We start from the raw sequence: 144,179 nt of genomic DNA on the forward strand, positions 1-144,179 counted from the left end.
ACAAAGAAAGAAACTGTAACTTTGTTAAGGAAACAATAAAAAACAAAGGCTAAGAGTGATTTTTGCAAACTAGACCAAATCCTAAAGAGAAAAGAGGTTAAAGATTTGAGGTTGTTCTTTTTTCCATGCAGGAACGTGTATATTTGTACGGAGTGTACGGACTTAGAGTCGAAAAAGAAATAGTAGATGAATAAGAAATAGAGAATCCAAAGAACAGTATTGGCTAAAAAGAAAAATGCTTTGGAACAAAAAAAGAAAAAAGAAAAAAAAGATGAAGATATTGATGTACTTATATATTGGAAACAAAATCAAAAGAAGAACCCATATGACTAAGAATATGTACCAATTAAACACAACGCAAAGTAAGGTTTTGCTAATATTAAAGCAAATCCAAAATTGGAGAGAATTGGGTGTTATGCTATATTCAATGAAGTATGGAATTGGACAATGGGTTTTGTAGATTGAGGAAGAGCGTGTGGTTTGTGTGTGTGTAGGTAGGATTAATTGTAGGAATAGGAGACTTGGTGAAGAAGTATGTATGTATGTACGTGCTGTTGTGCTTTCAAATATGTGTGTTGTGTTGTGAGAGTTTGATATTTGAATGAGGAAGAGAAACGAAATGGGTTTTTTATTTTGTGTTTACTTGGAGAGAGAGAAAGAAATATCAAAAGCTATGGACGGTTATAGAGAGAGAGAGAGAGAGTGACACAAAAAAACGGAACCGCTATGGGTTAATTTATGGGCGGTGAAGAGCGGCGCTTATTGTTTTTGTTTTTTTTGTTTTCAAAAGTTGAAGAGAGAGAGAGAAAGAGCCAATTGATTTTGTAATTCAATTCTTGGAGAGGACTCTAGACTCTTTTTTACTATTTTTAGAGTCTTACAGCCGGACGTAGTTTATTTTTGTTTTTTGAACGAGTGAAATTACTGTCACACCCTTTAGATATTTTTTAAAAAAGATTATTTTTTAAATTCTGAGTATTAATTAATTGATTAATAAATAAATAAATACTAGAGGATAAGTCTTGTAAGGATAATAAGGGAATTAAAGCTTCTGGGGTGGCTATATTTAAATTTTGAGTATTATTTAATTAATTAAATAATACTAAAGGATAAGTCTTGTAAGGACAATATGGGAATTACAGCTTCTTTTAGATTTTTTTTTTTTTTGAAAATCTTCCGTTAGATTTTTTATTATTATTTTTATTTATTTTAAATTCTGAGTGTGGTAGTTAATTAATTAATTAATACTAGAGGATAAGTCTTGCAAGGACAATATGGGAATTACAACATTTGGGGACTCTGTACTGTAGATATTTTTTTTTTCTGGAGATATGTACGTGATGTGGTTTTGGATTGAGAGCTTTTAAAAGTTTTGATCATGTGACATGTTAGTGTGACTCACCAATTCAATGAATGGTACTCAGAAAATTTTCTTAGTTAGGTCCCCAATAAAAATCATCTAGTCAGTTTCTGCCTTTTAGTTTTTTGTATTGTCTCCATAAAAACTGAAAAAAAAATCTCTAAGTAAAATATATTTATTTTAAGCTACTGTTAAAAAATAGACATATTAGATATTTTTTGGACTTTCTATAGATCTACAAGATACAAAGATGATAAGCAAGTTTAATATAAACAAATATATATATATATATATATGTTCCAAAGGCCAAGGCAACTAATTTATGGTGAACAATGAGAGATATGATATATTTTTTTATGAAACAGAGACATGATATTTTGAGAGAGAGAGAGAGAGAGAGTTGTATGTAAGGAAGCTAAATATCTCTATGAGATCAGTCTCAAGAATGAGATTATGATAGCCCAATTTCCACATAAGAGATAGATAATCTCTAATCTCCCATAATTCACTAGCAAAACTAGTGGTATGGTATCAAAATTTAAGCTCATTTAATTTACCAAAAAAATGTTCTATATTACTACTTGTGGATTAAAAAAAAGGGTAGGTACCCTCTCCACTATTGATCGGACCCATGAAAATTACTCTTACTTTTAATCAATCATATTAAAATAACAATATTACTATGGAAACTTAAAATGAATCTACCATCCAGATCTAAATTTAGGGAATGTTTAGATTACCTCACTTAAAAAAAGGGTTTATTACATAACCAAATAAATAAATAAGCAAAAAAAAAAAAAAAAAAAGTTTGACTTTAAATAAGGCCCCACCACTAATAGAAAGATCACTTAACCAAATATTTAGCCAAGTTATGCATTGCATATGGCGAGATACATGTCATCTTCCTATTAGATGTTTAGAGCAAACATTTTCCAAAAATACATATACCGAAACAAACACCTGTCTCATTTTGGGATGTTACAAAATATTGTCATGTTTTTAAAATTAAAAACCATTAATTTATTAATGTTCCTATTATGCCCTTACTTTATTTTCAAAACAATTTTTGATAAATTCATTTAAAGGCATTTTTGAAAACTTATACTTTTTTATAAAGCCGACAAGACAATAAATCATTTTTCCTTAGAAAATTAGAATTTTGAAACCAGACAAACAAATTAAATTTGTATTTTCTTATTACACAAGTCAAACTATGATTCTTAATGTTATTATTTCGAAAATTATTGAATGAATTTACAATCCAAAATATAAGAGTAATGAAAAATAATTTTGTAAGTAAATAATTTGAGATTGCTTGTGTGACAAGTCAATGTAAGCACCAAATTTGCATGAGTACAACGAAGTTGCCATGATCCCACGATGGTTCCATTCTTGTGTAAGAGTTGCAACAAACAAGCAAATCTTTATATGGAGAAGCTGTTGCTAAATAAGGGGGCAATATGCCAATATAGAAGAGAGTAGGCACATTCGTAATTGAACCAAAAAACAATATTCATAAACAATGTTATGGGTACTGTGGGCTTGGTAGGCCTTTTCAGTTTTCACTGGCAAGTGGCAACATGTGCCTGGAAAGCTGTTACACACGTAATATTGTGTGCTTTGAAGCTTGACCAAAAGTAAAAATAAAAAGTAAAAAAATAATAATAATAATAAAATAGTGTGCTTAAAGGATAAGTATGAATATGATGGTATTCCAAGTCTTTCATTCTATCCATGCAGATCTTTTTCTTCTCTTTATATTATTTATTATTATATTTGATTCTTCTTCTTTTTTTAATAATATATATTTTTTTATTTTTACTTAATAATAGTCATAAGACAATTCCTGATAGTGATATTCTTACTCTACGTGGACTGATAGACACTAAAATTGGCTAAAATGATCGAGCAATATTGTTTAGCAAAATATTTATAGATCTACCCTGTTTACAAAATAATTAAGAATTTACTATTTTTTTTAAATTCAAGTTTGTAAAACTTGAGTTTGTTGTGGAACTCAAGTTCAATGGAAATTTTTTTTTGAAACTCAAGTTTCAGGAACCAAGTTCCATAAAAAATGACAAGGCAAATTTGAAGACTATTTTTTTTAAAGAATTTGAGTTTTTGGAACTTAAATTATGCGGTAAACTTGTATTTCAAAAATGTGATAGATTGCAAAAATGTAGTAGATTACACGGTAAACCTGTATATTTTTAAATATTTTGCATATATGGACCATTTTGGCCCACTAAATTATTGTAATTTTTTTTCATAAATAAAAAAAGATGGTAATTGAAATAAATACAGCTAAAAACAGGCAGCAAGAATTGTGGAGAAGACAAACTGGTAGGCCTATGGGCTTCTTGGTCCGTTTCAGATTCTGAATTTCATATTTAGATTCCATACACGGAGACCAGAATCCAAATCAAAGTATAATCGATAATAGGCTGGAATACACCAATTTTACTGTACGTCAGATGGTTCTCTTAAATAGGGAACCAAGCAATGTTATTAAATTATAAAATTCTTGACGTGCACGTGTTTTATTATTCTTATTTGTTTAAAGGTGACACAAAATATCACCTTTTGTATTTCTAAAAGAAATTACTTAAAACTTAAAATCACTTTACTTCCTTTTTTCTTGCATGTACGTGTTAGTTTCTCAAAAAAAAAAAAAAAAAAAATTATACGAATGCATAGGCAATTGCCCAAAAAATAAAAAATAAAACCCAAAATTTTAGACTTTTATTGTTTTGAGCTTATTTTAGTGGGCTTACACAAAAAATAATAATAATAATAATTTCTCATGATACTTTTCATTAAAAAAAAAATCAGTAAAGCGTATTCAAATTTATTAGTTTCAAAAGTCTCGTTTTTTATAAGTATCAACAAATTTGTGTGCTTTCAGTAAATCGACATATTATTCAGTTTGAAATGTAATAATTGGTATTAAGATATAGCTTCGAAATGAGAGTCATTATAATATCATATTTTTATGAATTTTTAGACGTGAACAATAACTAAGATTTCAAATTATGGCTCTCAAACTTTTTAAATAAATAACATGGTAAGACTTCATAATTGCATTTCACCCGAAAGGTGTGGTAGAGTAGTCATGGAGAATCTGTGGGTGATGCCTGAGTGGGGCAGCTACTGCTAAGCTAAGTCAGAAACTATGTGGACTCGACTATATATAGTTTGCCTTGGAGAGAAAGATAATAGCCATCTTTGTTTTATATAAAGTACAGGAACCATGGAAATTTTTAAAACTTTTATTGTAATCATTGTCATGATTTATTATATATAATTTGTACATAATAAAAATAGTGTTAATTGTAGCTATACATGTAACGACTTGTTCAAAATCACAACTTACCAAATCAACAAATTGTTGGGAAAAAAAGTATTCGGCATTGCTGTCTTATATATATTTAATAAAAAAATTTCGCGTATGAATGTATGATACATATTTATTTAATAAGTATTAATAAATAAAGAGTCAAATATAGATTGTGTAGAAAAGGATATACCTAATTTGGTTAAAATTTGTTTATAGAAAATCAAATCAAATTTAATTAATTTTTTAAAAAAATTCTATTTGCTTTAAAAATTATGGTGGTTTTAATTAATTTAAACTAATATATCAAACCTTGATTCTAATTTTATTTAATTTTAAATATCAGATTATTTCCTCAATAACTTTTAATTGCTTTAATAGAAGCACATATTGACACGATTGGTGCCACATAAACATCATAATTAATACACTTCTTTAATTGTTATTTTTGTTGTATTCTCTAAATGCCAAATTAAAAACATATCTTATAATGATGATTTGAGAAAATACAACCTTTTAAAAGCAAATGTGAGAAACATTAGAAGAAGTTAACAAAAGTTTAAAGGCTTTCATTTTATATATATTATAGAAAATGTGAGCTTTCAAAAACTTATGTGCCAATATTAGAAGAAGTTAACAAAAGTTAAAGGCTTTCGTTTTAAGTACATTTATAGAAAATGTGAGCTTTCAAAAACTTATGTACCAGCATTAGAAGAAGTTAACAAAAAGTTTAAAACTTTCATTTTTTTTAATACATCATAAGTTAAGGAGGAGATTTGAAATGAATACAACTATTAGAATCACTAAAAAGTTGAGCTTAGGTAAAAGAACTCAAGTGAAGCTTTTCTAGAAACAAGGGGCAAGAATATCGTCTGGTATATTACAGAAGAATACTCATTATAGTAAGGGAAGAAAAAAAGAAAGAAACGAATATATATCTGATTCATATCTTCGTTATTGAAATAATTATAAATTTCTTGGTCGCTACGATAAGGAATGAGAATTGATGTGTAGTCAATGAAGTAGCTGTTATTCTCATGTCAATATCAGCGGTAGGATCACGTACTTAATTATAAGCAGATATCATTCCACACTGCATTCTTTTATTATACGATACCGATTGATGATGGTCAATAATAAGGAAAATGGTAAAACAAAACAAAAGAAAATGAAGGAAGCAAATTGTCATTTGCGAAATCATGACAACATATGATGTATAATAACTGTATCCAGATTCCCACTTGCTAGAAGAGACTGCAAGAGCCTTGAAGTGAAAGAATGGAGTCCCTTAACAAAATAATGGATCAATTTGTAAATGACACATGTCTAAGGATAAATAAAATAATTATAAAAAAAAAGAAACAAAAGAGAAAATCAAAGATTTGTTTTAAAGTTATTTATGGCTCAATGAATTAAAGAGTAGTGTGAGCATACTTAATGGCTCATATTGTCCAATTTAGTTTGTTCTTTATAGCTAGGTATATAGGCATTTTGCATGGATGCAAAGGCATATGGCCATTATCATTTAGATATTGAAAAAAGTTCGTAGCCATTAATTATTAGTCATTAGGCAATTGTCCTTTGATCATAGATGCAAAGGCATGTCGCCATTAACCTTTAGAGATCTTAAAAAAAGCATGTAGCCATTATCAATGCTTGTATAATAGAAAAAAGTACTACATTTTTATTCAACTAGGTCCAAAATTTACTCATATCAAGTCATATAAAGTTGTGTAAAAATACATAGTTCTTATAGCAACCTTATAAATTTACACTGGTACTATTCATTTTACATTTATTCTTTTATTCTTTTCTTTTATGTATTCTGAGAATGAATTAAAAGAATGGATAGTAGTTGTTATTATGAAGAAATAAAAACAATTAATAAAAATCAAGAAAAATTGATGTTTTAATGAAATATAGTGTAAAATATACAATCTTATGGGAGATATTTTGAAAAATGAGTATATTAAAAATAAAATAAAAAAAGCTTTTTATGCTAAAATAGAGAAGAATTTTTGCATGAACGGATGCAAATGCTTTTAGTTATTAACCATTAGTCTTTTGGCAAGAGTCCTTGACCATGTACTCCATAGTCTCTCATGAAAGCAATGGTGAGAAAAATGCTAACTACAAGTAGGGACAACTACGACTACAATAATAAATGAGTTGTGTAGATGCCCGTTAACCACAATATTTTTTACTTTTTTTTAACATTTTTTTTTTGTGTGTAGTTTATGTCATTTCTTCAGTTTTGTAGATACTATTTAGTGCTTTTTTTTTTATAACCTTTTTTGACAATTTTTTTTGTCTTTTTTTGTACTCAACAAGCACCAAGTAGTGCTTGTTAACGATTTCCATAATAAATTTTGGCCACATACTTGCAAAAGACAACTCTACTAGAGAGGCAACAATACACAGGTCACAGGACATGTGTGCAGGAAGCACTATACGCGTGAGTACTATTTTTTTGTCAAGACTTTGTGCATGAGCACCAAATGTATGAACATGAAGTAATATATTTTTCTAATAGAAAAACAACTTCCTACCGTTACAAAAGGATGATGGACACAAGGAAAAACACTCTTTCTCCCTTTTGCTACAATGGTATCCACATCTAATAATGTCTTTATCCATTTTCTTACTCTCTAATTTTTCCCTCTTTTCACTTTACTCTTTTGTAAGTATATACACTACTATAACAATTTTCAAGAAAATAGTTGATCATTAGCCTATGATTTTCTCCCTCTCCAAACAAAGAGGATTTCCACATAAAAGAATCTATGTTTTATTTTCCTTTACATTTTTATTTTCTCATTATCAAGCACCAACATTTAGGTGCCGTGTAAATATCATGTATTAATTTAATGCCTAACTCATCTGAAATCATTCCACACTATCATGCACACCCAATAAGCTTAACAAAATTCCAGATTGTTGGAACTTGGAAGAGCTTAAATTGCTGCATTAACATCCCACATCCATACAGTGACCTCTAGAAAATTAAGAAATCTTATGGAACATGAAAGGAGATAATGCCCTATTTTCAATTTTTTGTTGGGTATTACATTTTTTACTCTAAGGTGGTCGTCTATTAAAGAGGAAAGATATTGATATTAAAGCACTGAATACAAGCCACACTCTCTATTAAATACTAAAAGAATACCATAGATATTATGATTCTATCTTTCTTGGGATTGTCTAATCACAAGGTGTAAAGTTTTAAAATAGAACATTTTTTTTTTTTTTCACAACAGGTGTTGTTTGCACTTGTCATATCATCAAATTCCATTAAAATTAATAGAAATGCCTCATTAAGCAAACCACTGAAAGTAGGGCCGGCTTAACAATTTTGGGACGTTAGGCAAAAATTTGAAATGAGACCTTTTTATATTTAAATATTAATCAAATAATATATATATATATATTTATATTGATTTAATAAAAAAATTAAGTGGGGCCTATCTATTGTGTTTTTTTTTAAAAAAAAAAATACTAGTAACACATTTATCTATAAATTCTTTTGAAATTCAATTTATTTTTCAATTTTTCTCTTTTTTTGAAGTTTTTCATATCTAGATAAATATTTTTTTGTAGATATTTATAATGAAAAAATATTTATAGACAAATAAAACACAATTTATAATTAAAAATGATAATTTAACTAAAAATAAAATTTAATATAGAACAGTAGGACTTGGTTATTGCAATTTTTAAAAAATCATGACCACTTTAAAGTCTAAACCTATACAATAAAAATTAATTTAATATTTAGTTTAATAAATTAATGTCACTATAATACAAATGAGTTGATATGATATACATCAAATTATTAATTGGTATAATAATTTATAATAATGTGGAAAATCGTGTTCGGATAAATATATAAAATAAAAAAGTGAGAAACCGTGGTCTTATAAGCTGTGACTATGGGCTGCACTGCACAGCTGCGCACTGTGCAACCTGTGCTGCTATGGCTAAGTTTTAAAGCAAAAAACGTGTCCTATCAAACATGTCCCATGATGGGACTCCCATCAAACCATTATGCAGTAAAATAAACTAAAAATATATATAATATAAACTAAATAAATAGAAGACCTAACTATTCATTTTCGGAAAGAGAGCCTCTCTGAAGTTTGAAGATAACCTTTGGTAGACTGGTTTCAATTTTGAATTTGCTGTGAATTGAATGGATGAGAATCAACAAAGAAAAATTTCACTGACTGATTAAGAATCAAGATGAAGAAAAAAGAGGTAAGAATATAAATAGAGAGGCAGAGAGATGAGAGATTTTTCTTTTTGTTTTTGAAATTTAGAATCTTTATTTTAACATATTTCAAGACAATTATGTTGTATTATTAATGAATTTATCTAGTATTAGTTTTAATTTTAACATATTTCAAAAAAGAGTTAATAAATTTATCTTTTAAAATTTAATTTTGTTAGCTTAAGTTTGACTATTTTTGTTTTTCCTTTTTAATTTTCTACATTTTAAGACAAAGGGGGCATTTTTAATGTATTTTATTGACCAATAAAAATGCCTATTTTTTTAAAATTAAATATATAATTTTTTTTAAAAATATATTATATATATAATTTTCTTTTACAAGTAGAAGATTCTTTTATTTGGAAGCTTTAGGCGATTGCATCAATTACATCACTTATTGAGCCGACTCGGACTGAGAGGGCTCCCAAAGAAACCACAAGATAACCCCATGTCACAGGTTGTATATGTAATTTGTCCTCTTTTGTTCTTTTTCTTGGGGCTCAGGCACACCAGGAAATAAATGCTAGCTTTTATTTTAGAAAAAAAACTGTCGAGGCTTGCATTAGAATGTCATTGTACTGGTGACTTAATTTTTGAATCATGCAAGTGTCAAGAAAATCAAGCATAATCCCAGATGATGAAAATTGAGACAGACGGCAGAGCAAAATTATATTGCACCACCGCGAGTTTGAAGTGTCTTTTTCCGTTCTAGTTAGGGCAGCAACGAGGCAGAATTAAATCATCCCAGTGAACCCCTAGTCCTGATCAAAATATTTACCACAAAAATAAGCTGATGATATTTTTAAACTATCCGCTGCTTCTGTACAGGTTATTTGTTTAGGTATCTCATTATATATACACCAATTTACAACCATTACAAGGAATCAGAGCACAAAAGAAAATCGCCTCAACAATATTCTGCAAAATGAAAAGCCGCCTGTACAAGATTGACTGCCGTTTGGCTGAAGAAGACAGATTTTATCACAACCAAGCTCCCCATCCAGGAAACATATGACACAAACGCTCAGGATCAATCGCATCTTGTATTAGTTGTTGAACCTACAAAGGAATATTCAGATTGATTTTACATCAGATATGCTACCACATATTAAAATACCAATCTCATCCTTAGCACAAATTATGGCCACCAACCCAAAAAAATATTGCAAAAGTTTCCTTGCCTGAATAGAACGGATTGATTTTGCTACTAAATAAACTTCCTAAAATCTCATATTCCGCTTTTGGCTACTAACCAAAATTATAGCACCAAGTACTAGATAAGGAAATTGCAAGGTTTCTGAAGTTATGTTTCGAAGTCCAATCAGCTGCTTCTAACTCAGGTTACTCAGCCTTGTTATATCCAGGTTGACTAAACCTTCAACAAGACATTTTTGTTTTGTTTTGTTTTTGTTTTTGTTTTTTTTTTTTCTTTTCAACATATTCTTTTCAGTGTAAACACCTGCAAATACTGCAAAACATAGAACCCCCTACTCTACCATAGACCCTAATTACCAGCAATATCTGTTTGAATTTAAGGTTTTCCCCTTTCTACCACTAGGCTAAGAAGGCTGAAGTTGTGTAAACATCAAATTACACCGAAAACTAAACAAAAGTTAGGCCATGATATCAACCTTTTATTAGGCTATAAAATAAAAACCTGAGATACTTGTTTGGCTACAAGGCTTGCAGTGTCTTGGTTCAGGAGGTTGACAAGAATTTGCATTTGCTGTCAAAAATCTATAGTGCATTGGATAAGTGTTTAACAATTTAACTCAAAATTTCTTCATTGTTTCTTTTATCAATCATGTTTAGAAGGAAAACTAGCTATTATTCATAACCATTGAACATGAACATTGCTCTGAGAAGCAAATTTTACCTACAAAGGAAACGATAAGTATAGAAAAACACTACTAAGCATGATGATAGGGTTGTGCTCACTAATATGCATATTAATTTACATGGCCAAACTTATACACAATTAGGTAAAAGACAGAAGCCATATATTTGCATATGGGAATATGCATTAATATTGGAAAATTACCTGCCCACGTACACTTCGCATTTCACCTTCTTCATATCCATCTAGTTTTTGTTTGACACGCATCAGTGCACGTGTAGCATCCTTGTTCCCTTCACATTCATCTTGTGAGTCTTCCAAGATTGTCTCTATATCGTCATCAGTTTCCTATCAAGGAGAAAAAAAGAAAATGTTGCATGACCAATTGTGTATAGCATGCTCAATATATAGACATGTTGGGGCAAATTATACGTTCAGAAATATATAATTGAGAAGAAGATAAAGAAAACAGAGAAAACATGAGAGTTTACATGGTTAGGCCTTATGGCTTACATCCGCGGGACAAGAGACCAAAGGGCTACATTTTCTCATATACTTTTCTTGATAGTACATGCAATGATATTCATATTTATAATGGAATTTACACATAAAAGTCAATGATAATTTAAATTTTGAATAGGATATTGATTGTCTCAATCCAACAATTTTCTCTACAAATCAATCCCTAGATTTGTTGACCAATCCCAAGATTTTCTCTGCAATCAATGTCTTGATTTGCTCCACTTTCATAGAAAATAAATTTTATTTTCTAACAGTAATGCAACCAATCCCAACCAAAGAGTCACAGCTAACTAAAAAGTAGTCATCAAGTAAATTGCACCAGGGACATATCTGGGTAGTAAAAAACACAATAAATGATCACCATGTGGCATTTTAGTGGGGGAAAAAAGCCCTTGTAATGATCACATCTTCATTGAATTGTATTATAATTTTTAAAGTCATTTTGTAAGCTTTTTTTTTTTTGGGTGCCAAAATACAATATGTGATGCAGATGGAAGGATTTTTTGTGCTAGATAGATTTTTATTACAGCTTATGTGATTTTTTGTTTTTTGTTTTTACCCCTAATGAATCATTAAGGGGCCAAATTGAAAAAACTTTTAAAGTTCATGATTTTATTTGAAACTTCTTAAAATCCAGTAACTTATTTTGAAACAACCCCCCAACTATAAGAAGAATAGTGTAATTTACCCTATTGTTTTATTTTAAGTCATTAATATTCCAATATCATAATTGTTATAACCAGTCTTTCACACGTTTCAACAAAATTTCAAACAAACCTTTGTCCCTTTCCCTCTTTATTTTCCAGAGGCAAATTAGTCCTGGACCCAATATATACGCTTATGATCAGAAAAATTTCTGAAATACCTTTTGACGCTGCAAAGCCTTCAGAGGAGATAATGCCCACTTATAAAGGGGATCATGAATAAAAACCTGAAAAGAATTCCCATCGGCTATCAAGGATTTAAGAAATTGCAACTTTGATTCACTATTGAAAGAAACTAGCAACAATAGTCATACTTCAACAATGGTCAGCAACGCTTCTTTATTTGCCCGCATAACAGAAACTGTTTCCTCACAACATCTCCTGAAAACCCCTTCCACTCCAGTGACACCCATGCCATCAATTATGTCTCTTGTGAGCCTGAATGGAACCTGCCAAAGTTGGCATATTATGAGTTAAGACTTAAGACATAAAAAATAAGGAGACCATATAAAATGGTGACCAAGTAAACAGAGGAAAAGGAAAAAATAAATCTTCATAAGGACTGGGAAGAACAAACCCGCTCTGGTGTCTTTAGCATCAACCCTTGTTCAAAGGCAACACCAAGATCTATGTGAACAACTTCAGCAGTCGCTTGATCAATTAAAATATTCATGGAGTGTCGATCCCCAAGACCAACAATATAACCAACCTGAATATGGAGCAAGTTTGTTGGCATTTAATACAGTTGCAAGATAAGACGATAATGTCACCGCATATGTACAATTTGGCTGACTTTAATAGAAAGAGATCTCTTTCAGAGGGAAAGAGTTAAAAGTAGGATTTGGATTTTGCCTCATAGGATGAAATTCCGCTGTTTGGTTAGTTAAGGAACTTGGGGTGCAAGAGTTACAGTTATCAGAGAGAACCATATCCACATTGGTTTGGTTGTATAATCAGAACTGTCCATGACAGAACTGTTTTGGCAGCCATATGTTGGTACAAATTAGCAGGCGATGCCATTGAATAAGAATAAGAAAAAGACATGCAAGATAAGCTTTTAGGAAAATTCTTCCATCTTTCACCTGCTTCTGTTACAAGTACATGTGTGTATTCATCTCACCACTAAAATAAAAGGAAAAAACAATCTAATAGACTTCCAAGTATTATATAACCATATTAAAAATATTAGAGGGGAAAAGATTGCGATGAAAATGCAAACTTGGATTCCATAACAGATAGAAACCATGATCATCTCAATAAATATAGGACCAACATCAATATCATAGCCAGGGTAGAACAAACTGACCATGGAACTAGCAGCCACACTTCGTGTGTAAGCAAGCCTCTTCTCAAACCAGTCAGCTGGTTGTAAAAATCTCTCCAAGAAAAAGTAATGCATGACAGGCCTGCATGGGGTGTCACCAAAAAAAAAGTGGCCCAGTTCATTTTTTTCTTTGTGGTTTTGTTTTTAATTTTAAACGATATTTTCTACTCAGACAAAGGATTAACCTGAAGTTCTCAGAGACTGCATGAAATGCTTTGCGCTTGTCTTTTTCCTATCAAAAAGACCAAAACACTTAGGTGAGCAAAAAAATATTTTTAAAGAGCAAATGATAGAGTAATTTGAATCTACTTTCCCAATTCACTGATGCCACTTTCAAATTATCATGGTAAGGTGTTGAATTGTTTACTCTGGCAACAGAATATTTCACAAGAAGTAAAGTTCAAATGAAGAGTGTTCTCGTACATGCTTTTGGTCTAAGGTTCTTCTTTAATTATTGCATCATTACCACAGTTTTAAAAGCATTCGTTAAACTGGTCTGTAAGAATAAGCACTGCACTAATATTAAGGAATGCTGAGTCATGCATGAATAAAAGTTTAAAGATTATGGTTAGACTTTTTGGTAGTGAGCCTTGTATTTGCCCATCCTTTAAAAGAAAGAACAAAGGCTCAAAATGATATTACAATCCTTTCCCAAAAAATCTCCCACTGGAGAATTGAATCTTGGCAAGGCTATTGACCCTTTTAGAAAATGTCATAATATGAATACATCAAAGCATTTATCCGAGAATAAATATGCATAAAATAATCACTATTATTATAATTATTCTAAAGTAGAACTATTAGTTTTTCTTTACTTAAAATTCCCATTGGCTGTTATTCTCCAAAAGTCATTTAATCATCAATAGTGAATGTTTGCACTTGAAACAACACTTTTATACCAATGTTAGCCACACTCAATTAACAAACACAACAATTTTTCACAAATTATACCAAACGCTCAACTGATTATTCAAAATCACTTTTTCATTTAGCAATTATTGAAATAGCCGATTTTTCAAAAAAGCCTGTTTTCAAATAGCCATACCAAATGAACACCAAGCCCGTTCTCCCGTGCTCTTTGTTTGAATCTTTTATAAAAATAGGGGGTATCTATTAATTCATTAGTAGTTATGGATCTTTTATATTTTGACTTGCAATTCTGGAAACTTGTATTTTAGAGTCCTCTTATTAATAAAATTCATTATCACTTTTTAAAAAAAAATCAGTTATTATTACATAAAAAGTACAGAAGTATATGGTACTTACATTTGTCATATGCTCTCGGCATCTAAGAAATGACCAGTCTCCTAATCCGTACCGACCATGAGCACCTCCATTTCTAGTACTGCAATTTGAAGAACGTGATAATAACATATAAAGACCAGATACACCAGAGGCAATACTAAAAGACCAGACCTGTTGGAATTTAACTGACCTCCCAATAAGATATTCCCCAAGCGGAAGAGTGCCATCAACCCATTCAAGAACACCGGCACTCGGAGTAAAAGGAACCACCTATTTAATGTAAGAGATGAAAATTTCCAAACTTCATGAGCACCATAATTATTAACAATGAACATTAAAGTTCTATGCACATATGTATGTAACAATTAAGAGAAAGCAATAACTGCAATCTTTTTATACACAAGATTCCATATGCCCCAAGATCAGTAAAGGGTCAAGATTACTAGAGTAATGTCCAACTATGGGTCAAGTTCTTCAAAGTTGGATATCCAGTACATGTACAGAAAAATTGTCCCATTGTAGAAAGAATACAAATTACTAGAACCAAGAAAAATGAAACAGCCCAAAGAAGTTTATGTCAAGAGTACATATGCGAGAGGGATAAAATTGCAACCAGTATAATTTCCCACATATAAATAAGATGTATGCGTGTGTTAAGGTAAAGTAATTAACCCAAACACAAGTTCCAAGACTTAATATGACATTGCCCTAAAAAAACATGTTGGCTGCCAACAATCAGGCAGTGATTCCCGTTGCTTCTAATCATGTGTTTCATGAGCAGACCTTGAGAAAGAGCGGAAAGAGGTGTGATTGCTACTCCATGTCTCTACAGGAACTCAAGTCCCTAATATATTTACCAAACCTTTGTGCAATACACATTTTGGATTTGTTATGTTAAGTAACAAGCTGGGATTATATAATATTTGTCCCAGTTTGAGGGGGGGTGTTATGAGAATGTATATGTGAAGGGTAAAATAGTAATATTTTAATGTCAATATAATTACTATTTTAATATCTATATAATTACACACATGTAAATAACATGCATATGTGTTACAGTAAATTAACTAACCCAAACACAATCCAAGGGTTAACAGTTGAAAAGGATTTTTAATTATTGACCAGATCAAAGAGTTAAATCAAAAGAAAGATGGAAGAATAATATTATCCACTTATCAACAATCAATTGTTTCCAAATGGAATGAGAAGATACCTTGTACGTACGCACTCCCAATCTTCTTTTCCATGTATCCCGATGGTTCTGTAAAAAGGTGTTAACTAAACCAAAAAATTGTTCCATAACCTGTAAATGATTTAGAGATATACCATTAGTGTGATGAGACATAAAACATGCATCCTGTATTCCTAAAAAATAAGCTATTCCAGCATTCTAAAAAAAAAAATATATATATATATATATATATATATCAAAAGCATTTCCACAGGGAGAGAGACAAGAAAATGTATTGTAAAACTAAGGTGAAACTATTACAGAGGAAGTGCTACATTTATCATAATCATACATATACATAGACCCAATCCCAACCAAAAGCAGCAAGTATGCTGATTTTAAAATGTGCCAATTTTTTTTTTTGATAAATAAGTGAAACTTTAATAAACCTGAATGAGAAAAAAACACCAAACAGTAAACAGGACATATACTGTAAGGGATAATCAAACAAAAGTTCAATAATCTAGAAAATCCAGCATACTAGAGAATGAATGACCACTTAGTACATAACAATCTCAGTTTCACACTTGCCAACGAATGTTCCAAGTCTTCGAATGTCCTGTTATCCCGATCCTTCCAGATAATCCGCGTGATGCATAGAGGGATGGCATTCCAAATAACTCCCATACGATTCCTAGAATCCTGCCAATTCCAACACACCAACAGATCCACCACCTTTTTAGGCATAACCCATTGCACCCCAAACAAGCAAAAAACAAATGACCATATCTCTCTAGCCACAAGACAATGAAACAGCAGACGATCCAGACTCCCCATCTTGCTTACACATACAACACCAGTCAACAAAAAGAATCCTCCGTCTTCTCAAATTATCATAGTAAGGATTTTCCCTAACGCAGCAGTCCAAACAAGAAAGCCACCTTAGAAGGAGCTTTAACCCTCCAAATGCTCTTTCATGGGAATAGGCTGGCATTCCTTGTGTAACACTTTATAGAAATATTTTACCTCAAGACAAGGAAGAAGATCTTGGCAGGTGGTTGATGCAGAACAATAAATTCATACTCATTTAGGTAATGCCAATATCAGCTATAGAAGTAGCAAGGACTGAATTTGGATCAATTATTGCCAAGCATGGTCACATGAAGTTTATGCTTCCCATTCAAATTGATTGAAAACTTATCACATATTTTCCCAATGTTTAAATGTTAGACACTAACAGAGTAAAAAAAATGATGAAGAGTGTGTAGTTAACATTCTTACAGCATCCTGTCGCAGATCATCATTTCCAGATTTTGCGAGCTGTCGATATCTGCGACCATCAGAACCTAGGCATTCTACCACTTTTGGAGCATTAATACCATTCATTACCCTGCATGTCTCATCATATACATTAGATTATTAGCATCACATCAAGTACTCCTATTATAGTGAGGAAAAAATGCAATTTACACCCGCTAACTTAGCCCAAAAATCATTTAGTCCTTAAAGATTGAAGTTGGTCATAGAAAATCATTTTAGTCCTTAAGGGACTAGAATGATTTTTGGGTAACGCTATTGGACAAAACGACCAACTTCAAACTTAAAAGACTAAAATGATTTTTGGAAAAAGATAGCAGGTCTAAATTACATTTTTGTCACCAAAAAAAAAGTAAACTGGTATGAAACTGATTTATCTGGCTAATACATACATTACAGAATCCACTAAACCTTTGAAGTAAGGAAAAGAGCCTTCATGATACTGACAGCTACGATCAACTGGAAAGGTGGCTGTCACTACTGGTACCTGAAGATCCAACACAAATGCAAAACTTCTAAGGTTTTTACTACTTTAACTGTGGGACTAAGGAAAGAAAAGTAATGCAAGATCAATGACACAATGTTGCATCAATAAGCCAAATAAGAAGCAAATATTGAACACATCATCAAGCATAAGTCTCGAGAGTCAAAAAAATCACTCACAAACTCTCTGATGAATTTGCATAAATGTATAGGCTATTTCAGGTTAACATTTTTATTCCAAGAATTACAAAAAAAAAAGTCTTCCTTTTCTTTTGAGAGGGTGGGGTAGGGGGAGGGGGGGGGGGGTGATAAAAATGAAATTGTTTGGGTTTTATCCAAAATAGGCACCTTTTACACATGAGGCATGTGATCCCTAACATTTCATTTTAGTCCATACCGTAGGGGGTGAAAATGTAATATTGAAAAGTTTGTGGAGCTAAATTCTTATAGGGCCAAATCACAAGGAGGAAAATTGAAATTCATCCTCTTGGGAAACTGAGGGACATTTTTAGCTTTGAAACAGAAGTGTTGCAACAAAATGAAAACTAGTATTTTTTATAAACTTTCGACTGAACTGCATTACATTGTAGACATCCGACAATCATGTAATGCTGCTGTGGCTGTGAAATATATGATTGATATAGGAAAGCCCTTGGCATGAGATACTTGAGAATGAATTGAAAGAGTAGATATTGATATAGTCCAATGTACAAAGTGAGAAGGAAAGCATGCATGCCCAACCAACCAAACATCTGAAATCTGTCTCATTTGATCATTTGGGGAAAACTGTAGGTGACCATCATTTGGCAAGCATCTGTCTAATGTATATACAAAGCAGGCCAAGGGCATGTATAGGAGAGTAATTGTCTGCCTGTAAATGTGGTTGTGGATATATGTGGAGGGGTTTGCTTTGCATCTTCTGGGTGCTTGTGTCAAAGGCTTGTATTTAATGAAACTAAAAAAAAGAGCAGCTAGAAACCAGATAGTAGAATTGTTAACATGGCACAGTTAGAGAGAAACAAATAAAAGGATCTAGCTGACCACAAACCTATCTTGTTTTTTGTCTAAAAGCTCGACTTCAACTTCACATTACCATTCTCTCTCATCACGGAAACTATCTTGGGCTAATAGTGCATCATCAAATCAATATAAAACACAAAAATCCCAAACTAGAGATAATAGTTTTGTACTTACAAGTTCTAGCTGTCGAAGACTACGTATTTCTCTTGGTAGCGCAATCCTCTTATTGGTATCCTGTTGACAAAATCATGATAGTTAGGTGCCAACAAAACAAATTCTCAGCTTTCACATTAGGAACACAATATTGAGTTTTTAACTTCCATAATTCAGAATGAAATAAATGGAAGAGAACAAATTCTGACATTAGAACCTATTTGACTAACCTCTCTCCTCGTTTCTAGTTCTGCAAGTTTGATATAGATCTCTACCATTTGTTTCATCTATACAGAGAGAGAGAGAGAGAGAGAGAGAGAGAGAGAGAGAGAGAGGGAATAATATAAGATTTTACACAAGACTGGAATCTTACAAAGGTATATATATAGAAGTCAAACATATGGAAGTTACTTGTACTATAATAGCTCCATGATATGATGATAACTCCTTTAATAGATTTTCTGCTGCAATTTTTTTATCCAAATCTACCACAAATGAGTTTCTGCTACGCTGTTTGTCCTTAATACGGTCACCATTTGCCAGAGCTAGAAGCTAGTAACACAGAGAGAAGTAAAACATCAAAATATAGAAAAGGGTGCAAAAGGGCACATTTACAATACCTCCAGTCAAACATGCAAGAGTGCATATTAATATATCATTGATAAGGTGAAGGTTCAAGTTTTGCGCTATACTTATCAGTTGCAATTCCATATAGAAGAAATCCAAAGGCAAATTACGCGGACAAAAACCATAAGCCATATATCAGACCAGCAAAAGGAGTGGATCTTATATACCTGAAAGATTGTGTGGTATGGATGGTCAATGGCCATTTTCTTCACCAGAGAAACCAAAGCAAACTGCATAGTCCAACAATCGTGGTTAAAAACAAACACCCAACTCTATAAAGTATAAAAATATCACCTCAGTTTCAAACCTGAAAGTTATGTGGCCCCGAAGTGTCCTTTGAGCTACCCATTCTTGATGCAATTTGGTAAGCAAGTGGTATGAATTTGTAAGACTGAACCTATATTTATATATAATTAAGAATAAGACATCAAACATTTTAAAGAAAGGGGAAAAAATTTTAAGAAGTAACTAAGTCTGCTAATTTCAATGTACCTCATTAATTGTGCTAAGCATGCTATTTACAACATTTTGCCTAGAAAAGAGAGTGAACCATAGGGAAACTAGTCGAAACACCTGAAACCACATATGTTAGGTCCTCCAAGGAAGCTATTTTCACTTTAATTTAAAATTCATGTAAAGTATTTCAGATTCAGTGTCATATATTCTCATGTATCATGATTCAAGCTTTTCAACTTTATCCATTTCACCCAAATAGTGCATAACATATTTCAATTTGTTGAACAGAGGACATGGATAAATAATTGCATACCACTCTCACATCGTATTTGTCACCTATAACCAAACAACGTTGATATCCCTCCAATGCTAGACTGAGAAAATTGTCTCTGTCATCCTGCAAGATTAAATGAAAGCAATCACAAAATTTAATTAATTCAAACAAAAGTTTATAGGCTTAAAATTCCTCTCCGTTACAATATGAACAAGCATCCATGTAAAAATTAAACATAAATATTCCAAGTATGCTTCACTGGCAACTCCATCAAGTGGGTTTGAATACAGAAACAAGTTTGTGCATTCATATGCTCAGCAGATTACTGACTGTTCAGTTCACCAAAGGTCCTGTTCAGCAGAACATGTGACATAGACACAATCTCAATACCTGCAATTTTTCAGCCTCTTCCCCATCCATTGCAAGTTGCTTTTGTAATTCTTGTATTTTTACAGAGTAGTCAGTCTTCTCCCCCTAAAATATTGTACATGAAAATCTTATTAGAAAGGTAAAGCAACTTAGTGGGCATACCACTATGGAATCAACAGTACAGAATTCACCAGTAAAATGAGTGGATTAGGCATTGGAGTTCACCTTTGATGAACTTCTCAATTGTCTAATAAGTGCTTCCAATTCTTTTTTCTACATAATTAACAAACCCATGAAATATTAAAAATACCAAAAAAAAAAAAAAAAAGTGGAACTTAGGATTCCAAGGATCTCATAAATTAGTAGGCAGCTGATACCTTGTGTTTCCTTAAGCGTATTGCTGCTTGCCACTCATTAGAGGTAAGTCTTTCCTCGTAACTCCTAAACAGAGCATCTGCATAATGAGCAAGATGAAAATGAGTTTGGCTTTGTCTTTCGATAGACTTCTTGTTTGTCCTATTCTGATCCGCAGCGAGTGAAACTGCAGGTTTCAAATACTTCTCTAAAATAGTTCTGGAGCTGCATTTTAAACCACAAGCACAGTGTGCAAAACAATTAGAAAAATTAAAAATACTAGCACATATAAAATTAAAGGGGCACAAAACAAATTTCTTGAATATATAAATTTAGAGTATAACTTGCTAGCTCGAGTTTCGGCCAGCCACTTCCCAACCAAGCGATATACATCTGAAGCCTCTTCATTTAACTCATAATTCTGTATGATATATTTTGCAAGGCTGATAGCAATCTCATCCTGACCTTGGGCGCGCAAAAGCTTTGCTTCTTCAAGCTGCCATCACACAAGTACTTACAATAATGCATGTGCCAACTATGTCTGAGCATCTCAGCAATACATATGAAATAGATGTCTACAATTGGGTAGAAATCAATGTATTGAAACGAATAAGCACAAAGTTTCTATAGAAACCAAGAATCTTGATAGTTAGTTTTCTCTCCGTTCAAACCAAGGATAATGATTAGAAAAATCATGTTCTTTCCACAGGAAAAAAGGGCCTGTCCAAAGATTTTCTGCACAAAAGCTAGCAAATGTTCTAAGGGAGCAAATTATGCAGTTCACTAGTTATAGTAGCGAATAAAATCCATAGACATGACAGAAAAGCAAACTAGATATTAATTTCAATTTTTTTGGGTCAGAAGCATATTGGAAGTCTGGAAATAGTACAAAACTAAACTGTCACCCACAATATAAAGGATATTGCATATATAGATAGGAAGATGAAGCATTAGGTTTGGCTGATTAGAGTAACTCAGAATAAGTTTAACAATGAGCAAGTGCCTAATATCTAGAGATCCAGAGGTTCATGTGTTCAGATAGAAGATAAAGAAAAATGATCCCAGTAGTAAATGAAGTGTCACACAATCACATGTAAACCCAGACTCACTGTGTATCTGTCTGATATCAAAAGATTTAAAACTATTTTACTGATGTATTAATTAAATGTAGACATACAGTCAACTCTGCGTTGCATTGCATTGCATTGCTTCTGAGATCAAATGAGTTTTAAACAATTCAAAACAGATTCATACACGCAATAGTTTCAAAACACAAAATTGTTCAAAACAATTCAAGAAACTAGTAAAGTCAGATTCAATATGACAGAGAGTTGATAAAAATAAATTAATACTAGCTCTAACAGTTTACAATCAAACAAAGTTTAAAGTTCCAGACATAAGGAAAAGTTTTGGAAACTCTCTACCCTTCCAAGCCAATACAAGGTTGAATATTGCTCTGTGGCTTCAAGACATAGGAACTTAAACTCATGCAAAGCTGCAGCAGCTTGAGAAAACCTGGAGCCCTATAACCAAAGAACAAGATGTCAGAAACAGGATTAAGTCAAGGTTTATGGAATAAAAAATAAATAAATAAAAATTACCATTGTTCATACCTTACGAAGTGTGGATGCAGATTGCAATAGATGTTGCATCTTACTGTTTTTACAACTAAGGATTTGAAGAAGTACTCGCCTGAATGCTATAAATGGTTCCAACAGATTCATATGTAGCTGTGATCTTTCCAAAATGGACTTCCAATCCGTATTCAACCATGACAACTAGTTGACATTCAAAAACTTCAATCAGAAGAACAGAGTATGTGTATACATATATACACACATACGTTTTGAGTGTGAAAATGGAAATATGCTTCAAAATTCAATCACAATAGACTTCTGCTATAAACGTACAATATTATGATAATTATGCAGCTTCTTCTCTACATGACAATTTGGTTTAAAGGAATAAAAATGGCAATTTTCCAGGATATATTGTAACAACAGTTTTTCTTAAGCATCTAGGAGCACCCTATCATTGCGGATAAGTATAGAACAGGCTCTAATCTTATTCTGCAAAGACCTCAGAGCCATCTGACATGTCACTATTACAATTTAAGAATGGATCGAGGAAGTATATTGCCACAAAATTAAACATTAGAATATGACTGGAATTGAACAATCTATTAAAGGCAATGCAGTTTCTATGGTTTAGGAATAAAGGTCTATCAGAGGAACCAACATCATCAACAGAATATAAAAAAAACAACAAAACAGAAGAGATTGTGCTTTTATAGAATAAAAGACAGATGCTTGCATTTCATTCCTCACGAAAGCAAGGTTGATAACAAAATACCTGGTTTGTGGTTGGAATTACAGGCTCAGAAAATACTTTCTGCTTCTCCAGAAAGAATTTTATTCTCTCACATGAAGATGTTGTCCAACGTAAATCCCAAGACATGCCTAGATGATAAAAAATCTGCAAAGGGGACATTGCCATAACAGAAATTTGAAACAAACACTATATAAAGAAAAAATATATATTTTATATTCATTATTAGCAACAACAACAAAAAAAAAAAAAAAAGAACCATGAGACCTGCACAGTGATTTGGTACCTGGTACCCACCAAAATCAACATTTATTGAAAGGAAATCTGTTAATATATCTACCTAGGTTTTCTAGAAGTTCAGCAACTACCAGGATTGACTAAAATCAATTCTAATTGTCCAAAGAGAATTATACCAATGTCAGAAAGAACCACAAGTGATAATTTGGACTTGATTTCCAAAAGGTTGCTACTACTAGTTTATGCTTCAAAATTTATGAAGCCATACTGGCTATTGCCCTTTATGTTAGGAGCATTGTATTACAAGTATTATAAGTACCTGGAGTTTGATTATTGTTGAGTAGATGTATTCAGTGCTCTCTTCACTTGCACGAGAAACAGACAACACAAGCTCCTAAAACAAATGAAACATAAGTTGATTACATAAAGTCCAATTGCTGGTTTAAGGATATTAAATGTTGATGAATATTACCTGCTTTGAATCTTTCAGTTTTCTATGAAATTCATCAAAATCTCCCTCCTGCAATGCCCTCAAGCAACTAATTTGTAGAAATAAAAAAGATTGCATTAGCAACAATTTGATGAAAATACGTACCTTTCTTGCTACCCTATTAAGTGCACTGAATATACATTCACATGTCCTACATAATATGAAATATCTATGGGTGAAAAACATTAAAAATCATACTCCTAGGTGTGATTTGAGGTTAGAATCATGAGCTACTTACTAGCCTTCTTTTATGCTTTGTAATTAGTAACCTATGGTAAAGTGTGACTTGATGCAGCATAGTTCAAATGATTTCTCAATTTTGGCTATGTATTAAAGGGGGAAATGGTTTCTTTACCATTATATATCAAGAGTATTCATTTCAAATCAAGAAATTTATTATTGAAATGTTTACAATACACCAATGTCATGAATACCATATTGGTGGTTCTTTCAAGTTGGCCACTAGAACGAAATGTTTTGGTAATGGTGTGTACCACTATACCATCTCAAGATTATTGCTAATATGCATGTGTGTATTTGTAAAAATACAAAACCAAACTAAATATACCTTAATCTTTTCTTCTTCTTTTTACCTTGTTGAATAAGATTATTTTATTTATCAAAACCTTAATTTAATTTATAATTATTATTTTGTTTGTACTTTTTGGGAATTGAGCTCTTAAAAAGGTGATTTGGAGAGTAAAAAAAAACCATAAGCCATGTTTGAGTTGGACTAGTAGTTCTACTTTGGCTCAAGACCTTGCTAAAGAACAATATAACAAGTCCATCGCATGACTCATTTTTCCAAGGTCCAAACTCCAAAGAAAGTAAAATTAAAATGAAAAAAAGTCATAGCAAAACGTCATGGTCCACTTCCCACAATTTTAGAGTCTAGATTTTTCAAGATTCCAAAGGTAAATTCAATATACAATGACGGCATAACTGATCCCAACCCTTCATTAACCCTCCACATTCACTTTCATATTACTTCACATGCCACACTCCACCACCATTGCCAGCATTCACTTCATCTACAGACTGCTCCTAAATATGGCAGCCTTGTCACAGACTAATAAAACATTGAGACAAACAGGTTGACAGTGGTGCAGAACAAGATGTTGCACAGTGGCTCAGACATGAAATTGCTGGTGACATTGCTGTGGCTTTGAAACTCATTTCATATCAAACAAATATTTTGGCTGAAACAGCTATAAGAAACCTAAGGGCCAGTATTTTAGGCAAGATAGAACAGGGGGTTACTTGTACTAGTTGGGTGGCCAGTACGAAAAATTCTACCAGTTCCAGCCAGTAAGGTATAAAATTTAGAACTTTACAATAGACTCCTACTAAAAAAAAGGCCAAAACAATTTACCTGTGCAAATTTTCATTAAAATGGTCACTTCTTATGTGCCGACTAGAAGATGGAGAATTTGCTCCCACATCAAGTAAAGAGAAATCCCAGTTTCCAGCACGCCATGCAGCCTCATACTACAAACAGTTTACAAACAAAAATGAGGAAAATGGAAATTTTAGCATCAATTTATCCCAATAACTTACTACAACTAGAAAGATGAGTGACATATATTGTTAATCATAACTTTATAACAAGACAAAATAAACAAAGAAGGCAAACCTGCAATTCAGAAAATTCCAGATCATGCTGAAACTGACCCTTCCGAGAAGTCAATCCTTGGCAATATAGGTCCAGCACATGCATACAACCAATTTGCTGCAAAGATCTAATCAGTCCTTTATAAGGTTTCCTGTGTGTCATCTCATCCTCCAATTTGGATACTGATAGATGATTTGTTGGTTGAGTTTCTTCCAATGACAAATATCTGGAACTACCATCCATTTGTAGTGAGGCATCTGATCGTACTTGCAAATCATAATATTCAAGGGCCTTGCTCCAGTTCCCCTCGTGCTCAAAGGTAATGATTTGAGAGATCAACTTTTGAAGCCATTACCAAAAGGCCACAAAAGTACAGAAGTGTGAGAATATAATTATGTTGCAAATGTAAATACAAGCTACAAACCAACACAGATATAGAGTCAAACTATTGCAGCAGAAAAAAAGTTACAAACTCAGACTTTCATTGACCAGTTTATATTTGGATCATGTTTTGGTCCCTGTCAGCTAAGCATCATCCAGAAGAACTGATGAAAGTTATATGAGTTTGCCATTACAATTGCTACTGAAGTTTGGTCATTTAGTAGTGTAAATTAAATCAAGTCATCAAATTGAGCATTAGATCCACAAAAGCTCAGTAAGATTGACTGACTTCAATTGCACAATGTTTGACCAAAATCTACCAATTAAGTGATATATATACACTTTGGCAGTTCAACTCACTAATTGACAAACCAACTAAATGGAGGATCCAATCAGTGGAGAGGTGTCAAACCCATAAGACAAAGACAATTTTAAATTATCATAAAGTTTTGGCTGGGTGAGAATTAAACACCACCACATGGAGAGTGGTAAGAGTCTGTTACCCAAAAGTAGTTTGAGAATCAAACGAATAGAAACAGCAGGTCAGAATTAACTACATAAATCATACTCAGAAACAAGAATGCAATCAATACATCAAAGGGGTGGCCCATAGCTCACTAAAAAGAAATATGGAGTCACATCCGTGTAGACTATTCACCGTACAGCACCCAGACAGAAGTTCAAACTCCAAACAGCATGGTAATATACACGTAGATTACCCTTGTTAATATACATATATGCATACACATACAAAAATAAATAAAAAAGAATCTAACTAGGCATAGTAAACAATACATCGAAGCAGGGGCCAAAAAACTTATTGATTTGCACCATTTGCCATTTATTTCCATATCAGGGACAGCAAAGGGTTGTCCTATTAGACCTTTTCCCCCATTTACCCCTTATCTCTTTTTTGTTCTGTTTGTCCTCCCCCCCCCCCCCCCCCTTTCTCTTTTTGGGTTGTTTAGGGAGGGTTTTGTTTTTTGGGGGTGGGGACAGAGAGGTACACAAAAAATCCCCCTAAGCACAGCACAAAAGGTAGCACTACACACATAATAAGCACTAGGGCACAAAAGATGCTGATAATGGGTCGTAGAGACATTTAGAAAGGTAAATAATATGGACTAACCTTGTGTGACTGGATGATCCCATACAAGCTGTCAGGTTCATTGATTTGAGTGACTGCTGAAACTAGTATTTCAACATGAAGTGGTAACTGGTGCTCAAGAACACCCAAAAAAACAAAAAAGGCTGGAAATATGAGAATCTTCAAGAATGCAGAGGAGCAAAATAGAAATAAGAACAGTTCAACAAAAGTACTTGAAGATTACATGGATCCTTGGTGGCTGTCTATTTTTCTACAACAAATTGGACCATAAACATGATCCTGAATAGCAGGGGAAAAAAAAAACCTCTATATCCAAAATGGTTATGACACACAGTATCTCCATGAGACTTACCATTTCATTATGGGAGAAATCTGGGCTCCCCAGTATGAGGCTGTTGAAATGCTCTTCACACCAATACTCAACATACATCACAGAAGTAAAATACGAACCACAAATCTATAAAGTAAACAATCCATGTCACAGAAACTGTCAAATAAATGCTAAAGAAGTAAATGGATTGGGTCAGCAAAATTGAAAACACAAAAATAAGAAGGAAATTTCAATACTCACAACTGCTGATTTAGCTACACGAAGATAATCAATGCAAAGCCAATAAACCTGGGAATAAATGTAACGTGTTAGAAAAAAGAACAATGGAGCAAAAAACTGTCACATTTCATGATCTCCATAAAAGACTTAATTGCAATTAAATCCAAATTTTCTTTTTTTATAAATAACTAAATCCACTTTTCTTGATGTTATAAGCCAAATATTACAACATAATATAAACAAAAATTTATAAGTTTTGTGTGCATGTAGATAATACCTTGTCCCATAAAGATGTTGCCATTTCTACTGCACTTGATGTAGTAACTAAATGTCTGGCCTTTACTGTTGTGGAACGGGATTTTGAGCTATAACTTGAAGGCTTCGCAGACTGCAGAACAAAGCAGTATATTATTTTTTGGGAGGGGGCAGTAGGGTCATCAAAAAGAACTCCAAATAAACCATGCACTGGCTAAACTAGTGTAATTAACACTCAATGGGAAGATTATCATGACTGACCCAAACGATACAAGCTGAATTCATGAGATTAAAAAAATTTGTTAAGGATTTGTGAACACATCAGTATTTTTTTTATTTGAAGTAAAGAGTTTTTGTAGGTAACAGCATCAATATATGTGTTAGAGTTACTTCTTTTTTCTTTTTTTATATTAACATGTCAAAACCAAATAAGCAAAGCCTCATCCCATCAAAAGCAATGTAAAGACCAAAATCAGGAAACTTTGTCCCAACTTTATCTATACTTATTTTCCTCAAAACTCTTTCTCAACAATCATAGCATCAACAAAATAAAAAAAAAACTCTTCTGAATTATCTTTCTCCTTCATATATTTCTGATAACCCAAAGCAAATTTAATAAATAAAGCTGTATATATTTAGCACAAACAAATGCATCACAAAGTCATGAACTAAGTTGGAATTGATGGATGTAGTCTTAGAGGACAATATTTTATTTATTTACTGAATTTAAAGTTTAAAAATCTGAGAAAATCTAAGAACTCAAGGAGCATCAAATACAAACAACTCAAGGATAGCTTAACAAATTCACCTTAGAACATTCCCTCTTTGATGGCAGAGAAGATCTTTCCATGACATGACATAATCGGAGTTCATTAAGGGCATTCAAGAAAACTTGAATTGATTTGATCAACTTATTAGACTCTGTGAATATATGTTCCTGCAACTGCAAGTGAATCCAAGTTAAAAAGCAACTTTGTGAGAGCAACAATGCAAAAGATATAGCAGAATGGCACATCAGACTATAATTACGTTAAGCTTTATTGTAATGATACTGATGCACATTTTTCAGTGAACAACTCAACCACAAAGCCAATACCCAGCTACTTGCAAACAGTTACAAGGGCCAGTACAACCTAGTGCAATGTACCTTTGTTTCTCATGCATAAAGTGTTTGCATATTGTCCTCAAATGGTTCCACATCCAATATACAAGGATTATGTTAAACTCTTAATCTTTTATCTCTCCGTGGATATCACTTGCCCTTGTCAAAATCCTCCTTTCAGAATGTCTGCTGCTTCACAAAGCAGTTGGAATTATAGAGCATGGTTGACCTTACACTCACCTCATGATATCTTCCCATTTTATTTGAGAACAAGAAAAGGCATAGCCCACAAACAAGTGACACAATTCTTTCCACAGACACTCCCTCTGAGTTATTGCCTACCAAAGAGTGATCACTTTTAAACAGAAAATGTCTAAATATTCTACTGATTTTAAAACTAAAATAAACTTCAAAAACTCATAACTAGAAACCAACCAAAACAGCTCAAGAATACAACCTGCAAGGAGATAGTTTTGTGAAGACCAGCTTCCAAATCTTTCCTACCAGCCAGATTGACAATAACACTTGGTAATAGAAGCTCAGCAACCTCAGCTTTCAACAACACAATTTCCTGACATAATCTGCATACAAAAATTGAACCTAATTAACCAAAATATGAGGCAACCATAATGAATACCAGTAAACAGAACTTGGTTTAGGAACTCTTGGGATATCTCTAGGAAGTATAAATACAATACCTTAGAATCACATCATCGCAATTTCCAATTAGCGCGTACACAAGTGGACAAATCCACATCTCGAAGGTTTTACCCGGTGTCACCCATACAGTAGATTCCTCCAACGAAATTGCTTCAGCTGATAATATAAATACAATCATATTAGTGAAAATTCAATGCACTTATCATCAAATAAAGAAAAGCCAAAAAAAAGAAGGGAGATCTATACTCCAGAGGAGAAACTGAAATGTACCAAGGAAATAAAATCAGAATGTGAATTATACCAAACTGAAGGCATAAATTAGCCTAGTTCCAGTTTTTTTTTATTCGGATGATAGTTGAGAAATACTGAGGCACTTATAGTTCCAATAAAAAAAGATGGCAGAATTATGATAATTAAAGAAGGGCCTGCAAAGCTGGGCTTCTTTGGGCTACACGATTAATAAATACAAGATAGTTATCATCCTTACTCAAACACTTGTTGGATGACATTATATCCATTCCAAATTGATAATCCTGAACATCACTTGTCAACTATTAAATTTAGATCTCTTCAAATCCTTTTTATTTCGTTGTCACCAGAGACATGGTTATGCAACAATTTGTCGTGTAATTTTAAAGGCGACTCCTACATATGGAGGACTCCACATATACATAGTACATATGAATATGTGTGTATTTTGATACGAAAATACAGGTAATGCAAGTTTAAAACCAACAATTCAAGGCCAAAATAAAGGATCAAAGAACAATCATATTCTGTGGTCTCAATAAAGAGACCATAAGAGGAATTAAAATAGAGTAGAAAGGAGATGGACAAAAAAGAGGAGTGAAGACAGAGAAGAAAACTTCTAATAAGTTTCTAAGGGGTGGAGGGTGTAATAGAGGTTCACTGGAAAATATAAAGCACATGGTTAACAGGCAATTGAAAAGAAACAACCAAAAAGCAACTGAAAAAAGAATCATTCATCCACCTATCCTAAGAGAAAGAAAAACACTGACTATAATGAGTGAGTAAGAGCTGACAACACCAAGTAATTACACATTAAAAAAATTACCAAAAACACTTCCATAAGGGAAAAGCATCACATGCAAAAAATCACACCAGAAATACAAATAAGCTTCAAAAAATAGCACCGTGTACCTTTGAACTTCCTTTCCAGATCCAAAAGGAACTTTTCCACTAGATCGATGTTTATTCCTTTTGAGTGAACCTGCAAGACGAACAAATATACATGAATTTTCAATTTTCACAAAATGTTGAAAGTAAAAGTTAATTTGCACACTAGGTTCCAACATGGTTGATTCATCATCTTTTGGTTTTCCTTTGTAATCAAAATAATATTTCACAAAAAATCTCATACAAATTTGATTCCAAACCCCACCACATTGCATCTAATTCCTAACCACTGAAAGTCCCTAAAAATAACTTTGACTCATCATTAATGTGGAAAATTCAATATGAATCAGTGATAAAAGTAGTGATGCTGAGGAAGCTGTTACTGAAACCCTAACAATAACATTTGAAGCCTTTAAGCCAAAACAAGAACCATTTTACCATATTGCCAAAAAGATTTTATAGCATTTTATGGCTTGAAAAAAATATTATTAAAAAATAGAAATTTAAAATAGAAGAATACTTGCCTCAATAAGAGACCTCTCATAAGAATCAAATGACATTAAAGCTCTTTGACCACTTTCAGTTGAAAGAATTCCCTGGATTAGGCAAAGAAACAATCATAAACACATAAATACACTAGAGTACTAGAAGACAATTCAAAAGGAACAAAGTCAAGCTTGCAAAATAAACACCCTTATATGAAGCACTGTTAGCAACAAAATAAGATTATGAACAAAAGGCATACATGCAAAGTTAATTCTCAAACAAAACGTTTTGAATACAGGTCCTAAAACTAGATGTCCCACATATACATTCAATTGTCATGAGCTTCAAAGTCTAGAAAAGGAAAAAAATAACATGACAGCTACCACAAACCTTAAGGAGTACGCAGCAGGAGATCACTTTGTCAAAATCTTAGATCATCATACAATAGCATGTAGGTAAGTATTTCAACTAAGGGAACCCAAATTTTTTTTCTAGATAATTATGTGGACAATTTAGGGAGAGTGGAATCAACGCACTTTTGAAAGGAGGAACACTCTGTTGGATGTGTAGCGTTTTTTCCTTTGTTCTTTGTATGGTTAGATTGTTATGATGAGCGGTCATTCTTTCTCTTCTCTTACAGAATTTTTAAATCTTTGTACTTTCTGTTGTTTCCTGTCCTTAGTATACTACTTGTGTACATGAAGGCTTGCTTGTTGTTTTTCAGTTCTTTTCAATGAAGTTTCATTACTTATCAAAAAAATTTACTATTCTCTAGTCTTTCTCATAACTATTCCAAATTTTTGAACAATAATGATATAACTGAAAATCATATCATGCCTCAATGCAGTCCTAAAGGCATATCCTTACCAGAAATTTCTTCATATTTTTTAGAATAACTTATGTCCTCTGCCTTATTCCCATCCTGATAAGCTCTCCGATACTTTCCATGAATCTCCAAGTCCTTGCATTTTATTTCCCCCAATCTACATCCCTAAATTATTACTCTCATCAACATTGTAACACTCTAATCTAAACTTTTCCAATGAGTTTTCTGTTGAGAATTTTCATCTATAATTAATCAATTGATCAACTACAAACAATCTGTTAGCTTTTACAATGTTCCTTATGTTAAGAAAGTGGATGATGAACTAAAACTCCATTGGTCTGTACATTTTACAATAATTTACAATTACAGTTCTCTTTGTAGTCGTTTTGTCTTGTAGCCCTTCAACAACTCTAGTCTTAATGGCTAACATTTTGACTATGCATTTAAGAGTAGTAACCATATTTTAAACCTTTCCATTTCCATCATCGCTTTTCTTAAACCAAATAATGTCTGCAAAAGATAAAGAACAGACACCAAGAGACATAAAAATATATTAATCATAAGGTGCAGGCTAACTTGCCAGACATCCCACCTTCACCTAGGATTGGTTGTCCCGTTAAGGATCAAGTTACACCCTGTAGAACATTTACTTATTTTTACATCCAAAAATGACTTCCTGTGCAAAACAAATACTGAGAAACCCTCCAGTCAAGCTTATACCCTTGCCATCCTCTCTTGCTCCATGTACCAAGACAACAGAGGAAAAAGGACTGTCTCATCTTAAAAATTTTGAAACTAAATTTCATTGAGATTTAAATAAACAACAAACATGATTTTGTTAATCAAATAGCTAATGAAGATATTATTTTATACCTCACCACAAGCCTTCAAAATAATAAGTTAAAACTCCCCCCCCCCCCCCCAAAAAACAAAAAATTTTGATTATCTCTTGTTTTAATGAATTTTGTATTATACAACCAAATCACAGACCAGGTATCAAGCACGTTGAGAGAGAGAGAGAGAGAGAGAGAAGGGGGGGGGGGGGGGAGGTGGGGAAGCAAACATAGTGCACAAAACTATGTAGTTACGTCTATCACTCACCCGAAGAGCTTGTGATGTCATATCAATTATTTTAACAGAATCATCCATCAGGTACTTTTTCAGAAGTTTCAAAATAGCCATTAAAAGTTCATCAGATATGCCAGTAACCATGTGAAAGTTGATTCCTGTAGCAGTGTCATGATTAATTGGTTGGCAAACATGAATGTGACTAGAATCTCCAGGCAAATGGAAAACAACACAATGTGGGTCCCCAATACCAACCTGCAGTCATAACCAACAGAGATTATGTCACAAGCCCAATTACATGAACCTGTAATAAAAAAATATGAAGTGAAACTATCTAATAATGATACCCTAGAAATGAAATCCGACGCCAATGCTCTAACACTATCAGCATCATCTATACCACACATACGGACAAGAGTCCAGACTGCATGCACTATCTCATGGTCACCATTCCAATATCTATCTGTCACAAAATCTTCTGAATTCTTTCCACTCTGACAAGTTTCACCCATGAGTAACTTCTTGTGCAGTGCTTGGAGACTGCAAGAATATACCAAGTTTATAAAGGATCTCACAAGTCATATATAATCACAAGTTTTCAATTAACAGAACTAGAACATTGCAAATTGAACAATTCAATAATAGGCAATCAAACCAACTTTCTAGTACATCAAAAGTTGATACTCTTCACCAAAAAAGAAAGTTAATACTATGCAATTCTATTCCTTATTTTGAACATTTAAAGCAATATCATTTTATAACTTCAGATTTGATGTACTTCATGAGTACAGACAATAATGGTAAATAGGAAAATCACCTCCACAAAAGTAACCTCGGTGGAAGATAGGAAGATCTCTTCACGAACTGAAAATGGGACCAGTAAAAGGGGAAAAAAAGTGAAAACAAGGTGTGAACAATATCTAATTACTTGAAAACCAATGTAAACCTTTTGAAAGCTGAACACATTCTACCTTCAATAAGTGGTCTCTTGGAGAGTAGGCACGGCATAATTCCTGATGAAACTTTCGTATTTTATCAAAGATATCTATTTCAGGGAATGGTTCTAATTCCTGTCATAAAGATATCTTTGTCAATTTTCAGACAATATTTCAACTAAATTGAGTTCAAGGCTTAATTACAAATGAAATAAATCTGCTTCTAAAAACCTTACTCTGATGTAATCATAAAAGGCTGGATCGGAATCTACAGTTAGCTGGAGTAACAAAGATAAAACTTGAGACAATCTAGTTCCAGAATCCTCCCCATTAGCTTCTGATGGAATGCAACATGCCACCAACTTTGACACCAAAAACTGCAACACACAATCAGAAGAGAGCGGTAACTTTTGACTGAGAAAAGGGCAAACTACTAAAGATCTTATGATCAATATATGACATATACCTGAAGTTGTTCACCCAGCACACTGATCATTTCCTCGGATGGGTTACTTTTAAAAGTCCTCAGCAATGCGGAAATGATACCACAGCATTGGTCTTGTAAAGCATGAGAACTAATGAATTGCCCAATTAAGTTGAAAAGATAACTGCATAAATTCAACATTAGAAAATCTAAACGAGAAGTCATATTGACTGCAATGTGACATAATTGAACAAAATTAGCACTGTATAACATGAAAATTAAGTAATAGCCCAATTTTCAAACAACAATACTGTAAAAATTCGCAGCATTAAGTGAAAATATAATATCCACCAATCATAAAGAAAAAAATAGTGAAGCACCCCCAGACCTAGAAAATCCGAAATATTTTTAAGCCAACCAGAAAGCAACCTTCACAAATTACATTAAGAACATCCAGCAAGTGATCATCCTCTTGAGTCTTGACCTTTTCTAATTAATCGTAGAAACTAAATCCAAAGAAGGAAGTTAATTCTTTCTCCGACAAGGTGAAGTCTAATACCCTCACTAAAATAAAATCTTTTGAAGCCTAAATCTAAACCTCTAGGCCCCACAACATCTGAGAAGACTTTTTGAAAGGGGGTTTTAAACATGTGAGGCCTTAAACAACAGCTCCGCTTCCTGTGCACCTCAACCACATCTTAACAGACCAAAATACTAATGGGCAAATTCTAAGTACTTCACATTAACAACTAAAACATAAAGCTTCTCAATGTAAACTCACTTGGAAGTACTTGAAACAGCAGCTCTGTGCCCGAGAATATTTATAAGAACCTCAATTCCAGCCAACCGATGACATTTATGCCTATGATGAACAGCTGCTGCTATTTTATAATGCATTTCTACTATAAACTGCACAATACAAGGAAACTCTAAGAAATAAGAAAGAGATCTGGAATTTGCATGAAAAATTGCAGAAAACCCAGAAACAGAAAAGCATATTAGATGAAAATGCAACATCACCATGAAAACTCTATCTGGGCGAAAAATGTTAATCTTATCGACAACACCAGCAGTTATAGGATTGTCCTCCCTGCATGAGTCCAGTAAGAACAAATATGAATATAAGGCTCCACAAAGGAACACAGAGAAATCAAAGAGTGTAGAAAGGCAATGCACATTTCCAAAAAACCATCAACAACTGTTTGAACCGAATGCACAATGGTATCCTTGGAAAATAAAGGGACCGGAGGATCTGATGCACAAGAGGCTAGAGAAAGAATGTGGCTGATAATAGATACCTACAAATATCAAAGAAGCCAGACAACAAATTATAACTAAAGAATCTTTAAAAAAATCACTGAGTCCTGACTAACAAGAAATATGAATTAATTTTTTATCAACTATAATATAGATCAGAACAAATCAGCATTTGCATAACGAACCTCTCATGGAGAGATGCACATGGAAATTAGTGATGATGTACCATTGGGCTGGATGGAGAAGAATTTTCCATTGTCAATGCCCTAAACTAGCTCATAAACCCTAATAAGTTTAAGAAGTCCTTTTAATACAATAAGAGTCTGTGGAAGTCAGCTGATATATAGTAGATTATTGTTTTGACCATTTATGTCTTTTCAGGATTTTTAATTAAGGTTTTAATGTAGGGCCAGGATTTAATCAATGGTGGGGCCAGAGTTTTTTTTCTTAGAGTTTTCTTTAGCATTACAAAAAAAAAAAAGTAATTTAAATAAATAACCTTCAACAACAATAACCAAGCCTTAGTCCAAACACTATGGGGTCAAACATGGATCCTCAATAGACTAATAAGGGTTGGCCACATGTATTCTTTTCCACCATTCCATTCAATCCAAAGTCTTACTCTCTTTTACTTCCCTAATTGACACGTCCTTTTTTTACTACTTCTATTAATGTTATTTTTGTACTTCCTTGACCTTATTTCATTCCATTAACTTGAATCAATTCACTTCTTCTAGCTAGTGCATTAATTGCTATACTCTGGATATAACCAAACCATCCCAAAAGTTTAAACTAGAAGTTACCTTGATCTTTAAAAGAATTTCCTCATTTTGATAGGAAATGGTAAAATTCAGCTTGTTCCAAAAGTTTAAACTAATGCGAAATAATAAATTTAATCATTTAACTTTTATTCTAATACTATCCCTCACATGTAGGCCCAAACTCCCTTAATATGTGGGGTCTAGCACGTAGAATTTTCAATTTTTTAAATTGGAGGTAAAGTGGAGACAAGTTTTCAACTCAAGATCACTTGCTCCAATACAATGATAAACTACCACTTGTCCCAAAAGATTAAGCTGATGGGAAGGGTGAATTTAATCATTTAACCATTATTCACTCACATTTAATAATATGGTAGATTATTGAGAACTGACAGATTAGAGCTACATTTGATTTCCTAGTATCTCACTATCATTTTGTTTCTTTCTCATTCATCTTCTACTTGCTCTTTAATTTACTCTTTTTATTTCTCTACTTTAACTGATTGATCTAAAAATTAGATCAAATCAGATCTGCAAAGTGCAAACACCCCTAGAAGCCTATTAAACCCTAAACCTTACTCCTGATACTTTTCACTATCAAACCCTAATTGGCCCTACCACTTTCTACATCAACCCTAACCCCTATTCCCCAAAATAGAGTTAGAAGGTGCAGGATTCAGGTGCTGCCTTGTTTCAATTAACATAACACCAAAATCGGCAAAATACTAATACATAGCACTCACCATACACTTGATAACCAATTATTTCTTTAAAAAATAAATTAAATAAGCATAAGCCTTCCTTTCTAGGATTTAACATAATTTCTCAATCCTTCTAGCATATCAACAAATCAGATAATAGTCGATTGGAGTTGCACATGCAAGAGGAGGGGCAAGAACCCGGATCATTTCCTATTCCACTGCTCTTTTTCAAGGGAGTTGTGCAAGTTTGTCCTTGGGATGTTCAGAGTTTGGTGGGTGATGGCCAAGACAATGCTTTAGTTGATTGAAGGTTGAAGAAGGAAGCCAAACTCCTTCTGACACAGAGCTTGGGATTTAGTACAAGCATGTTTGATGTGGACTTTGTGGAGGGAAAGTAATCAAAGGATTTTTAGGGCGCAGCAATTGTCAACTACAAGAATTAAGTTGATGTTGGTAAGCTCATTGTTTTCATGGATATTGTTTTCGTGGCTTTAGTTGATACGGGGTGACCAACTGGTTTAGTAGATTTCATATCCTCTTTACATTTTTCAGAGATCTTTTATTTTTAGGAGGAAGACACCCAGCATACTCATCAAACCAAAGATCTGATGTATCGGTGACATACATTTTTCAATAAAATTTACTCATTACTCATCCAAAAAAAGAAAAAGATTAGACGGTTCAAAGAGCATGATACTATGTGATGTCTTTTAAATTAGACTAATATTTTTATGCATGTCATAGATCTTAAACTTCCTGAATCATTTATATATGCATATATATATATATATATATAGAGAGAGAGAGAGAGAGAGAGAGAGATGAAAGCAGGAGCAAACCATATGTTTCTTTATGAGTTTGTCTCGTTCACTCTCAGAAATCTCAGCAAGACGCAAAATTGAACTCTGAAGCACAACTGCTCCCTTTTCCCACCCAGATTTCTTACTGCAATGCAATGCCATACATATAGCAAAGATTGGCACAAAGTGATTTCTGACTAGAACTGCCAACGGTTGACAAGCAACCTGGTATCAAACAACCATCAGATTCAATGACAAATTTACAAGGAAATATATTTTTAAGAAGAGAGATAAAAGAACCAGACACCAGCACAATCAACAAGCAATGTACAGAACACAACAGTTATAACTTATATATTTAACAATGACATTCTAGAAACTCAAGTATTCAACAAAGAAACTTGATATCAAGCTGCAATTAGAGGTTCCCATCCCCTTGTTATAAAAATGAGATAGATATTAGAATATGCTCATACCTTAGCGACCCAGCTTAGGTTGGAGCTATCCCCATGCAGGACCAGAGCTGGAAGAAGCCAATGGCAACAATACCGAACGAAATAACTGGGTTCGGCATCTGAAACAAAAAGTTGACGTATCTACATTGAACAGGTGCAATGTGGTCAGAGGGAACACTTATGGATGCCATATCACAAACCAAGAAAAAACCGTTAGAAAAATATAAACTTTGTTAGGATTACGGTTAAGTGATTAAATTCACCATTTTTTAATAGGTTAAGTTTTTGGGACAATCGGTAAGGGATTATAGGTTAACACCATTTAGACTTATAAAGTTCACAAATGCATTTTCTTATCGGTTTCATGAATCATTTTTAACTAAAACATATGAAAAATTATGGATTTTTGAAATAGTTCATATCAAAAAGCACCAAATCCAATTAAACCACCAAAATAAGTCAAACAGGTTACAACACACTATATCAAAAAGCTACCAAAGCATTCAAATTGTAAATTCTCTGAAATTCCCACAAATCCAAATATTTTCCAAGTTTTTATTTGGGGTGTGTGAGTGTGTGGAAATTAATTCTTTTTTTATTTATTACTGAGCAGTGGCAGGGTCAGAATGTGACATGTTAAAATGCAATACCATGCACAGGAGATGGACATGCCACATCAAAGGATAAAGCACAAGACATAGTGTTGCAATAAAACAAGCATAAAAATCAATGTAGTTTAGGATAAACTCAAATCAAGAAAATAATCATTGCTTAATCTATTTCTCAAACAAGAAGATCAAACACATTGGTTAGCTTAAAACTAGAAGCATCCAGTACGGCAGTATATGACTTAAAGAATTAACCTGTAAAGAATTTGATTCCTGGCAATATAGTATAAAAATGCATACTTAAAACCTTTTTTCCTTCTTTTTTTTTGTTAAAAATACATACTTAAAACATAATATGCAAATTTCCCGTCAAGCATATATATAAATATCTTTGAATTTTCAAAAGATCCATGCCTTATGGAACAGAAACAATTTCATTACGGGCTAGAAATTATGCGACCATGAATCATTTCCAGTTCAACAAAAGGACAGCTTTTTGAAACACTTGAAACTGAGGTCACCCTACTTTGTATTGGAGAATGTCATGTAAAAATAATGCAAGGAGGAATATCACAACTTTCTTTACAGTTTATAATGCGGGAAACAACTTAATGTTTCTTTCTAAGGGAGCAGATGCCATCCTTGTCTGATTCCTAAATCGATACATTAAACCGTAGACACATATCAGTTCCTAGTAATTTTGTGAGCATGGTGTTTATGTCAGCTCCTTTTCCAACATGTTAGGTTGTATGTAAGAAAAGTGTCAATCCCAGATGTTCTTCCCTTTGTCTGGTCTAAGAAGACAAAAGGGGAAAGTTGTAAAAGGACAAACTTACAAAAAAAATCAAAAAGCTAGTACAAACTTATAATTTAATTTTTTTCAATGTACTTCAAGACTTTAAATTTCATCTCCCTATCTCTACAAACTCTGTCCTCAAATTTACTAAGGTGCAACCTATGCCAAATATGATAGCAGTTTCCCTACCTATGTTGGAGAAAACTATATTATCAATGAGGGTTGTTCACACAGACTAAGACAAACATTACCTCCACAAGTGCAACTAAGCTTACACCACAAGCAACCCAGCAAAAGAGAATTGATCCCATTAGCTCCTCCAAATACTGCCAAAGAACACAGGAAATTCAAGAATATCAAAGAAGTACTTCAACTTTCAGGAAATTTAAGTCCATTAAGATGAATGTTCTCACAGATCCTTTAAAAAGTAAATAGTTCAATTAGTTTCATGAAATTTTAGACACTACCAAAAGAAGAAAACTATATTCATTACCTTCAGCATAGATGTGTACTTAAGCTGTCTGGATAGATTATGAAGTACTGCGTTGACCAATTCCCTGAAAAAAATAAAAAATAAAAAGGCTGCAAATAATAAGAAACTAACCATTACTAATTGATAATGCAAACCATAGAAACAGGATGGATTTTATACCTCTGACAAGGATCAATAGCAGCAACTGCACACATCATAAATACAGCCTGGATGAACCATCAAGAAACACGAATAAACATAATGAGTTGATATATATGCATGAATTTGTAATTCCAATAACAGGATTGAAGCAAGTTTTAAACATGCTAGGCATTTTTTATACTCCACATAATGGAATTGAAACAAATCGGTAAGAAAAAGACTACTTATACACAAAGTATGTATATATGAACATGCATTGAGAAATAATCCAATCTTCTACCAGCAAATTGAATACCCTCCAATAGCTGTGATCAAACTTATTATCTAACTCTTGTTAAGGGGAACAAATCAATCAACTCTTGATGTTGTCTTCTTTGCCTCAACATCAAGATGAGAGATGCCAATAAACAAAGATTTCGTGTATAAAGGCAAAAAGGCATTGAAGATTCAGGTTGTAAGATGCTTTTTGGAGATTGACCACTTTACCAATGGTGAATTGTTTAACAATAATGAATTGGCCTTGTTCAGAATTCAATTCATGCTCATCCATCATGATAAATTACTTGGTATCCATCCACTTTGATTGCACTAAATCTTAGGTGGAGATCTGGTAACCTTCATTATTGACGCTTTCAAGGAAGCTAGGCATTACAAGAAGGGACATCTTCACCACCATTTCATATTCTTTTTTTTATTATTATTGGAAAATTCAAATATGTAATGAATAAATATGCATATGCATATTAATTTTTCATTTTGCATAATTGGAAAAAAAAAATTTGGGAGGGAGGGGGGGAGAGAGAAGGGTTGGTTCATATTCTAATTACTGCATCTTTGATTTTTCTTTGTATTTACCTCATAGTCCTTTGCCTCACATAAAAAATGCTCTAAATAAATAAATAAATGAAAAGGCGCTACGTATACCTCCAACTCTACTTTCTCACTATAAAAAGCAATGTGCATTAGAGTAATAATAACAGTCTCCAGCGTGGGTTGAGGCTGAGGACCAGCAGCTAGGACCTCCCTTGCTGTAACAAGTTTTTCTTTTGAGGAAACCACCAATGTAACACCAAAGTTCGAACTACAAGAGAATATTAATAGATGTTAGTATTGAGAATCACTTTTTCGAAATCTAAATATCAATCTCTGTTAACCAAAATAACATTCACATTCATAGAAGAATCTAGTCACAGTAATATATACGGTTGCAACCACATGACAATAAATATTGACCACAACAAGAATAGGGCTTTAACATTACAAAATTCTACTTGATTCTGTTACTTCTCTTATGGTTCAACACTTCAAGTCTCTAGTGATGCAGGTGGCAAAAGGTTGGTCTTGTTATATTTTAGTGGTATTTTCTTTTAGTATTCAAGGGCCTTTTTGGAGCTTTAAGGTTTTCCAGAACAGCTTGTAGTTTCAGACCATTGGGTCATTTTACTTTGGGTTTAGTTATTTTATTGGGCTTTTTTTTTCTGTGTGGTTTTTAATGGTTAAAAAAAGATAAATTTACAGCTATAATGGTGTTGACGTTTGTTTGATGCAATCCTTCCCTAAGCAATGTCAACGACCAAAGGTGTAACGCCTGCAAAAACTAGGTGCAATGTCACTTATCAAAAAAAAAATATATGCAATGTCTAGATTTATCTTTTTTTTATTCCTTTCTCTTTAAATTCCAGTAACCTGAAGTCATGCAACTAGATCATAATTCCACACCCTGAGAACCCTAAAAGGAATAGGATAAAAACCCTTGTATAATCCACAAACCTATATCTGCATTACTGAGTTATTGCTAACAACCAACCAGATCTGCTTTTCTTCCTTTTTCACACCTTTATCGACTGTTGAGCTCCAAAATATACCCAGCTTGTTTTTTTTTTTTTGATAAGTAATCCGGAAGCTTTTATAAATATAGGAAAGAAAATCATACAAGGAGTTCATGATGATGAACAATAAGAAAAATCTACTAGGAAACAAAGTTAAGGGAGGGCAAAAACTCAGCGAGAAAAGAGCAATTAGAAAACCCCCAACAACGAGACCACTCTAAGAGACTACGCTGGCATAATAGATTCAACTCAACCAAGGTCTTCTCTTTGTCTTCAAAGGAACGACGATTTCGTTCCAACCACACAATCCACATTAAGCACCCTGGAACCAAATTCCATATGTCCGACTTATCCTTTCCATGCCACTGATGCCAACAAGGAATCAACTCCGCCACCGACCCTGGCATAACCCAAAGAATCCCAAAGGTCTGAAGCATACAAGACCAAAGAGAATGGGTAACAGGACAATGCAAAAGAAGATGGTTAACCGACTCCCCATCCTTGCAACATAAGCAACACCTATTAACCAAAGGCCGACCCTTAAGCATAAGGTTGTCCAAGGTGAGGATCCGACCATGAGCAGCAGACCACAGAAAGAAAGCCACGCGCTTGGGGATCTTCGGTTTCCAAACCCCCTTCCAAGGAAGCCAAGAATTTGGAGCACCTCGGATCGCGAGGTAGTAAGACCGAGTGTCAAATATGCCATCCCCTTTAAGCCGCCAGTAAAGGGTATCTCTCCTACTACCCTGTGGAATGCAGGATTGGATAAGCCGGAGAAGAGAATACGAAGCAGCCAACTCCCAATCTTCAAACGCTCTATAAAACGTTAAATTCCAAACTCTAACAGTACCCCCTTCTGGAATCCACAAAACCTCAGAGATACAGGCATCCTTGACCGCTGAACACACATAAAGCTCAGGATAGAGAACTTTTAGGGTATCGTCACCAATCCACCTATCATGCCAAAAACGGATACGAGTTCCCTGCCCCACTACAAAAGAAAGATGCTTAGAAAAGTCCTCCCAACCTTCGTTAATGCTTCTCCAAAGGCCGCACCCATGGGACCTCCTGCAGTCTCTAGACCTCCACCCTCTTTGATCCTCGCCATATTTTGAACAGATAACCCGACGCCACAGGTGGGTATCTTCATGGCCATATCTCCACAGCCACTTCCCTAATAAAGCTTGATTAAACGACACCACCTTTCTTAACCCCAATCCACCCATCTCAACGGGTAAACACACCTTATCCCAAGCCACCAAAGGATATTTAAAACCCCCCTCAGAAGACCCCCAAAGGAAATTCCTCTGAATACTTTCCAATCCAGTCGCCACTGCTTTAGGAATAGTAAAGAGAGAAAGAAAGTATGTCGGGAGACTTGAGAGAGTACTCTTTAATAACATGAGCCTACCACCCTTAGATAAATAGAGACGCTTCCACCCAGAGAGCCTCTTCTCCATCTTTTCCAAAATAGGATTCCAGATCAAGGGAGACTTAAAAGAAGATCCCAAAGGCATCCCCAAATATTTCATAGGCAAACTGCCTACTCTACACTGAAGCACATTAGCCAAAGCATCTAGATTATTCACCTCCCCAACGGGGACAATCTCGCTTTTCCCAACATTGACCTTCAAACCCGTAAACGCTTGAAAACAAGACAACACCATCCTAATTGACAGCAGCTGCTCCCTTGAGGCCTCACAAAATATGATGGTGTCATCCGCAAATAAAAGATGGGAAATACTCACCCCAGCAGAGTTCACAGCTCCCACCTGAAATCCCCGAATAAGATTACACTCCACCTAAACCCAGCTTGTTACTCCCTAATTGAATCTCAATCAACCTATTTTTCCAGCATTACCAACCACAAATCCCTAAACCCAACAACCCTAACTCCCTCAAATACATGCTGCAAAATTAAATCCTCCATCTTTAATTCCTATTTGCGGCCCCATGAAACCCTTCATAATTTAATATTTCCAAGTGCATTTTAAGTCATAGGCCAACTACGTCTTTCTTCTGCATATATTCTAAATTTTTTTAACTAGTAAATTACACACATACCCAATGGATCTTGAACCTATAGGCTTTCCACTTAATATTAAAACTGGTATTTCTGCAAAATGACCATCAACTTATTCAAAGAGAAATTCTAAGGAATATGGTGAAAGTAATAGTTGAATATGACAATCCAATATTATTATTTAACAATTAAAATCAATAGCTTTCAACAGTGACCTGGCTTACCGATGGCCTTTCTAATACTTAAAAATCCTGAAAATCTTTAATAACAGTAATGGTTTCAACCAAACGGGGAAGAATAAGTGAAGTTGGTAGTCATGGTTCAATCTAGCAAATAGAAATATAAAAAAGGTACAAAATTTAGGCAGCAACTCAATAAATGAGTACATGCATTAAGGCATTGCAACAAAGCAAATAAATGGGCACCAAAGAGAAATCAAAGCTAATGATGATCAGACTGATTAGAGAAGGTAACAATATCCGTAATGTACTTTTGGTGATAATCATGATGTACATTTATGCTCGAACTAAGAGACTAACAGAGAGTTGTTATCAGGAATGAGATCAGGTGAAAATCTGATTTGACTTGTGCTTATGGATTATGGTAATCTAAAGACATCAGCATCACAGATTCACAGACATTCTTGCAGAAGACAATTTCACTTCACCAAATGTCAGAATTATGCTGACATTCTCCTTGCAACATGTATTGCTTCTCCCTAAAAACAAAAATATCCACTTGCCAAAGAATTCATTAACAATATCTACCACTAGGATGGCCTCAAAAAAATCAGAAATCAAGCATCTTCTTTCTCTAGAGGAAATCTCATGGAGACAGAAATCGAGGATGTTGTGCATTAAGGAGAGATAATAATACTATGTTCTTCCACAAGATGGTCAATTCCCCTAGAAGGCATAATCATCTGAGTTTCTTAGAGGTGGATGGGGTGATTTATGAGGAAGGAGCAGAAGTGGCTGCTCAAATAGTTCAATTTTATAAAACTTTGTATCAAGAATTCGAAGAGTGGAGACCTTTTGTGGAAGGTCTAGAGTTTGATCAAATTAAGGAGTTGGAGAGGGGCTGGTTGGAGAGGAGGTTTGAGAAGGACGAGATAATATCAGTGTTTAGAGATATGGAAGGGGATAAAGCTCTAGGTCCAGATGGCTTTTCTATGACCTTTTTCCATCAGTGTTGGAGAGTTGTAGAAAGTGATGTCTTAGCAGTTTTTGAAGAGCTCTATCAGCATTGTAAGTTTGAGAAATCTCTAAATGCTACCTTTTTAGTTTTGATCCCGAAGAAGAATGAGTTAAAGCTTTTATGCCAGCGTAGCCTGTTGGAGTGGTCTCGGTGTTGGGGTTTTACTGATTGTTCATCTCTCTCTGTGTTTTTGTCCTCTCTTAGCTTAGTTTCCTGACTTCCCTCCGGTTGTTGTGCTGTTTGTTCCTTTTTCTTGTATTTTCTAGTTGTTCATCATCATGAACTCCTTGTATTCCTTTTTATTCTATCATTTATAATAGTTTTCTGATTACCTATCAAAAAAAAAAAAAAAATGGTGCCTCTAACATTCGAGATTTCAGACCTATTAGTTTGGTGGAGAGCATGTATATGATCTTGGCCAAGGTTTTGGCAAATCGATTGAAAGTGGTGTTAGATCAACTGATTTCTGAATCTCAAAACAGTTTTGTGGGAGGTAGACAAATCCTTCATTCAGTTCTCATTGCCAATGAGTGTGTGGACAGCCGGACAAAGAGTAAGATTCCTGGGGTGATCTGTAAGTTAGATATTGAGAAAGCATATGATAATGTGAATTGGGAGGCACTTCTGAAGTTGATGAAGAAAATGAGCTTTGGGGAAAAATGGTGCAGCTGGATTCGAACTTGTATCTCTACAGTGCAGTTCTCTGTGTTAGTCAATGGGTCTCCAGCTAATTTCTTTGGCAGCTCTAGAGGTTTGAGACAAGGAGATCCGCTGTCTCCTATGTTATTTGTAATTATGATGGAGGTGTTTAGTAGGATGGTGAAGAGAATGGAGAAAGCAGGTTTCCTTGGTGGTTTTAGGGCAGACAATAGGAGGGGCAGAGGGGAATGTGTTTCACATTTGATGTTCGCAAATGATACCATTTTGTTTTGTAAGGCAACGGTGGAGCAAATCCTACATATTCGATTGTTGCTACTTTGTTTTCAAACTGTGACCGGTTTGAAGGTTAACGTAGCTAAGAGCAAAAGGTTCCCATAGAAGAGGTGAATAATGTGCATACTTTGGCGGAGTTATTGGTTGTAGGGTTGGGGCCCTGCCAATGATTTATCTTGGTATCCGTTGGGAACGTCCCATAAATCCTCCTCTATTTGGAACCCTATTTTAGAAAAAATTGAAAGAAAGTTAGCAGGGTGGAAGAAGTTGTATTTGTCAAAAGGTGGCAGACTGACATTGCTTAAAAGCATGCTATCTAGCCTCCCTACTTATTTCTTATCTTTGTTCACCATTTCTACACATGTGGCAAACAAAATTGAGAAGCTGCAAAGGGACTTCTTATGGGGTGGCACTAAGACACATTTGTTGGATTGGGATAAGGTGTGTATGCCTATTGCTAATGGCGGTTTAGGTGTTAGGAAATTGACCACTTTCAATAAAGCCTTACTTGAAAAGTGGCTTTGGCGTTTTGGGATCGAGGAGAATAGGCTTTGGAGGAGGGTGGTAGCTTCGAAATTTGAGGAAGAATGGGGGGGATGGACCTCTAAGTTGGGAAGGGGTGTTCATGGGTGTGGTCTGTGGAGAAGTATTCGGATGGGATGGGAAGTGTTTTGCAAAAATGTCCACTTTAAGGTTGAGGTGGGGGATAGAGTGAAATTCTGAACAGACAGGTGGTGTGGAGATCTTCCTCTCCATTTGGCTTTTCCGATCTTGTACTCTTTTGTGGCAAACAAAGAAGCTTCCGTAGAATCATCTTTGTTGTGCCAAGGAGCGGGGAATAGGAGAACTTGGGATGTTCGTTTCATTCAGGGTCCTAATGATTGAGAGGCAGAAGTGGTGGATGACTTCTTCAGATTCTTGGCTTCCAACTTACCTCTTGTGACTGATGGTGATCGTATGAGATGGAAACTGACAAAGAACGGGAATTTTACTATTCGCTCATATTATCACAAGCTACATGGTTCTTATTCCATTGTCTTTCCATGGAAAGGCATTTGGAAGGTTAAGGCACTCCGGAGTGTCTCTCTCTTTGTTTGGACAACGGCTTGGGATAGGATCCTCACAGGAGATAACTTGAGGCTTAAGGGCTTTAACTTTGTTGATTGGTGTATTATGTGTCGTTGCTGTGGGGAGACAGTGGATCACTTGTTGTTACATTGTGAAAAGGCTTATCGGTTGTGGCCTTTTGCCTATAGAACCTTTGGGATTTCATGTGTCCCTCTGGTACGGTGTCAGATCTTCTTTTTGGCTAGTGGAATTGGTTGGAGAAGTATTCGTTGCACAATTGGAATTTAGTTCCATTGTGTTTGATGTGGTGTATTTGGAAGGAATGCAATCGGCGGACTTTTGAGGATTTAGATAGATCCGATGACCAAATGCTCGTTCTCTTTTCTGGTTCTCTTTTTGATTGGGCTAGGGCTTGGGGACTCACCTCTAGTAATTTTCTTCCTCCTTTTCTTAGCTCTCTTCTCCTTTGTTCTTAGTGTTTTTTTTTTCTTTTATGTTTGCGCTTTTCTTTCTTTTATGGTACAGTTGTTATGCTAGTGCTTCTTTGCATTTCGCAGTTTTTTGATACAAGTTTCTTATCTATCAAAAAAAAATTTAAAGCAAATCACCCCTCCCCCCCCCCCCCCAAAAAAAGAGGGAAAAAAAACAAAAAGGTCAACATCATATGGTAAATTTTGTGGTGGAACGCACCAAATATCCTGGAATAGCTCTTTATGACCATCCCACGTTTGGAAAAGCACACCAATTCGTCTAGCAAGGAAAAATCTAACTCGATAATCAGGATCTCGGAGCAACATAAGCAACCCTTCAATCATTGCCTGTAGACAGATACACCACAGCAAACATATAACAAAGAATTGAAAGAAATACCAAAAAACAATGTATGCAATCAGAGAGAGAGTCAAAATGGCCTTAGATATCCTGAACACCAAAATTACAACCTTAGGGCTAACAAACTAAATTCCCAATCATTTAAGTCCATATGAAATCCGATATCCCAGCTCCTGCTTCCCCCCCATGTCATCGTACCAACAAAGAATCCATTGACACCTCTCTAGCTAATGAACAGTAAATGCCTCCCTCAAAGGCTGATCTACACACCAATTGTTGTGCCAGAATCGGACCCAACTACCATTACCTTCTTCAAAGTAAAAGTATTGTAAGAACCTATCCCACCCTTTTCACGCTTGCAAATACCTCGGGCAATGTCCTTGAAAGTTGAAACTTAAGAAAGATTCATAAATATTAACCTACTCATGAGAGCAGACAAAAACACAAATGACAAACCAACTTGTGAGTCAGTCAACGACAGGCAGACAGGCAATAGGTTTCCCATCTAGAAATCTGACTCCAACCAACCCGTCTCGTCGTCCGTAGCAGTGCCACCATTCGTAGCTCTCTGCCACTCTTTGCCACTCGAGATTTGCCAAATCTCATCAGATCTGGCGAGATCTCTGCCACTCCACCATCAATGAGAAAGGCAGCTGGTTCAACTGATCTCAATCATAGAAATTTTAAGTCCATCGGTCAGCATCAATAGTGGGTTTTTGAGACCCAATCAAGTCGAATTCCCCACCAGGAGTGGCAAAGATTCTTCTTTTTTTAGGGTGGGGGGGAAGGGGGGCAATTTCATTTAGTATGACGAAGAGTTATAGCTCAAACAGTACCTCCTCTACCCCCCCCCCCTTCCCACTTAAAATAATAATAATAATAATTTTAAAAAATATCTTTATAGGGCTTCACGTTTTAGCCCAATATCTTGTTATCTTGAGCCTCATTTACTGAAATCATAGAAAACTCAACACAAATCAAATCTGCACATTGTTTACCATAAGCCTTCAATTTTCTTTTGGTCCTCCAACCTAAATTTATGGAAATCCTTCTGGGTGACATTATGAGTAAATTTAATGTCCCACTACCCCCACCACCCTCAGCACTCACACCAATAATTGTGTCAAAAGATAATCACCTGACCAATCTGCGGACAGAGTAAAACAAAATCGCATGTGCAATCAATCAGCTTGACACGACCAAACCAGTCAAGAAGATCTAAGTCAGCAACTTTATTCACCAGATCTCCAAGATGCGTCAATCTCTGCAAAGCAAATCAAGAAGTTTCTCAATTGAAGTTTAGATGAATACCATAATTACAATCACACAACAAAGGCAACCCAGCAACATTCATCATGATAAGTCAGAAATAGAACAAATTCAAATATCTCATTAAATAAAATTTTCTCCTCTCCCAACATATTTATTTAATACCTATTAATTGGTAAGTTACACACACCCAACGCATTTTGAACCCATGACCTCACCCTCCACCCACACTTATGAGAGGAGGGAGTGCATTCGAGCTAGGGCTCATTGGCAACAAGAAGATTTGAAATACCTGTTTAGAATCATTCTCCCCCAAAGATGGGCCAGCACATTTATCCTTTCTGACCGCAGATAATAAAGAAGCAAGCAACCCGTGCATAGCAGCAAGTATATTAACACAGTTGAGCTTAAGACTCACTTGCATTTCAATCATGTCATTAAATAAATTCACCTGCAAATTAAGCCAAAGGATCAAAAATAGTACAGCATATTATTATTTATATCTTTATTGATTGTTAGATGAAATGTATGCAAACAGCATCAAGTTATTCTCTTACCAAGTCTGTAATTTTTGCTGAAGAGGACCAGTAAGGATGTTGACAGAGATTGTATAATATCTTTTCACACACCTGAATTAAAAAATAGAACCTTTAACACATCAATTAAGAAAAATTTTACATAAATTTACATATGTGGAATATACCTTCTGATCAGATTCTTTTCCCATGAGTTCAAAAAGGATATCCCATGTAACAATGGGTAAAACTGAGAAAAAACTCGAAATGACAGATATAATGTTGAACTTCCACTTCTCAGAAGAAAAGGATATGCCAGTGGCAATTTTCACACCAACAGTTAAAATATCCACATCTCTGGAATCTTCATTCACATCCAACTCCATATCCATGATCCTACTTTTATTACCATCAGATGTGAAAGAATTTTGTACAGAGTTATCAGATACAGATAAGTCCTGCAAGATGTTCTCAGAACGGAAGTTCCTTACACATTCAGAATATTCTTCATATAGTTTCACCAGTGCATGTAAAAGCCTTTCCATGGATTGCATAACCGACCCATAGAGGAATACATCCAGATCATCTTGATCTCTCCATTTCATGAAAATCGGACAGCAAATGAAACTTCGTAAGGATGCAACCAGAGCATTTGTTCCACCAAAAATGGAGTCAGAGCCTAAGCAACTGAGAGATCGAAAATTAGTGTAGTTTCCTTGAATGACACCACGAGCATGATCTAGCAACTCTAACAAGCACTTGCCCATTTCAGAGAGAAATGGTGAAACTTCTTCACTTTTCCTGAAAAAATTAACAAAGCCTGTAAGCATACATAACAGTGAAGAAACACGAGGGGCCAACATCAGATGCCAATGGATGCAAAATATCAAAGTACAACACCATAATGTTGATATTACTGAATGCCTTAAAGATCCTACATCAAGAATCTAATTTAGTGCAGAATGCCTAAAGATCCTATATCAGAATTGGTATCAGAGCTCATTCAAGCTACTGTCCTGCGTCAGAAGATGACACAAACCTCGTAAAACATGAGCCATATATGAAGTTTGAAAATAGCGCGCATCTAAAGAATATATCTGAAATAGGACTCTTTTCAGTTTCCTTGTCCACAAGAGATCCAAGAATATAAGTCTCCATTTCCTGCAGCAGCTGATCTCTCAACTGACGGGGAAGCCGTACACCCTGATGGCTTTGAAGTGGGGAAACCTGAAAAAAATAAAAGAGAGGGATTTATCCAAAATTTATCATATAAAATCCAAAGAGATGGAGTGATTCTCAACACAATATTTCAGTACCTCAACGCCGCAGTCCTGATCAATTCTCGCAAGAACTTCAACAGAGCACTCAAACACTTCATGAAGACTATCGTGCTCAAACTCTTCTGTCTACAAGCACAATCAAATTTTGGGTTTCTCAGAGAAAACCAACATGCATGTGATCCAAAGTTGGATGGTAATCAGAACAGGTCAACACAAACCTTAACCTGTTCCAGTGTGGCCTCAGTATCATCTACAAAAGAGTACGACAGAGGAAACCCATTGTAGCATTGCTTAAAAGGAGCACAACCAGCACATAGAGCATACACTGCTGCAGGCAAGAATAATACCACCCGATCATTTAATATAGAAGGCTCCTACATAATAAAAAAAAAACAATTACTAATACATAATACCACAACATTCAAAAACAAATCAAATATAAGATACCTACCAAGTACAAACATAATTTATCAATGATTCAAGTGTGCAGTCTTCAAAAGTGAAAAATACACATCAAATGGAAGAAAGGAAATATAAAGCATCATATAAAACATCTTCAATTAATAGCAAAATGCAACACCTAAGGTCCATGTGCAAATTTAAATTTTAAGTCTATCACAATAGTTCCAAAAGAAGAACATGTCAATCTCTGGCTCTTTGAAGTATAGATTATATTTTTATTTTTTTTATAATATTTAAGGTTTCATAAAGCTAAGGGTTCAATTAAAATAATTTTGGCATAACCATACAATTTTCCTAGGGGTCTATACACATTTCTTACCCTAGTAAAAGAAAATTCCTGCCTCTTTTGTTTTCTAGGAGTTATAATGGACAAAGTACTTTTATCATGGCCACACTATGACGGTAGCTGTGGTGATCAAGGTGAGCACAGGCCAGCAATGCAAGTACATCTAGTAAACTTCTCAAATACTACTAATAGTTCAAGCCCTTTTAAGTTTCAGGGATGAGAAAACACAATCAATCAAATGATGCTTTCCTTCATCACCTAAAACCAGAACATGGAAAATTGAGCTTACCGAGATATTTTTAGTCATGGATATCCAGTACAGGGAGAATACAAAGCACAATGGATGAAAGTCATCATACCACCTAAAAGTCAAGTTTAACGAAAATAATGCAAATTTCTTAGACGCAAGATCTTTTAGACAAAACTTCAGAATTCTAACCCATTAGGATAATTTATGTGTGGTAAACTAAAATATTTGAAGCTCTAGTCTTTAAGATCACATTCACAAGTACCACACAGATTTCAGCATCAACATTAACATCAATACTTCAACAAATTAGAAATATTGTAAACCAAATGAGAACAACTAGAAAACTAAAGAGCATGTCATATTCATAATACCAAACATACCTTCCAGTTAGCATGTCCCAAAACTGCTCTCAAGAGACTTTTCCTAAGATTTAAAATGTCACGAATGTCACCCTGCACAAAAATGAAGAAAGTGAATATGTACAAGTACACATGCTGGTACACAACCCATAACTAAAACTCATTACATAGAACAACACCCCATGTAAGCATTAAAGTAATTTGCATTCTTGATTCCTTGAAGAAGGATCTGATGTGTGGCCAATCCAAGAATACATCCAGACTCATACAAAAGTCAATCAAACCCAAACTCACATGAAACTTATATGTTTTGCAACTCTACCCCAGCTTCATTAAGTTGACAAGTACCTTGTGTTTCTTTATTCTCAAGAAGTGAATAGGGTAAAAATTAAATTACCCTAAGACAAGACATTTCGTTTATATGATGTTTCTAAACATTATAAATAATTTTTTCCAAGCATATATATCACTCATAACACTTGTAATGGCTTTTCAAGCGTTGTGGCCAAAGAACTATCAATGCTAGTGAAGGAGGCGATGGAGGCAATCAAGGAAAACACAGAGGAGGACTAACCCTCATAGAGGAAGGAGATGAATAATATGAAGTAGACTCAAGAAAGATGACATCAACTCTAACAAAGTGACAATGAAGTGAAAGGAAATAACACTTGTATCCCTTCTGAGTACAAGAGTACTCAAGAAAAATACACTTAGGAGATCAAAAATCAAGTTAGTCACCCCCTAGACCTAAAATGCAAACATACAAACACACTCAAAAATCTTTGGAGTTTTACGGAACAAGTGTGTGTCAAGAGACAGCACAATTAAAGGAATCTGACAATCAAAAACAGTGGAAAGCATACTGTTGATATGATAACAAGCTGCCAATACTGCATCACACCAATACATTTTTGTAACATTCATATGGAAAAGAGCACTCGATGGTGCTTGCTTAACTGACATGCCGATGCGGGAGATGCAAAAAAATTATTATTTAATATTATTTATGTTTGCAAGTCAATTGTATTTTTATGTTTAAGGTCCTAGTAGTTTATTAGGCTATTAGTATTTTAATTTGGAAGCAAAGTTATTTTTGTAATAAGGCAATTAGGGTTTCCTAGCCAATTAGAACTAGGGTTTAGCAATCCTTTATAAGCAACCTATTGTACTCCTTGAGAAGATAGTTGATATTTTGATGAATGAAAAAAATGGCCGTTTGGTCTTTCTTTGGTCTGGTGCTGAATCTAGGTCCACCCTAGGTGCTGACTCCTAGTGGTTTTCCTGCTTGGTGCTGACTCCAAGCAAGGCCTAGGTGCTGACTCTTAGGTCATATCCTTTATTTTATTGTTGTTTTAGTTTTGTTCTGGTTGTCCTGCATCAATTTTGGTATCAAAGCAAACACCGATCTGTTTGAAGCATCATCACAGTCAATCCAGAACCGAAAAAAAAAAGCTTTCACCGTATATTTTCCACCACCAGAACTCCAGCCATCACACCACCTTCAAAATCCCTTCACAACATCTCTGCCAAACCAACAACAGAAAACCATCTCTCAATATCCACACATATCAAGCCACCAAAAGACAACCAAAGCCCTTTGACCCAAAAACCAACAAACCCCATCTGCCAATCTTGGCCACCGTTGAAGCACCACACCAGTTGCCAGAAAAGCCAGCCACCAGACCAGAGACAGAGGAGTTTGAAAACGAGAGCCGCCGACGTCCATACCAGATTCGCGCCGCGGAGAACCACCTACGCCGACTCACCGTCAACACCTCTCCACCATGCCGCTTCATGCTTTGCCGGTTCCATCACCGCAGTCTGACGAGCGAGCTCCGATCTGCACCATCGAGCACCGCTGATCGCGACGCCGATGAGCCCAAACCGCCTCTCCACCGTTGACTCCAACGCCGCTTCATGCTTGCTCCGCCGCCCTTTCTCTTTAGTTTCTGTTGTCTTTCTTTTTAAGTTTGTGGTTTGAATTTCTTTTAGAGTATGCCGTATGAATTTCTTTTTTAAGTCTGTAATGCCTTAAGTTTCTTTTAGTGAATTTTCTTATTATGCAAAAAAAAAAAAAAAAAAAAGAAAGAAGAAGAAGAAAGACCCAGCCCACGAAATCCAAACCTGTCAACCAGCCCAGTCCCAGCACCTATTTGAGAGAATAGTCTTAGAAGCCTTTTCCAACGATCTGTCCAGAAAACATCACAGCAACCCAGGTTCTTGTTCCAACCTCCAACTATTTGTTAAAGCACTATTTTTATGGTAATATCCGAAGCACCTTATTTTGATGGTTGTAAAACTGATCCGTGGGATTTTGTCAACTGGATGAATGGGATAGAGCAATTCTTTGAGCAAGCAAATTGGGCAGATAACAAAAAGGTTAGGTATGCAAAGTTGAAGTTAAGAGGTGGAGCACAAATGTTTTGGGAGAAGTTTGAATATTTCCGCTATCCAAACTATGAACCTGCAATTAGTGTGTGGGAAGATATGGAAGAAAAGCTTTGTGATGAGTATTTGTCACCATACTTTCGAGCTAAGTATCTACCCCAATCTCAATGTGGTACTTTTCAAGTTGAAGCAAATACGATGAATTGTCATTCCATTTCACGTCCTCAGCGCACTTTTGAACAATCTATCAAGGAATTATCTATAAAGCTCATGAAAGATGTTCAAGACAGGATTGCTCAGATTAAGCAAATGAAGACTCACACCGATTCAATTGGGAAACTAAGGATAATTGATCACGATGAACTTATTGTTGCCCCCATAGAAGACAACATTGATGATGATCTCTTGGGCGTGGAGCGTCCTCAAGCAACACCAAAGCCTAATGTTGCCACAGACGTACATGCCTCGACAAGTGTTGCTTTAACATGCGTGCAAGGAAATGAATCTATTGAAGAGCAGCAAGGTGAAGGGATGGTTTCTAAAGAGAGTATTATGTTAGAGGGTGAACATGATGTGATATTGGAAGCTAATGAATCTGCTTTTGATCAACCTTCCATGGTGCATGAAGACAAACAGTTTACTAAAGTGGAGAAAGTGGATAACGTAGTGCTTCCAATGGTTCAAGAAAGATTATGTTGATTTCACACATTGATTTTGTTATTCCAGAAGAATTTGACATGGTGGAATTCAAGGTTTTTCTTTTCTTTATGCTCCCTAAGGTGATTCGAGACTGGAAGCAAGTGTTACTTGTCAGCTTCCTAATTCTTCAATGCTTTAGAACTCGAGGTCGAGTTTTCTCCAACCACAGGAGAATGATGCGGGAGATGCAAGAAAATTATTATTTAATATTATTTATGTTTGCAAATCAATTGTATTTTTATGTTTTAGGTCCTAGAAGTTTATTAGGCTATTAGTATTTTAATTTGAAAACAAGGTTATTTTTGTAATTAGGCAATTAGGGTTTCCTAGCCAATTAGAACTAGGGTTTAGCAATCCTTTATAAGCAACCTATTGTACTCCTTGAGGAAATAGTTGATATTTTGATGAATGAAAAAAATGGTCATTTGGTCTTTCTTTGGTCTGGTGTTGACTCCAGGTCCACCCTAGGTGCTGACTCCTAGTGGTTTTCCCGCTTGGTGCTGACTCCTAGTGGTTTTCCCGCTTGGTGCTGACTCCAAGCAAGGCCTAGGTGCTGACTCCTAGGTCATATCCTTTATTTTATTGTTGTTTTAGTTTTGTTCTAGTTGTCCTGCATCACATGCTTCATACTGTAAGGACTAAAGACTCAACAACATAAAGGAACCAACAACTTTACAATCTGAAGAGAAGGCCGATCAAGGCGACATTGATGCTGAAGAGGAGAAGTAGATTATTCAAGTGTTGCTAGGGGTGTCCACGGGTCAGGCCAGGTCGGTTTTCGACCCAACCCGGACCCGACCCGCCGGCGGCGGGTGGAGGGCGGAGTAACCCGAAACCGACAGCCAGAAAAATCAGTCGGTTCGGTTTCGGGTGATGGTTAGCGTCAGCCGGGCTGGTCGGTTGCCGGAATTTTAAAAAAAAAAAAAAAATCGCTGGAATCTAGAATTGTCGCCGAAATCTGGAAAAAATCGCCGGAAACTAGAAAAAACGCACCGGAAACTGGATTTTTTTTTTCTGAAATCTGCATTTTTTTGGCTAGAAATTGCTGGAATTTGGCCGGATCTGGCTAAATCCCACCAGATCTAGCCGGATCTGATCAAGATCTCGCCAGATCTGGTCGAGATCTCGCCGGATCTAGCTTGTTTTTGTAGGATTTGGAGTTTTGGACGGATTTTTTTGTAGCTCCGGTCGGGTTCAGGTTGCTCAGGTTTTGGAGATGCAAACCCGCCTCTCGACCCGCCGGTGTCGGTTTTTGAGAACGGAAACCCGCCGCCGACCAACTGGACCTCCAGTTCGGGCCGGAATCGGGTCGGGGTCGGGCAGTTTTGCCAGGTTGTCGGGCTCCAGTCGGGTCTGGACAGCCCTAAGTGTTGCTAACTGGGAGTCACAAGCATCAAGATAGTAGAGTCCACCAAACTCATGTCCACCCCAAGTCTTCCTCCCAATCAAGAGATCCTGGAAGACAAAATACAAAAGATCCTGGAAGATAAAATACAAAGGATGTGGTCACTGGCAATGTGGAATGTCAGAGTTGGCAATGGTGGGTGGTGGGAGGTGTGTTGTGCTTCTAATACCATGTTATTACAGGGAAGTGTGTAGGGTAAAAATTAATAATTTTCTCCTAGCTTATATACTACTAGTAACATGCTTAATTCAGTTCGGGCCAGCAAGAGTTGTGACTAATACTTTTGCATGTTCATTTGTTTCACCTATAAATTATTTAAGAGTATTTAGAGGGATAGTTAATGCAAAGTAAAGGAGTCTATCACTCCTTTTTACATGTGTAGAAGATAAAGTAGAGGAAAGGATAGGGGCTTTCTTTGAAGCCTTGTTACACCCACCTTTCTTTCTTTTTGGTTTAGCTATATTTTTGGAAACACATAGTTTCATTAAAAGACATTTCAACCTGTCCCAATTCGCTCGATTATGGGATGAAAGGATAGGAAACCATAATGGGTGGGTTTCTCCTTCCAAATTCCTCCCTTTCCTTCCTCAAAAATCTACAAGAGGCAAACACTATACTCTATATTCCTCCCTGTTCCTCTTCTTTCTGCCCAAAACCCCCCCTCCCAAAGAAAATGCTAATGATATTCATCTAATGTATAAAGACAAAATCACCCATCTCAACAAACTTAAGTCAAATATAAGCCAGATAATGGACAAGAAAAATCCAAGAGACGCCAGCTTATGTCACTTACTTGACAACCTTTCCTTGAAAAGTAACATGAAATGAAGTACAAAACAGACCTAAAAAAAATTATAAACATAATTAGATAAATCCACATAATAAATAGAATAGATAGAAACAATATACACTAACATCTACAATCATGCATTTATGTTTTCTCATTAATATCTACATGGGAAATTTGCCAAATCAATGAAGAATAACACTTGCCAGTAACTAGTGTGTGAAGGAAAAAGTTTTGAACTATTAGATATTCTATGACAGTTCGGTTTTAACAAAGATGGACAAACAGATGCAATTTGGGAAACTTATCAATCCAAAAGTCAATCACCAAGTCACCAACTAGTTCTGTCATCTGCCCTCCCCAGGATGGCTCAGAAGTTTCACTCTATTCCCGACGCAAAATTTCCTCAAGAGATAAGAGTTTGAGAAATAACAAAAGGCTACAACTGACAAAATATGTCACAATGTTAACAAAGGTCCAATACAATAATTCTAGAATGAAACCACGAAAATTAAAAGGTTGATTAGTTAACTGTTGATATAAGCTGTAAACACATCCCAGGTGGAAATTTCAACCCTCCACCTTTAAAATGAGTGCATCATGCTAACAAATTCTATCTTGCACAAGAATAAAACATAATATGGTGACTGCCACTTAATGGAAAACCAACAATTTATGAGTGCTTACATGCACATTTGTACCTAGCAAAAATGTCTTTACTGCACATATCACATAAATCAAACAGCCAACTAAAATTGACAAAACATACAAACGTCCTGAGCAATGCAAATGTTTTCTCCTTAGTTCCTCTATTTAAAAGACTATAATGAAGCAAGCATGGAGAATCAGTTTCCACTGACATGTAATCAAAGTAAAATGCACTTACGCAGATGGCATTCTCTTAAATAACCTAAGATCCCATATGTCTTGAGGTATGATATATGTGTTTATTAAATCCTGGAAAGAAGAATAGGTGACATAAAAACAATTTCAGAACAAAAGTATGTACCTTGGTGTAAATGGACTATTATAGAAGGCATCGCCTAATTGTTTAGAAAAAAAAATAAAGCAAATAAAGTGTGAGAACATAGTCTAAGGGATACACATTCTGGCACTCACATATGAAATTATGTTTCCAAGAAGCACCAAAGCAGCATCAACCTGCATGGAAATTAAAATGAACATTAAAGTGGCACTCAAACAAACAATCAGAAAAAACTTGCAGGCTATGTTAGTAAATTTCCCAACAATTAGATCTCTTAGGCTATTTATTTCTTACTGTCAACAAACCAGAGAAGGTTGTCTATCATCATAACTATAATTCAGTAAGGCATAACTTATTTATAAAAATAAAAGGACACAGAAAAAAACAAACAAATAAAAAAAGAGTTAAGTTGAGTGAAAATTTAAGTTGCTCAAAAACAAAAAATAAGTTGAAATATACAAGAACTCGAACCCTCAATAGCTTATACTGTGACTACCAAAGAAGATTGACACTATCAAAGATAATTGACACTACCAAAGATGATTGTACAAACTGAACTTACAACAGCTATATTGACAATACGAAAGAAGATTCCGTAAACAAAACTTACAACTGCAGTTACTGAGCTGAACATTGGTAATCCATGCATGAGACAACTCCATATTACTTGCCAACTACAGTCAAACTGCAAAATTTTCTCCCAAAAAAAAATCAGTTTTTAGTTCAATATGATGATAACAATATTAATTAGAGCAATATAGAAGACATATATGTTCATTAATAGCAATTATAATTTTGTGATACCTAAAAACATTTCTTGCAAAAAGAGAGGAACTCAACTACACAAAAGTGCACAAGAGGATCCCTTCAAGAAATTTATAGAACTCTACAATGCCCAGAGAACGTAAAAAGATAGACCTAGCCCAAAGGAAAAATCAGGTAACTATTGAATCCATGACCTTACCCACCGTCCCATCTATGCGGGCTAGAAGTGTCATTCAGTCTAGAGGATAGGGAATTGGATTTCTTCTTCAACTATTCCTAATTGCTGCAATTATTCACCATTTAACTATTCAAAATTGTGACAAACCCCTCAAACAAATGAACCAACAATCCCACCCTAATTTCTTTCCCTGATTCTCCAACAATTTCCCAACACCTCTAAATTAACAGTACTTAAAAACCCTAACCATTTTAATTATTAAAAAAATAACTGAAAGTGATAAAGTCTGCACTTCAGGTGCTGTCTGTTAAAGATACATTCAAGAAAGAGGCTGGAGAAAAAAAATATTAATCAAATACCTCAGTCAAAGTAGAAGATGATACAGATGATATCTCCCCCTTTGAATCCGGAAGCAGCAGTACAGAAGAGAGTTCCTGCAAACTCCTTTTAATGCAAGTAAATATACATATGAGCTCTAAGGGAAGAAGGGGATAAGCCATATCTATGCATGCAAAGCCAAACCAACAATAAACACTGATGCAGACATATGAACGTTACAATGGGGGTGAACTAACACTTTTTAATATTGAAACCTAAAGCACGCAATCCTCACAGTATTACTAGCATGTGCTAAAGAAACATAATTTTAAATAAACAGTAATGTATGGTTACACTTAATCAGGGCATGTACCGTAGAGTCCACAGCAAACCATCATAATCATGCCCCATGTTTGCATCATTCAAAATTCTGCAATATATTCCCACGTGTCAGTCCAATAAAGAACAGAACTAAAACAGCTCAAATTCTTATTCATGATAACAAGTAGGGCTTCGGGTTTGGGAATGCATAAAATGTGGGTTTGTAACTGTTTTACACTAAATCCAGCATGTCAGAACAAAAAAAAAATCCTAACCAATTTATTGTCAAGCATAAATTATGTAAACAAGCCTGCACAGATGCAATTTCACACATAGATGCTCAACAGGTTTTATTAGAACTGTGCATGCATGGGCACGTGCCACTCAACTAATTGATTAATACAGAGATACACAACCTTTCTTACCAAAGGTGAGCACAATTAAATTGGTGTAGATTTTCATCCATTAAAGATCATGAAATTAAGGAGTTTGTGTATGAGTTTGAAAAACAATAATTAAGGACAAATACAAAGAAAACTAAAAGAAGAAAAAAAAAGGCATATAAACTAAAGATTTGATTATTAGTAACCAGAAAATTACACATTTCCAGAGTATTAAATGTGACAATAATTCGGAAGAAGATAAAATGGAAGTGGTAACTATTAGAAACAGAGAAGACCCTAGCAATTCTCTGTTCTTATTTCAACCCTATATGCAGTATTTTTTTCAAAAGCAATAACATTAAACCTGTTAAAAGAGAAACATAAAAGAGACAATAAATCTAATAAAAACTAGAGCAGATCACAATCAACGCTATCTATAATATGCATAGAATCACCTTTCAAAGTTTGAACATATGCCCTTGAACCAGTAGACCAAAAGATCCTTACTAATGCGGTTGTTGTAGTTGTGAGTAAGATAACAGAATGCAGCATTCCTGTAGTACATCCCTTTCACATTAATATCCAGAAGTGTATAAAAAGAGAGGAAAAAAAATGTTAATGAGCACATACATCTGCACATAAACCAATAAATGCATGCAGAACCAAATCAAAAAATGTCCTAAAGAACTTTGTCAATGATACAAGCATATGATCAAATAAGAATAGATCAAAGCAACATATATCATATTTGTCCAACCCAAGTACATCAATGAAACTTAGTTCATGCCAATCATCCACAACCACCCAAATATAAAAATCACAGGATGTCACATTAATTAATAGAAAGTAATTATGAACATCAAAAGATACTTGCAAAATTTACAACATAGGATTTCAATTTTACATGGTTATAGAGAATAAAAGTTCTTAACAACCTAGGTATTTTAATCTGTTAGATTAAATGAGTAAATTCCCCATTTCCTAACAACTTAAGCTTTTGGAACAATCAATAACTTAACATTGTATCAAAGCAAGAGGTCCTACATCCAAATCTTGTCTCCATCTTACCTCCCATTAAAAATAAAAAAATAAAATAAAATCACATGTAGGGCCCCACCTAACAAGGGCAATTTAGGCCCACACATGAAGGGGGAGTGTTAGACTATATGATTAAATGCACCATTTCCTAACAACTTAATTTTTTTGGACAATCAGTAACTTAACATAAACTTATAAGGAGGGATTTCTGTCATAGTTATAGTCATAGAGATTCATTTCATAATGCTTTTGATTAAGTAAAAGCTGAAGGCTGCTTTACATACCTATCAAACAAATGCCAATGCATACATCTTGCTTTATCCACAAAGAAACAAACAACAAAGCTTCTAACACAAAAATTTGTGTCAAATTGAAGGTAAAATTACTTGTTCTTTGGGCTTTCAAATAATTTCTTTACATTTTGTTATTGAAGAACTTGTGGTGGATGACAGAATCTGCTTTTGTTTCTTATTTGTGGTAATCTTTAGATCTTATACACATACATGTCTTCTTTGAAATTTATATATACTTAAGGGCTGGGATGGGGAAAGAAAAAATACTTTAAGAACGTGTTTTGAGATGCCATAGATTAGAATCCTGCTAATTAGGAACTATATAACCAGTTATAAATTTCACCCATTTTCATTTAAATTGGAGCAAACACATTTCCATAAAAAAAAGATAGTTTTAGAGTTAGTTCTTTCAAAACAAGTTTTTTTTTTTTTTTTTTTTGAGAAGTGACAACAAGTTTTTAAATTTAGGCTTTTTCACATACATATTCCAACCAAAAACTAGTTTTAAATTTGGTCTTTTCATATAGGGCATTAATTATTGCAAACTGATTAGTGTACATTGTCCGCATACATCACCTGTTTCATGTGTCAAGTATGGACATGCTTAAAAAATGTGGACAACATGTGTGAAATTATGCACATTGTTTGTGCAAAATGTACACTAAAAAGTGTGTAATAAAAATTTACCATTAACGCTGCGTTTGTTTGGACTGAAAACTCTTTCAGGAAATCATTTTACGCGTTTACGTGTGTTTCGCATCCACGGAAAATTTGGTCAACGGAAAATCATTTACGGTTTGACCGGAAAATACGCCCCTTCCGACGGAAAATCATTTACAATTTTATTTTACCTTCAAACAATTTCCGGAAACCACACCAAAGAGCTCGAGCACACTCCTCACACGATCCAAAACCCATCTCCAAACTATTTCCAGAAAAACCCATCTCCAAACCATTTCCCACGGTCCAAAACCCATCTCTAGAAAAACCCATCTCCAAACCATTTCCAGAAAAACCCATCTCCAAACCATTACCTTCAAACCATTTCCAGGAAAAAAAAAAAGAACCAAACCAAGATCGACTCAACACCGTGCAATCTCACTGTTCGGGTTGTGCCTCTCACCGCCGATCAAGCAAAGATCGATCCAACGCTGCGCGATCAAGCAAAGATCGATCCCTGCCGCGCGATCTCGCCTTTGCTGTCCATCGCGCGATCGAACCTCCGCCGCGTGTCTCACCTTCGCCGTCGATCGCGCGATCAAAGCCTTCGCCTTCGATTGCACGATCTCTCCTCTTTCTCTCTTCCTTCTTCTCTCCCGGATTTGATGATTTTTTTTTTTTGGTTTTGTTTGTTCTGTGTTTCTCTGAGAAAGGATTTTTATATATTGATTGGAAGCTGAGAAAATGTGAGCAATAAGGAGAAAATGTGTTTTTTATAATATTTTCAAGGACACAACCAAACACCTGAAAATATTTTTCAAAGTATTTTTTAAAATGCCACCAAACACCTAAAAATATTTTCTTTTCTCGAAAATATTTTCACCTGAAATTATTTTACACCCGAAAAATATTTTACACCCGGAAAATATTTTACACCCAAACAAACACAGCCTAAAATACTCAGCCATTTATTTAGGCAATTTTGTTTCATACATTTCCAAGTAGTACTAACATCTACATGTTGTAGTAAAGAATTAAAAACTATAGTAACTCTGCAAATCATGGAGGGAGCAATAAACAGAAGACCAGATGATCAAATGCATTGAAAGGGATGTCAGAGGAAGAATGGAGGCTAAGCTCCAGATTCAAGCCTCTAATAGTAGCATTCTTGCCTCCAATTGGGGCTTTTATTGTGTAATAGCTTATCATCATAACCAAAGGGAGTGTCTACCTCACTAGCAGACCTGATGTGTTTTTTGAATTTTAGTAGTGTAAACTCTGTTTTGATTGGGTGCTTCTTCTCCTGTGAGCTGGTGGGTAATTTTTTTTTTTTTGATAAGTAAGAATGATATATACACGAAAAGGTGATGCATAAAAAGCACAAAACACACCAAGAAATACAAAAAAGAACAAAAGAACAAAAAAGCTGAAAGAAACCAAACAGCAAATTAATTACAAAAAAGAAGAGAGCTAAGAAAAGAAGGGAGAGAATCACTAGACTTGAGCCCCCAAGCCCTAGACCAATCGAAAAGAGTTCCACTAAAAGAAGCAAGCATCTGATCTCTAGAATTATCCAAATCCTCGAAGGTTCGCCGATTCCGATCCTTCCAAAATCACCAAAATAAACACAATGGGACTAAATTCCAGATGTTAGATGAATGCTTCCCCAACCAATTCCACCAGCCAAAGAGCAAGTCTGGAATCACTCTAGGTATGATCCATGCAATGCCAAATCACTGGTGGATAATATAGATTGCGTGGTTTTGTGCTCTGTATGATTGTAGTTTGATCTGGATTAGGTTCTTTGAGTTCCCTAAGGGGTCTTTCTACCTTTGTATTTCTCTGTTCTTGTGGTGATAAAATTTTCACTGAATTATCCTCTAAAAAAAAAAGATAACAGCAGGTATATGAGACATGGGCCATGTATATATATATTTGGTTTTGTAACTCTGTTACACTGGATCTAGTATGTCAGAGAACATGAAAATCCAAGCCAATTATTGACAAGCATCAATTGTCTATAAAAAATAAAAAATAAGAAAAGCATGCATGAATGCTTAATTTCATAAACTGATATTCAAAAGGTTTAATCATAATTGTGCTTGGGACATGCCACTCAATTAACTGACATACATAGACATTTTTGTTATGCATAAATGGGGGACAATGATGATTTTATTTGCAAATCCTTCTTTGAACTCTAAAAGCACTTCTCCACTTTATTCAAAAGACTAAAAAACTTATGGAAACTATTTTCTCCAAACATTCCTCATGTGTAGATCTTCTTATAAGACAACAGACAATTCCTCTTCAAAGCCAACCCTTACAGAGCATTGTAATCTCATGATCACGATGTCAACCTTTCTTCTCCAAAACAAAAGGACCAAAACGAAAGTTAAGACACATTACTATTCACCTAAAATAAAAAGAAATTACTTGATGACGGAATTCATCATCTTCTTCAATTTTTTAAAGGTGACACATGCACTTAGTGGGTCTCACTCTTGAACCCATAACCTCACCCTCCATCCCATTATTATGGGAAAAGGAAGTGCCAGTTAAGCTATAGCTCATTGGCTTCATCCATCTTCTCTTATTTTAAGTCAACATGTTTCCAATACCAAATTTTACTAAATACAAATTTGTAGAGTGGGAAGAACATATAGATAGGAAGAAATTTTCCATTTGTATCCAAATATTATTTATTCCATATAGCACATCATGACATCCAATAAAGTACGCATGAATCAATACTATATTAATCACTAATTATCCACAGTAATATGAGTGACATTGGAAGATGAATAGAACTTTGATTAATATCTATCTGCAGACAATAGGTCCAAAGAAATATTAAACAGCACAGAACTTCATACCAATCAGTCTTAAAACTTACCATAGCCATTTTCCTTTCATGAGAGCCTCTTTTAGATGGGCAGAAGCATGCTCCCTCTTAAGGCGCTTTTGAGTTGATGGTGCTTTGGCTGTGCCAATACACGCCTGTGGAGTGAAATCATATTAGCCGGTAACCAGGGCTTCTCTCCCACCACAAAAAAAAATAAAGGAAAACAATAATAATGATAAGAACAACAGTAATAATAATAATAATAATAATAATAATAAGGATTTGGGGTAGCTTATTTTCTTGGCTTATAGATTAAAAAATAAGGTACGTAAAAGTACAGCTACACCCATAAACAGAAGGGGGCAGGGGAGGAAGAAAAAAAGTGAGACTTTAAAAAAATTTACCTTAGTAGATAAGCTGGGGAGTAACTAGACTGAAACAAGCATTACTCTTAACTTTTCTCAGGTTGTCTAATTCTCCAAAGTATCCAAACAAAAGATAATAAGGAGTTGAGATATACGTACATACATACATACATATATATATATATAATGACATGATTGGTAAATTGTTTGAAATATGAAATCAAACAAATAAAGTAAGCAAAAATTATACATGGCCAACGGGCACTTTTTTACAACACTGTACCACCTAAAACCACACTAAATTAGCCAACACAAAGGGGTTGGCAACAGTCCTTGAAGTTACTTTATGTAACCTTCAGATTGACAAGAAGATCTATGATAAAGACAAATCCGATTGGATCACACAGCATCATTTGCTAACTGAATACAAGTACGAGATACAGAAGGAGTCAAATAACTACCCGATAAAATACAACAGCTGCAAGTTCCGCCAAACCACATTGTGAACTATTTAAAGTCCCAAATTTATCATCTTTAGTGGCATCATTCCTGAACAACAAAGAATATATAAATAATCATTAATCAGATCAATACCAAAAAAATCCACCAATAAATACACACCAAAGAAAAGAAAAAAAGAGGGAACGGAAAGTTAAGAACACTCACCAAGGCACACCAGTGCTGGATATATTGCTTTGATCTAGATCCTTACAAATTACATCCAAAAGTTGATCTACCAAAGAACCCGCATCAGCACCACCTCTAGTTAAATTTAGTTGTAACCTGGCATATAGAATAAGTGCATCCTACAAAACGAAGTATGGACATTACACACACACACGCGCAATGTGTATATATATATATATATATATATATAAACAATTTGAAACAGTCGAATGCATAGACCATATTTTTGGTCCATGAAATAGAGAGTAGTTTCCAATTTGCTCCATAAATTTTAAAAAATTCCAATTTCATTCTTGAAATTTTTAACTTTGAGTGATGCAAGCCTTCCATCCATTCGATAAACAATAGCTTGTCAGTAATTTTTATAACGGCATCATCATCAATGTGAATGGAAGTTACATTGCCCAAATTTGTCAAGGTCAAAATTAGAACTTTTTTAAAATCTAGAGACTAAAATAGAATCCATCCTAAATTTCAATGACCAAAATTCTACTTTAGCCATAAAAATAGACAATCAATACAAAATATTTTTTTGATAAGTAAAATCATTACAAAATATAAGATAAAGAAACCTTAAGTGCTCGATCATGGGTTGTCAACCAACAACGGAACACAAATTGCTGCACAGAATTATGGATTTCCAGGGATTGACTGCCCAGATTTGGCCCATCCTTTAACAAGAATGTATTAACACACTCAATAAGCTTGCGTGAAATCTTTCCTTCATCCCTGAAACAGTAAAAACAATGAAAAAAGCATGTACACAACCACTATCAGCAAAAAAAATCACAAAAAAGCACATCATTTCAATTTGGATAGTGGGGGGCAGCAAGATGATTTTTATTTTTTTTCCCTTTCACCAGGAGCAGGGTGAATTCATGACTTACCTTATGTAAGAGAAAATCCCAACAAACCCCTTAATAATATCATCCCTAAAAGTATTAGGGAAATCTCCAGGAGGACTTTCCAAAAGTGATTGGAGAGTAAGGATGCATCGAAAGACCTCCTCTTTGGGATTATATTGACCATCAATCTTCTCACCCAAACTTGTTTCCACTTTCTCCATGTAAAGAAGCACCAAGTCTTGCCAAAACAGAATAAGAAAAAGAGAGAAGATTGTTAATGACTGTATTATTTAACAATTAGAAGGAGACATGTCTGCCTCATGATAATTTAAATGAAAAACTCACTGCAATATATGCGCTTTCTCATGTGGAAACGATAATCTCTAACAGCCAAAAGATGCCGGAGAATAACCCCATATTCAGACTGAAAGCTTGGAACATTGCTTAAGACATCCCATATGTGATTAGAAAGCGATTTAACCGCAGATAACAAAGGCAGCATTTTGCCTGAAATGAGGATAGAACCCAAACAAAATCTCCTAGTGTCAATTCCAAGAAAAATAATATCTATTAATGCATACAAATAACTTCATAAATAACAATCATGTCAGGATGGTACAATATAGAATTCTTTCTTTAAACAATCCCTCCATTTTTTGCTGAGAAAACTGGCAAAGGAATGGGAAGATATTATGACAATTAATAACTGGATTTTGATTTACATACAAGAAAACCAGCATAAACTAAGTTACATTCAAATAAGAAGTCCTACACTCTGCTCTCTAAGCAAGAAAACAGAGCTTCAGTTAACCAAAAACTGACAGCCATCTATTAGACTTCATCATCGGCTTAATTAAAATGCTACATACTAATAACAAGTTTTCAATTTAACCATGTTTCCACCAAAGTAGAAGATTTGCATTGTAGAAAATAACTCCAATGAGAAGATGAGTGGTTTCCAAATAAAAACTTATGGCATATAAATAAATAAGTTAATTTAATACCCACTAGAAACTAAGTTTCAGCATGCAACTGTAAAACATGAGGCAGACATATGTTTTCTAAAAATTATCAGACACATACATTCAATATCAATATCAATATCAACCCTATAAACAACTATGTCATTCAAAAACTACCAGAAAATTTAGCATCTTCAGCCCGTTGAACAACAATTCGAAGAGTTTTTGCATATATCAATTTCGGCACTTTTCTCTTGCTCGAGGATATTTCCAATGATGTACATTGAATCAGCAGAGTAACAAGAAAAGGCCATGTCTCAGCTGCAGAATCAAAACAAGACCATTTAATTTTGCTTTCAACAATTCTTTACACAATGCCCATAAAAATACATGTAATTCTGATTAAAATTCGATCTTACAATGAGGGATATCATCAGGTCTTAGATTTGCAGTGTTCTGACCAAGAAATTTACAAAAGGCAATCAATCTTTCTCCTTCTAACCATGTATTCAACAACTTTATCCCTTCCTACACACATACAACAAACTCAGAATATGAATTAAACAAAAAAGAAACATAGAGTTACATGCATTTGGTAATCTGAAGTAAATAATGAGACACCACAGATTATGATTATTGAGCCATGAAATCAATCATTCACAAAGCCAAGCAATCTGGTTCACTTGAATGGAGCATTATGCTCATTCTTCCAAATAAAACAATGGAGTAAATCAAATCCACATAAAGTTTTACCCTAAGCAGATTGTATCAAATAACCTACACGAAAAATCACTTTGATAACCAAGCAAGACATAGAAACTAAATCAAAATTTGTATCACATTGAGTTCATATTTTTTTGGCACATTTTTGGTTTCAAAAAGTGCTATCCACAATAATTTCATAGCAAATCCTAAGTGATAAGCTGTCACTAGTTCTAATTTGAACCCGCCATTAAAATCACTTTTTTGCACATGCAGTATCAACCAGTAACATTTCTCTTTTTCTCTTTTGGTTTCTGGATGAAATCAAGAAGAAACATGTGTATACTAAATCTCTGTTTGGTTAACAAGAAAATACAGGGAAAATCAAACAATAGGGTTTTCGTATAACTGAACTATTCACTCTAATCATTTCAGTATTATAACTAATAGCAAAATTAAATGTACAAATTCAACGAAATTCAAATTTCGGTATTACACACTAATCAAATAAACGCATATCGTTTAAACTTAGTCTCAAGTTCAGTCAACAATTTTCATTATCGTGTTATTTTTTTTTTTGTTTAAACGAAATACTCATTTTTCTTTCCTTTTCCGTCGGAATGGAGGGAAGAGAAAAAGAGAAATGGAGGAAGGAAAGGAAAAAGGAGAGTTACTTCGCGAGCTTTGGCTTTATCGGAGGAGAGCTTGGAGGCGATCTCCTGTACATCTCTCGAAGTAACCATCGCCCGATTTTTCTCCGAGAGCGATGGAAAATGGAGTGGCAGTTAAGAGTGAAGGGGGAGAGATGCCCTAGAGTGTGTTCATCTTCTTCTTCTTCTTCGTCGAGCTGTGTTTGGGGAGCGAGAAATGGCGGGAAAATGAAAGGGGAAAGGTTTTGGGGTTTTAGAGGAAGTGAGAGAGTGAGAGTGTGAATGAATGAATGTGAAAGGTTTTTTTTTTTTGGAGGGGACAGGAAGAGGACGATTTTTGCGGAGATTTTGTTAATGCGCCAAATCGTGTTTTGTGGGAAAGATGATCGGGAGAATTATGGCAATGCCCCTAAAGATTATGGTAATTCTAAGACCTCCCCTATTGCGATTGGTGGGTTTCTTTGGGATATTATGGGTCCGTTTGGATAGAACTTATTGCTGAAAACTGAAAACTGAAAACTGAAAACACTGTAGCAAAATAATTTTAAAATGTGTAAATAGTACCGCGGGACCCATTTTTAATGAAAAAGTGGTTGAAAAGTGAAATTTGTGGGTCCATGAACAGTGCACGGATGCACTGTTCACAGAAGACTGGTCAACATATGCGGCTTGGAAAAAAAAAAAAAACTTGAAACGCAAAACGCAAAACGCAGCCTTGAATCCAAACACATTCTATAGGGTCCGTTTGGATAGAACTTATTGCTGAAAACTGAAAACTGAAAACTGAAAATACTGTAGCAAAATAATTTTTAAATGTGTAAATAGTACTGTGGGACCCATTTTTAATGAAAAAGTTGCTGAAAAGTGAAATTTGTGGGTCCATGAACAGTGCACGGATGCACTGTTCATAAGGAGAATTGGTCAACAATAGCGGCTGAAAAAAAAAAAAAAAAAAAAAAAAAAAGCTGAAAACGCGCAATGAAGAGAAACGCAGACGTAAACGTGGATCCAAACCCTCTCTATTTGGAGAAATATTCTTTCTTTCTTTCCTTTTTTTTTTTTTTTTTTTTTAATAGTTTTAACCTATAGCGCCCTGATAATGGCTTTTTAAGGTCCGTTTGGTACGTGTGTTTAAACAATAATCTTAAAGTTTAAAATGTTTTTTTGGAAATATGTGTGGGTGAAAAAGTATGTGAAAATACGTGTAATGTTGTTTAAAAACTGAAAATTATTGTTTGAAAACATGTACCAAACACCTCCTTATTATCAGACCAAGATACCAATCGGTTTTTTGTGTGATTGAATCTCAGATCTCTTATTTAACTATCAGAGACTTTACCAGTTGAGTTAACTATAACCCACTGTTTGGAGAAATATTCATATGAGAACGTTCACATCAATCTCTTAAAAATTTTAGTATTTAACTTTTCAAAAACCTATTTTTATCTATTTTAACACTTTACTTTTAAATACACCAAATATCAAAGGTTCTATTTTTAAGGTTCTATTTTTTTTAGCACTTCATTTAAATTTACTTTCTTGATTATTTCTTTGTTCTTTTTTTTTATTTTTATTCTCTCATTTTTCTCTATCTTCTTCTCCATCTTTTTCTCTTCTCTCCACCCACACCTGCTACATTTCTCTTCTCTGCCGCCTACCCACTACCACCAACCACCACCACCAGCTAAAAAAAATATTTGTTGATGTCCAAAATATCACAAGGAGCCAGGCACATAGAAGAAAGAAAGGCATGGCCCATAGAAATGAAAAGAAAGAAGAAAATAAGACTTGGCCTCTTAAAGTAGAAAAAAGGGGGAGCTTGTCCCATACAAAGAAGAAAATAAGTCTTCGACCTTGGATAAAAAGAAGTGGAAAAGGAAGCTCAACCCAAGGGGATAGTAGAGCCATAATACTTAAGAAAGCCCAGAAGAATGAGTGGGATTTGGGCCAGATCGCACGAGATCCACCAGCCTTAGAAAGCAAGTCCCCGAGGAGAGCTAAAGGACACCAACCAGGATGTAGACAGCTCAAGATATGACATATTCACTTGAAAGGAGCACGGAGAACGAAGAAGGTCCTATCAACATTCAGTTTCCCACGACCTATAAGAGAGGGATAGAGATAAATGGTGATCTCAAGGCCCACACCTATTGAATAAACCTAGGACCTCAGGTAGGGGAGAAAGGGGAACCAAGAAGGAAGGTGGCTAGGAGCCTTTCCAACCACACCATTAGCAAGAAGGAATTTGCCTTATTTTGGAGAAGAAAAAAAAACAAGTTATAAGGAGTCAACATCAAAAAACCTCTGAGCCATAAGGTGTCCTTTTAAAGACCTTGGGGAAAGAATAAACCTTGACCTTAGAAAATGATTTGGACTTACTTAGAAAGGATCTCATATAAGAGGAAAGTCAGCAAGTGGGCTTTCAGGTATCAACTCCCAAGAAAATGAAGTAAGAAAATAAAAGGGAAAGGACTAGTCACCAATGTTTTAGACATAACACTGGTTTTCGTACCCAACCCACAAAAGGGATGGATTATTCTTCAAATAGCACTATAATAGGGGTAAGGCCCAAGCCAAGAGGAGGCATTCGTCAATAAGCATTGATAACATAAAGAAAGCATCGGAAGAGAAGCCAAAAGCTTTTACTTAAGATAGAGTGAAGAGTGATGTGTTGTAAGGGATCCTAGGACAAATATTTGAGGATACACTTGGATTAAAGGGGATTCAAATTTCACAAGTCTTGGAAGCCTTATGAGAGTTATCCAAGTCTGTGATTTTTGAACTTTATTGAACATTGTGATACATCCCAGTAAAGTAGGATTCAATGCACTTAATATAACAAAACATAATCTCACTCCAATTAAAGGATCTTTGTCATTCTACTCGTTTTTCTTTATTTATTTGTCGTTCCTTGGTTATTCACTCAATCAATGATATATAGTACTCAATTCGCGTTCCCTTTCTTCTGCTCCCCCCTGCCTCTCACCTAGGAAATGGTTGAATTTGCCAACGATGTGAAAGGAATAGCCTTAAATATTATATATATTTGTGTTGTGGGATTCATGTCTTGTGCACAAATTAGCTCGTAAAACGGCCTAAAAAGGTCACAGTGAGTCAACCTAGACCAACCAACAATCAAACTCCTATCTTTGGAGGCTTAGGATCCTTTATCATCATTAGGCCTAGGTACCATTCAAAACCAGGAACCTGCAACATCAAACAAGAACTCACAACTAGCTGCCAGTCACCACCACCACCACCGGAAAAGAAAAACCCACAAAAGCCACTACATAAAAAACATAATCCAATCAAAACCAAAGCCAACAAAACCCATCACCACCACACCCACACTTGGCCACAAAAAACCATCACAACAACACCTACAACCGGCCACAAAACCCATTACCACCACACCCACAACTGGCAACAGAGCTCATCACGACCACAAAATAGAGAAACAAAAATTGAAAGAAATAAAAAATTAAAATAAAGAGAAAGAGAGAGAGAGAGGGGTATTTTCGGCCATAGCTTAAGAAATTAATATATAAAAGAAAGGAAGAGGAGGTAAGTGAGAGATTTGAAGAAGAAGAGACGAGAAGGAGCTTGGAGAATAAAGAGATAAAAAAGAGAGAGAAACGGATGGTTAGAGAAGAAAGAGAGAGAAGATAAAAAAGAGAGAATTAAAAAAAAATAAAAAAAAGAAAAGAAAGAGAAGACGAAGGTATAAAATAATATTTTTTTATAAGACTGGAGTTACAATGAGCTGTCAAAAAGATAATTATTTATTTTTTAAAGAGAAGAGGAGAAAGAAAGGTATAAAATAATTTTTTTATACGATTGGAGCTATAGTGAGCTGTCATCTTACTGTAGCTCAGTTGCTATTTTTTTTTTAAGAATAACACCTTTGTTGTAGTTTGCCTTTTGATATTTTAGTTGTTAAAATAGTATTATAGCATTTATACAATTTTTGTTGCAAATGCTCTAAGCAAGGTATTTATGCAATCAACACGTGGTTGGTCTAGTGGTAAGAGTTTGGGCCAAATTGCCTCAGGACATGGGGTTGAAGTTCCCCTACTACATCATGTGAGCATGGGATCATAGTTAAATTTCATCCAAAGGAATATAGCTGTGTTGGCAAATCCTTCTAGCAAAATCTATCAAAATTGGGTTAATCAACGAAATTATCTTGGGGTTGAGTTTGGATTTAAAGTTGTTCATAGACAACAATATTTTGATTTGCTCAAAGTGAACGAGTGTATGATATTTTGCCCATTTTATTTGCATCATATTGATTTTTTTAGTGAAACTTGTTTTATTGAAATGTGGACATTCGGGTCTTTGTTGACATAAATTTGACCCAATTTGGACTTGAAATGATCAAGTGAGACATAGTCATTTGAAGTTGGTACTAGTATGTTGCCTCTAAGAATTTCACTTGAAATTGTTGGGATCTACAATTTAAATTCTACTAAAAGAAGGGGTTTTTGATATGTTTTGACCCTATTGTGCACAGCTATATAAAACCACTTGTTCACAACTTTTAGAAGCAACAAAGGCACCATACCAAAATTAAAACATTCAGATCTTGAAGCCTTCTCGCGCCTAAACATAGAAAAGCGTCACCGTGCCTATAGCAAAAACAAATAAAACCATTATGTGTTTCTATGCACCCATAGCACTAAATCGTTCTTAAATTTGCAGAGTTTGTTTCCAATGAGTTCATTGTTGCTACAAATATTCAAGTAGTTCTTTAGGCTACCAATGCCTTTGGTTAATGTGAGCGAGATTCGTTCATAGCTAGGCAAGATCACTATAGGATGATTCAAGTTGTTCATGGACTACAACGGTAGGAAAACAAGCATTGTATTTGCAGAGGTTGCATAAAGAGCCTAAGACAACGTTTTATGAATACTGACTATTTTTTTTTTTAATAGAAAAAGGCTGTCTAGGCGATTTTATTCATATGTTGGAAAATCGTATAGATAAGATAACAATTATAAAGGTCTAGAGGATTAGAATCCATCCAAACTATCAAAGAAGAATAAAATCTTGCTCTTTTGATCAATGCATCCACTAAAACATTATCTTGTCTATTAATACAAGAGAATGAAAAGCTCCAAAGAGAGCTAGTAGAAGACAAAATGTCTCTAATAATGTGACCAAAAAACAGAATGTAATAACCTCTCATCTTGGAGAGCTTGAATGAATGTCTCGGACTCCCCCTCAAATACAAAGTTTTGGAGACCAATTTTCTGTACAAATTGAACTGCTCGTTTTGCTACGAAATTTTCCAAGACCACTGTTGAGGATGGTAAGGGAATCCTTTCAAACTCTTGGGATTTTCTTTTTTTTTTGTGGGGGGAAGAGATTCTTCACTGGTTTCCTATTTTGCCACCAAAATCTTTGTTTTACATGTTTAACTGCCTTATTATTATTGCTTTTAGATTTGGTATTTGATATTGTGGTTGATATAAATTGTTTGTGATATTTACTTATGGAATTTGTTGTTAAATTATGCAATAGTTTCACTGTTTCATCTTGGATCCAAGAGGCAATCATGTGCCGAACTTGTTTGTAGCACTTCTCAGAGACACCTAAGGATGGGCTTCAAGGATCCAAGAGGAAATTGCGAGACAAACTTGACACCTAAGGATGGGCTTCAAAACGAATAGGTAGCGAGCAAACTCCTTTTGAATGGGCCTTGAGGACACACTTAAAATGTAGGTATTTAAGGAAAAAAAACTCACAAGTTAAGTTTCATTTCAATGGCCCAAATGAGCTTCAAATTTTTGATAACGAAGACTAAATACAAGGATCAACACCCCCATCAATCCATTAACGCTAATGTGGTGTAGAAATTTAATTAAGCACGTATTATGTCTCAATTAAGAAAAAGATTAATTGAGTCTTGGCTCAAGTAGGACACCTAGGATGCGGTCTTGCTTGCATGTCATTTTTTTAAAGAAAATCTTGTAACTTTATTAAAAACTAGCCTATGAGCACGCGCTCATGCGCGTGCTCAAAGGATCTTCTATTTTTTGGATAAAGATTAGTAATTTGCATTTATTATAATTTGGAATTTCTACAATCACAAAAAAAAAAAAAAAAATCTAAGGGTGTGATGAATACGTGGGGTGAGTTTTGTAGATTTGAGAAGTTTTAAAACTAACAAAAGAGTGATCCTATTTTGTAGGAAGTTAGTGAGTAGATGTAGAAATTTAAATCAACATAAAAATAGGAGTTTATTAAAAGTAGAAAAGCATTTCAACGTAGATATAGAAATTTATTATTTTTGTCAATTTACTATTTTAACCTCATTTTTAGTTTTAGGTAGGGGTATTTTTGACAATAAAAAAAACAATAACTAACTTTCTTTTGTCAATTTACTATTTTAATCCCATTTTTAAATTGTTGGTTAATTAATTTATGGGTATTTTTGACAAGAAAAAAAGTAATAACTAACTTTCTGAATTTTCTTAATATATACAAATAGGATAAATTCAATATATCATGAATAACAACTGAATCAAGCCTATCCATGTTACATAACTATTAATATTATGTATTTGTCTGGCATGTTTTGCATGTCATTTTCTTGAACCATGTTAAAACGAAAAACATCCGTTAATCCATGATTAATGATGGTGCCGAAAAAATCACCAGTAAGTTGCAAGCACTCCCAAATCGAAACAACACCTGCAAAAAGAAAAGAGAGGACCTAACAGAGAGCACTGGTGTGGTGCCGGCCAAAAACCCTCCGAAGGTCAAGTTAGAGTCTTTTTCACAACCCTAGAGTGCCAGAGTCGAGTTAATTATGCGTACATTGGTTTATGAGGGCTTTGGGGTTTTTATAGTAGTGTAGGGCCGAAATATGCACCTTGGCGAAGAAGTGCTTTCCTACTAGGAGAGTAATTTGTGGATTTTGCATATCTCTTAGAGTTCTTTTCCTTATAGGAATCTTCTCAATTAGGGCTAAACGTGTATCACAAGAATTCTCCTTATGGCATATGTGTGGAGGTCAAGCAAAGCCATATCAAACTTATCGCGAGACACAAGTTAATTCCGATTAGGAGTCCATGAAGCCTAATCAATACCGACGGAGACCAAATGCTACAACCGTCCACTACGCGTCCTTGCAACTTTTACTCGTCGACCCTCCTTATGTTAATACCGCTCCGTCATGATTGATGAAAAAAGATCTGTCTCATATTTGATCCTCTTCAGTTGGCCCCTCGCTCCTTGGGTCCGTCACTACAAACTAGACGGACTCATGGAGTGGCAGTCTTCCTTTCTCATGGCCACATCGAGACAGACGGGCCAAGGTTATTTATGACAATGGACACGCGGCCTGCATTGATTGGCTGTTCACCCTAAGCGAGGCGTCCCTTCAAATTCCGTGCCCTTTGCTCTATAAAAGCTTGCCTTTTCTTCCTTCATTCTCACCTTCTTACAAAAAATTTGCAATCAGAGCGCCACCGTCACTTATATTGCGCATTTGTATCGTTCTACTAATAGATCTGTCATATCGTATTGCTCAACCTCGATCCGGTATGTACTCTGAAATTTTTTTTTATGCACTTTGCTGTAGATCCGTCAGTGTCTTAGGTTTTACCGTCATATGTAGGTAATGTCTAGTGCGTCGAGTAATCAATCGTTTGTCAACGACGGGGCGGGCTACGATGAGGGATTCTCGTCAGGTCAAAGAGATCTTGACACTTCAAGTGAAGAAAGGAATCCGTCCGCTACCTCTCCTTCCCTAGACGACGAAGGTTTGGAGTCGGATAGTTCAGTGGAGTCTTCAAGCGATAACTTAGACGGTTTCAATCCCCCTGTTCAATCTGTGATCGGTCCGGACGGTCTTAGGGAGTTCGTCCTGCTACCCCTATGGACGGTCAACGATTTTAGGTCCACAGTCACAGAATCCCATTTCAAAACAATTAGGGCCAAGTACCAAATTCCTGACAACGTCCGTATCTGTCTTCCCCACAAGTCTGAGAAATGTTACTACAGAGGGATCGACGGTGTTGGGATCTATAAGCAAGCACTGAAGGCAGGGCTTAGATTCCCTTTAAGTTCTCTCCACCGTCACCTGCTTCAATATCTTGGTCTATCCGTCACACAAATCTCCCCAAACGCCTGGAGGGTTTTCATAGGCGTGGAGGTGTTGTACGGGGCCATGTCCAATGGTGCCCGAAGGTTGACGGTGGAAGAATTCTTTCACTGTTACCGTCCGACGGAGATCATAAAGTCAAAGGGTATGTACAGTTTTGTAGCTAGGAGCCCGTTGTTAAGGCTTATCTGTGATACACCCGACTCCAATAGGGACTGGAAAAGTAGGTATTTTTTCTTGGAAGGGGACGAGTGGATGTGTCGTCCAAGGGATACCACATATATGCCCTTCGACACAACATGGGGCATAATGCCTTCGTCGGGTATGCAATTGCTTTTAGTTCCCGTGTGTTCAAACATTTTGTTTTTGTAAGTTATTCTAACCGTCTTCTTTTGCAGCTCGAGACCGTCCGTAAGTTACTTTGGAGGAGTGGAGCTTCCTGGAGAGGATTTTCAACAAGACGAAGCTTGAAGAGAGGACGTGGGCACAATTAGTCACCCTCAACACACTCCATTGGTATTGTGAAGGCCCCGAACCAACTTCTGTCGCTCGTCGTTACGATAGTAGAGTTCGCAAACGTAAGCCCGTCATAAACACTTTCAGTCTCTTTTACTCATTCTTTTCTAACGCTGCACATCTACCTTTTGTTTGCAGAAATGGACGCTGCCAAGAGAAGAGCCTTCATCAAGCAACAAGCAGCAAGCAGCAAAAAAGAAACAAGAGGTCGGTCAACAAGCTAAAGGGACGGGTCCATCCGTTCCGTCAAAATGGAACCAACAGGAAAAGATGGACCGTCTACCGAAGAAGCAGAAGACCACCCCTGAGCCAGTCGTAGCGCTGGAGGCCGAGACCAAGAGGACGGTCACTCCCGTGAAGCATGGGAAGGGTAAAGGTTTAATGAAGGGTCCAGCTTATACTGGTGAGAAACCACCCGTCCTCCTTCAAGAAGACTCAGAATATGCCTCGGAAAAACTCTCGTCCATCATGACCGCCAATGATTATGAGGACCTTGACAACCACGCTACGGAGGCAATGGGAGAGACGAGCCTCTTCACTATTGCTCAGGTATTGTTAAACCTGTCCTCAAACTTGAAACCGTCCTTTCTTATCCGTCGTTTACATGATATTTATTTATACTTTGTTTTCAGGCCATGCTGATGATGAAGGGGCTGATGGGTTGTTGTCTGAATCACGAGACAATTTTGGACCGTCTTAGGAGGAAAAATAAGATGATGGAGGACGAGCTTCATGATCTAAAGACCTGGAAGATCAACACGGAGAGAAAACTCAACTACTCGGAGCAGGTTAGAGTAGAGCTGGAGAAGCAGACGGAGCAGCTGACGCAAATTGTAAACGACAAGGAAAAGGAGGTGACGGACGCTAAGACTCAGCTTCGTGATGCTAAAAAAGTGGTGATCCGGGAGTATCGCGACTCCGACCTTCTTTTATCAGAGCTTGGGAACTCCTTTGTTGACGGATTCGACGATGCCCTCCGTCAGTTCAAGGCCTCGTATCCCAATCTGGACGTGTCCCATGTCTCTATAGACGCTCAAGGGCAAACACTAGCTCAATCCGTCCATTCAAAGAGTACAGAAGATGTGTTTGCCGTCACTGCTCCTCTTGCGAATGAAGGCCAGACTCTTCCTCAAGATCAACCAAACGACAACCAGAAAATCGAAAGCACTTCTCCCAAGCATCAGCAACAGTAGTTTTTTTTTTTTTTGGAATATCAAGGACAAAACTTTAACCGTCGTAATTTGTTTTGTTGAACCGTCGTAATCTGTTTGTGGACATATTTCCTCTTATAAGATTTAACTAGCTTATTCACTTGCTTTTATCTGTCGTGTATTTTTAATTTATTGCTCATATGATAGTCTAATCATGTCACAGGGGTCCGTCCAATTGTGAATTGTATGTGATTAAGACATCTTTTATCTATGATGTCAGTCCGTCTCACAATTTGACTTGTATATTTCATCCTTTAAAGGTTGATCTGTCCATTTTCTGAACACATTTATCCTTTTGGATGACCTGTCCATTATGTGGGCAGTACACTTTTATCCGTATAGGATTACCCGTCCACCATGTGGAGTTATATTTTTATCCTTGTAGGATGATCCGTCCACTATGTGGACTTAGTAAAGATCTGTCCACTATGTGGACTCGATAGATTTTCGTCCATTGTGGATGATCCGTCCACTTTGTGGACTTAGTAGAGACCCGTCCACTATGTGGACTCGATAACTTTTCATCCATTTTGGATGATCCGTCCACTTTGTGGACTTAGTAGAGATCCGTCCACTATGTGGACTCGATAAATTTTCATCCATTTTGGATGATACGTCCACTTTGTGGGCTTAGTAGGGATCTGTCCACTATGTGGACCAAATAAATTTTCACCCATTTTGGATGATGCGTCCACTTTGTGGACTTAGTAGAGATTCGTCGACTATGTGGATCAGATAAATTTTCATCTATTTTGGATGATGCGTCCACTTTGTGGACTTAATAGATTTTGAGCAAAACACATTTCATACATTCTGAATAAAACTCCTTTATAATTTCACTGGTAGACTATATTGTTCATAGAAAATAAAAACTTTGATTGTAGTAAGTAGAAACTATGACTATCTAAAAAATTAACTGGAAATGAGGAGGGAAATGTTGCTTTTTTCTTTGCCATTTGTCTACTGGTAGTATTTTTTCAGGTGCTCTGTATTCCATAGATGACTCAGCTTTTTTCCGTCTAACGTCTCTAAGTAGTACGTTCCCTTCCTATGCCATGAAATGATTTTGTATGGTCCTTCCCAATTAGGGCCCAGTTTTCCTTGGGAGGCATCCTTCGTGGTGCCGAGTACTTTTCGTAAGACCAGATCTCCCACCTGGAAATTCATGTGTCTAACCTTGGAGTTGTAATGTTTTGCCAACATGTCTTGGTATTGCGCTAATCTCTGTGCCGCCGCTGCCCTGACTTCGTCTACAAGGTCGAGCTGTAAACGTAAAGCTTCGTCATTCTTGCTCTCATCGTAGCTTTCCACACGGTAGCTTGTTAATTCTACTTCTGCCGGTATGAGGGCCTCAGTACCATACGCCAATTGAAACGGTGTCTCTCCTGTCGGGGTTCTCGCTGTTATCCTGTAGGCCCATAAAACACTTGGTAATTCGTCCGGCCATATGCCCTTTGCCCCCTTGAGCCGAGTCTTGATAATCTTCAACAAGGACCGGTTCATGACTTCAACTTGTTCGTTGGCCTGCGGGCGGGCGGGCGATGAGTAGTGATTCTTGATCCCAAGCTGAGAACAGAAGTCTTTGAATGTGCCATTGTCGAATTGTTTTTCGTTGTCGGAAACCAGCACCCTCAGAATCCCATATCTGCAAATAATACTTCTCCATACAAAATTACGGATATTCTTTTCCGTGATAGTGGCCAGAGCCTCTGCTTCCACCCATTTGGTGAAGTAGTCAATACCAACCACTAAGAACTTTAGCTGCCTTACCGCTGTCGAGAAAGGACCCATGATGTCTAATCCCCATTGTGTAAAGGGCCATGGAGCCGTCATAGGGGTAAGTTCTTCCTTTGGTTGCCTTATAAAATTGCCAAATCATTGGCATTTGTCACAAGCTCTAACATATGTGTGGGCATCCTTCTGCACTGTTGGCCAGTAGTATCCTGCTCGGAGTAGCTTGTGCACCAAAGACCTTGAGCCATAATGGTTTCCACAAACTCCTTCATGGACCTCCCTCATCACGTAGTCTGCTTCTGCGTGGCCGAGGCATCTTAAATATGGTTGGGAGAATCCTCTTTTGTATAGGACGTCTTTAATCAAGAAGAACCGGGCAGCTTTAACCTGCAACTTCCTTGCGCCTTCTTTGTTATCGGGCAGCTTGCCTTCCTTGAGATACGCCATTATTGAAACCGTCCAACAACACTCATTGCTTACCTCCTGCATGCTAATGTCATCTAATAATGATAAAAGCTGGATGAAGGACAATACCTGTTCAGGGATGATCATGGGTTCGGCCGAAGCTGCCTTTGCGAGTCGGTCCGTTTCTTGGTTCTCCTCTCTTGGGATTTGAATCATTATGAATTGGAGGTTATTCGTTTGACCCTTCACTTCCCTAAGGTACCTTTTCATTCTCTCATTCTTGCAATCATAGCTCCCATTAATCTGACTGGCCATGATTTGAGAATCGAAGTAGACGACCGCCTTCTTTGCTCCTGCCGCTATCTCAAGCTCCAGTCTCGCAACCAAGGCCTCGTATTCCGCTTCGTTGTTAGTAGTGGTGAAGTCCAGACGGATCATGCATTCAATCTTGTCTCCTTCCGGGGTGTGCAGTACGACTCCAACACCTCCAGCGTGCTTAGTGGAAGATCCGTCTGTATGAATTCTCCATATGGGCGTCTCTTCTGCCCCCTGCTCCTTTGCGGTAGTGAATTCAGCAACGAAGTCCGCCAATATCTGTCCTTTCATTGCCGTTCGTGGCTGATATTGGATATCGAATTCACTTAGCTTGATTGCCTATAGCGCCATCCGTCCAGCAATTTCGGGACTGTTCATTGCTCTTCGTAAGGGTTTATCTATCAGGACATTTATGGTGTGTGCTTGAAAGTATGGTTTGAGCTTTCGAGCTGCGGTCACAAGAGCAAATGCGAGTTTTTCCATCTGAGGGTATCTCTCTTCTGCTCCTCTCAGTGCCCGGCTTATAAAGTACACGGGCTTTTGTACATTTCCTTCTTCTCTAATGAGAGCTGCACTGATCGCGACTGAGGAGATGGCAAGGTACAGGAACAATTCTTCCCCCGGCATAGATAAGCTAAGCAATGGCGGAGCGGAGAGATACATCTTTAATTCTTCAAATGCCTTTTGGCACTCGTCTGTCCATTCGAATGATCTTTTCAGTGTGCGAAAGAATGGGAGGCATTTGTCTATCGCTCTTGATACGAGCCTGTTCAAGGCTGCTATCTTCTCGGTCAAGCTTTGTACTTCCTTTATTGTCCTTGGAGGAGATAGTTCCATAATCGCCTTTACTTTCTTTGGGTTGACTTCGATGCCCCTCTGGGATACCATAAATCCCAAGAATTTTTCTGCGGTTACTCCGAACGCGCATTTGTTCAGATTCAGCTTCATTTTGTATGTCCGAAGAGTATTAAAAGTCTCCTGGAGGTCTCTCATGTGATCAGACACCTTTATGCTTTTTACCAACATATCATCCACGTAAACATGTACGTTTCTGCTTATTTGGTGCACGAACATCTTGTTCATCAATCTCTGATATGTAGCTCCCGCGTTTTTAAGCCCGAAAGGCATAACCTTGTAGCAAAAAAGCTCCTGACTCGTTACGAACGAGGTTTTCTCCTGATCAGTCTTATCCAATTTGATTTGGTTGTAGCCGGAGAAGGCATCCATGAAGCTCAAAAGTTCATGTCTTGCGGTGGAGTCTATCAGGGTGTCAATATGTGGGAGTGGGTAACTATCCTTAGGGCAGGCCCTATTCAGATCCGTGACGTCGACACACATTCTCTACTTCCCGTTGGCCTTCTTGACCATTACTATATTTGCCAACCAATCAGGGTAGTACACCTCGCGTATGAAGTCTGCTTCTTGTAGCTTCCGTACTTCTTTTGCTATGGCTCGATCTCGTTCGGGGGCAAACACTCGCTTCTTCTGTCGAACAGGAGAGAAAGAGGGTGACACGTTCAACCTGTGAACTATGACTGTCGGATCTATTCCCGGCATATCCTCGTGACTCCATGCAAAAACATCTTGGTTTTCTTTTAGAAATAATGCGAGCGCTTGTCGAACTGTTTGGTTGGCGAGGGTGCCAATTCTGGTTGTTCGGTCAGGCCTAGAATCATCCAGTTGTACTTCTTCCAACTCTTCCACCGGTTCTGCCACTGTTCTCAGTTCCTTGATGCTCATCGTTTGTAGGTGGTCATCCATTTCCATCATGGCGATGTAACATTCCCGTGTAGCCACCTGATTTCCCCGCAGCTTTCCAACTCCGTATTCGGTGGGGAATTCGACCATTAAATGGTAGGTAGTGGTGACAGCCTTCCATGCATTGAGAGTGAGCCGTCCGAGGATGGCGTTATACGCTGAAGAGTAGTCGACCACAAGAAAAGCTACATCTTTGGTTATTTGCTGTGGGTAATCTCTGACCGTCATAGACAACGTGACGGCGCCTAAAGGATAGACCCTTGTTCCTCCGAAGCCAACTAGGGGTGCATTCGTTGGGATCAGTTGTTCTTTAGCAATCTCCATTTGCTGGAATGCGGGGTAGTAGAGGATATCTGCTGTGCTTTCGTTGTCCACCGAAACTCGATGAATGTTGTAGTCCCCTGCCCGTATGTTGACCACGAGCGCGTCGTCATGTGGGTGGTGAAGGCGTCGCGCATCTTCTTCCGAAAACCCGATGTTGGGGCTATCTCGTCGTGTCACTTTTAGTGAGGAACCTGTCGACTGGACGCTTTGAACCGTCCACAAGTAGGTCTTTCTAGCGTTTTTGGACGACCCTGCAGAAGTAGTGCCCCCTATAATCATCCGTATATCTCCTACAGGTGGTCTGGGACGCTCGTTTTCCCGTCGGGGATTTTGTTTCTAGAGTTGATCCGTTCTTTCATTTCTCACGAACCTCTGCAACCTTCCTTGCCTAATGAGGGCTTTAATTTGTTGCTTTAAGTCATAACAGTTCGTCGTATCGTGGCCATGATCGCCATGAAAACGGCAGTATTTGTCTCTTGGCCTCTTGTTCAGATCTCCCTTCAGCTTGCCAAGAAACGTCAAGGTTCCTTCATCTTTGATCTGCATTAACATTTGGTCAATTGGGGCTGTGAGGGGGGTGAAGTTTGTGAATCTTCCCGTAGGCGGTTTGGGTCGTCGATCTTCCCGTCGTTCTCTGGTTTTAGCCATTTTTCGTCCCTTGTCCGATTGTGTATCTTCCTGTCTTTCCCTCTTTCTGGGTTTGTCCTCCCGAGCCAGCAAGGCATCCTCTGCGTTCATATACTTCGTTGCCCTGTAAAACACTTCGGACATAGTCTTTGGGTCATTCTTGTACAGAGAAAACAGGAACTTACCCTTTCGCAGCTCGTTTGTGAATGCTGCCACAAGTATCTTGTCATTTGCCTCGTCTATCGAGAGGGCTTCCTTGTTAAAGCGGGCTATGTATGATCTCAAGGTCTCGTCTTCTCACTGCCTAATGTTCAACAGACACGCAGTAGACTTCTTATGCCAGTGACTCCCGATAAAGTGTGATACGAACTGTGCACCTAATTCCTTAAAAATGCTGATGGAATTAAGTGTCAGCCTACTGTACCAGTCCCTTGCAGACCCTTTCAATGTGGTGAGGAAAGCCCTACACATGATTTCATCCGGTACGCCCTGAAGATGCATTAGGGTCTTGAAAGATTCCAAGTGATCCAATGGGTCCTTGGATCCGTCGTAATTCTCCACCTGAGGCATGCGAAACTTTGGAGGAAGGGGGCATGAATTCATGGGTGCTGTGAAAGGCGAATCTATTCTATGGACGAGGTCATCCAGGTCGCTGGAGATTCGTCCTTTGAGGGCATTCATCATCACATCCATACGTTCCCTTATCTCCTGCATCTCGGTTGCTATGTGAGTTGGTAAAGTGTTCGAGATGGATGGCCGGTTGGTCTCCTGCCGCTCTGGTCTAGTCGGAGCGTTGCTACCTTCAGGTCCTTCTGCGTTCCTCTCCTCCGGACTAGCACCTTCCTGGTCTTCCTCTGGTGCGCTTGGGTGTGCATTCCTTTGCCGCAGTTGTTCTTCCAAATCATGATTCTGCTTAGTTAGGCGCTTAACCGCCGCCGCGAGTGTTTGGACTTGCCTCTCTAGAGCTGTGGTGTGCGGTTCGTCACCTTGATGGTTGGTTGTTGCCATCAATCGAGTGAGTACCATGCAACTTTTTATCTCAGGAATAGAGCAAAGGCTAAATAAGTTCCCCACAGACGGCGCCAACTGATGATGTTGAAAAAATCACCAGTAAGTTGCAAGCACTCCCAAATCGAAACAACACCTGCAAAAAGAAAAGAGAGGACCTAACAGAGAGCACCGGTGTGTTGTCGGCCAAAAACCCTCCAAAGGTCAAGTTAGAGTCTTTTTCACAACCCTAGAGTGCCAGAGTCGAGTTAATTATGCGTACCTTGGTTTATGAGGGTTTTGGGGTTTTGGGGTTTTTATAGTAGTGTAGGGCCGAAATATGCACCTTGGCAAAGAAGTACTTTCCTACTAGGAGAGTAATTTGTGAATTTTGCGTATCTCTTAGAGTTCTTTTCGTTATAGAAATCTTCTCAATTAGGGCTAAACGTGTAGTTCAAGAATTCTCCTTATGACATATGTGTGGAGGTCAAGCAAAGCTATATCAAACTTATCGCGAGACACAAGTTAATTCCGATTAGGAGTCCATGAAGCCTAATCAATACCGACGGAGACCAAATGTTATAACCGTCCACTATGTGTCCTTGTAGCTTTTATCCGTCGACCCTCCTTATGTTAATATCGCTCCGTCATGATTGATGAAGAAAGATCCGTCTCATATTTGACCCTCTTCAATTAATTATATATCTTTCTTTTACTCGTGCATTACCATGAACCAAATATTTTACCAAGGTAGTAATTTTTTTAATTTGGTAGCCAAATTGGACTAAAATTTAAAAGCCCATTAAGGCCAAAAGTAGAACATAAACCAAGCCGCCAACCTTGTGCAAAACATGTTGCCACAAAGAGCCAAATCCATGGGTTCCATCACATAAAAATTCATCCAATTAGAGGGAAGAACATTGTTGAAACTTGTCAATTTTTTAGGTAAATAACAGGCTGGAATGTATGCATGGACGGATGGACCTATCATGGAGATATATACAAGTCGTCATCAAAATTCTATTTGGTCATTTGGTGTGAAAGAAAACTTCAGATATGCCTTTGGGAAACTTTAGGTCCAATTATTTTTCCTGTTTTGCTCGTGAATAATCATATTCTTCTGCATTGACTGTGTAAGTTGGATCCATTGCAGACTCTTGCAGTACTGTATCTTATATAAAGGTTAACAGTTTTAACTATATACAAATAGTTTTCTCCGAAATCCACTTTTTAATGATTACATTGATACGGTGCAGGTGAAATAATTTTAAAGATCCAATTTCACAGTTTGTTAACATATGCGACTATGAATGATAAACACTTTATGCATGTATATATGAAGCCGCCACTTTTTTGTTAATTTTAACAACCACACAAGTCAATAAGTTGTGAAATTTAATATGAAAATAGTTAAGTGTCTAATATTGTTGATGCAAGTGCAATGATATGAGTTTCATTTAACTCAAATTAATGCTAAAATTTATTGTCATTGAATAAGAGATATTTGAGGTTCAAATTCCATTTACATTATAAAACTAATTAATAACTTAACCTATTAATAATAAAAAATAATTATAAAACGGATGTTATATAGATAACTTAACCTAATAATTAAAAAATAATAATTATAAAGCGGATGCTATATAGATTGAAATTTTGTCGTATCTATTAAACAAAATGCAAGTGTAGCGTGTGGTTGCTTCGGGAAAATGAACATATGAAGTACAAACTACAAAGACGTTGAGCCAGTGTTGTGGTGTGGAGTTCGGCTTGGATAGGATTGTTTATTAGCTTTATAATATGAATTATTAAATTAGCGTGGTGACTGGTGAGTAGTTTTGCTTTTATCACAATTTTTATTATTGTCAATCACCTTTGTAAGGTCATATATACAATCGTTGATGATGAAATTAATAATTAATGGCAGTTATAATTTTTTCTATTTTTTTTTAGATAGTTACAATATACTGTTAATCTTGTAACTTAAACTCTTTCTCTCTTAAACTTACAAACTTTTTGTACATGGCAGGTATCAGTTAAGTTATAAAGTTTTTGGTGATTTTTTTATAAACTTAAGCAAGCATGGCTATAGGAGGATCTGTAAGCAGACCAACATTTTTCATTTTTAATTTAAAAAAAAAAAGCATTTATCATATGTGTGGACACTGGCCGCGCCAAGTGTTACTGAATTTTTTTTTAATATAACTTAAAAAATTTTGAGTTTTAAATTAATATGGATCTTTTGACCACTATAGGAAAAAAAAAAAAAAACTTGACCACCTTAAAAAAAACACTTGAACACCCTTAATAACAATTGAGCCCATTAAAAATAAAATTCAACCTCTCCAAAATTTTTGTCCATTGAATGTTGAAATTTTTTTGCAAAAAATGTTATGTTTACAATATTTTTGCAATATTTTTCGTAACAAATCCTAAATAACAAGTTGTTATTTATGAATAGAAAATAATTTCAGTAGTAAGTTTAAATTATAACCAGTAAAAACTTACAACTTAGATTTTGTTGGGAAATTGTTATAAAAATGCTATGAATATAACACTTTTCAAAAATTTCTCAAACAAAGATATTAGCCTAAAATATCAAATCAAATGTTTAATTGTGGTTTTTTAAATTGTGTTTCAACTGGCATATTTTAAAATTGCTATTTTTTTTAATATAAAAAAATGCACACTTTTCAAATAGCTAGTCTCTTAGTATTTGCTTTAGTCTTTAGCCGAATTTGTTGGATTTATGTGATATATTTTTTCAAAAAGATAACGTATTTTGTTTATGTTAGTACTTATTTAGGCAATATGTTAGTAATTAAATAGGAAATCAGTAGCTTAATAATTGCTTTGTTGTGTATATTGAAAAAGACAACAATTTTAAAATATGAAAACAGAAGCTGCATCCGAGGAGGAGCGTGCCTAGGGAGGTTGTTAAATGGTCTCCGCCAGCTGAGGGTTTGTATAAAGTTAATTTTGAAGGGGCCATCTTTGAAGACCAAGCTTTTACAGGGTTAGGGGTGGTGATCAGGGATTGTGCGGGGTTTGATTATTGGTGTGCTTAGTTAGAGGATTAGGCTCCCAAGCTCGGTGGTGTTGGTGGAGGCTCTAGCTGCTTGTAGGTCTGTTTTGTTTGCTAGGGAGATCTGTATTCTTCGGGCTTTGGTGGAAGGTGATTCTCTACAGGTTATCAAGGCCATCAACACTTCTAAATCCTTTAAGGCTCCCTATGGGCATATTATTGATGAGATTAAATTGTTGTCTTATTCTATATCTTGTTGTAATTTTATTCATGTTAAGCGCAGGGGTAATAAGTTAGCTCATGCCCTCACACGTTGAGCAGTTTTATCTGTAGATACTAATTTGTGGTTGAAAGACCTGCCACGTGATTTTGATGATCTTTTTCAGTTTGATTTACCTTAATAAAATTTCCTTACTACTTTCTCAAAAAAAAAAGAAAAAAGAATATGTTTTTATTTTTTTGATGTTAATATATTCAAGTTTTATTATTAATAAATTTTTTAAAATTAAGTTTTTTTAATGACCACCCTAACAAACTTTTTGGAGCCATCATTGTGTGCGGAGAGGGTAAAATTTCATTTTGCCACCACTCTCTAAACAAGTACACATTTACATCTCATGATAAGAGGGTTGTTTCACGCTGCCGTGGAGGTTGTTGTATCCTACATCTATATTCTAAGGAAAATGAGACGTAATCAAATTAAACACTCCTATAAGATTTGATATTCCTAATAGCTAGATATGCTGTTTATTTTTTTAGTCAGTGTTTATCCCTTTAATGTGACAAAATAGGAGGGTTAAGACATAAGAGAGATTTTTGGGATAAAGTATTTGAATCTGTTGAAATTAAAAGTATGGATTATGTCTTCAATAGTAATACAATGTGAGAGGGTTTTTAGAAGTCTTGAAAAGTAATACAATGTGCGAGTATTTTTAGTGTTGATTAGTTCCATCATCCATGACAAAATTTGTGTTGTAATTCTAGTAATATAATTTGTATTATGTATGAGTGTAGGTTGAAGATTGAAAGTTTCATTTAGAGTGCAAATATGAAGAACTTGGTCAAGTGAGAATCCATGATCGGTTGAGCAAAGTTGGAAGTTGGACATAAATTTTTGTTAGAGGGTCTATTGAGACATTGTCGAGCTAATTAACCTTATTATGGAAGGCACTAACTTAATTTTTCATGACAAATTTTGTAGCCTTCTTAAGCCCAAACACTACACCTTTATAAACACTAAACCATAGAGAGGAAGGCGATTGCACTTTCTCAAGAAAAATTAGATCTAAGAATTCTTTGTCTTCTGACCCCTCTTATTGTTCATCATTGAATGGATTATATTGTTCCAAACACTTGATCACCATATATGTGTTGGATGTTGATGTCGAAACCACAAAAATTATGTCAAACCTTCAAGAGGTCTTGGAGTAATTGAGAGATCAGTTCGCAAGCTGCATATCGCATTACACATTAGATAACATATACGGCAGAAAGTAGAGAAAAACAAAAAAGAGCAGGTTTGCTCCGATGCGGTATTCGACTATAGGAAGTCATGTGAGTACTGCTTATACAACAACAACAACCTTCTATAGTGGATTTGCTTTTTGGGGTTCACTTCCAAAGTGTTTATTTTGGATTTTCACTTGGTGAACATATGTTGTCTCTCTGTGTACAAGTTTATTACATATATTCTTAATGGTTATTTTATTTATTTATCCATTATTCGTATGACTCAAACATTGACTAATAAAATTACTCAATTAATATTTGAAACAATTGATTAAAATTGGTAGCTAAGCCATTTAAGGGTCTAAACAGTAACTTTCATAATGCATAGTAGAAGCCTATAATATATACAAGTAGAGTCTAGAACTAATAATACACAGTACAATCATAGAATAAAGTAAGTGCATTGGGCCAAAATGTGCTTAGGTCTTGGGATAACATAATCAAACAACCTCCCTCAAACTCAAGTTGGTTTGTTATAGCACACCTTGAGTTTGGACAAATGATCACAAAATTGTCTTGATAGATAAGATTTAGTAAAAAACATGTTGGCAAATTAGTCTCAAGATGACATGAAGTGAAGCTGCAAAGTACCATGAAGAAGATTAATAGTGATGACGAATAAAATGACACTTAATCTCAATACGTTTAGTTTGCTTATAAAAAAGATGTCATTGTATGCAATTTGAATTGTGCTACAACCATCACAATAGAAATAAGTGGCAGAGGAGAGAGTGACACCAATATCTTGCAACAACCATCACAACTAAAATATAGAAAACCTATGGTGTAGCAGCAATTAGAATGGTCTTATGCCCAATTAGCATCAGTGTAGGCTCGAAACTGAAGGGAGTGAGTTAAGCATTAGATTCTAGTGGAGTGCTAATAATTTCGTTGTCAATAAATCCAACAGGAGAAATAAAATCCGAGGCATATTTGGTCAATTTGAGCTAGTAACCATTTAAAGAAGAAGAAAAGATGCCAAGCCCAAGAAAATAACTAAGCATACTGAGGTACATATTAAGTCCATGCAATTGTGGAATGGATGTGAGAGACCATGAGGAAACTGCATGTAGAATTCTTCACTCAAATCATCATTAAGGAAAGTATAATTGATATCCATTTGAAAAAATGGCCAATACCAAGAAACAATTGCAATAAGTGTGCTAAGATTAATATTAATCTTAACAATATCGTTTAAGATTCTTTCTACGTTTAATTACGTAGTTTGGTCATATTAATCTATACTTATCCAATCAAATGTTATAGCTCTTCAAGCCAATCATGTTGATTATTCACAGATCAACATGCATCTTGATTCTCCATTGTGATTATAAAACATTTAACATGGAAGTCAACTTTGATTAACCAATTCACAATAGCTAATGTCTACTTGACGTTTCCTGGGTCTTATATTATAAGATTGAAGCATGAAGTCTAGTCCATCCATTGAATAAAACCAAGTGCGAACAGTTTCTCCAATGTTCATTTGGAGACAAATACAGTAACCCAAAACCCAATCAATACGTTCCAACCAAAAATTCTTGCTCTTGCCACTTGACTCATTGGATATCCATCTTAGTCAAGCCAGGACCAAATTAAAGGACAATGACCCAAAATTTGGAAGAGAAGATGATGCCAAAGGGACACAATAAGCTAATAGATGGTCGGGTTTTCCATGCTAAAGTGGGTCCCAAATGACCTGGATACATTGCAAAATACTATGAGAAACACCAATCATTCTTAGGGCAACTAAGCTAGAGAACAAAGAGAGAACAAAAGCAACAAACAACAACAATATTATAGGCTTAAAATATGTATGGCTGAAGATCCTGTCCACCGACCCCAATAGATTCGTGTATGTTAGAATTCTGAGACGTAGAATATTTTTGTGACGTAAATGCTAAGCCCTGCGCCGCAGTCACCGTTAGAAGTGTCGCGCATGCGCATGAGAGTTGGGTCCTGTTGCTTGCTGGGACTATGTGAAGGTCGTATCTTAGTTATATATCACTTTAGACTTATACTTAGCATGGTTTCTGTACACACCGAAAAAAAGTACACCATATAAACAAGCTCTAAACGTATATATCAATGGGATTCACTGTCACACACACACACACACACTATATATATATTCTTTCACATGTATACATGACAGAGACAACTTTGGATATAATCTACGTGTCCATCCTCAAATTCACACCAAACCCATATACACTTTAGCATAATGTTTGTAAGAAACTAAAGGAACCGTTGGATCCAGAGGTATATAGTTTACAATTTTTTCCATATCATTCCAAAACCTTTTTGAGCAATGATATTGGTCCCAAAAGGGTACAATAAAAACCAATTTGTGGGTTCATTGAGTGCATCATTGCCATACATGTGGATAGTGGCCTATAAAGCATTGGGATCAAAGAGACCCTCATATAAGGTGGGACCAATTCGTTGGCCTAGAACTTAATCAGATTGACTGCACCAATTACGAGACCCTGGTGGTTTGACCATCATCATGACAAAGAGCACACCAGAATCTGATGATCAGAGAGGATGCTGATCAATTTTGAAACCGTTGATTCTGTGTCTAAAAGCCACGGGCCTAACTATTTTAAATTCAAACTGACACACATTCGCTGCAAATGTTATTATTCAATGGTGTTTTTGGATCACCTTTTCTTTGTTACCACAATGGTTTCGATCTATTTGCAATGGTCCTCACCTCATTTTTGAGTTCACCTTTCAGCCACATGACGAGGTATAAATGCACTACAAAAAACGCGGGCTGTAGCCGCGTTTTTTAGCCGCGTTTAAAAAAAAACGCAGCTATACTTGACCTATAGCTGCGTTTTTAGGAAACGCGGCAATAGACCTAACCTCTAGCCGCGTTTTTTATAAAACGCAGCTTTAGACATAACCTAGAGCTCCGTTTTAAAAAACGCAGCTCTAGGTAAGGTTTATAGCCGTGTTTGTATGTGTGTAGCTGCGTTTTTTTAAGGGCCTATAGCCGCGTTTCTGAAAACGCGGCCATAGGTCCAGCCAAATTTTACTTTTCACCTTCATAGCATGTACAGCCCAATAAATTTTTTTTTAAAGTTGGGGCTATAGCCGCGTTTTTAGAAACGCGGCTATAGGTAACAGGCCAAATACACATTCGGCATGAGCTTTGAGCGGACTAAATTATTTTTTTAATGGAGGACCTATAGCCGCGTTTTTTAAAACGCGGCTATAGGTAACACAAAAAACAAAAATGGAGTACGCTGAGATATGTAGAATAATAAAATATTATATTTCTAACAAAGTAGGACCTATAGCCGCGTTTTTAAAAACGCGGCTATAGGTCTACTTTTTAAAAAATAAAAAAGTAATGACCTGACCACTCACCTACCCCATTTAATCCCTACCACTCCATTCAAAATATCTATCTTTTCTCTCTAATGCCCGTGTTCTTCTTTTCTTGTCTTTTCTTTTTCTCTCAACACATCCATTATTTTCTTTTTCTCTCAACACAACACAATGGTTCTTTTCATTTTTCCGGCAAAGATGACCGGAAATATTCATGGGAGAAGCTAAGGTTCATCTATCTCTACTATTTAAGGTAAAAAATTTCTAATCTTCTTATGGGTATTATACTTTTGCTAGAGCTTATTTTTATTTAAACTTTATGAGCATTGGGAGTAATATTTATGTGTTTATATGTATGGGTTTTACATTGGTGGAATTATTTGATTTTGAATTTTTTGGATATGTGCTTGAATTTGTGCTATAGTGCTTATGTTTAAATGGGTTTGTGATCTTGAGGTTGTTCTTTTGTGTTTGATTTTGAATTTTTTAAATGGGTTTGTGTTTGATTTTGAATTTTTTAAATGAGTTTGTGTTTGATTTTGAATTTTTTGGGTTTGTGTTTGGTTTTGGATTTTCTGGGTTTGTGATTAATTTTGAATTTTTTTTGTTTGAATTTTGAATTTTCGGAGGAAAAAAATAAACCCAGAAATTTTTTTTTTTGTTTTTAATAAAACCTATAGCCGCGGTTACAAACGCAGCTTAAAGTGGGTCTGTAGCCGCGTTTTTAAAAAACGCGGCTATAGACCCAATGCCTATTGCCGTGGTTAAAAAACGCGGCTTTAGGCTTGACCTTTAGCTGCGGTTATAAAAACGCGGCTATAGACCCACAGGGGCTGTTGCTGCGCCGCTTAGGCCTCGGTTGTAAACGCGGCTCTAGAAAACGCGGCTATAGCCTATAGCCGCGTTTTTGGGGTCTATAGCCGCGTTTTTGAAACGCGGCCATAGACCCCGTTTTTTGTAGTGATGCAGTTGTATAGTATATGTGTAATGAGTAATGACCTATCCTATACTTGAAAAAAAAAACAAAGCATAAAGGATTTAGAGTTGAAAGAGGGGAAAAAAAAAAAAGGCTTTTGAATTGATGTGTTAATCGGCCTTTACAAAAAATTCATTTGAGTTAGGAAAAACATTAAAGGAGAAAAGAAAAAACAAAGTAAAAGCAAAATGTACATAAAGATATATCATAGATTATAGGTTGATTGAGGTAGCTTGAAACTCAAGATTTCCCTGATTTGTTATTAACTTAATCGATCAAAGAGAAGATACTTCCAAAGTGATCTTATTGTTTCACGAGGAATCTACATTTGTTGAATAATATATAAAACAAACCAGTATTGCATGGCATGCATGTGCTATGCTTTGGAAGTAGTGTCAAAATATATGGTGAACTTGTAATGCGCCCCTCTTCACTCCCCTTTTTGACATGATGTTGAAATTGATTAGAAATCGGCTAAAACATCTCCTACATATTATTGCATGAAGATTTTCACTTACTTTTTTCATTATTTTTTACGAACAATACTAAGATCACAACTTATTATACAATTTTTGTCATAATTTTTCACATAGTAAGTTGTGAGTGCTGAAAGTATCAATTCTCATAAATTTACTAACTTTTTTTCTACCACTTATAACTCATTGCGATAAAAATTGTACAATAAATTATGATCTTAACCTTTTCCTTTTTTTTTTCATCTCATGGTTTCCATGAGAGACTTTTTAAGTAATTAAGAGTGATATTAGAATATTACAAATTTTACAATATATTATTTACAAATTGATATATCAACTTCTAAACACAATACTAAAAATAATTTATTATGTTATTGATGTTGTATTACGATAGTTTTTGTTGAATATTTTATAATGAATTTGGTAATGATTTTACTATTTTCTTTCAAACAAAACCATCAAGATCTTGTGCAAGCCCCTATAACTGCAAATGTAATGATGCATTGGCAATCTCTCTTGTGAGATGGATTAAGAAACTAATTAAGATCCAATGAAACCCATTAATAGATCTAGAAAACATGGTAAACATTTGTGTTTTGATATAGCCCAACATTGTATAGGTGGTCCTTCATGCATTTCATGCCAAACATCTTAGGATGACAAAGGTTTGAGATCATAATAATAACATCCTCATGATTGACATGATTGTTAATACTTCGTTATAACTATTATGAGAGTAAAGAAAAAAAGAAGAAGAAGAAAAATCTAATGCATGATTCACTACTCACAAAAAGGAACCAGTGAGGACTTAAGGTGTGTGTACGGTGGAACGTGGACACTGGGTTCACTTTATTCACCTGACAATGTGTACTTTGGGCCCTGTTGAATGGAGTGTGTTCTTCACGCTATATCTTCTTCATGTTCTTCTGAGCGCCTAAAGTGTCATCGTGAAGCATCATGTTTATTCCTTATGAGAGACCTTCGAATCTTCGTTTTAATATCATATATTGTACCAACCCCGCCTTACAGGAAGAGAACTTTCATTTGAAAACTTTGTATATCCTATAAGTTTTTGATTAAAATCTCAAAAAGATTTTTTTTTTTGAAAAAAAAATAAAAAATAAAAGTGTACCTACAGGCTAGAAATTGAAATTCTTATTCTCAAAGTTGATTGATTTGGTTAAATATTTTCTCTTTTGTGTTACTTTCAGCATCTATATTGGGGAAGTCTGATTTGAATGCAAAGTTTGAATCTTCCGTAAAATAGTGTTTACTTAAATCCAAGTTCTAAGTATTTGAAATAGACTAATTGTTATATCTTCGGTTAAAATGGTTGGAAATACAGCACATTGTCATTTGTAAGACATGAACATATATGTCACATTCCAAGTCATTTTACCCTAATTCATGTAAGAAGCACATTTCCATATAAAATTAAATGTTGAAGACAAATTTAATGCATGTGTATGTGATACCAATATGAACATATTATGTGTTTGGATGAGATTATTTTTATTTGTTTGTTTTGCTTTAAAAAATAGGTTGGATAAAGCTAAACCATACATAGAAGAACGAGCATAAAAAATTGTACTCAAATGGTGAGTCTTTTTTAGTAAGCTAAACCAAACAGATTAGTAAGAAATGGGGATGAGGTATAAAACTTTTCAAAAATGTCACTAGACTTGTTGTTAATGACATGACCAAGATTACATAGGAAAACAATTATACTTAAATCATTTATGTAATTAACAAGTTAACAAAACTTATCATTTTGTTTTATACTACTATTTCTTTTTTATAATTAAATCAACCAACCTCTCAAATGATATTTACTTGTTAGTTTGTTAAATTAATGACTTCGTATCATTCTTATAAGAGATACTCAATTGACTTATATACTAGCTATGAAAGAATGTTGAGAAATGGAGCAGCCTATGTACTCAACAATGGCTGGACTAGCTTTAAGTAGCAAGTGAGAAGTGAGGACTGTAAGAGGTTTAAAGGAAACTAGTGAGTAGTCTACCTACCACTTATACTATTTGCATATACTTATCATAAGTTAATAATTATGATCTATTCGGATTGAGAGGAAATGAAGGAAAATAGAATAAAGTAAAATTAATTTAAAATTAGCTATTTTTTGTCAATTTTATTCTATTTTCCTCTATTTTACTCTTTTTTTCTCTATCTTTAATCCAAACAGAACTTTAAACATGTTGTGAATTTGAGCGTGTATTAAATTGTGTTGCTGGAGTATTTTCAAACCCATTTGAACCGGCAACAAGCAAGAGGCACGTGAGAAACCGTGTGTCATGTGTGGATAGTAAAACCAGAATCTATCCTTTGCTTGCGAGAAGAGAGAGCTTAGTGGGGTCCACTCAAATTTGGGCCCCCAAGTGGAGTGCTCTTTCGGTATGCTCTTGCTGCTGCTCACACTCTCTCTGCTAGCTAGCCCTAAGCTCTCTTTATCGAGGTCCCAAATATTCTCTCTCTCTCTCTCACTCAGTGTCACATCAAACAAAGACTTATAATGTGACGACCACGCCGATATCTCTGACGTATACTCCTATCCCCATCAACGGCTCTCCTTTTCCACAACCCCACCAGCATCATGTATTTGCATCGCATCATAGCCGTCCATTTAGTGAGTTTAGTCAAGCTGAGGTAATGCTGTGGGGCCAGTGTCTTTAGCGACAGTGGACAGACACTGTGGGACCATGTTGTGTTCCCACCGACGCTGTATACATTGTAGCTGTAGAGTAGAGTTGCTCTCTACATTACCTTTTTCTTCCTTCTTATTCACAGCCCAACCCCAAGTCTCAAACACACAACACTCACAGTTTCCTCACTCACTCTTAGCTCATCTCTCTTTCTCTCTGTCTCTCTTAGTTTACAGTATCCCTCTCCTTCTCCAACACACAAATTAACACAGAGATAGATAAGAAAATAGAAGTGAAAGAGTGCTATATATGGAGTGTTTCTAAAGCTAACTAGGGGTTGTAGCTAGCTAGAGCTGTGTTTTTTGTTTTTTTGGCACTTTTTCTTATCTTTGGCAATTGGGTTTTGTTAATGGGTCTTACCTCTTTGCAAGTTTGCATGGATTCTTCTGACTGGTTACAGGTATATATACCATGCTTTTGAAACTGCAGTTTATATATATACTTATATCCATTATGCATGGTAGATCAAAAATCATCTTCTGGGCCATGATTAAATTAGTATATATTGTTATTTATCAATTGGGTTAAAACTGCCTATCAATTATCTCTTCCAGACTTTACAAAAAGTGAAGATTTTGTACACTGAGCACACTTTTGTATAGAGTATTTAGTAATCAATGCCACTCAGAACAAGAAATTCAATTCAATTTTAAGCCTGAAGGAGCATTTAATTTAGTTTCATCTTAATCATATTGCAATGATGCCAGTTAGGTTGTCAGATTGTATTACTCCTATGTATGAAGCAGAAAATTTGGAGAGGAAATGGAGTTCTTTTGATTGTAGGTTGATTAGAACAGCAATGCATGCTTATACCTTATAAGTTGTAATTCTAGGAATTAAAGTTCAAGTTTTTAACTTCATTTAACAATGCTTTCTACCATGCACTGCATTAGAGATACAAACAAATAATTTGATGAATTCATGTTAAAAGCTGTGGATGAAAATTTTGCCATATAGTGCTCACTCACTCCTCGGGTTAGGTGTAGCACTTAACAATATAAAATTGCTATATAGGTTAAGCATTCAGACATTCTGATTGATCTCTGAAAGGACAAAGAATGTCTAGTACTTTACATTATTGTCATGACGCCTATCTGTTTCTGACACAATTCCATTATTTACTTCAATCACTTATCTCCTTTTGATATGTATGTCAGGGCACAATTAACGATGAATCTGGAATGGATTCTTCCTCACCATCTGGGGACATGCTAACATGTTCTAGGCCCTTGATAGAGAGGCGGCTGAGGCCACCGCATGACCAAGCTCTCAAGTGTCCAAGGTGTGACTCAACGCACACTAAGTTTTGCTACTACAACAACTACAGCCTCTCTCAGCCAAGGTACTTTTGCAAGACTTGTAGAAGGTATTGGACCAAAGGTGGGACCCTTAGGAACATTCCTGTGGGTGGTGGGTGTAGAAAGAACAAGAAGGTTTCATCTAAAAAACCCAATGACCAACCCAACCAAAACCACCTCGGATCATCCTCATCATCTCACAACCCTACTGATCTTCAGCTTTCATTTCCAGAGGTGCAATATTCACAGTATAGTAATATACTTGGCACAAACGGGACACTTGGTAACCCTACTTTCATGGAGGCTAAGTATAATAATAATGGAATGCTTGAGAATTCCATTAGGCCTATTGATTTTATGGAGAATAAGTTGGAAGCTATAGTTGGGAATTCTAGGAACTATGATTTCATGGGGAATGGTGATCACTTAGGTATGGTTGGTGGGCTTGGTGATCATCTTAGTGGTCATAGTTTGGCACCACATTTTGGTCTTTGCTCTCCATTTGGGATGTCCAATATTGATGGGAATAGTGGGACTTTCATGGACACATGCCAGAGGTTAATGCTACCATATGATCATGCAAATGATCAGGACCATAATGCAATGGATGTAAAGCCAAACACTAAGCTCTTGTCCCTTGATTGGCAAGACCAAGGTTGTTCTGATGCTGGAAAGGACTCGTTTGCTTATATCAACGGTCTAGGATCTTGGTCTGGCATGATGAATGGTTATGGACCATCCACGACTAATCCATTAGTTTAAGCTAGTTTATCTTGAGTACCTATCCACAAAGTCAAAGGTTTATCATCATGGGTTGGTGTGATTAATGACTTAATCATTCGCATAAATTAATCTTAGATTGTCCAACTGTCTCTGTATCTATATGCCTTTGATGGAAAGGTTGTTTTTTGTGTTTCTCTTTCTATGAAGGTGGTCTTATCACAATCTCAGCGTGAATGAGAAGCATTATGGTCCAAAAACGACTGCCCTCAGCGCCTTACTATTGGTTTTTTGTAATTTAATATTTAATCTCTTCGTTCTAATTTGTTGTCTTGTGTGTAAGACATTCAAAGCTCTAGGATTTTGTTGTAATCTCGAGGAAGATATAGTAGTGCTATTCCGGTTTAAAAAAATGCCTCATAGTAGTGTTTAGTCTATCAGATCTTTATATATATATGCTTTTGTCTCTGTGTTTTAGTGAGTGATTAAGAGCTATATTATTATTTATTTGCAAAAGCAATTCAACTACATTGCCTACGTGGTTAGGATTGTTTGAGACATGGAAGGAAATCAAAACAAAGTTTTCAGTAAAAAGCAAACATTCTCTTTGTGTTGCGTGTCGTTTGCATAATTGCATGTGGCTCCAAATATTACACTTTGATGGCCTATAATTATCTATTGGTTAATTAAAGATATTGATAACATCGAAGCTTGGATATAAATTTGTCTTGTTATATACTATATAGGAATATAAAATAAAGATTAGGTAATGTAATCGACAACACAATAATGACACGAGGAAAGTATGATATGAAAATAAAATGCCATTATGCATCATCATGATTTTAAAGGTGTAGATGGTTCTGAATAGCAATTAGATAGTGTTTCTTTGGGACGGTCGCCTCTTTATTTTGACATCTTCCTTTTCTTTTCTTTTCTTTTCTTTTTTAATCAATTATTCACTCAATCAAATGGAGACTACAACAATTATAAACAATTTTGTACAATTACCCTATAGTAGTAAAAAGTTAAAAACTAGCAACTGGGCTGAACTCAAACAGCTAAAAATCCTATTGACTAGGACATTAAACAATAAAAAAAGAAAGAAAACAACAAACATTTCAAACATATATAGCAATAGAAATAAAAAAGAGAGGAAAGAATTTGATAAGGGCAATAATTTGCTACAAACTAAGTTGTAGTAACTTTTGTAAAAATACACACATATCAATGCCTCAAATAGACACATGTCCAAACTATATTTAAATGAAAATTTTCTTGTCAAGATTGATTTTTTCACCAAATAGTCACTTGACATGTGTGCATTTTGCAAAATCCTTGTCCATCTGATAATGGGTTTGGGACCAATGACATTTGCTAGGACTTGCACAGCTGTGATTGAGGCAAGTTGGGTTGTGATGAGTTTGGTACAAGCTATGCCACGATGGTGTTGGCGAACTAGGTTGCTAATTGCTATAGGGAACCGAGAGAGAGAGAGAGAGAGAGAGAGAGAGAGAGAGAGAGAGAGAGAGAGAGAGAGAGAGAGAGAGAGAGAGAGAGAGAGAGAGAGAGAGAGAGAGAGAGAGAGAGATCATTTTTAAAACCTTACATATGTGAGCGCATATTTTAAAATAATTATTTCAGAAAAAAAATATTTTTCTTCATTTATATTTAGATTTGAAAAAAAAAAAGAAAAAAAAGAAAGAAAGCAGAATGGCATTATCTTGGTGGTTTTAATGGAGATTGGATCGAGATGGATGAAAAAATTATATTGAAAACAAATGGGAGTTAAAAGGAAAACCAAAAAGAAACAAAGTATTGGATATTGTGGAATAATGGATTTTGAAGCTCAGTAAGTGGACACGTTGATTGTTGCTTTGCGCTATTCTTTTATTTACGGTAAAGGTTTGGCTTTCAAACATGTTTGAAGCTTTGGGGTCTAATCATCATTTGGAAGATTAAATATGTCCTGTTTTGTGTAATGTGCATGACTCACTTAGTTAGTTAGACAACTTAGGTTAAGTGAGTCATACACATTACATATGATCATGACTAATGTCATCTTCCTGTTGGTGGTTGGAGCCAAACTTTATCATTTATTTAAACTAGTCGCAAACTCATGCGATATATAGGAAAATGTAATATAATTATTCTATAAGAATATGTAAATGGAACATATAATATATTTTGTATTCAACAATAATACATAGTGTATATTGAAAGCTCAAATAGTGTAAAACACTAAAGTTTGTTTAGACTTCCAATTTTAAAAACACTGTTTAATTGCTTTTACTCTAACTTATCTAAGTGTTAAATAAGAGTAAATGAAGCACAATAAATCGGAACTACTCTAGTGCATGAACATAAGCAATAAACAATAAATGTAAAAAAAAAAGAGTTAGGAAGAGAGATGCAAATACAAGATAACATGGCGATGTGTTATCGAATGAGAAACTGAAGAATTCGGTGAAAAAACTCTTCGCGATTCTCCAAGTTGAAATCGATCCACTAGTTAATAAGTTGGAATACACGAATATCAAAAAGACCCTCCAAGCCTAATCTATCCAATGTACTTGAGCCCCCAAAACTTCAATTACCAACGGACTTCTCTGAGTCTAATCTTCACTAGTTATCCGGATCTTGCAATACTGCTCGATTGCATCCGCCAAGCCTCACCGGCTATTTTTTTTTGCAAATCTCCAATGTTTTCCAAGCTCCAAATCACTCATTATACTTTGAATAAGTGTGAGTTGTATTTAAGTACAAATCTCCTTTCAAGGTATAACAATGTGAGAGGGGAAGGAGAAGAGACTACAAAGAAATTCTCACTTAAGGATGAGTAGCTCTTTCTAAGATGATGGGTGTGTTGTAAAAACCTCTATAGGTTTTTTTTTTTCTCTGAATATTCCTCTTTTCACTTTTGTGGGTAATGAAGGTATATATATATATAGTATAGATGAAAGGTTTAACAGTCACACTTAAAATCATCTAGGCAGAGAGTTTCATGGGTCATTTGTGACTTGCCCTGAGTCACGAAGTGACTTGTGAAATATAGCTTGACACTTGACTCTTTAACTTTTAGCATGTGCTTCTCATGTGACTTTCGCGAGTTGCACCACTCGCGAGTTGAGTCACAAGATCAACTTCTTAAGCAATTTTTACCAACTTAATACTAAACCCATTACAAGAAATCATACAAATTACAAGAAAATAGATTAATGCGCACTTTTTTCATGGAATAAAGCCAACACAAATGTTATGTAAAAAACTATAACTTAACACATATATACATGTGTGTGTGTCTGGAAAAATGTAATTTAATAAAAAGACATAAATTACATAATTATAATATTATTTTTTTATAAATGGAGAAGATTTTATTTAAATTAATTTTTCAAATATATCATAATCTTTTGACTAATTTGAACAAAACCAAGAATTTTTATTTTATTTTAAATGTACACCCCCATTCCATGGAACAAATGTAACATGTTACATTAAGTTTAAATTATTATTTTTAGAGAAAGGATAGAAGTTTAAATTATTATATAAGTTTAAAATTTTAGCATTTTTTTCTTTCCAAATATAAGTATAATGTCTATATTATTGAAACTTGAATTTTAAAGTAAAATTTTGAATATTTATTAATTTTTTTAGGGCTTATATATGTAATTTCTAATGCCTTTTTTTGTTTTTTTTTAGCCCAAAATAAAGAATTTGGCCCAATAGAATAAAATTTCATACTTTTCAACACCAAAATTAAGACCCAAAAAAAAAAAAAAAAATTGAACCTAACATTGAAAAGAAAACCTACAAAAAGAATCAATTTAAGGTCTAATTAGTCTAAAATTGATTAAAATGAACCAATGTAGACTAAATTAGACTAAATAGACCGAAATGAACTGAATAGACAAAAATAGACCGAAATCCGAATGGACTGAAATAAAACCTGTCCCAAATTCTAAAGCCTAAAATATAATTTTGTCTAAAACAAAAAAGGTCGGGACACATAAAGTACAACAGCATCATGGTCCAAAACTTTCATAGCCCACTAACAATCCACTTTCAGCCGAATTCAGCCCATGGAGGCCCAAAATCCATTTACTCTGTTTTCTCTTCTACACACTAGATGCAGGGGAACCAGCTCAAGGGGTTCAAAACCCCCCTGACCTGGCCGAAAAACAAAAATTATACATAAAACTTTTTTGTTTTTTTTTTTACTCCTAAAATAAAATTTAGATCACTCTAACCCTAAATTTTGTTCAATCCCAACTGAAATAAGCTTGAATATGATCGTCTTAGTGTTACTTTCACAATATTATTTTTACGATTAGTTTCACAATATCCCAACTAAAAAAGTGGCAAATTTTAATTGGTTTTTATCTAAACCCACAATTGACATTGATGATGCGAAGAAAATCAGTAGGCTGGATGCTTCGGATTCGAAAGGACTACTGGTTGTCTTGATGACCCGAAAAAGAAAGAACAACGATCAAAGCTGACCAGGGTTGCCGGCCAAAAACCCTCTGATGACAAAGTTAGTTTTCTTTCTTTTATTTTGGAGTTCCAACTTTTCAGGAAAATGTCAAACGTACCTTTGTCTGGTCTGAATGGGTGTTTATATAGTGTTCTAGGAACAGTTACTAGGCTTGTAACCTCCCCTGGATTTGAGGAGGTGTGAGGGTTTAAGGATAACTTCCACAACCGTTTAGGAATAATATTTTTCTCATATAAAGGCCACTGGAAGTTATGCGCATGTTAAGGAGTAGTGGTGTGCACTCAGGAATTTCCCTAAGTGTCAAGGGCTCGTCCAGGGATCCTCTTGTTGCATATACCTCACTTCTAAGGGGGGTTGTTCCTCATATAAGACGAGCTCCTTCAGGACGAGGTTGGTAGCTTCCCTAGGACGAGTAGATGCGGTTGCCAAATTTGATTATGCGAATGTGCTTTCGTCTATGGACGACCATGGACATTAGCCTTATCCTCTTTCTTTCTTATGGACGACCGTGGATGTTAGCCTCGTCCTTGTGCTTTCTTGTGGACGACTGCTGGTGTGGATGACCATGGATGGTCTGGAGTACATTATTTTCCTTCACTCCTCATCAGACATTACTTTTATGCATATCTTTAACAACTTGTCACACCTAGATTTTGTTGTGAAAGTGTTGTGTCAGTATCTCTATTCTTAAAACTACTCCTTCGTTTAAAAAATAAATAAATAAACCTTCTCTCTAGATTCTAGCTTACTTTGCCATTAGTCGCGGAATGAAATTATTTTTTCTTAACACTTTTCTTCTTCATTAGCAAAAAAATTACACCACTTTTAGCACACAAAAGTTACAACACAATTGACCCTACTAGGAAATTTTTTTTTCCAGAGCCGCCACTTACCAGCTATCTAGCACAGCAAAAAGAAAGCCAAGCACTGAGCAAAAGATAGAGAATGAGAGTGAGAGTGGAGAGGATTGAGTGGCGGTGTCGTTGACAAAAAAAGCAAAGATGAACGTACACTTATATGCTTCATTTTACTGTCAAAATGATTTCTGTCCATGCATTGCACGAGATTACATGCTTTAGAGTTTAGGCAAAACTACAGAGGAAGTGATCTCATAGCTACTGTTAGTGTATGTACGCCTAGCCCATTGACCCATAGGGCTCAGGCCCAGCCTACTTGTACAGTATATTATTTGCTGTGCACACCTACAAATAGAGCTCTAAGAGCAATTGCAGCAGTGGAGCTAAATAGCTATATAGTTACTTTAACTCCACTCAAACCACAAAAATCCTCCAACAGAAGTGGAGGCAAAGCTAAAAAATTTTAGCTTTGCGCTACAGTGCTCATGTATCAATACATGAGCACTGTAGCTGAAAGTTATAAAAAAAAAAATATTTTATTCGGGCCCCGATTAAAATAATTCAAAGCCTCTCTCTCTCTCTCTCTCTCTCTTTCTCTCTCTCTCTCTCTCAGTCACTCTCATCTTTGTGTGCACTGAAGCTTTCAACTCTCTCAACTCTCATCTCTTCTCTTTCAACTCTCTCAACTCACTCAAGCTCACCGCCGCCGGCCCGTCACCGACCCACGCCGTCCGAAGCTCTCAACTCTCTCAAGTTCACCGTCGCCGAGACCCACGCCGTTCGAAGCTCTCAGCTCTCTCAAGCTCACCGTCGCCGAGACCCACGCCGTCCGAAGCTCTCAACTCTCTCAAGCTCACCGTCGCCGAGACCCACCAGCTGAGACCCACCGCCGATCAACCCTCTTAACCTTAGACCCACTCCGTCCCAAGCTCTCAAACCCACACCGTCACCGACCCTCCAAGCCACCGATTAGCTCAGACCCACGCTGCCGATCCTTATGAGTTTGATCTGGGTTTTTGGTTGAGTTTGACCGCCGATCCTTCTGAGCTCACCGCCGATCCTTCTGGGTTTTGCTCCATTTTTTTTCCTTTCTTTTATCACCGTGCCTCTCTCTGTCTCTCATTCACTTTCAGAAAGAAAAGTTCAGAGGGTTGAAGAAATGAAGCAAACAAAGAGGAAAAAAAAAAATACGTGTATTTGGATGAAACCAATAAATAAGATAAATAAGAATAATAAGAAATTAAATTTAAGTAATGTTTTATAATATTTTTGTAATAAATTTTAAGCGGTAGATTATTACTATTTAATATTGGTGAGAAAAAAATAATTTTTTTGATGGTGGCGGTTGCAGTGGTGGTGGCAGTTGCAATGGCGGTGGTGGTAGTGACAGTGGTGATGACAGTGGCTGTAATTGTTGTTTATTGTAGAGAATATATTATTCTATTACGTGGCGGCGATGACGGTGGGCGGCGGTGGAAGAGTCGGTGGCGGTGGTGGTAGTGGTAGTGATAGCGGTTGCGGTTGGTTGTGATTGTCATTTATTGTAATGAATATATTATTTTATTGTGAGGTTTATATTATTTTATTGTGTTGAAAGTTAAAATAGATCCACTGCTGCAGCATGTTTTGTAAAATGTATAGGTAAAATAGATAAAGTAACTTTTTGTGAAGCTAAAAAGCTAAATTTTTAGCTCCACTGCTGTGGATGCTCTAAGAGCAATTGCAGCAATGGAGCTAAATAGCTATATAGCTATTTTAGCTCCACTTACACACAAAAAATCCTCCTACAGAAGTGGAGGTAAAGCAAAAAAATTTAGCTAAAGTGCTATAGTGCTCATGTATCAATACATGAGCATTGTAGCTGAGAGCTATATAAAAAAAAAAAAAAAAATTTATTCACCTTTCCGATTAAATTGTGGTTGAATATTTTTTTTTGATAGTAGGATATATTATTTTATTGTAGCAGATATATTATTTTATTGTGATATTTATATTATTTTATTATATTGAAAGCTAAAATAGATCCACTGCTGCAGCATATTTTGTAAAATGAGTAGGTAAAATAGATAAAGTAACTTTTTGTGGAGCTAAATTGCTAAAATTTTAGTTCCACTGCGGTGGATGCTCTAATTAAGCTCCATATTTAGGATCACAATCTTGTTAACATGTGCCCATCTGGCAACTTTTGCTATCTTTTGTCATCAATCTGACTTGGTACTTGGTAGTAATCAGCTGAACCAGGAAGACACTAGTTAATTTGAGGCAGTCCATCTTCCTCTTATACATGACCTAGGGAATGGGCTAGGTTGGATGGGTTCAGGTTTGATTCTGCCATGCATGAGCCAGATTGGATTACAGTAAAAGTCGGATGGATTTGGACCGAGTTGTGGACCCTATAATCTTTACTTGACTTTTGACGGGTCAAGAGGTTTATTAATTACATACAAAAATTTGATAAATAAAAAAGTGACTTTGAGTATATTCTCTTGCTTTTCCTTTCAAAACAAATAAGAAAACAAATAAATGAAAACATGAAAAATATGAATGTTATATTATACATAAATTCTTAAATTTACAATACAAAACTCATTAGCCTAATAATTTCACAAAAGAATAAAAGAAAAACATGATTTCACAGACTAAATATCAACCTCAAATGCATTTGTTGTAGTATATAAATGTGAAATAAAGTTAATTAACAATATGATAACTAGCATTTTAAATTTACTCAAAGACATAATCCTAGTAGACACATGGACTTTGTTAGACAATGTGTTCATTACTTCATTAGCCTAATTAATTAAAATTAGTTTAAAAAGAGTCTTCAAAATACAATAAATAACTAACAGTAAAAGTATATAATAAAAAAATGTCACATATTTAATACGGATTTTACTAATGTATGCCCTTAGAGCATATATTGGTAAACTATTTTAGGAAACTTTTTATAAAAAGTGACTAACTTTTTATGAATTTAAAAATAAATTTTTTTTGTGTGTAATAGATGAATAAATATAAGGTTAACTAATATTACACTTTGATGATGGCCTCCTCTAATATTTCTTTGTGTTATGTGTCGTTTGCATAATTGCATGTGACTAGGGGTGGCAATACGTGTTCGTGTGTCGGGTTCATGTCTTGTCAACTCATAAGTATTCGACTATATGGGTCAACACTAGCCCGACATATTTATTAAACGGGTCAAGATTTCTCAACCCTAACACGACCCATTTATTAAACGGGTTAATCGTGTCGACCTGTTTATTAGATTTTATCAAAATGGAAAAAAAAAATATTATTAACCAAATTGAGTTATGAAAAACCAAAAAAATAAATATTTTTAGTATCAAATTCAAAGCTAACGAGTAACTATATCACAAATAATCATTCAAAACAAAAACATATCTAAATATCACAAGTAATCAATCATAATATGTTAAAAAAAAATTACAACAACTAATAAGTTTATATACCTAGTGTGGGGAGTAAAAGGGCCCAAGTAGGCATTTTGGGCCTTTGGGCTCTAACAAGGAGGGCCAATATGTTCTTGATTAAAAGCCTGTTAATACTGCAAATCGGCCCATATGCCGAGGGTCCGAAGATACATCCGATGATGAGTTTCTCCTCGGATAGACCAGGAGGACTCGGAGACTCGCTAGAATGATCAAGACAGAGTTCCAGAAAGACTGTTGTTTAAAGGGGGGATCCCTGTACCCTCTATAGAGGCACCGGTGTTAGAGAAATATCTTAGGAAAAGGCTGCTACCTCCACATTAAAAGACCCTGCACCCACCTCCCAGGCTGCATTAATGGGGAAGTGACCCCTGAACAGTAGAATTGAACCTTCTGGTTACTATTTAAAACACTTGAAGAGGGTGGTCTCAGAGGGGGAAGGGAAGATGTGGGCAATGCGTGGATAAAGTACCAAGAAAAGAAGTATTTAAAAGGGGTAGAGACCAAAGAGGAGGGGGATCGACCAATTACTAAGAAAAAAACTAAGAATTGTAACCTTCAAGAAAGAAAGAGAAATAATACAGAAATTGTCCTCGGCTTACGTCCGAGGAAGCTCTTTTGCAATAATCATTTACCATTTGCAATCATTATTATACCTTAGCCTGTTCAATAAGTTCCCCGCATCCTTAAACTAGATTTCGGATCCACACTCTATAAATTTCATTGTTTAAGGTTCATTGGGCCTGAGCCCACGGTTGTCTTTGGGTCCAAGTGCAATTGTGCACTTACAATTGGCACCGTCTGTGGGAATCTAGTCTTGAAGGAGCTGGAATATTATGGCAGGCTTAAGTTCACAGCACGCAAAGTCTTAAGGATCACAGCCTGAGGATCTCTTCGAGCGTCTTGAGCGTCGGAGAGATCGAGAGGGAAGCGTTCACACGGAATACCCTAGAGCAAGCCATACTCATGGCGGAGGCAGCACCACCCACGAGGATGGCGCTAAGGCCATGCAGAAAGAGATTAATCATCTTAAAAGGAAACTGCGCTAACCCTTCTTCGGGGGAGGCTCGGGGAAGTGGCTACAGCTCGAGGTCATGGTCGCTCTCCAGCGCAACGTCCTTTGGTGAGGAGGATGACCCACCAGCTCGTAGGCGTAAGAAGCTCACTCCCAGGGGCTTGGGGAATGATGCTATGAGCCGGGTGTTGCACCAACTCTCTAAATCGCCATTTTCATGAAGGATTGAGAATGGGAGGCTCCCTAGGAGGTTTACCCAGCCTACTTTCACCATCTACAATGGCCGGACTGATCCAGTGGAGCACGTGAGTCACTTTAACCAGAGGATGGCGGTGCATTCTCATAATGAGACCCTGATGTGTAAAGTTTTCCCCTCTAGCTTGGGACCTGTTACTATGAGGTGGTTCAACGGCCTTAAATCGGGGTCCGTAGGTTCGTTTGGGGAGCTCACTAGAGCATTTGCATCACAGTTTATCACGTGTAGCAGAGTGCCTCGACCATTGGACTCACTGTTATCTATGGCCATGAGGGAAGGAGAGACGTTGAAAGTATACTCCGACTGGTATTGGGAGATGTTTAACGAGATAGATGGTGATTTCGATGAGGTGGCACTCAATACCTTTAAGGTAGGCCTTCCTACTGATCATGACTTGAGGAAGTCCTTGACCAAAAAGTCTGTCCGTAGTGTGCGTCGTCTCATGGATCGTATTGATGAATACAAAAGGGTAGAGGAAGACCAACAGTAAGGAAAGGGTAAGGCGAAGGTTATCCTGCAGGAGAGAAGGGATTTCAAGTCGGACAGATATCACAACAACAAGCCGAGAAGAGATTATACAGGGCAGTCTGGCTCGACACCCCCTCAGACCGTAACTACTGTGTTCCGAGAACCTGTACACCAGTTACTAGAGAAAGTCCGTAAGGAGCCCTACTTCAGGTGGCCTATTAAGATGGCGGGGGACCCTGCAAAGAGGAATCATAATCTCTTTTGTTAGTACCATCAAGACGTGGGCCATACTATTGAGAACTGCCGGACCCTTTGGAATCACTTGGAGCAGCTTGTTAGTGAAGGAAAACTGAAGCAGCACCTATATCAACCTAACGGGCAGGGCAGTCAGTCCGGCTCAAATAATCAGAAGAATAATCAGTCTCAGCTGGCATTGGGAACAATTAACGTTATCTTTGTTGCGCCTGGCCAGACCGGTTCATGCCCCACTAGGATGATGGCAGTTTTGCATCCTCAAGTCGAAGAGGCAAGTTGCAGGCTGAAGAGGTTGAAGGTGAATTTACCCGTCTTGGGATTTTCAGATGGGACCATCCAACCCCATGACGATGCTCTTGTGGTCACTCTTAGGATAGGGAATTATGACGTAAGAAGGGTGATGATTGATCAGGGCAGCGGTGTAGATATCATGTACCCTGATTTATTTAAGGGGCTAAGGTTGAAACTGGAAGATCTTACTCCTTATGACTCGCCACTAATAAGCTTTGAAGGAAAAGCCGTTGTACCTAAGGGACAGATTCGTTTGACCGTTCAATCTGGCTCAGAAACGGTTGAGGTGGATTTCATTGTGGTTGACGCGTATTCCCCATATACAACCATCTTTGCCAGGCCATGGTTGCACGCTTTGGGTGTTGTCTCCTCTACCTTGCATGTTAAGGTTAAATTCCCCTCGGGGGAATATGTTGAAGAGATCCTCGGCAGCCAATCGATGGCCAGGAAATACATATCGGCCGCAGTGCTACATCAGACAGAAGTCGAGTCCTCAGCTTTGGTCATCAAAGACTTATAGCAATTAACAGCTCTGGATGCACCCGGTGCGGTGACAGGAGAGGAGGCCCTCTGTGAGGGTTTGGAGAAGTTTTTGATAGCGGATGACCCTGAAAGATTCTTTCAAGTTGGCATACGCTTGCCACACCAGGAGAAGATGGATTTGTTGAAATTTCTGAAAGACAACATTGATGTTTTTGCGTGAGACCCTTATGAGGCTCTGGGTGTAGACCTAAGCTTCATTTGTCATCATTTAAATGTCAACCCTGCCATTATTCCGAGAAGGCAGCCACCTCAGCGTTCTTCCAAGGAACATTCCGAGGCTGTCAAAGAGGAGGTGCTCAAGCTCAAGAGGGCTGGGGCTATTAAAGAAGTTTTCTATCCCGAATGGTTGGCGCATACAGTTGTGGTTAAAAAGAAGAATGGGACGTGGAAAGTGTGTGTGGACTTCACAGATTTAAACAAGGCTTACTCGAAGGATTCATTCCCAATGCTACGTATTGACCAGCTTGTGGACGCGACTGTCAGCCATCTTCGTGTGAGTTTTTTGGATGCCTTCCAAGGTTACCATTAAATTCTATTGGCATTGGAGGATCAAGAGAAGACTGCTTTCATTACTCCAACAAGGAACTACCACTATAAGGTCATGCTGTTTGGATTAAACAATGCTGGGGCTACCTATCAAAGAATGATGACCAGAATGTTCGAACAGCAACTTGGGAAGACCATTGAGGTATACGTGGATGATATGGTGGTAAAGAGTAAAACAATACCCTCACACGTTAAAGATTTGGCCGACACCTTTCAAGTGCTTAGGAAGCACAAGCTGCGCCTTAATGCCGCAAAGTGTTCCTTTGGTGTGGGTTCTGGAAAGTTCTTGGGTTATATGGTTACTCATAGAGGTATAGAGATAAACCCGGCACAGGTCAAAGCTATTAAGGACTTACAGCCGCCTCGGAACCCAAAAGAGGTCTAGAAGTTGACCGGAATGATCGCCGCGCTTAGCAGATTTATCTCTTGGTCAGCCGACCGGTGCCGTCCTTTCTTCCAATTGTTGAATAAATGGAAGGGGTTTCAATGGGCCGAGGATTGCGTGTTAGCCTTCCAACAGCTTAAGCAATATCTTTCTTGGCCACCCATTTTGTCTCGCCCTGAAGCAGACGAGGTCCTGTTTGCGTATTTGGCAGTGGCCGTTCACGCGGTCAGCCTGGTCCTCATAAGGGATGAAAGTGGGGTGCAGAGACTGGTCTACTACGTCAGTAAGTTCTTGAATGAGGCCGATGTGTGCTATCTACTCTTGGAGAAAGCACTTCTGGCCATAGTTCATGCCACGCGGAAGCTTCCTCACTATTTCTAGTCCCACACCGTGGTGGTTTTGACCCAACTGCCCCTCAAGTCAGTACTACGCAGTGCCGATTACTCTGGCAGGGTGGCTAAATGAGGCACCATTTTGGGAGCCTTTGACATTAAATATATGCGACGCACCTCGATGAAAGGCCAGGTCCTTGCTGATTTGGTGGCAGAATTTGCCGAACCATTGCCAGAAGAAACTCTGAAGGAATCGCACATGGATGAAAAATCAGTTGGTGTGATCACAGGCGCAGCACCTTCGACTTGGAAAGTGTATGTGGATGGGACAGCTAATCAGAGAGGGTCTGGTGTTGGACTTGTCTTAATATCCCTTGAGGGAATTGTCTTCGAAAAATCTCTGAGACTAGCGTTCTCGGCTACTAATAATGAGGCCGAGTACGAAGCAGTCTTGGTGGGCATGAGCATGGTACATAGGATGGGTGGAAAGGAAGTTCATGTGTTCTCGGATTCTCAGTTAGTGGTCGGCCAGGTCACGGGGACCATGGAGGCTAGGGATCCAAGAATGCAAGTGTACTTGGCCCAGGTCAAACGTCAGCAAGCTAAACTTGATTCTTTCGTCTTATCTCACGTTTCTAGAAGTGGAAACACCCATGCAGATTCTTTGGCTACGTTAGCAACGTCTTCGGCTCAGGGTTTGCCCAGGATTATCCTGGTAGAGGATTTGCTAGAGCCAACTCTTATCTCTATCAACGTAGCTTGTATCCATCTGATAAGGCCTGGACCTAGTTGGATTGACCCGGTGATATCTTTTCTGAAAAACGACATCCTTCCTAAGGGCAAGTTTGAAGCAGATAAGATTCGTCGAAAGGCGCCACGTTTCTGGTTATCCGAGGATCAGAAACTGTACAAATGATCCTTCTCAAGACCATACTTATTATGTGTGCACCTTGAATCAACAGAGACGCTTTTAGAAGAACTGCATGAAGGGATTTGTGGGAACCACACTGGGGGGAGGTCCTTAGCCCATAGAGCCCTGACTCAGGGATATTGGTGGCCCAATATGCAGAGAGAGGCTCAGGACTATGCCAGAAAATGCGATCAATGCCAGAGGTTCGCCCCCAATATTCATCAGCCTAGAGGGGTTCTCAATCCTCTCTCCAGTCCTTGGCCTTTCGCGCAATGGGGATTGGACATAGTGGGGCCATTTTCGAGGGCTGCAGGAAACAAAAAATGGCTGCTCGTGGGGACCGACTACTTCACTAAATGGGTCGAGGCAGAGCCCTTAGCAAATATCAGAGACGTTGATTCCAAGAAGTTTGTTTGGAAAAACATCGTTACTAGATTCAGTGTACCACACACACTTATTTCGGATAATGACGTTTAATTCGACAGCAAGACTTTTAGGAAATATTGTGGTGATATGGGCATCATAAATAGATACTCCACCCCAGCTTATCCTCAGGGAAATGGGCAAGCCGAGGCCGTTAACAAGGTCATAGTCAGTGGGCTCAAGAAAAGGTTGGACAATGCGAAAGGCAGATGGATAGAAGAACTACCACATGTTTTATGGACGTATCGAACTACGCCGCGAAGGTCCACTGGAGAAACTCCATTCTCTATGACTTATGGGGTCGAGGCAGTGATACCTCTAGAATCTGGTTTCCCCACCCTAAAGACGAGTTCTTTTAGCCCAGAGAATAACAATGGCCTCCTGGAGAAAAACCTAGATTTAGTTGAGGAACGGCGCGAGGCAGCTATGGTCCAAATGGCTTATTATCAACAGAAACTTAAGCGGGGGTATGACGCCTACGTGAGGCTAAGGTCACTCGCGCCTGGGGACCTTGTACTAAGAAAGGTTGTGGGCACTGCTAAGAACCTAGCTTGGGGTAAGCTAGGACCAAACTGGGAAGGGCCCTATCGCATTGTTTCAGTAGCAGGCATAGGGTCGTATCAACTAGCTGACCTAGATGAAAGAATTGTACAACGTCCATGGATTGTAAATAACCTTCGAAGGTATTATTATTAATAAAAGGTGCTTTTGTTGATTAGCAGTTCAAAGTTATGAATACATCAGGGGCTTACGGTTACTATTCCTAAGTATCAAACAGAAACTTGGTTAAGTATGGTCCTCGGACTACTAACCTTGTGGAAATTGATACCTTATCATTTGTTAAACAGAACCTTAGTTATGCCGGGTCCTCGGACCTTCTACTTTGGGGAAATTAACATTTGAGGTTACTACTCCTAAGTATCAAACAGAAACTTGGTTAAGTATGGTCCTCGGACCACTAACCTTGTGGAAATTGATACCTTATCATTTGTTAAACAGAACCTTAGTTATGCCGGGTCCTCGGACCTTCTACTTTAGAGAAATTAACATTTGAGGTTACTACTCCTAAGTATCAAACAGAAACTTGGTTAAGTATGGTCCTCGGACCACTAACCTTGTGGAAATTGATACCTTATCATTTGTTAAACAGAACCTTAGTTATGTTGGGTCCTCGGACCTTCTACTTTGGGGAAATTAACATTTGAGGTTACTACTCCTAAGTATCAAACAGAAACTTGGTTAAGTATGGTCCTCGAACCACTAACCTTGTAGAAATTGATACCTTATCATTTGTTAAACAAAACCTTAGTTATGCCGGGTCCTCGGATCTTCTACTTTGGGGAAATTAACATTTGAGGTTACTACTCCTAAGTATTAAACAGAAACTTGGTTAAGTATGGTCCTCGAACCACTAACCTTGTAGAAATTGATACCTTATCATTTGTTAAACAGAACCTTAGTTATACCGGGTCCTCGGACCTTCTACTTTGGGGAAATTAACATTTGAGGTTACTACTCCTAAGTATCAAACAAAAACTTGGTTAAGTATGGTCCTCGAACCACTAACCTTGTGGAAATTGATACCTTATCATTTGTTAAACAGAACCTTAGTTATGCCGGGTCCTCGGACCTTCTACTTTGGGGAAATTAACATTTGAGGTTACTACTCCTAAGTATCAAACAGAAACTTGGTTAAGTATGGTCCTCGGACCACTAACCTTGTGAAAATTGATACCTTATCATTTGTTAAACAGAACCCTAGTTATGCCGGGTCCTTGGACCTTCTACTTTGGGGAAATTAACATTTGAGGTTACTACTCCTAAGTATCAAACAGAAACTTGGTTTTGCATGGTCCGAGGACCACAAACTTTGTGGAAATTGATGTCTTATCATTTGTTAAAAAGAGCCCTATTCAGGGAAATTAACATTTTTAGTCACTGTTTTTATTCTTATCACACACTTTGTGGAAATCAATATCTTACCATCCGTTAAATTGGATCTTAAGTTGTACATCTTTAAGTATTAAACAAAAATTTTGTAAGGTATGGTCCTCGGACCTTACACTCTACTAAAATTGGTATCTTAGGTTACAAAGTTTAACTATCATGTGGGTTTTCTAAGTAAGGCACTGTATAATATCCAAACTAAGTTAGTTTTTGTCAGGTTCTTGAATGTTTTACTTTGCAAAGCAAGTATGCGCATGGTTGTTTAAAGGTTATAATTGTTCAACTGCTGGAGTTAGACTTATTTATTCCGTTCTTTCTTTAGCTATGTGTTAGTGAAAACTTTCATGACAAGCATAAAAAGGACAAAGTAAAATAAATACAACTCGGATGAAAATTGAATAAAACTATTCTTCATTGATTATAAATAGAATACATCATTATATGAAAAATTGGAAGTACAGAAAAAGTCCTAAGCTAGGCCCTAAGCTTTTGGAGGGGGGTCTTGAAGGGAAGTGTTGCCAGCCTCGGTGCTTTTCAACTCCAACTCAAAGGCAGACAAGACTTGTTTCCCTTTGTCTGTTAAAGGAATGATGGGCTCCACGTTTTGGCTTTGCTCCTTCTCGGCACCTCCACACCCGTCCTTCTCTTTATGGGAACCTTCAAGTTCTGTAGGATCAGGAACGAGTTCTGGCACCACGGGAGGAAGGGCGGGAGAGGCCACAACAGGAGTGTCTTCTATCTCCTATATGTCAAGGGGGAGCCAAACGCTCTCGGGCTTCCTCAGCTCGGAAGCTTGAGGAACCCCTGCTGCGTTTAAAGCCTCCCCCCAGACCTGCTGATAGTATTCTCGGCACAAGGCCGCGAAAGCTTCTGTCAGCTGGTTCTGTGTTGCAGCCACCGTCCTAATAACTGGTCTACTTCGCAGCCTCCAGTGAATGCCTAAAGTTGCGCGCTTCCTCCTTCATCCGCGCAAGCTCCTTTTCCAAGTCAGAGCATTCCCTTTGGGCTTGGGAAAGCTCGTCATCCTTTTGGCGAAGGAGCTTACGTTGCCCTCCACTTGGTTCTTTATCGTTTTCAGGCTGGCTTCGGCACCGTCCTTCTCTCTTTTTAGATCGGCCAGCTGAGAAGTGAGCTTCCCATTTTCCTCCAGGGCCTGGCATAGGGACTTTTTTGTCTCTTGCCTTATCTCCTGCTCCATTCCAGCTCACTTTCGAGAATCCTCCACGAACTTCTCGGCAGCGAAAACTTCTTGGATGGCTTGTGATAAATGTCAGGGGGTTAAATGCAGTAAAATATTTACAAATAACCCTAGAGTATAAGTACGAAGTGAAACTTACCAGAGCTAAGTCCCTTTTCAAAGAAAGGAACAGCTTAGGCTAGCTCATCTTTTCCAAGGCTTCCATGTCCTTAGGCAGCAGAAGAGGACGCTCCAACGCATCGGCCAGGTGGAGGGCATGGCCTTGTTGGAACGCCCTGATGTTAGACTAGAGGGGAATTGGCGCTCCATCCAATCTCAGTTTAGGAGACCACATGGCCGGTGCATAGCGCACCTCGGCCATGTCTCGGATCTCCCCACTTTCAACTGAACGGGCACGCCTTTTGCCCTTATCCAGCTTCTGCTGCTGAGCCGGTGGTGGTTGCTGTTTCTGTTTTTTCTGTTTGTCGCCACCAGCCTTCTCGGTCTCCACCTTCCTCTTCTTTTTTGGCTCTTCAGTAGGAGGCTTGGGGTCGGCTGGAGGAGGGGGTGGTGGCAAGGATGGGAGAGCTTAAGATCCCCTCACTCCCTTCTTGGCGACTCTCTCGCCTCTCACGGTCAAGAGACCCTTAAGCACTTATATATCTTCTTCAATGGAGCTGTCGTCTGGACGTGCTATCACTAGGCCAGCGATTCCAGAGGTCTCAGCGGGCTCTTCTTCCTCGTTGAAAAGGACGACAAACAGGTTTCCACGAGGTCTTTGGGCGTCCTCGAGTTGAAACTGGTCTATCTCCTCGTCCAACGTGTTCGATGAGCACACTTGCTCCTCTGGGATAACGGTTGCCTGAGAGTGCGCTGCAAGGGGGATCGCCGCGAGGGGTTGCGTGTATAGGATTGTGTGAGGGTCGTCGGGAATGTCGTGGTTGGCTAGGAAGTGCGGCCTGGCTACGTTAATTCTCCTACGCCTCCAGTCACCCGTAACAATCGCGTTCTCTATCTCCTGGAAGTCTGTGGATATAGGGTCGTACCCTAGTATCAAGTGAGCCACTCGAAGCTGCAGGTCTTCACTCACAAAAATCTCTGAGCGAAGCACTCGGTTTAAGTCAGCGACGTTGCAATGGCTCAAGCGCAGGCGCATGTGTTGTTTATCTACAAGGAAAGACACCCAAACAGACAAACATGGTCAGATTTGTAAAACATGTGATAAATCAAAGTTAAACGGTTTGTAAATGTAAATGAACATTTCAAGATGTTTAGATGGAGTTACCGGGGGGGGGGAGTTAGATCCTAAGGAGTCACACCTAGATCTCCCCATTAGACTGGGCAGTGGGGGCCGTTGTGCTAGTTGCCTGAGGCAATGAGGTAGTCTTCCTTCATGCCTTTATTGGACTTGGGCAAACAGGAAATTAACCTAACTACACTAGATCGAGATTTGATATAATATCCTACTCTAGTAAGCTTATGGCATTCGTACATAAAAACGACGTCATGCCAAGTAAGGTTTAAGCCCATCTGCTCATTTAGAGCGTCGACGCTTCCTAAAACTATAAAGACGTTGGAAGCGCACTGGTCAGGACACAACCGGTGGTTGCGGAGATATTCCCTGGTTACACTTTTCATTGGGAGGGATATCGCACCTTCTATGAAGGCAATCATAGGGATGATAACCTCTCCCGTTTTCCTAGACCCAGCCACGGCTTCCGCCGGGCAATATCTCAAACCTACGTCGCTGAGAATGTGGTACTTGGCCCTAAAACCCTCTATCCCAGCGGCGGTGTCAACTAAACACTTGAATCTACCCATCAGTAAGAAACGAAAGGGTGAGTTTTAAGAAAGAAAGTGGTTAGGAAGGGAGCCGAGGATAGAATCCGAGGAGAAAGGAGTAAAGAAAAAATTAGGAACTTACGAGTTTAAAGTTGTGCGAGTTTCCACAGGTTTCTGTAGAGAAAAGGCGAACGGCTGATGTTTTGAGGTGATTAGGCTTTGAAGAAATAAATGAAGGCGCATGTTTCCAAAGCGTTATGACGTGCGGGAAGTGGCCTCGAAATTGCATCCGTCCTGCCCAAATTTTCAGGGGGCAACAAGGGCCGTTGGATGCTCATCTCACCGTTGAACGTGGGGAACAAGGTGTAACTTACGGTCATAAATGCGCGCGTTTTTGAAATTGAAACCGCCAAATGGCATCCTCTGGAACACGAAACGATCTCCACACGCGTGGTTATTTACAAAACGTGTGGGGTAAGTTCTCGTTGGATCAAAACCCTATTTTCCTCCTCGGATGCTGAAAAATAGAGTTTTGAGGGGCTATTGTGGGGAGTAAAAGGGCCCAAGTAGGCATTTTGGGCCTTTGGGCTCTAACAAGGAGGGCCAATTTGTTCTTGATTAAAAGCCTGTTAATGTTGCAAATCGGCCCATACGCTGAGGGTCCGAGGATACATCCGATGATGAGTTTCTCCTCGGATAGACCCAAGAGGACTCGGAGACTCGCTAGAATGATCAAGACAGAGTTCCAGAAAGACTGTTGGTTAAAGGGGGGATCCCTGTACCCTCTAGAGACACCGGTGTTAGAGAAATATCTTAGGAAAAGGCTGCTACCTCCACATTAAAAGACCCTGCACCCACCTCCCAGGTTGCATTAATGGGGAAGTGACCCCTGAACAGTAGAATTGAACCTTCTGGTTACTATTTAAAACACTTGAAGAAAGTGGTGTTAGAGGGGGAAGGGAAGATATGGGCAACATGTGGATAAAGCACCAAGAGAAGAAGTATTTAAAAGGGGTAGAGGCCAAAGAGGAGGGGGATCGACCAATTACGAAGAAAAAAACAAAGAATTGTAACATTCAAGAAAGAAAGAGAAATAATACAGAAATTGTCCTCGGCTTACGTCCTCGGAAGCTCTTTTGCAATAATCATTTACCATTTGCAATCATTATTATACCTTAGCCTGTTCAATAAGTTCCCCGCATCCTTAAACTAGATTTCGGATCCACACTCTATAAATTTCATTGTTAAGGCTCATTGGGCCTGAGCCCATGGTTGTCTTTGGGTCCAGGTGCAATTGTCCACTTACACCTAGGATTTGTAGGGTATATTGGAAAATTTTTATTTAATTAAATAGGTCAAACGGGTTCTATGTATTACACACTAACCCAATTTATTTGTTAAACGAGTCAGTGATGTTAACCGGAATATGACACTAACCCATTAAACTTCAACTCATAACCTGCTAATTTCGTGTCGTATCAGTTTTATAGGTTGTGTCTAATTTTGCTACCCCTACATGTGACTCCAAATATTACACTTTGATGATGGCCTCCTCCAGGGATGGACCCATGTTAGGGTAGTGGGGGGCCATGCCCCCCCCCCCCCTCCCCCTCCAATTTAGGAAAAAAAGTAGCACTATATACAAAAATTTCTCCTAAAAAATATATTTTTGGCCCCCTTCCTTCAAAATCTTTACATTTTAACTCATGAAAACTAAAAAGAAAATTGCAACATCCTTTTGCCCATTGCATATTGATCCAAAAATATGAAACCCATGGGAGCTATGATCAAATGTGTGCAGTGGATACTAATGCTTGTTTGTAGGTTTATTTTTATGAATTATTAACTATTTTTAGAAAATATTTTATTAACATTAATGTTGTTGTAGCTTGTGGGGTATGTTTGTTTGGTTTATTTTTTGAACTAAATTTTGAAACAATAGAGCTATATAATATGGAAATAACGAAACTTTTACTTGAATTGTTGATGATGAGAAAATTATCTATAATATTTGATTTTTTTAAAGAGAAAAAATTACAAATAATTTGAAGCTGATAATGCAACATTGTCTTTAGTATTGGTGTCCCAATTCATGAAAATTTTCAAACAAAATTCCAAAAAATTACCACCGATTAAATTAGTATTCGATCCAAATTGTGAAAATATAAGATCATAATGTTAATGAATGTAATGAAATTCAACAAAGCTTGAGTAAATGTTAGTTTTGATTTTTATAAACTTTTTTGGGTTTATACTTTGACCCCCCAACTTCAAATTTTGGTTTCGGCCCCTCTAATTGTCTATTGGTTAATTAAAGATATTGATAACATCGAAGCTTGGATATAAATTTGTCCTGTTATATACTGTATAGGAATATAAAACAAAGATTAGGTAATGTAATCGACAACACAATAATGACGCGAGGAAAGTATGAAATGAAAATAAAATGCCATTAATGCATTATCATGATTTTAAAGGTGTAGATGGTTCTGAGATAGCAATTAGCTAGCGTTTCTTTGTGGCGGTCGCCTCTTTATTTTGATATCTTCTTTTTCTTTTCTTTTCTTTTTTAATCAATTATTCATTCAATCAAATGGAGAAATACAATAATTGTCAACATATATAATAGTACAAATACTCTATAGTAGTAAAAACTAGCAACTGGGCTAAACTCAAACAGCTAAAATTGCTATTGACTAGGACATTAAACAATAAAGAAAGAAAGAAAATGACAACTATTTCAAAACATAGCAATTGAAAGAGGAATATATCTGATAATGGCTTTGGGACCGATGGCATTTGTTAGGATTGGCATGGGTTGTGATGGGTTTGGTAAAAGCTATGCTACCACAATGGTATTGGCAAGCTGGGTTGCTATATGGCAAGCTGGGTTGCTATAGGGAACTACTATACCATGACAGAGATAGAGAGAGATTTAAAATAATTATTAAAACCTTTTATATGTCAGTGTATATATTAAAACAATTATTTCAGGAAAAAAAATTTACTTTTCTCTATTTATTTTTAATTTTGAAATTTTAAAAAATAGCAGAATGACATCAACTTGTAGGATTTAGAGCCCTTTGGATCAAAGGGAGAAGGAGGGGGATTGGAGGAAAGTAGAGTAGAGTTGGCTAAAAATAAACTAATTTTGAGTCAAATTTACTCTACTCTACTCTACTCTTCTTTCCTCCCCTCAATCTAAACGAACCATTAACAATGGAGACAAAATTACGATGAAAAGAAAGGGGAGTTAAAGCCTTAAAGGAAAACTTAAAAGAAACAAAGTATTGGATATTGTGGAATAATGGATGTTAAAGTTCAAGCTAGCAATAAGTGGACATGTTGATTATTTGCTTTGCACTATCCTTCTATTTAAGGAAAATGTTTGGCTTCAAATAAAATTAAAGCTTTGGGATCCAATCATCACTAAGGAAGATGACATGGGTCCTATTATGTGTTATGCGCATGACTCACTTGGTTGATTAGGTAATTTAGATTAAATGAATCATGTGCATTGCACATGATTATGACTAATGTCATCTTCTTATTGGTGGATGGAGCTTAAGGCTCCAAAAATGTTTGGAACTGAACTTAATCTTTTATATATATATATATATATATATATATATATATATATATATATATTTATTTATTTATTTAAACAAGTCACAAACCCACATGATATATAGAAAAACCTAAACTTTGTAGGTTAAATAGTGTATGTGTTATTTAAAAGTATTTTCTATTTTTACAAGTTTACTTTTATGTAATATAATTTTTGTAAGGTTTCAATTTCTACCTAAGCCCAAACAAAAGGAAGGGTATAGGTCCAAAGAGCCCAATACAATAAATTTATAGAGAGTGGGTCAGAAATTTTGTTTCTAATGAGTTTAAACAATAATAACAATGGCCCAAGATTACAAAATGACAAAGATGGATGAATTTATATGATGAAACTTATCCTTGAACTCAAGTCGAGGACCAGATTCTTATCTCTCTCCCCGCTTGATCCCCCTTTCTCTGGGCTCTTCTTCCCTTTTATACTTCCCCATTCTTCTCATTTTGCTCTCCACGTGTAGGTCTAAATTGCCAATGTTGATACTTGTCCCATCTGCCCCTTCCGGAAGTCTTTAGGTAATAACTATAAGGTTGAAAATTACTGTTCAAATATCACTTCCTCATTAATGTGGCCAGAGACTTAGGTACAGAGCATTCAATGAGGCGGTAGCAGCTTTCTCTAAGATATTTCCCAACTACTCCTGCTTTCTGTGACCTCGTGAAACACATCTTCATCCACGGACCACCTAAAAGATCATTCTAGTTAACATAACGTACCATCTGACCCTTTCTTCACTTATTTAAGGAGATAACCCTCCTTGGATCACTTCCATTAACTTCTTCCGCCATAGTTTTCTCATGGGCCTTTAAGTTTGACATTCTTATTACCATCAATCTCTCCTTGGACAGATAAATAACCTCAGACAAAGCCCATGGCCCAAAAACGTATCTTGGGCCTTTTATCCCCATAATAGCCCCTCAAAACTCCATTTTTCTCTCCTATCCGAGGAGAGAATTGGGGTTTTGATCCAACGTAACGACTTTTACACGCTTCCCCAATCTCTACACATGAGAATGTTGTTTCCCCCTCTTGTAACTGTTTCTGACGTTTCGAAACTCGTGATACCTCATTAAATGCTCCAGGTGGTGCCCTATTCTCCACCATCAACGGTGCGATGCAAATCCTATGGTCAGAATTTCTTCTTGAATTTTGAGGGGGTTAACTCCCACTCAATCTCGCTTCTTATATAAAATGTCTTGGAGATCACAATTTTCCCTTTACTTCATAAACCTGGAATCACTTACTTTCCTAACTCTCAAGAAGTTCCTGAAGAGTCATCTGTTCTTTCTCTTGTAAGTTTTCACACTCCTAGGTTCTTTTTCTCCTCGACCAATCTCCTCGGCCTTTTAATCTTTTCCCCTTTTTCAAAATCTTCATTTTTATTTTGTTTCAATGGGTAGATTCAAAGATTTAGTTGACACTTTTGCTAGTATGGAGGGCTTTCGAGCCAAATACCACATCCTCCTAGGAGTTAGTTTGAGGTATTGTGCCCCAGACCAGATACTCACCCATAGGAAAGAAAGGGAGGTCGTCATTCCCATTTGCATTCATAGAAGGAGGAATGACGCTTCCCATGGGGAGCGTAACTTAAGACTACTTGTATAACCATAGGTTGTGCCTGCACCAATGTGCACCTAACATTTTTAGAGTTTTAGGTAGCGTCGACACACTCAATGAGCAGATGGTTTGAGACTCACATGGCACGACGTTGTCCATATGTATGAGTGTCACTCGCTGACTCGGGGTATTACCTCAAGTTTAGGTCTAGTGTTGTTAGGCTGATATCGTGTCTTCCCAAATCCAACATGGGCATGAAAGATGGCTACCTAACCGCTTTCGGGGAGTAGTATGACGGTCCTCACTGCCCAGTCAAGGAGGGAACACCAGGTGTGACTCCATAGGGTTAGGCCCCTTGACACGGGATTTAGCTTTTTTAGCTTTATCATTTGTTTTTTTTTCGTTGTATATTTGTTCCTTCTGATAGCAGATTTTATTGGTCTAACCATGATTTTCTCCTCGTATGTTTTGTAGACAAGCAACACGTAGCATCCCTCCTAAGCCTAATTAATGTCCAAGACCTCAACAGAGTTTTAAGGTCCGAGGTGTTTGTGAGTGAGGACAGGCAGCTGAGGGCAGTCCACCTCATCTTAGGTTTTGAACCACTATCAACCATCTTCCAAGACTTCGGTAACGCTATCACAGCGGGTGACCATAGGCAGCGAAGAATTAACGTCTCAAAAGCAGGATTTCTTGCCTCACAAGACCTGCCTGACGAGCCTCCTCCCCTCCTTCTCGCACGCCCAATAGCAGCAATCTCTTTTGTACATCCTGAAGTAGCAGCTTCCAGGGAGGAATCTACCTCCTCACGCTTGTCTCTCGAGGAAGAAATTAACCAATTCCAACTCAAGAAAGAAGAAAAGGAGCGAATCAACCCAATCGACCTCTTAGACTCTAAGAGTGAACCTGGCAAATTAACAGCCAATTTTCCTCCTTTGATAATTGTCGAGGTAGATAGCAAGGCCGAGGAAGAATTGATGGCTTTGAATCCGAGAAAGTGTTTAAAGGATTTAATGGCTGCTAGGTAGAAAGGGTCGTCATCCAAAGAGACCCCAAAAACCCAACTTCCGCCCACTCTACCACCTAACGTTCCCCCTCCCACAACTCCAATTGATCTGCTCCCCATACCAGGCTTAAAGAAGAAAAGGAAAGAGCAGGAAGTAGAGGAGGGCGAGATGATCCTTCAAAAGAGGGCCAAGCAACAAAAAGTGGCCAAGGACAAACGAGTTGCTCCTACAGATAATTGGGAGGAGACAACTGCTCCCGAGGTGTGCCAACAACGCATTTGGGCTCCTCGGCTGGAGGTAGAGGGGATTGTCATCCCATTGAATGCCTCTATTAGAGAATTTCAGAGAGGGCACTCGGCCTACATTGCTGATGCTCTAGAGTAGCCTTTCCTCGACGCTCTGAAGCGTATGAGGTAGCCTGACCTCTTCATGTTGCTGAAGAGGGACCTTGCCATGGTAAGCTCCACTATCATATTAGTTAGATAAACGCAAAGACACTTTTCATTATCATTTTATTTTTTTACCTTCTTCTCTTTTATGGAAGTTTTACTATTCTTGTGCAGGCTATCTAGGAAGTCTATATTACTGAGGAATGGATCAAGGACGCTAAGAAGGAGACAAACGTCGAGATCCAAGCCCACACTGAGACCATCAAGGCCCTAGGGACCTTGTAGGAAGAGAAAAAGGAGTTGGCTGACAAATTGATTGCCGAGGAGAAAGCGCCGAAGAGCACTGAATCTGGTATAGAGAGTGCTTAGAGGCAGGCTGAAGATCAACGCAAAAAACTCCATCTTAAAGAGATAGATCTAGCCACTCAACATAAGATGGTTTTGGACCTTAAGGCCGAGCTGGAGAAAGCCAAAGCCGTCGCTCGATAGTCGAGGAAGCTGCGGGGACCTCACAGCAAGCTTCATACAACTAAGGAGTTGAAGAAACCGAGGTTCGAGTAGCTGAGGAGCTGGCCGAGGTATGCAGGGATTACTGTAAGGAGACTTGGAAAAAAGCCCTTGACCTTGCAGGGGTCCCTGCTTCCATGGAATGGAGGCAACCTAGGAGCGTATATTACCCTCCCGATATCCATGAAGTCCTAGCTGCCTCTACGTTTCCCTCTGCCACTGTCCTAGAATCTTCTGAGCAGCTCACAGTTGCGCAAAACCTTCCTTCTCCTCCCCCTGAGGCCTCCAAAGGATCTAGCCAAGTTGACGACCAGAGCCAAAAGGATGGGGTGGAGAAGGATAAGGGCAAGGGCAAGGAGGTCAAGCCTCCCTCAGAGACTAAGGAAGCTGCCAAGACCAAAGATGCAGCGGTTAAGGTGAAGGAGGTAGAGGCCAAATCCAAGGAGGTAGAGGCCAAATCCAAGGAGGTCGAGTCCAAGAGCAAAGATCTTGTTACCTCTTAGCCAGTTACAAAAGAAGATCCTCCTTCTCCAGCCAAAGCCTAACTCCTAGAGTTTTTTTTGTCTTAAGCATTTCTTTTCCCTTTCTTTTTGGTACAATCATACTCTTGTAAATGAATTGCCTTGTCATGAGGCTCAGATTAATGAGAATGACAAGTTTTTCCTTCCTTATTTATGATGTTTATATCTTTCCTTTATATAGTTTTTGTTTTCCTTAATGCTTGATTAGCAAAACAATGAGACATGCTTGACTTTGTTGTCTGCATGGATGAAAATATTTTTTTAATCAATCAGCATGACTTAAAATTATTAAGTCCACAACATTGCTAAGTCAAAAACATTAGTAAATCATATTTGTAACTTCAAAATCCATACATCTCAATAGACATTTATTCACATTATTCTTAATAAGGTGACTGACCTTAAGGAAATAAGCTGACATGTCTGATATACTTGCAAACACTTTAAATGTCGCTCGTGAACATCTATTTGTTTAAGCCCTTGTTGTGGAAAACTCCGTGGCATGTGATCTGAGAATCAAAACATGACCTAGATTATGTGTAATGCTTAGGAAGATAAGCTCGAAGTGTTAATTTACCCCAAGTAAATGGTTCGAGGAACCAGACGTTATTAAGGTTTTGTTTAATACTTAGAAAAATATCGAAGATATCAATTTTTCCAAGGTATGTGGTCTGAGGAGTCAGGCATAGCCAAGGTTCTGCTTGATTTTTAGAGAAATAATGGAAGATATCAATTTTCCTAAGATATGTGGTCTGGGGAGTCAAGCATAGCCAATGTTCTGTTTGATTCTTAGAGAAATAACGGAAGATATCAATTTTTCCAAGGTATGTGGTCTAAGGAGCTAGGCATAGCCAATGTTCTGTTTGATTCTTACAGAAATAATGGAAGATATCAATTTTCCCAAGGTATGTGGTCCGAGGATCTAGGCATAATCAAGGTTCTGTTTGATTCTTAAAGAAATAATAAATGTAACGCATAAAGTAATAAACTATATAGAACTGAAAAATATTTCATTAATAATAATACCTTCGCAGGTTATTTACATTCCATGGATGTGGTACAACCTTTTCATCTAGATGTTTGAGATAATAAACCCCTATTCCAACTACTGAGGCGATGCAATATGACCCTTCCTAGTTTGGCCATAGTTTTCCCCAAGCTAGATTTTTTGTTGTACCCAAAACTTTCCTTAACATCAAATCCCCTAGTGTCAGTGGTCTTAACTTCACGTTCGAGTCATAACCCTGTTTAAGCTTGTGTTGATAATATGCTAGTTGAACCATAACATTTTCCCTTTGTTCTTCAACTAAGTTTAGACTCTTTTCTAACAATCCATTATTGTTGCTTGGACTAAAAGAGTTCGACCTCAATGTTGGGAAACCTGTCTCGAGAGGGATTACTGCCTCGACCCTATAAGTCATTGAAAAAGGAGTCTATCTTGTGGACCTACGGGGTGTAGTCCCCGTAGGTCCAAAGGACATGTGGCAGCTCTTCCACCCATCTCTCCTTAACATCATTTAACCTCTTCTTAAGCCTATTAACTATTACCTTATTAACAACCTCAGCCTATCCATTCCCTTGCCGATAAGCCAGAGTGGAATATCTGTTTGTAATACCCAGATCGCATCAATATCTTCTAAAGGCCTTACTATTAAACTAAACGCCATTATCCGAGATAAGGGTATGAGGAATTTCGAACCGGGTAACAATATTTACCCAGAAAAATCTTCTTGCATCCAAATCCTTGATATTTGATAGTGGCTCGGCTTCAACCTATTCAGTAAAGTAATCTGTGCCGACTAGCAGAAATCTTCTATTCCCTGCTGCCTTGGGGAAAGGTCCTATAATATTCAAGCCTCATTGAGCAAAAGGCCAAGGACTGGATAGAGAATTGAGGACTCCCCTTGGTTGATGAATGTTGGGAGCAAACCTCTGATATTGGTTACACTTCTTTGCATACTCTAGTGCTTCCTTCTGTATATTAGGCCACCAATATCCTTGGGTAAGGGCTCTATGAGACAAGGATATTTCCCTTGTATGACTTTCACATATCCCCTCATGTAATTCTTCTAGAATTAGCTCTGTTGCTTCAGGTTGTATACACAGCAGATATGGTCCTAAAAAAGAGTGCTTATATAACTTTTGATCATCGGACAGCTAAAACTGAGGAGCCTTCCTATGTACCTTGTCAGCTTTAGATTTTTTAATAGGTAAGATATTCTCTTTAAGATACAGCACAATGAGGTCCATCAACTAGGTTTCACCTTGATCTGATGAATACGGACTATATCTACATTCATCTTAGTAGGCACACACAAATCCTCCACTAAAATAACCCGAGGCAAATTCTGCGCTGAGGACGTTGCAAGGGTGGCTAGAGAGTTAGCATGAGTATTCCTGTTCCTGGATATTTGCACTAAGGTAAAAGATTCAAAATTTGATCGCAAACGTCTAACCTGATTTAAATACTCCTGCATCTTCAGATCTTTGGCTTCTAACTCCCCTTCCACCTGACCTACAACCAATCTTGAATCTGAGAACATCTCCATAGCTTTCCCTCCCATCTTCTGAACCATAATAATTCCTACCAAGAGAGCTTCATACTTGGCTTCATTATTTGTGGCCGAGAAACATATTCTCAAAGATTTTTCAATGATGATTTTTTTTGAGATATTATAACCAGTCCCACTCCAGATCCTCTTTGATTTGTTGCACCATCCACGTACACCTTCCACGATAGAGGTTCCTTCAGGGAGATCATGCTAACTGTTTTTTCATCCATGTTTGATCTCTTCGTATGTTCTTCTAATGAGGGCTCAGCGAACTCGGCCACAAAATCAGCGAGAACCTAGCCTTTCACAGAGGTGCATGGCATATACTTGAAATCAAAAGACCTTAGAATTGTTCCCCACTTAGCAACCCTTCCCATATAATCAGCACTCTGAAGTAAATACCTAAACGGGAGTTGGGTTAAAATCACAACTGTGTGAGATTGAAGTAATGGGAAAGCTTGTGCGTGGCATGCAACACCGCCAGAATGTCTTTTTCTAGTGGTAAGTAACGAATCTCAGCTTCAAACAATGATCTACTTACGTAATAGACTGGCTTCTGAACTCCATTGTTATCCCTTACCAACACTAAACTAACAGCATGACAAGCCACAACAATATAAGCAAACAAAACTTCATCCACCTCGGGCCTAGACATAATGGGTGGCTGAGAAAGATATTCTTTAAGCTGTTGAAAAGCCAAAGCACAATTCTCAGTCCATTCAAATCCCTTCCATTTATTCAGCAACTGGAAGAAAGGCCTACATCTATCCGTGGACCTGAGAAATAAACCAGTTTAAGGTAGCTGTCATTCCTGTCTATCTCTGAACTTCCTTAGGATTACAAGGTGGTTGCAAGCTATTAATCTCCTTAACTTGATTAGGATTAACTTCGATTCCATGATGTGTAATCATAAAACCCAAAAATTTATCGATCCCATGCCAAAAGAACATTTGGAAGCATTTAGGTGAAATTTATGTTTCCTTAGTGTCTCGAAGACGTTTCCAAGATTCTCAACATGCTCAAACACCACCTTTCTCTTTACTACCATGTCATCCACGTTAACTTCAATACTCTTCCCCAATTGCGATTCGAATATTCTACTCATCATTCTTTGGTAGGTAACCTCTGCATTCTTCAAATCGAAAGGCATTACCTTATAATGATAGTTCCCTATAGGAGTGATGAAGGTTGTTTTCTCATGATCGTCTACAGCCAAAGGTATTTGGTGATAACCTTGAAAGGCATCCAGAAAACTTATTCGAAGGTGCCTAACTGTGGCTACCACCAATTGATCAATGTGAGGCATGGGGAAAGGATCTTTGGAACATGCTTTATTCAAATCAATAAAATCCACACATACTCGCCACTTGCCATTTTTCTGCTTAACCACCACCGTATTGGCCAACCAATGAGGATAAAATACCTCTTTGATGGCTCCTGCCTGCTTGAGCTTAATTACTTCTTCTTTGACAGCTTGAGAATGTTCCTTAGATGATCATCGAGGTTGTTGCTTTCTCGGTACAACAGTGGGGTTGACATTCAAATGATAACAAATGAAGCTCGGATCCACCCTAGGAGCCTCGTAAGCATTCCAAGCAAAAACATCAAGGTTTCCCTTAAGGAACCTCACTAATTCCTCTTTCTCCTGAGGAGGCAACTGAGCGCTTACCTGAAAATACTTCTCCTTATCATCAGCTATAGAAACTCGCTCTAAGGCTTCACATTCTGCCTCTACTGCTAGACCCCCTGACAACACCAGCTCCTTTAGTTGCTACAAACCATGCTCTTTTGGGGCCGAAGACCCACCCTCAACCTGATGTCTAACTGCAGCCACCATACACTGCCTTGCCGTAGACTGGCTTCCAATCAACTCTTTAACCCGGTCCTCAGATGGATATTTCACCTTCAAATGCGAAGTAGAAGGGACAGCCCTCATGGCATGAAGCCAAGGTCTCGCCACAATGGCTGTGTATGGAGAATATGCATCCACCACTATGAAGTTGACCTCTACAACTTCTGACCCCATTTGTACTGGCAACCTAACTTTCCCCATTAGTATAACCATCTTCCCATCGAACCCTACTAAAGGTGAATCATAACTAGTCAAATCCTTTGGTTTTAACCCTAACCCTTTATACAAGTTGGGATACATAATTTTCACCCCACTACCTTGATCCACCATCACACGCCTCACGTCATACCCCCTATCTTGAGCGTGACCACCAGAGCATCATCGTGTGGTTGTATAGTTCCAAACTTATCATTCTCCGAGAAACTCAATGCCAGTTGTAGTGCAACTTTAACCCTTTTCGGCTCATGATTAGAGTTCTTGGGTAATGGCCGAGCCATAGTCATTACTCGGGAAGGACATGAACCTATCCTCCCAAGAACCGCAAAAATGACATTAATGGTGCCCAATGGAGGCCTTGAAGAGATGTTCTCTTGAACACTAAAGCCTGTATGATCAGTTTGCCCATTGGGCCTATATAAGAACTATTTCAACCTTCCAACTCTAACCAATTACTCTAAATGATACCACAAGTTTCTGCAATTCTTAGTGGTGTGTCCTCGCTCCTGGTGATATTGACAATGAAGATTTTAGTTACGTTTGGTGGGGTCTTCACTCATTTTGTTAGGCCATTTGAAGTATGGTTCATTCTTAATTTTTTCCAGAATCTGATGAACTGGCTCTCAGAACACCATGTTGAAGGCTTGTGGCACAATACTGGCCCCAGTCAAACCTGGTGAAATCTCACCGAGGACAATTATCGTTATATTTGTCTGACTTGAAGTCCCTTCTATCCTGAGAGACCACCTTCACCTTTCTTTTACTTAACGGCTGGTCCTCCTCAACTCGTTTATACTTATCAATCCATTCCATAAGTTGGCGCACACTACTAACTGGTTTCCCAGTTAAGGACTTCCTCAAACCATGCTCAGCTAGTAAGCTGACCTTGAAAGTTCTAATGGCCACATCATCAAAATCCCCATCAATCTCATTGAACATATCCGAATATCTATCTGTGTATGTTTTTAAGGTTTCACCCTCTCCTATGGCCATAGACAACAAAGAATCCAAAGGCCGAGGGACTCTACTGCATGTAATGAAACGAGATCCAAATGCCCAAGTGAGTTCCTTAAAGGAGCTAATAGATCCTGATCCTAGTCCATCATACCACCTCATCGTGACAGGCTCTAAGCTGGATGGGAAAACCTTGCACATCAACGCCTCATTCTTGGAGTGCATAACCATCCTCTGGTTGAAATGGCTTACGTGTTCCACAGGGTCAGTTCGACCATTATATATGGTGAATGTTGGCTGAATGGAACGCCGATGAAGTTTTCCCCCTTCAATCTTACATGTGAAGGGTGACTTAGAAATTTGATTCAGTGCCCTACTCATACCATCAGTTCCCAGGCCCCTGTTAGACGAAATCCTATTCTTGCAGTTATGGGGGCTACTCTCTTCATACGAGTAAGACTCACTAGGGGGAGTTCTTGACCTTGGCCTATAGCTGCCCTCCTCATTCTCATTCTCACCAGAAGAAGAGTCAGAGATGGACTGAGTCCGCCTTCGTCGTTTGTGACGTAACTTTCTCTTCAAACAGTTAATCTCCAACTACATAGCCCTGGCATTCTCCTCATAGGAGACTCTGCTTCCACCTCGTGATTGACTCCTGCTAGTATGGGTGGTGTGTACACTTCCCTCCCGGTCTCCACCTCATCCAAGATTGAAGAAGTCATTTTAACGCTAGGACCCCCTAGACTTTACTTGGTGTGGACCTGAATTTGCCATAACTAGACCTCAGACTCACTAAAAACCAAAGATTCCCACAAACGGCGCCAATTGTAAGGTCGCAATTTGTACTTAAACCCAAGCAAAAGAAAGGGTATATGCCCAAAGAGCCCAATATAATAAATTTATAGAGAGTGGGTCAAAAATCTTGTTTCTAATGAGCTTAAAAAATAACAACAATGGCCCAAGATTACAAAATGACAAAAATGGATGAGTTTATATGATGAAACTTATCCTCGGACTCAAGCCGAGGACATATTTTTATCTCTCTCCCCTCTTAAGGATTAATAACAAATATCCTGTCTACAATGTTTTCTCTTCTTCCCCCTCGATCCCCCTTTCTTTGGGCCCTTCTTCCCTCTTATACTTTCTCCTTCTTCTCATTTTGCTCTCCACGTGTAGGTCTAAATTGCCAACATTAATACTTGTCTCATCCGCCCCTTTCGGAAGTCTTTAGGTAATAGCTGTAAGGCTGAAAATTACTGTTCAGATATCACTTCCTTATTAATGCGGCCAAAGACTTAGGTACTGAGCATTCAATGCGGTGGTAGCAACTTTCTTTAAGATATTTCCCAACTACGGCTCTCTGTGGCCCCGTGAAACACATCTTCATCCACAAGACCACCTAAATGATCATTCTTGTCAACATGACATACCATCTGACCCTTTCTTCACTTATCTGAGGAAATAACCCTCCTCGAATCACTTCCATTAACTTCTTCTAAAGCAGTTTGCTTATGGGCCTTTAAGTTTGACATTCTTATTACCATCAATCTGTCATCGAACAAATAAACAACCTCAGACAAAGCTCATGGCCCAAAAACGTATCTTGGGCCTTTTATCCCCACAATTTTAATTTAACAATAGTGTGTGTGTGTGTGTGTGTGTATGAAAAATGTAATTTAATAAAAAGATTTAAATTGAATAATTATAATTTTGTTTTATATATATAAACAGAAAAGATTTTATTGAAATTACATTTTTAAATATATCATAATCAGTTGACTAATTTGAACATAACCAAGAAAAAAAAAACCAATCTCATATTTTATTTTATTATTTTATTTCGACTTGTAAGAAATTGACACGTCAATAATTGTGAAAATTAAACCAAAGCACTATTGTAGCTACAGTGCTACAGTGTATTGTGATAACAATAAGTGTTGTAACATTTTTTTAAAACATTTATTTTCAGTTGTGGTTGGCTACAGTCTCATATTTTATTATTGTATTTTGACTTGAAAGAAATTGACACGTCAATAATTATGAAATTTTTTGTGTCAGTATAACAATATAAATGTCAGTTTATATCAATATTTAAAAGCAAAAAAAGCACATATTGATTACTGGAAAAAAAAAACCAATCTCATATTTTATTTCGATTTGTAAGAAATTGACAAGTTAATAATTGTGAAAATATTGTGAAATTTTTTATGTCAATATAACAATATAAATGTCAGCTTACATCAATATTAAAAAAAGAAGAAGCACAAACCGATTACTGAAAAAAAAAAAAAAAAAAAAAAATTTAGGCACTGTAGCTATAGTGCCATTTGAATAAACAAAATGGTTGAATAAACGGAAAAAAAAAAAACAAAAAAACAAAAAAGAGACTCACTAAACCAAAACACTATTGCAACTACAATGCTGCATAGTGTTTTGCACTAGATGCATAGTGCCAAAGCACTGTGTGCGTATTCGCGCTTTTATTGTATAAATATATGGAAAAAATATATTGATAGGTAATTGAAAAGCATTTATTGTCCATATGAGTCGTCTAAAAGAACAAGGTTCATTTGAGATAATGGCCTGAAAGGAAGAGAGAAAAATGGTAACACCAAGGAGAATGGTCATCTAAGAAAGATAGATCATCTACATAACGAGAGAATGTAGACGACCAACGAACACTTAGTAAATTCTAAGGAATTCTCTGCAAACCAAGAACGGTTACACCATGATCCACTATTCTGAGATGTGGGGTGAATTCTCCTAAATTTTTTCTACTCTCCCCACTAAGTCCACACATCTCCCATGATGTTAGTGGTACTTAACAAGTAGACTCACTCCAAACTGACTTTGTCTCATCAAACCAAGGTATGTACTACTATTCATCTACTCACTTTACTTGAGTCCTTGAGAGAAACTAACTTAACCATCGGAGGGTCCTTGACTGATCCACCCTAATTACCTTTGATAGTCTTTCTTCTTTTTCAGGTTGTTGATCCATTGTTGAAGTTCGGAGCATATGGCCTACTGATTTCGCCAATCATCAGATATACATTACATAATTATAGTATTGTTTTATATAAATGGAAAAGATGTTATTAAAATGATTTTAAAAAAAATATATCATAATTGTTTGACTAATATGAACATAACCAAGATTTTTTTTTTTGGGGTTTTAAATGTGCATCCACATTCCATGGAACGCATGTAACATTTTAAATTAAGTTGAAATTATTATATAATTTTAAAATTTTAGCATTTTGTTCTTTCCAAATATAAGTGTAATGCCTATATTATTAAAACTTGAATTTCAAGGTAATCTTTTGAATATTTATCATATTTTTTATTTTTTAGGGCTTATATCTTTAATTTCTAATACTTATTTTGTTTGTATTTTTTAGCCAAAAACTAAAGAGTTTTGCCCAAATAGAATAAAATTTCATACTTCCCAATCCAAAAATTAAGAAGAAGAAAAAAATATAGAATTTTTTATCCTAACACTGAAAAGGCAACCTACAAAAAGAATCAATTTAAGACTCAATTAGTCTGAAATTGACCAAAGTGGATCAAAGTAGACCGAAATTGAGGTGGACCAAATGGACCAATGTGTATTGAAGTAGATCAAATGGATCGAATTAGACGAAATGGACAGAAATGAACTGAAATAAAACCTGACCAAAGTTTCAAAGCCTAAAATATAATTTGGTCTAAAACGAGAAAGGTCAGGCTATAGAAATTACAACAGCATCGTTGTCCAAAACTTTCATAGCCCACTAACAATCCATTTACAGCCGAACTCAACCCATGAGACCCAAAATCCATCTATAGCCGGACTAGCCGACTAGCACAGCAAAAGGAAAGCCGAGCACCAAGCAGAAGTGTGTGTGTGTGTGTGTGTAGAGAGAGAGAGACTAGAGAGGATTGAGTGGCAATCCCGGTGACAAAAAGCAAAGATATGAACTTTTACATACACATATATGCCTCCTTTTACGTCAAAATGATTCCTATCCATGCATTGCGATTTTAACAAAATTGAACTAGGTGTAAAATTTATATTCTTAAAATCGAGTTATATGTACATTTTTTAGTAAAAGTGTGGAAGTCAACATTAAGAATGTTGAGCTTCACTTAAAATTTTTTTAAAAATTTAAGTGGCAAAATATGCATAGAACTTAACATTGCTAATGTTGAGTTTCTCTTGTAATTCAATTTTGTTAAAATCGAGTTTAAAAAATAGAAACATTTTTACAAAACAGGGACATTTTGCTACATAGTTTGTAAATTACGGAAAAATGCCTATTTTCCCCAAACCCTTTGATTCCATACTTTTTGAAAAAGTAGCAGTTTCAAAAAGTGTAGCATGAAACTAGGTTTTATTTAAAAAGCAGTGCATTTGGTAAAAACTGTTAAGAAGTGTTTTTTAAATAAAAAAAACTAAGTGTTCAACTAGCACTTATAAAATGACAATGTATTTGTAAGGGAGTTTATTTCATACTTAGTATCAACATCTTAATAATAATAATAATGATGATGATGATGATACCACCGCAAACCTTGGTGCGATGGTCACTCTACAAGTATAAGTGCTTGTGGAGTGTGGGGGGTAAGGGCCGGGGTTCAAGTCTCCAAGAGGGAGTTTCACACACATATACACTTAGATTAGGCTAGAATAGAAATTCTATCTTGTATAAAAAAAAATAATGACGGTGATGATAATAATTACTTCATGTTAATAATAAATAATTTTCTTAATAAAAGATTTTATAAAAAAAAGTGTAGGGTCATTGGGCCCAGGAATATGTGTGGAGTGGCCAAGAGTATTCTTTGGGCTAAAGGCCAAATCCGAGGACACTGAATGATCCGAGGATGTATGAATGTCAACTCACAAAGCAATACTAAATAGTAAAGAGGTAATGCCTGAACAAGTATGTCCAAGAAGATGGTCCAAGGAGGATTATGTCCTCGGCTTTTTTTAAACCCGAGGTTGGTAAAAGGCTGGTTAACATCCACAGGCAATGTTCTAGAAAATCCTATAGCTAAGGGTAAACATAGTACACGTGGAAGATAAGAAGAAGGGCGGTAAAATATCTATTATAAAGCTGTTACTACCGTCCCGTATTAAATGCTCTACAACTGCTATTCTGGCCGCATTAGTGTGGAAGTGAGACCTGAGCATCAAAGTTTAGCCTGGCTCTTGTCTCCAAAGACTTAAGGGAAGGTGGATGGGACAAGTATCTAAACCAGCAATCTAACCCTGACGTGGATGATGAAGAGGAGAAGAAGAAAGGGATATAAAAGGATGAAGGGACCTTCAGCAGGGGGATCGAAAGAAAGAGAAAAACAGCATTGTATACCTCATAATCCATAGTTGAAATCTATCTAAGGAAGAGACAATATAAATGATCATCGGCTCATGTCCGAGAAAAAAATTCTTTCATATAAATAGTTCCTTGTGTGTATCATTGTGAGAAAACTTATCATTTTTGTTATCTAACATCATTAAAACATAAATTCCAAGCACACTCTTTATAAATTTTATTGTAAAAGGCATTTTAGGCCCATCCTCTTCTACTTGTGGGTTCGGGCTCGAATTGTGTCATTACAAAAAATATTTGGTTTTAGCATTTCTCTTTTGAAGAAGTGTTGCGTTCATAGTATTTTTGCAATACTTTCACAACAAATTTTATATGGTAAGCTGTTATTAGTTTTAATTTCAACCTATCACTTAAATTACTTTTTTTGCTTTTTAATATCAACTAATAACAACTTGTCACTTAAAATTTGAGGTGAAAATATTGTGAAAATAACATTTATCTTTTCCATAATGAATACAAAAATATTATTTTAAAAGTTGAAACTCAATAATTTTGGTACAATTAATCTTTGCAATATATATATATATATATATATATATATATATATATATATATATATATATATATTAATACTTCTCTTTTAAATGAGTTATTTTAAAATTACAAACTTTTTTTTATCACTTTTTCTATGTGGCAAACTATAATAATTGCTTCTCACTGCCCACAATTTTTATTTCACTGCATATTGTATATAACCTCATAATTACAAAGAAGTTGTGAAATAATTTTTATTCAGTATATTTTTTCTCTTTTTCTCAACCACTCGTTCACTTCTTCCTCATCTACTTATTTGTCCTTTTCATTGACTTCCCTGCGCATATTTCATTTCATCCAAATTTCATCTTCTCTCACCGGCTTTCCTCTTCTTTCAAGTTTGTTCTTCTTTCTTTTCTCTATATTTCTTCACAGAAACACTCTTAATTCTGTTGTAACTTTACTGTGTTAATAAATTACTAATAATAATAATATTGTTGTGGCTTGTGTTTTTTTTTTTATTATAATTTTTAAACTAAAGAAATAAAATCGGAATGAAAAATAAAAAATATTAATTTTTATATAGGATAAACATTCTTGACCTTGCAAGTCAAGAAATAATTTGATTCATTATGTAGGATAAATTTCTAAAAATTAATATGCATCCACATATATGATGTTATGATGAGTATGCATTTTTGGTCAGCTAAAATCATCACCAGCGAAACTTCTTTTTGGTTAGGCTTGTCCCCAGGTTCAAATCTTCGCCCAAAAATGGTTGCTGTGTACAACAAGGCCCTCTTGAGCTGGTACCTAATCACCCTCAAGCTCAGAGAAGCTGTAGAATCTGTACTAACAACTTCAACTACCACACCAGCTATAGAATTTCCAGAACAAACTCAGCATCTGCTGCAGAAACAGCAGCAGGAGGAACCATCAGAATCACTTCAAAATGACATAAAAAATGAGGGTGAAAATTCTGTTGAGGTAGACAATCCATCAGATTCTGAATGGATGATGTCCATAAAAAAAAAACTTTGGCAAGCTAGTCAAGAGACTCAAGACGATGCAGCAGATTCACGGGCAAAGATTTGCATTTACAGAGTCCCCTACTACCTACGAGAAGGTGATTACAAAACCTACGCTCCTCGGATTGTCTCCGTAGGACCTTATCATCATGGAAAGAAAGGCCTACTCGGAATGGATCGCCACAAATGGCGTGCCCTTCATCATGTTCTCAAGCGTACTAATCATGACATAAATCTTTATCTTGATGCTGTGAAGGACCTCGAAAAAAAAGCTCGTGCCTGTTACCAAGGGCTATCAATTACTAGTCTTGGCAGCAATGAATTTGTTGAAATGATGGTGCTAGATGGTTGCTTTGTGATTGAGCTCTTTCGAGGTGCTGCTGAAGGATTGATGAATTTGGGTTATCCTCGAAATGACCCCATCTTTGCAATGCGTGGATTAATGCATTCCATTCAGCGAGACATGATACTCCTGGAGAATCAGCTTCCACTCTTTATACTTGATCGCCTTCTGGGACTTCAGTTAGGTAGGCCAGACCAGAGAGGACTAGTAGCCAGGCTAGCACTCCAATTCTTTGACCCATTAATGCCAACATATGAGCCATTAAGAAAGAGTTATAGGAGCAATTTGGATTTATCTGTTGGACATGTGATCACCTTTCACCCTTTGTCAGATAGAGTTGACCTTCATTGCCTTGATATTGTCCGAAGAAGTCTCTTGCAAAGAGGGTCTCAACGGGAGATGAAGAGATGGCTTCTGCCCTTTCCACGCATCGACGCTTGGACACCCTGGTCAGAGAAAAAGGAAATTCCAACACATAATCGTGATGCAGATGAACGAAGGCAGCAGTTAATACATTGTGTTACTGAACTCAGAGAGGTTGGAATCAAGTTCAAGAAAAAGAAAACAGATCGCTTCTGGGACATAGAATTCAAGAATGGAATTCTCTACATTCCACGGCTCTTGATCCATGATGGTACCAAGTCACTTTTGCTAAACCTTATTGCCTTTGAGCAGTGTCATCTTGATTGTGCCCACGACATTACTGCATATGCGGTGTTCATGGACAACTTGATTAACTCTCATCAGGATGTGGGTCACCTCCATTACTGTGGAATAATTAAGCACTGGCTTGGCAGTGATTCTGAAGTTGCTGACCTCTTCAACCACCTAAATCGAGGTAAGGTTTTCGAAATCAACGACAGTTACCTTTCCCACTTGTCCGGGGATGTGAACCGGTATTACGAAAATAAGTGGAATGCTTGGTGTGCGAGTTTGAGGCATACCTATTTCAGCAATCCCTGGGCTATTATCTCATTAGCTGCTGCTGTTTTCTTGTTGCTGCTTACTTTTGCACAAACCTTTTATGGAATATATGGCTATTACAAGCCAAGATGAATTCAGTAAGTCCAGGCTGACAAGCACTCTCTCTCTGGTTGAGTTTTCACTTTCAAACTGCAGTTGCCGGACTTTTGGGGCTAAAGTGACAACTAAAATAAATGGGGCCTTTTTTTTTTTGTAAGGTAAAGGTTTGGATTTCAAACATGTTTAAAGTTTTGGGTCTAATCATAACAAGGAAGATGGCATGTGTTTTGTCTTGTGTAACGTAGATGACTCACCTAATTGGTTAAAATAACTTAGGCTAAGCGAGTTATGTATATTGCACGTGATAATGACTAATATTGGTGATCAAAGCTCAAAACTCCAAAAAAATTTGGAGCCAAACTTTGTCATTTATTTAAATTAGTCATAAATCCACGCAATGCGTAGGAAAATGTAATATAATTATTCTATAAGAATGTAATATAAAATTTGTAGGTTAAATAGTGCATGTGATATTTAAAAATATTTTCTATTTTTATAAGTTTTACTTTTATGTAATGGAAATATAATGTATTTTGAACTCAACAATAATATATAGTGATATAGTGATACACACACATATAACATAATTTAATAAAAAAAAATTAATTACATAATTACAATATTATTTTATATAAATGGAGAAAGATGATAATAAAATGATTTTTTTAAATATACATAATCGATTGACTAGTTTTAATATAACCAAGAAAATTTTAAAAAATTTACATCCCCCATTCCATGGGACACAAAACATATTATATTAAGTTTAAATTATTATATAAATTTAGAATTTTAGTATTTTTTTTTCTTTCCAAATATAAGTATAACTTATAAATTATTGAAACTTGAAATTTAAAGTAATCTTTTGAATATTTATCATTTTTTTTACTTTTTAAAGACTAATATCTCTAATTTCTAATGCCTATTTTGTTTGTATTTTTTAGCTCAAAACTAAAGAGTTTTATCCAAATAGAATAAAATTTCATACTTTTTAACAAAAAAAATTAATAAATAATAAAATAATTTTCGAACCTAACATTGAAAAGGCAACCTACCAAAAGGAATTAATTTAAGGCCTAATTAATCTGAAATGGACTGAAATGAACCATAGTGGACCAAATGGACAGTTATGGACTGAAATAGACCAAATAAACTAAAGTGGACCGAATAGGCCGTATTGGACTGAATTAGACCAGTTAGACTGAATGGACTGTATTGGACCGAATGGATCGAAATAAAACCTGACCCAAATTCTAAAGGCTAAAATATAATTTTGTCTAAAACAAAAAGGGTCGGGCCATGGAAATTAAAAACAGCATCATGTCCAAAACTTTCATAGCCCACTAACAATCCATTTTTACTGCCGAACTCAGCCCATTAGGCCCAAAAATAAATTCTTCTCTTCTACACACTAGCTGTCCAGCACAGTAAAAAGAAAGCCGAGCACTGAGCAAAAGATAGAAAAAGAGAGTGCGAGTGGAGAGTGGAGAGTGGAGAGTGGCGGTGTTGTTGACAAAAAGCAAAGATATGAACTGTTAAATACACTTACATATATGCTTCATTTTACTGTCGAAATTATTAATGTCCATGCATTGCATGAGCCATGAGATTATTATATGCTCTAGAGCAAAACTACTGAGGAAGTGATCTCATAGCTACTGTCAGTGTACTGTTTATATGTGCCCAGCCCATTGGGCTCAGGCTCAGTCTACTTTACTTGTACACTATATTACTTGCTGTACACACCTATAAATAGAGCTCTAATCTCCATATTTAGGATCACAATCTTGTTACACTTTTTTTTTCAAAAAGAGTTATCATTAGACCAAAACACTAATCGGTTTTTAGTATAGGTAGAGATTAAACCCTAAATTTTTTATTGAACCATCAGAGATTTTACTAGTTAAGCTAATCAAAACCCACCAATCTTGTTACACCTATTGCATCAATTTGACTTACTTATCATTTTGGGAATAAATATAAGCTCAGGACTTTGGAATCAAGCTGAACACTAGTTAATTTGAGGCAGTCCATCTACCTCACCTTATACATAAAGTTGAGACCTAGCAGGCGGGCTAGGTTGGATAGGTTCAAGTTTGATTGGGCCATGTGTGAGTCAGATTAGATTGTGGTGAAAGTCGGATGGACTTGAACCGAGTTGTGGAGCCTATAATCTTTATCCGACCTTTGACGTGTTGATTTTTCTTTCTATTACATACAAACAAATTAAATAAATAAAAAAGAGACTTGAGTATACTCTCTTTTTCTTCCTTTCAAAAAAAATATGAAAACACAAAAAATATGAATGTTATATTTGATGAAGTAGAATATCGTCAGTCGAGAAGGGTTCGTCCAGATGAATACCAGTCGGTGGTAGTCCGTCCAGGTGATGACTGTATCACTCCTGCGAATAAAACAGAAGTTTCTTTACTCGGTCACCGGTGTGGTGCCTGCCGCAACACCTCCGATGCCAAAGTTAGCACAAAAAGAAAATAAAATTTTTATAAAGGAATTGCCTTGTTTTTCATACAATTGTATATATCTTTTATGTGGGTGGTGCCTCTCCTTTATATACCTTTTTTTTGGTGTCTAGCCGTTGTGGTATTAATTCTTGGCTTAATGGTGCTCCTGGCCGAGTAATGGTTCTTTAATATGTTTCCAATGGTCTACCTAGCTGGCGTCATAACCGCTCGAGGTATTACTGCCGGCATTGAATCATTTTGGTGCCTTCGTCAGTGACGTGGCAATATTTTTCTCGTCATGGGGGTATAGGTCGTCTGTAGAATTATATCCGTCTGTGAGCCATTCTCGTCATTCCCATCAGATGCCCCCGGATTATGTGGTCGACGTGTAACGTCGTCCACAGAATGCGAATCGTTTGAGCTGCAGATGACTTTTGGGGTTTCGTGCTGTAATAAAGGCGTAGTGGCAGCGCCATTCTGGTTGTTGCCATGTGGCGCTTACTGGTGGGTGCAGTTACTGTTTCTTTTGTGCGACCCTTGGGTTTCTCGCTGATTTGCGGTTTTTTTCTGGGCTTCGTTTAAAAACTCCCTCTTTTCCTTTTCTTTTTTGTTTCTTATCTTCTAAAATTCCCTGTTTGTGCTCTCTCTTATCTCTTCGATTTTCTCTGCGAACTAGTGCGCATTCTCCATTTTTCCAAGGCTGGTGCAAGGCAGAGTTCTCTAGCTTCTCTATCCGAGGTATGTCCTTCCCCTCTTCGATCTTTCCTTTCTTTTTCCTTTTCTTCCTTTCCTTTTTTTTTTTTTTTTTTTTTGAGATTCTGATGCCCCCTTTTTTCCCTCTTTCCTCTTTTTTTTTTTTTTTTTTTTTTTTTTTTTTTTTATTTTTATAGCTTCTTTGGTCTTTCTATGATAGATAGTTCTGAGGTTTGGGCTATTTGTCCTTCTGTTTCTTTCCTTTTCGCGCGCTTAGGAGGGTTTGTAGGAGTTTCCCCAAGCCTTGAGGGTTTTGTCTCAGAGGGTAACGGTTTGGGAGTAGTGGTGGCCAATTTGTTGCCATTGCTTCGTCTATTCGTCAATTGGTTGGGGAATTTGTTAAGGGAG

General features: G+C 36.7%; 5 protein-coding genes across 5 annotated transcripts in view; 2 read left to right on the plus strand and 3 right to left on the minus strand.

The window, feature by feature from the left end:
• LOC142631917 (putative inactive poly [ADP-ribose] polymerase SRO5) overlaps window positions 1–603 on the minus strand; it is a 3,860-nt gene extending 3,257 nt beyond the window's left edge. The window contains exon 1 of the mRNA XM_075806273.1: window positions 1–603. This exon is cut by the window's left edge and continues 620 nt beyond it. The gene's annotated coding sequence lies outside the window, so the exon portion shown is untranslated.
• A 9,134-nt stretch (window positions 604–9,737) lies between these two features.
• On the minus strand, window positions 9,738–70,308 carry LOC142631774 (serine/threonine-protein kinase ATM). Its single transcript, XM_075806087.1, has 79 exons — window positions 70,034–70,308; window positions 69,077–69,185; window positions 68,835–68,978; window positions 68,041–68,202; window positions 67,738–67,933; window positions 67,423–67,579; window positions 66,830–66,969; window positions 66,625–66,712; window positions 65,850–65,953; window positions 61,418–61,516; window positions 60,632–60,688; window positions 60,300–60,384; window positions 59,608–59,682; window positions 59,132–59,173; window positions 58,899–58,969; window positions 58,019–58,067; window positions 52,755–52,826; window positions 51,595–51,750; window positions 51,413–51,502; window positions 51,136–51,323; window positions 50,285–50,897; window positions 50,139–50,210; window positions 49,874–50,032; window positions 49,451–49,576; window positions 48,172–48,299; window positions 41,356–41,512; window positions 40,450–40,496; window positions 40,291–40,354; window positions 40,049–40,123; window positions 38,415–38,534; window positions 37,978–38,163; window positions 35,596–35,717; window positions 35,440–35,509; window positions 35,201–35,328; window positions 34,462–34,603; window positions 34,232–34,372; window positions 34,032–34,130; window positions 33,878–33,924; window positions 33,408–33,600; window positions 33,094–33,315; window positions 31,205–31,276; window positions 30,705–30,774; window positions 29,582–29,699; window positions 29,341–29,464; window positions 28,590–28,724; window positions 27,804–27,914; window positions 27,548–27,595; window positions 27,329–27,433; window positions 26,998–27,084; window positions 25,509–25,826; window positions 25,248–25,363; window positions 23,858–23,924; window positions 23,705–23,779; window positions 23,173–23,295; window positions 22,434–22,598; window positions 22,245–22,343; window positions 21,165–21,316; window positions 20,844–21,045; window positions 20,692–20,739; window positions 20,488–20,571; window positions 20,137–20,220; window positions 19,860–19,940; window positions 19,675–19,764; window positions 19,535–19,597; window positions 19,152–19,292; window positions 18,971–19,027; window positions 18,762–18,821; window positions 17,477–17,571; window positions 17,049–17,157; window positions 15,810–15,899; window positions 14,787–14,866; window positions 14,618–14,696; window positions 13,537–13,583; window positions 13,334–13,433; window positions 12,605–12,736; window positions 12,342–12,476; window positions 12,189–12,254; window positions 11,006–11,149; window positions 9,738–10,023 (listed from the first exon to the last, which is right to left on the minus strand). The coding sequence occupies exons 1-79, from the start codon at window positions 70,100–70,102 to the stop codon at window positions 9,946–9,948; spliced, it is 9,114 nt and encodes a 3,037-aa protein (XP_075662202.1). The 5' UTR covers window positions 70,103–70,308; the 3' UTR covers window positions 9,738–9,945.
• Window positions 70,309–98,112: 27,804 nt separating this feature from the next.
• Window positions 98,113–100,541, plus strand: LOC142632309 (dof zinc finger protein DOF5.6). Its single transcript, XM_075806747.1, has 2 exons — window positions 98,113–98,441; window positions 99,199–100,541. Exons 1-2 carry the CDS (start codon window positions 98,391–98,393, stop codon window positions 100,099–100,101), a joined length of 954 nt encoding a protein of 317 aa, XP_075662862.1. The 5' UTR covers window positions 98,113–98,390; the 3' UTR covers window positions 100,102–100,541.
• Window positions 100,542–131,541: 31,000 nt separating this feature from the next.
• Window positions 131,542–133,095, minus strand: LOC142632937 (uncharacterized). Its single transcript, XM_075807248.1, has 3 exons — window positions 133,015–133,095; window positions 132,108–132,949; window positions 131,542–131,833 (listed from the first exon to the last, which is right to left on the minus strand). The coding sequence occupies exons 1-3, from the start codon at window positions 133,093–133,095 to the stop codon at window positions 131,542–131,544; spliced, it is 1,215 nt and encodes a 404-aa protein (XP_075663363.1).
• A 5,441-nt stretch (window positions 133,096–138,536) lies between these two features.
• On the plus strand, window positions 138,537–140,856 carry LOC142630838 (UPF0481 protein At3g47200-like). Its single transcript, XM_075804892.1, has 2 exons — window positions 138,537–138,620; window positions 138,965–140,856. The coding sequence occupies exon 2, from the start codon at window positions 138,997–138,999 to the stop codon at window positions 140,647–140,649; it is 1,653 nt and encodes a 550-aa protein (XP_075661007.1). The 5' UTR covers window positions 138,537–138,620; window positions 138,965–138,996; the 3' UTR covers window positions 140,650–140,856.
• The last annotated feature ends 3,323 nt before the right edge of the window (window positions 140,857–144,179 follow it).

The sequence above is a fragment of the Castanea sativa genome, chromosome 4 (assembly GCF_040712315.1).
Source record: "Castanea sativa cultivar Marrone di Chiusa Pesio chromosome 4, ASM4071231v1".
NCBI classification, from domain to species: Eukaryota; Viridiplantae; Streptophyta; class Magnoliopsida; order Fagales; family Fagaceae; genus Castanea; species Castanea sativa.

Excerpts from the sequence above, each read along its gene's own strand:
- LOC142631774 (XM_075806087.1), bottom strand. The coding sequence starts at position 70,102 with ATGGTTACTTCGAGAGATGTACAGGAGATCGCCTCCAAGCTCTCCTCC. Across the intron at positions 59,683-60,299 it reads CATCTTCTACTTTGACTGAG|TTTGACTGTAGTTGGCAAGT; the intron begins GTATTTGATTAA and ends AAAATTTTGCAG. Across the intron at positions 19,028-19,151 it reads ATGGAGCTATTATAGTACAA|ATGAAACAAATGGTAGAGAT; the intron begins GTAACTTCCATA and ends CTCTCTGTATAG.
- LOC142632309 (XM_075806747.1), top strand. The coding sequence starts at position 98,391 with ATGGGTCTTACCTCTTTGCAAGTTTGCATGGATTCTTCTGACTGGTTA. Across the intron at positions 98,442-99,198 it reads ATTCTTCTGACTGGTTACAG|GGCACAATTAACGATGAATC; the intron begins GTATATATACCA and ends TATGTATGTCAG.
- LOC142632937 (XM_075807248.1), bottom strand. The coding sequence starts at position 133,095 with ATGACTTCTTCAATCTTGGATGAGGTGGAGACCGGGAGGGAAGTGTAC. Across the intron at positions 132,950-133,014 it reads TAGCAGGAGTCAATCACGAG|AGAAAGTTACGTCACAAACG; the intron begins GTGGAAGCAGAG and ends AACTGTTTGAAG. Across the intron at positions 131,834-132,107 it reads TATAACGATAATTGTCCTCG|GCCCAATGGGCAAACTGATC; the intron begins GTGAGATTTCAC and ends GTTCTTATATAG.
- LOC142630838 (XM_075804892.1), top strand. The coding sequence starts at position 138,997 with ATGGTTGCTGTGTACAACAAGGCCCTCTTGAGCTGGTACCTAATCACC.